We start from the raw sequence: 143,835 nt of genomic DNA, 5'->3' as shown, positions 1-143,835 counted from the left end.
GAACTACAAGAAAGCTGGTGTGACTGAAGTAGACTGAGCGAGGGGGAGAATGGTGGGAGGAGAGGATGGCAAGAGAGGCCGAGGCCACATCATGCAGGAGCTGATGAGAAGGTTCTCTGCCTTCTCTCTTTCCATGTTATTCAAACCCAATCCATGCTTCAAGATCCACCTCTTCCAAGAAGCCTTCTCTGCCTGCTCCAACCCGGCACATCCCTACCACTCTGAGCCCCTGGGATAAGCCTCAGAATCTGTCCCACTCATGTATCCATAAGACATGTCCTCTCAGCAAGACCCAAAACTTCTTGAAAGCAAGGACCAGATATTAATTCTTGTTACTCCCAGAGTATGAGGCATGTAATAATATTCCATCAAGACTTCCTGTGAGAAGTCCATGTAGAATCAGCCTGCCAGGTGCTCTTGGCAAGTGATGTACCATTTGAGCCTGTTTCCTTATTAGTAAAATGGGCCTAGTAACAATACCTTAGTCAAGGGCTGCTGTGAAGATGATTAAGTCCTCAGTAAACCTTGGCTACCGTTACTTCTATGATTATTAACAATATCATCAATCACCATATTTGCTCTGTACTGATGACACAGGTACCCCAACTAGAAAGCTAATCTCTTAGGAGTCTATTAATGGTGCAAATAGTTAAGAGTGGTTACTTTGAGACCACATGCCAAATCATCCGCGATGATTCCACCACCAGTGGCAGCTTCCCTTGTCTGTACAGAGGCAAATCCTGGCCTTGCCTTTGTCACAGATACAACGCCTTTAAATTGCTTTGCCCTTCTCAGCGTTGACTAATGCCGGGCTCTTGTAAAAAATGTGGTCATAAAGTCAAGACACTTGGCCCTGGCTCTGCCCCTGGGGCCTGTTGGGTAATAATCCACTGCCCCTCCAGGCCTCAGCTCCCCTTTGAACACGGGGAGGGTGTTCTAGGTGATGTCTGCTGGGCTGCAGACTCTGTGAGTCTGTTTAGGCAGCAGCCCCAGAACCATGAGGCAGGAGAGGCTGGGGAGTCTGGTCAGGACAGCCCACCACAAGGAGAGGAAGAGAGAAATAGAAGACAGAGACAGCTTTGGGTGAGGGGTGGGGGGGCAGGGGCGGGAGGGAAGGAGGAGACAGAGGAGGAGGAGGGACCTCGGCAGGCAGGCGGTGTGGAGGGGGAGACAGACCCAGCCCAGAGCTCTGAGTGGTTTCCTGTTGCCCTGCTCTAACCCCCTCCACATTCCTGCAGACCTTCAGACTGCCGGGGAGCACTCAGCCTGCTGCCTTCCTGCCACTGAGGTAGGTGAGGCCCCTGCCCTGCCTTTCCCTTATACACCCTACACCCTAGTTCACTCCTCCAGTGTGTGTACAAGGGAGGGGGACGCTGTGCCGGGAGGTCTGGGCTCAGGGAAGGGGGCACGCATCTCCGCTGGGCTCTGTCCCCGCTCCCCTGGAGGGCAGGGGCCACAGACTGTTGCTTTCGGGGTGCAATCACAGCGTAGCCTCCAGCTTCGCAGATGGTCTCACTGTGTCATGGAGGGAGCCTTCTCTCGGTGGCTGTCTCTGGTTTCAGAGGCTGCCCGCCTGTCCCTCAATATTCCCTTTGCAAATGTGGCAGCCTCCTCCTTCCCTGGGAATGTGATCTGGTCACAGCTGCAATGGGAACCTGCGGGCAGCCAGCGTCTGCCCTGCTCCCCATCCCAGGAGAAGAAACTTCCTGGGCTTGGCTCTCGATCAGGGACTCTGTTTTCCAAAAGGGACTTTGCATAAATGATAAATTAATCTCCAGAAGGCTAAGGGGGTCTTTACCTTTCATTGGCACCTTCAGGAAGGCTCCTGTTCCCCTTGAATTCTCCCTTATCTACATCTCCACCCCCCACCCCCCACACACACTGATTCCACAGGCACCAGCCAGCCTGGGTCCAGCATTGTTCCCAGGCTGGGCTCCCTGGGGTGTAAACACGGGAACTCTCTAGCAGAAGCCCTTACTTAGTGTGTCTAGATCCGAAGGCCCCAGGCATCTGATACCGTCCCACCAGGGCCAGCGGGGGCCCTGGGTCCTATGGGAGACTGGGTGTGGTGGGGGATGTGCTGAGAAGCAGGAAGGGAGAAGGTAAGACAGAGAAGGCTCCAGGGCAGTTTTTTTACACCTCCTTGTTTTGAGAAGTTCAAACCCTTCTTCACAGGACCCGCGCTTAGCCTTTTAGGGTGTTAGGTCTTCTTCAGATAAACGCCTTCCTGTCTTTACCCTGCTGGCTCCACTGGCTGGGTGGTGAGTGGACTTCCTGCGTCCTGAAGGACGCCTAGAGAAAGGGGCCCTGGGATGAGGCATGGTCTTCCTGGAAGCCCCGTCTGCCCAAAAGTGAACAGAGAGGCAACATGTTCCTCCAGGAAGGACAGCATTCTATGCAGAACAAATAGAGAAAATGCTCTCCCCAGCAATACCCTAGGGTTAACTTTCTCTCCACCCAAGTGCTAGTAGTGTGAGAAGCAAATCAGAAGCAGAATGGCAGACTCCAGGCACACACTTCTAGTATGATCTTAGGTAAGTGTCTCCTCTGGCCTTAGTTTCCCTGCCTGTACAGTAAGAGGGTTGAACATGCTGGTCTTTGGGGCACCCGATGGCCTCTGAGACTTTCACATGATGGTTTCTTAAATGGGAATCCAGACTAGTCTTAGAATGGGCTTCAAGGCATCTGCAAACACTGTAAAATTGTGTGTACAGTTAATAGTGTGTGTGTGTGTGTGTGTGTGTGTGTGTGTGTTTTAGAGAGAGCACGAGAGGGTGTTCACATCCTCAGTATGAAGATATTCTCAAATGGAGGTGAGACCCCCAAAAGAGCCAGGGGTGTGGTGTGGGAGAAGCAGTGGATGGGGACTGCAAGCTAACGTGTACTTGCAGGAGGCTGGGAGACTTTGAAATAGAAGTGGTTGTGGGACGAGAGAGTTAACTCACAGCCATCAGCTGCCACATCGACAAAGCCTGGAGCACAGGGAGGGACGGGTGGAAGGGGGAGGGGGCTGGAGGAGGAATCAACTTCTGAAACTTTCTCCAAGTCCCACCCACTGAAAAGCTCTTCTTTGCCATGACTCACTTCAGGAGGAATGCGAGTTGCTACGGTAACCTTTTTTTCAGGGTCTCTGCCTGCGCGCTAGGAGGGGATGCTGGGAACACTCAAGGGTACATCGGGCTCAGTCTGAATGTCCCCCACTCCACTATGTCCCCAAATACTAAAACAGCAGACTGTACGCCCTGCCCTACTCATCTCCCAGGATCCTAGGGTAGCAGTGGGGCTGTGATCAGCTTCCCAGACAGGATTTGGAAGACCTGGGTTTTAGACCTTTGCCCCACAGATGCCATTTGACCTTGAACTAAGAGCTTCTCCTTTCTGAGCCCCAGTTTCCTCCTTGGTTAACAAGTGGCCAGCAGCCACCTCAAAGGGACGTGATGTGGGCAAAACGTGCAGGGAAGCACTTGCTAAAATGTGGCCCGCCCACCGAACGCATGGGTTTTAGAACGGATGCCTTTATGGCATCCAAAGAGTTAGTGAAATTATTCCCCGTTTTTTTCTTTGGCAGCTCCATCTTCTTCAGGGTTGTATATAACTTCCCTTTACTAAAAGTGCTAACAGGCATATTAAAAACAATTGTTTAAATTCATTTTGATTTGGGACCCTCCTTGAGTATTTTCCAAGAGCCTTGTATCCTCCAGTGTTGAAAGAGCATTGGTCAAGACACCCGCAGAGGTGGATCCACACTAACAGTGAGTGACATTGGCCTCAGTTTCCTAATCTGTTAAATTGGGAATCCAACCTAGATGGTCTCCAGTTACCCTTCCCGCTCTGAAGTCCTGCAGACCTAATTCCAGATGCTACCTTCATTAGAAGGAATAGCTGGCCTAATTTTTAACACTCCCTGTTCCCATAGTTGAAAAGGAAACAAGAGAGGAGGGGCTATTGGATCTTGGGTTGCGTAACAGTCCTGCTAAAATCTTTATCCATCTGTAGAGACTTGTCAGCCAATAGTATGTCTGCGGTGTGCTATTCACAAGAGCAGCTTTTCTTGCTGAAAATAAGCTATAAATAAGAAAGGATGGCAGAAGAAAGGAAAGAACTGAGGACTGATGTCAACGGGAGAACATTTGTTTGTTGGTGTCATTTAGATTGGTAGCTAAGTGTGCAGCGATAAACAGGGGCAGACACAAACCCAGGAGCATGCAGAGTACATATACACACTGATTTCACCAATAGGCACCTACTGGCACAGCTGAAAAGAAAGGCCTCGGTCAATACCTGAGCAAACCCAGAAAGGTGATGCACTCATACACCTAATACCTTGACTCAGAGACAAGTTCCAGGTAAACATCTTGATGCCTATGCGAACTCTGACCCCTACCTATACACACCGAAACACAGATGCTGAGTCAGGTAGACATGTACAGGTACACACGCAACTTCACACAGAAGTCCTCCGGTCCATAGATCACTTATATGGACACACTGGTGTGCAACACAACTGCCATTTGCAGCCACATACAGATGTGCACACCAGACAAAACTGTATGTCATGATGGAAAGATGGATGCATTACATACATATAGCACCAGACTGCCGTTCTGTTTTACAGAGAAACTGAGACTCAGAAAGAGAAAACTCACTCATGCAAGGTCACACAGCAAACTGATGTCTGAGCCAAACTTTCAGATGTTTGGAAACATCCAGTTGTTCACCTTGCTCCCCGCCCCCCCCCCCACCTGATCAGTTTATCATATCAACATACCTCCCTTGATAGGCAGTAAGCCCCGTGGATAATGGATAATAAATAATAAGCGGTACCTTCTCTCCTTTGCTGCCCTGCAGCGACCTATCCCCACCCACGTAGGCGGCTCTTTTGCTTCTTGTTGACTCCCTCCCTAACCTCTGTCTTCAAAGGAGGGAAGGGAAGGCTGGCCCTGGGGATTAATGAAGCTACCTTTTCTCTACAGCATGGAGCCCATATCCTAACCCCAACCCTGAACTCAGGGACTGCTGGGCTGAGCGGGGTGGAGTAAGCATGGCGTGACTTGACAAAATTATTTAGCAAAGGGTTTCCTCAGGAAGTTAACTGTGCTCTCACTCAACAAGCCATAGAGCTTGATGCCTGTAGGGAAAATATGGACGGACATACCAATTCTCTCCCAAGCTGGGCTCTTTCAGACACTTGGCATTAGCCTGTCTCATACACTTGGCATTAGCCTGTCTCATCAGGGTCTCCCTCTGAGTCATCCCGTGTTAGTTGTGACACTAGGATTCCAGATCGGTCAGATGGAAGAAGAAACAAAACAAGGTTAACACCTGGAAGTTTAGCTCAGCTACCAGCTTGCTGTATGACCTTGAGTGAGTTGTTTTCCCTTTCCCATCCTTGATTTCTCTGCTTCTAAAATCAGAAGCATGGCAAAGAGGTTTCACATGGCTTGTGAAATTCAGTCCCTTGGTAGCGACTGCCAGAGAACTGTTCAGGATTCAGCTGCCACTCTGGACTTTAGGGGAAATAAAGTAATCGATTAGTAATGTCTGCCACATGCACAGGAGGAGCAGATGGAGGCACATATGCCACGTATTTGCCTGTTTGGGATGAGACATACTGGACACTTGGCTGTTACTTCTCATCCCCTCCATTTGTGGTCACACAGATACAGCGGTGGCCCCTAGGGGGAGCCGAGGGGGTGGTGCCTGAAGCTCCACCCTGGGGTGAAACGTGGCTTCTTAGATGCCTTTATGGATTCTAAGTCAGACTCATTTCCAGTCTTAAACTCAGAGGCTACTTCTGAGTTGCCCCAGAACCTCTCCAGTCCTAGGCTTAAGCACCCATAACACCCTAAAAGTTTCCCTTGGCTTCTTCCCATCCAACAAGAAGTATTAGAAGTGGAAGCAGAGGGTCAAGGGGCTAAGTTGGGAGAGGTGAATCTCTGCAAGGCATCGGCCTGAACTGACTCAGAACATGAGGAATAGAAGGAACCTCAGGGACCACCTTGCCCCAAGGTTTCCAAATTGTGTTCACAGGCACCTAGAGAAGCTCCCAGGCCTCTCAGGGAGTGTCCAAGTGTGTAGGACTTCCAGCCCTATCTCAGCTCCACTTTTACATGCTTTAGTCTTTAATTCAAGCTGATTTATAGAATAGATAATAATACGGTCACATGGTTCAACAAATGCAAAAGGCTTTAGCTGTTTCGATGTTGGACTTCGGCAGCAGACCTCATGGCAAGGAAGGGCTCCCTGGCCTGCGTCATTTTGAACACTCCCGATCTACAACAGCCTTTGTGCAGACGAGCAGGGGAAGGCGAGGTCTGGGCGTACCGGAGCCTTCCCTGAGTTGGCATGGTGAGCTGGGCAGCGTTGCCAAGACTCGATCCCAGGATTCCTGTCAGTCTCGTCACCTCCACGTGGCTGTGACTGCTCCCTGGAGTGCCAGTGCGCACACACGGGCCGCTGTGGCGCCTCTCTGGCCTGGCTCGGCCCTCTTTCCAAGTCCCAGCTCCCTGGCAGCCCTGGCTCACGGGCTCCTTTTTAGCCTCTAGACTTGTTTTCCTCTCTTTGGGCTTATTTACCGTGAACGCGTATTTTTGGAAGCCTTGTGTCCAAGCCAAACAGTGCGAGCGAGGTGCTTGTTTTGCGTCAGCAGCTCAACTAAGAGGCCAGCCCAGAGTCTGGGCTGGTGTCCCCTGGACCAAGAGGAGCAACGTCTCCTTTGTTTCCCCGCAACCGCCTCTCTCCGTGGGCCGCAAAGAGCTGGGAGTCTTGCCCTGGATTCTTGAGAGGGGATGGAGATTCTGGGATCCTTGGATTTTAAGATGCTCTTGTAAACAACATTGCTTACTTCTTTGTATTCTCTCATGTATATCCCCCGTGAGCCTTGTAAGGAAGGCATGTTATTTCCATTGTACGGATGGAGAAATGAATTGAGGCCCAGAGAGGGAGAGTCACTTTCTGAAGGTCACGCCACTGCTAAGTAACAGAGCCAGGATTTGAACTTGTACATTCCATCTCCAGAGCCCATGAGTTCACCTTTATAATATTCTGTTTATAACCACTCTGTGTGACAGGGTAGCTACTAGCCACATGTGGTATTTAGATTTAAATTAATTAAAATGAAATACAATTAAGAATTGAAGTTCTTCATTTACACCGGGAACATTTCAAGTGTTTGATAACCCCATGTGGCCAGTGGCCACCATACTGGATGGTGTATCATCTCAGAAAGTTCCATTGGACTGCATTGCTTTATAAACATTTTATTCAAATCAGATTTAATAATTACAGGTCAGATTCTGTGCTTCACGTTGTTAACAGTCTATGTATGACTCCAAGACCCACAGTCTAAAATTCTGTGATTCTGAGGTTTCCCCGAGTTCTGATATTCAGCAACTTTTCAGTATCCAGGAAGAACCCAGGGGGCGCCCTCGTGTTTTGAGGGAGATGAACTGGGGGGCTGGTGTACTTTTCCATCCCCAGAGTCTGTCCAAAGAGAGAGAAGTGACCTCAGCTTCAGGTCCTGCTGGCAGCCAAGGCCGAGTGCTCAGAGCAAATACAGGCAGAGGAAGGGACTGGATGTACGGAATAGGGGGCGGCGGTGGCGGTGGGGTGGGGGTGAGCGGTGCCTGCATTTGATGACTACCAAGCCAAGGGAAACAAATCTGCTGCCTCTCCCCTGGCTTGGGCTGCCTTCCCTTCCTGCACCTTGGGCCAGTTCACAGCCTGATGGGCCCCTACTCAGCGAAGCACCTGGGAGGGAGTGGCCGCCAAGGGAAACTGAGGAGGAGAGCATGCCAGTGGTGCAGTGGGGCCGCCCGGGTCCTCAGTCAGCCCTGACACTCTCTGCCTGGGGCTCTTGGCAGGTTTCTTCCCTTCTCTGGGCTTCAGTTTTCTCACCTGTATTAAAGGGCAGGAAGACATGCCTTGAGGCCCCAGTGGGATGCTGGATTATGAAAAACACTTTCAAAAAGATAAACATATGTGCCCTGTCCAGGTGGCTCAGTTGGTTGGAGCATCATCCAAACCAAAAGGCTGCGGGTTCGATCTCCAGTCAGGGTACATACCCAGTTGGGGCGCATACGGGAGGAAAGCAATCAATGTTCCTCTCTCACATTGATGTTACTCTCTTTTCCTCTCTAAGATCAATAAACATATCCTTAGGTGAGGATAAAAAAAAAAAAGATAAACATAAGCATCACCACAAACTAAAGAGCTACGAAGAAGGGAATTTTCGTTTAACCCTGGTCATTTATATGAAGGTGTTTATATTTTCACTGGGCATGCCAGGCCTAGGCTTGCTGAGCAGAGGATGCGTACACAACTGATAAGCTGTGAATGTTGGGGTCTGACCCTGTGATCTGAGCTTGCTGAGGTCACTGTTGCACCCCATCAGTTTTGTGGGGTGGGCACCTGGCCTCTCTGGCCAGTGGCGTTTTTAGGGAACCTCCAGGGTGGACCTCGGGGCTGTGCAGGGCATACGGCTGTGTTCACAGTAGCATCCAGCTGCTCTCTTCCCTCCAGCCCATCATCGGGAGGGAACTCATTCTGGGACTGGTGATGCAGGTCTGGGCACAGGGCAGAACTCTGAATTTGGAAAAAAACTCCTCCTCCAAGATTTTGGGTCCTTTGCTTAATGCTTTCACTGTCTGAATTTCCCCCCACTCCTGTGCCATGAGAAGAGACTTGGCCAACTTGGAAGAGGCCTGGATGTTGCGTGACTTCCTCCCTGTCCACTGCAGCCTCCTCATTGGGAGGGTGGGACTAAGAGCCCACCCATGCCTGTCTGCCCACCTGCCATGTGGCAGAGGCCCTACAGGGACAGTGTCAAAGTGAGGCCTTTAAGAACTACAAAGCACAGTGTGACTTAGAATGACTTTTCTCTTCTGGCTGCAAAACTGGGGACAGAGGTGGCAGAAAGGGTGAATGTGCCCCCGGGAAAGCGGGAAGGTGATGAGGCAGGGCAGCTGGAAGAACCACCAACAAACCCTCCCCTGGTCAGAGAGGGGAGCGTGGCTCCTCTGTTCAGGTAAAGGATAAAGACTCTGGAGACATTGGTCTTCCTTCCTGCCTCTCCTGCTGGACCTTACTCCATTTACAACCCTAGCTGAGCTTTTTCTCCAGTGACTTGCCCTCTCTGTCCCTGGACCCCAGACAAGGTGACTTTTTTTTTTTGTCCTAGCTGCCAGCCTCACCTTGATGCTTCCACTTCAGACAAGTCCTTCATTGATGCTTTCTCTCCTGCTCCATTGATGCAGGAGTTGCTTTGCAAGAAGGGAGATTTTTCCAACTGCAGACCTGGGGAGAACAAGCCTACAAGTGTGTGAGGGGTGGGTGGTGGGGGCATTCCGAAAGCTTCCTGGACAGGGAAGGCTGGACTTCTCTGGGGGCTGGGGCCAGGCTGAAGGAATGCCAAGCTCCCAGGTCGATTCCTTTCAATTTCTGTTACTTTTATATCACACACGTGTCGCAAAACAGGAGGTGGGGTTTTGTGTCTATTTTAATCCAAGAGAGGACCATTATGAACTCTGCTCTCCCCCTGCCTCTCCCTGCTATCCAAATGCAAGCGTTTGTTGCCAGAGGTGATGTTGTGTACCAAGGCCAGCATGTGCTTGTGCCATTGAAGGTCCCAGCCTGCCACCTGCGTTCACCAAGTCTAACTCTCTCAATTCCTGGAAGGGGGAACCAGGGGCTAGAGAGGATGAAGGGTGTCACTGAGTCATCAAAATGCTACTGAGGTGCAATAAGGATCCCTGCATGTAATTCCAAGCCGAGTGTTTTTTCTGTACCTCCAAGGTGTTTGGTCAGTTGAGAGTCTTGGAAGGAACTAGGGATGATAAGCCCAGTCTGGAAGTTTGGGGAGGACACTCGAAGAAAGACAGGGGGACGGCTCACCCTGACAGAAGGCTGCATGAGGCAGAGGGAGCATGCTTGTTCTGTTTGGCCACAGGAGGAGGAACAGAGTAGACTAGGAGAAGTTTGGGGGGGGGGGGCGCATGTAGATTGCTATAAGGAAGAACTTCGTCAAGCCATTTGAAAATGGAAGCACATTTAGTTAGAACATGAAATAAAATGTCTTTACCACCAATCCTCTCATAGGGATGGCAGGTTGGTATAGAATCATCAGGAGATTCAGCTTCCAGATCCCTACCAGTCAGGAGAGTATTAGAGTCAAGAGTTCAGCATTTAAAGAGTGAGGTCTTAGCTGTGATCCAGGACAGGAGAAATTTCTAGATCTCAGCTAGCATTCTTTAGCTATGAACGGGGAAGAGAACACGCAGCACACGTAAACATTTGGACAGTCACCCTAGAGGATCCAGAGCAATGCTGCCGTTTCTGGGCAGAATGGAGAGAAAAATGTGGCCACCCCAAGTTTCCACAGGCCGCACTCCAAGACTAGTGCTCTTTGTTTTAGAATGTAGATCTCATTGTCTCAAACTGGCAAGAAGTCACTGCCTATTAACTTCTTCCATTACAGAGGGGAAACAAAGGAAGAGGATGAGAAGAAGGTGGAGGAAGAGGAGGAGATTGGGGGGGGGGGGGAGAACTCTAGAACATCAGGGATTGAAGGTCCCTTTCAGCATTGTTCAAACTTGACAAACTAGCCAATCATCTTTGGGATCACTTTTTAAAAACTTAAAATAGATGTACTGAGAAAAGAGAGTTTGTATGATTACCATAAATGGAAAAATCTGTGCACCTCTGCTATCAATAGAAGGAAGCTGTAAAAATAAATACAAAGAAGACAAAGCAACCTTGTTGTATCCCAGCTGGATATAGATAGTTTCCTGTGAAGGCTCTGAGCCAGAGGCCTGCTCTCCCTTAAAAAGAACAACAGACAAGTTCAGAGAGGTGTTAAAGATACTTAGCATTAAACTAAGACGTTCTCATATAAGCCCTGTTGAGAGAGAATTTAGTAGAAGCGACTTTCTCCCATGTTTTTCACTATCATCAAACATGCACATCCGGAGTTACCTTGCATACGCCTCAGCAGCAGAAGTAACCTTCTCTCCAGAAGCCTCCCACTCACTGAAACCTCAATCTCTCCCTGCAGCGTTCCCAGCACCATGAGGGCCTGGATCTTCTTTCTCCTTTGCCTGGCCGGGAGGGGCTTGGCAGCTCCTGTAAGTACCTAAACATCATCTCTGCCTGGGCTTTCCTCACCACCAGCCCAGGGCCATCATCCACTCTGCCAGCTCTGGATGCTCAGAAGGGACAGGGACTCCTCCCCCATCTCAAGTTTTTTGTCTTATATTTTTTTAAAAAAATCTTTTTTTTCCTTAAACTAATAAGCTCAGGATAAAAATTGCAATGAGGACCCCTAGGTGGAGATTCCAGAGAAAGGAGGTTTGCATCTAATATGATGAACTTTTGAGCAGTCGGGGTTTCCTGGAACTAGACAAGGATTTCTTTAGGAGGAAGAGACCACTGTGTCATATGAGGAATCCTAGCCGAGCGGTAGCGGTGCTGGTCGGGATGAGTTTAGAAGAGAGTCAAGCCACAGAGAGAGGAGAGGGATGGGTTAGTTTCTGAATCAGGGAGAGCTACTTGGTTGCAAGCAACAGACTGCAATCTGAGTAAATGAGAGGGAGCAGGACATAGAGGTAGATTGTAAAATCAGAGGCCTTGGGGAGGATTAGGAAAAGGAAGGTCTGGGAGGTAAGAACTACTGGCCAGTCTCAGATCTGCTCCAGCAGTTTCCACATCTTGAGAAAATGTGCCAAGAAGATTATAAAAAAATTCAAGGAGCGCCAGTCTGGCTGACCTTGGGCCCTGAGTCTGCTTCTTGGCCAAGGCAGTCAGGGGTGGTCATCCAGAGCCAACCTGGGAGCCTGTACTGGAGGAGGGAGGAGGAAACTTGGGGCCGGCCAAAAGAATAGTTTCTTTCTCCCTATGACTCCCTGATCCTCTCTTCATGAGGAGGTGTGAGTGATGGGAGGTCTCTTGATCAGGTGGGTCGACTTTGGCAAAAGTTTTGACAAGGTTAACACTACTTTTAGAAGCAGCCCTAGCCAGCCAGCGGCCTCAGAGTTACATGTTATCTTGCCTCTTCCTACTCCAAGTTGACATGGCAAGGAGTTGCCTGGTCTTCATCATCATCACCATAATCATACCACCCTCATGGGGAAGATAATGACATCTGTTAAAATGCTAGATGTTCAGCCATCCTCCCTGGTCTGTTTCCCATCTGTGAGGAGAGAGGAGCTGGTCTGCATCAGTGGTTCTCAGACTTGATTGCAGTCAAAGCAGTGGAAATGCGTTCCAGGCTAAAGCTTAGGTAGACACCTGCGACCAACCATGTATAAGCGGGGAGGCTCCCTGGTGGTCCACAGGGACTCTGTGCTTGCCTTCACCTTTGCCCTTGTAGTCCCACCCATGGTGGTCCCTGAGGCACAGCCTTGGGGGGTCTCCAATGAGCAGCTCGCCTACTGTCCCAGCTTTAGGTTCCAGGTTGGAAGCAATTCAGAGGCAAAGCTGGCCTTGACCTTGACCTCTCTGAACCCCATTTTCTTTTCCCAACAGCAGCAGGAGGCCCTGCCTGATGAGACAGAGGTGGTGGAGGAAACTGTGGCGGAGGTATCTGAGGTAGGTGGGTGGTGACCCCAGACACCCACCCCTCTGTGCCCACATCCATTCCCTGAGGAAGCCAGACAGGTTTGGTGGGCCACCTGATGGAACGGGGCATTTGTCCCCTTCCCATGTGCACACAGCACAGATATCAATCTATATAGCCTCCAATCTTGACACACTCCTGAATGCTTCCCGAAGTTTCAATGGAACGCTAGAGGTGGGAGCTATAATTTTGAAAATTTTTATTTTTTTAAGCTGTGGGACCATTTTTCTTAGATGATCACCCCATCTCCACATACATCAAGCAGATGAAAGGGGGGCTTCCCCTGCATGGCTGATGGGGGGAGAGGGCTGGCACTACCTCTTGCCCTAACACCCCTGGTGGCCCCTGACATATCCCAATAGAACTCCAGGGCACAACAAACCCAGCGGGTCTAGAAGATGAATCTAAGTTCTGGAGCAGGCATTGGTGCTCTCTGAGACCTGGGCCCAGCCCGCCTCCAGCTGGTCACCTCACTGTTCCGTCCCCTCGTGGGTACCTAAAACTTTCGGCAAATCCCCTCTAGCCTTCGGCCCTTCCTTCCAGCCCTGGGATGGGGGCAGCACCAATGGACTGACTCGTTCCTCTCCTTCCCACCCAGGTACCCGTGGGAGCCAACCCCGTCCAGGTGGAAGTAGGAGAATTTGAGGAAGGTGCTGAGGAAGCTGAAGAGGAGGTGGTGGCTGAGAGTAGGTTCCTTGTCACATCCGGTGCCCTCTGCCACCTGGGCATGGGACATGGGCACAGCCTACATGGGGTTCCTTCCCAGGGAAACACAGGGCATCGGGAGGAATGGCTTTGACTTAGAGGTCAGGAATATTCTCTGGAATCTGGGAAAGATCTATTTATAGTCAGGCAGGAAGGGACATTCCTCAGCTGGAAATGGCTTTCTTCCCTCACAGCTCTTATTCCTGATTCCCTGAGGTGGGTTTGACATTCTCCCAAAGGTTACTGGTCACGTGAACTCCATGCTGGCCTCCATCTTAGCCCAAGCCCCACACAGGAGCAGACCTGAGAGGACCTTAGAAGCTTGCACACTCATTTGCTTATTGGATTTTCACACACCCTGAGGAAATAAGGCCTGAACCCTGGCATAGCTCATAGGGTGCTATCTGTGGAGTTAGTGCCAGAGAGAGAGGACCCAGAGCCTCTGGTTCCAGCCCACTATGCTGGCATCTCCATTCCACAGACTGGAGAGGCATCAACCCTCAGGGTTCACAGCATGGACTTCACAGGCAAACCAATGCAAGTTTACACTTAGACTTGTCAGCCCTACGCGAGCACCCTGGGGCCACTTGCTTCGCTCCTCTGAGCCTCAGAATCACCACCCCTAATGGGAACACGAGGAAGATGTCAGAGCCTGGCCCCAGGGCTTGGGGAAGGATCTGAGAGGAACCCTAAGAGCCCTTGGCCCTGTGCCTGGCAGAGCCGGCATCTAATACAAGATGACTAAAATACCCCGAGCCAAGCGTCAGGAGGAAAGGGCTAGACTGAGCTCTCATCCTGAGGGCAGAGTTTCTGTTGGAGCACAGGGGCGTCTACTGAATCCTGTTCCTTCCAGGTCCACCTCCACCTTATCCGGTGTTTACCAGGCACGGCTGGGCTCTATTGCTCAGTGTGGGTCTCGGGGCTTGTCCCCCTCTTCCTCTGCAGCCTCTCAAGTCTTTTTGTTAGGCCTCACAGCTCTGGCTGCATGATGACAGCTGACCTTCCCAGTCATTCTAGAAAGTCTATTCCAGAATCCCAAACTGCCTCACCATGACTGATCAACCAAGAGCTGAGAATACAATGGTCACTTCAAACCTCAGGGAGGCAGTATGACATCCAGTGTACCTAGGCCCCAGAATGAGCCTACAGCACCCCCAAAGTGTGCGTGACTATGACCTCAGACCGAGTCTTTAATTCCCAGATGGAGCCAACCGCTCCCCTAAATGCCAACTCTGGGCTCAGCAGAAGAGAAGCGGGGACTCAGCTGCCCAAAGCCCAGAGTCGGGGGCCCAGGCGAGGACGTCCGCCCAGGGATCCGTCTGGGCTGGGTTGGGTGAACGTCCCAGCCTGGGTGGTGCTCACGACTTGCCCTTGCATTCTGCCAGACCCCTGCCAGAATCACCACTGCAAACACGGCAAGGTGTGTGAGCTGGATGAGAACAACACCCCCATGTGCGTGTGCCAGGACCCCACCAGCTGCCCAGCCCCCGTGGGCGAGTTTGAGAAGGTGAGCACTGAGGGAGGAGGCAGAGGGCCGGGGGACTGGGCGCTTCCCAACACAGAGTGTCTGCTTAGAAAACTGTTGCTTTGGTGGTCCTGCTGAGCAGCTCTGGTCTCAAAGGTGTCCTCACTAGATCTAGTCGCAGCAAGAAAGTGGAGGGGACCCATCAGAGGTGAGGCTCTGCTAATCACTGGAACTCTCCAGCAACCAGTGAGAACTGATTCAGCGACACCAGGTTCCGAGCTGGAGTCAGACTCGGAAGGGAATAAACACACCGACATCCAGCACTGAGACAGGCTTTCTCAGCAAGGGAGCATCTTAGCTGGGCTTCAGGTCCAAAACTGTGGGTCTGAGTTAGGCTGAAGGTTGACTTCCAACCCCATCTCCACCACTTGCTATGAGATCTTGGCTACATTGCTAAACTTTTCCAAGTTTCGGTTTTCTCACCTCTAAAGAGGAGACAGGAATAGTCCCTTACCTCATAGGGCTGTTGTGGGGATTTGTTAGATAATGCTTGGTACTTAGTAGGTACCCAATATGTACTGTTTAAAAAAATCTTTCACGTGTGTCCATTCTATTCCCCATAGGACTCATTCAATCAACCAACTACCTATCCACCCATCCATCCATCCAAGTAAATATCTGTTAAGTACCTACTTGTGCCAACCATTGCACCACTGACCTAGCTCAGGAGAACAAATCTAGACCAGCCTTATTCCCGCAACCTCTCATCTGGGTTCCCCACCTTCAGTCTCTCCCCAGTACGACTTATCCTCTGAGCCGCAAATTTTAGGAGCAGCATCATCTCTTCCCTCCTCCTCACCCCCCATCCCACAGGTCACCAACTCGTTTCACTCTGCAGTGATATATAAGCAAGCACATGCAGCAGGTCAACACAAGGCTCCCCTTCTGCTAACATGAGTTACTTACCGCCGTTGCCTTGGTCAGCCCTTGGCATCTCTGCTTGGCCACCCCCACGTGCCGAGATTCACTGGGAGGACTCACATGACGCAACAAACAGTTGCACTCACAGCTGAGATGTGCTATTACAGCAACATATTAAGGATACACAGCTGGGTCACAAGGGAATCAAACACAGGCAGGAATCTATGATTAACTAGGCTTGCTTTCCCTTTCCTCTCCGTCATGATGGGTCCCACGCTCTCTCCCCAGCTACAGAAATGTAGCCACAGTGAGCAATGATTCTGCCCAAGGAAGCCTGTTAGACTCAGCACCTAACATTTTAATTGGAGGCTGGTCACGCAGGCACCCTCTGCCTAGCATGTGCCCAAATCCCAGACTCCCGGAAGGAAAGCTGATGCTCAGCATAAACCACATTGTTTGTACAGCAGTCTAGGCACAGTGAGCGGCCTTCATCATTGGTGGGAAGTTTTATAACAGTGCAGGGACCTGGTTACCAGCCAACTTCCCAGATGCCAGCCAAGGGCCATTTTACAAGCATGCCTTTGTACAGATAACAATCCCAGGCCTGCTGTGTTAACTCTTCTGCACCCTCTGCCTTTTTGCCATCCCCATCTTTAATTCCTCCCATCCATATCTTCCAGTTTTCCCATACCTCAGCCCTGACTCAGTTGTGCCTCTGCTCAGATACCAACAGTGGCTCCCAGTGGGGACTGAACATTGGCCTAGGCCCAAAGACTGGGTTTTTGTTGCAGTCCCACCATTAGCTCACTGTATGACCTTGAGCTAATCACGTTCCTAGCTTGGCCTTCAGTGTCCCCATCCCTGAAATAGGCAAGGATGGTGGTATCAGCGAAGGACTTGGGGAATGAAGGGGAGGTGCTTTATGCTTTGCCAACAGGTGTGCAGCAATGACAACAAGACCTTCGACTCTTCCTGCCACTTCTTTGCCACCAAGTGCACCCTGGAGGGCACCAAGAAGGGCCACAAACTCCACTTGGACTACATTGGACCCTGCAAATGTGAGTCTTCTTGGGCCCTCCAGCCTCCCATTTTGGGGAGAGAGCACTGAATGGGCCTGATGCTGACTCGGCCACCTCTGTGCTCTGAGCTCTTGGGCAGATCCCCTCCCCTCTCTGAGCCCTGGGGTTCCAATTTATAAAATGAGATGATTGTCTATGAGCAGGTGCCTCGCACCTCTGCATTCAGGACATCTCCCAGGAAGCACTGAACTGTTGTGGAAGCACGGAGCAGGGGGAATTTCTTTTCTCTAATGATGAGAAAACACTTACATGGGGAAGCAAAAATGATGTCCCACCTGGGACGATAAAGTGTTTTTAAAATATTTGAATTTTAATGCTTTAAAAGAAGGGATGTGTCTGTCAGTTTCCCTTGGGCCTCTGTTACTCAGTATTGTCAGATCCATTACATTCCTATCTGCCCACATAGGACACATAATTAACCATCCTCTTCTAGAAGCCTGGGAGTCAGGAGTTTGGGAGGAGAAATGCTAGGGTATGGTCTGGCCTTTTGATAGTGATCCCAGATGCAGATTCAGCTGGCCCAGGTGCCTCCTTCAGCCTTGGCAGCTTCCCTATCATTTGAAACACCCAAGGCCACATATGCCCCCCCTCCAAGCCAACAGCCATGTTGTGTGTCTGATACGTTCTGGCACTGGAGAGAGCCATCCACTCACGTGCCTCAGGTGTGCAGAGTGCAGACAGGCAGAGGGGAAAACCACGTTCTCCTGTGGCCAGCCCTACTCTCCAAGTTATGCGGCCCAGGGTGTGTAGTAAGAAGGAGGGCTGGGAAAGGAATGTTGGTAGGAATTCTTGGGCTGTGAGACTGAGGAGTGAGCCAAGGAGCCTTTTCCCAAGTGGCTCTTGCTGTTCTCTGACGTCTATTGCTTCCTTGCTCCAACCCCTAGAGTTTCCAATCACAGATGTTCTTGGCCACTCCCCAGCTGCTAGTGAAGAAGAGAGTGGTCCTCACCTCAGAGGGGCTCTCCATCTAGGTCCAAGGATGAGGGCAGAACAGTCCCCGAGCCCCCAGGCAACCATATGCCCTGGATGCTGGGTGAAGCTCTGATAATGTGGCCCTGAGCAAGTCCTTTCTCTCCGTGCTGACCTCCAAGAAGTCCCATAAGCGAGTAGACTTGGAGGAAATCTCCAGGTCCAACATTCTGGAATTCTACATTCCAAATACCAGGATGGAATAATGATCACTTAGAATGTTCTGGTGGTTTAACATTCCTAACACCCCACTCTCCCCATCCCTGCTAAGCTGGGCCTGGGAGAGGTGTTATTCCTTAGACTCCCAGTTGCAAACACCTCCCAGTGGTCGACATCACCGGCATGGGGCCTGGGTCCATCTCCTGGAAAGGTACATTGGAGTGATCAGGTCAAGGCCAGGGGAGCAACAGACATGTCTTTGTACTTTTCCATTTGCAGAGTATTCTTCCCCACACATGATTTCCTTTGCTTGTGTGGTATGAAGAAATTGTGACTTAAAGAGGCTGAGTCCCTGTACCAAGGTCACTGATTAAAGTGGCTGTAGGAGGAAGGCAGGAAGTAGGGGTAGTGGCCCAGCCAGGGAGAGTTGGCATCTGTGCTGACCACCCTTGTATTTTGGGCCCCAGACATCCCCCCTTGCCTGGACTCTGAGCTGACTGAATTCCCCCTGCGCATGCGTGACTGGCTCAAGAATGTCCTGGTCACTCTGTACGAAAGGGATGAGGACAACAACCTTCTGACCGAGAAGCAGAAGCTGCGGGTAAGTGGTCTCTTTCCAGGGCACCTGTCTGGCCCTGGACTGGACAGCTCCTGGCCCCAGGCTGTCCGAGATCCGTAGTCCCCATCGCAGAACTAGGCCTCCAAGTGTAAGCCTGTAACTCCACTCTGACAAGTGCCTTTATCCTGGGTGCTAGGACATGGACTTTTCCTAGCTGCCTTTGAAGGTTCATGGTGCACAGGCACATCTTAAAGGCTCTGAGAAGTCCTGTAATGAAGAGACCTGCTGCTCACTTGGTTTAGCTCAGTGTTAAATAAGAGGCACAAACAGCCTTACTTCTTTTTCTTTCCAAGTCTGTGGATCTTATACTTTAATGCACATATCAAGCACTTTCAGTATTGATAAAATGCATATTCCTGGGCCCCACCCCAGGCCTACTGGATCGGTTTCTCTGTGAAGCCAAGACCCATGTATTTTGATGTGGCATCACTATGAAGAACCCTCGGAGATCACCCCAGGCATCCACTTCTGTGGATGAGATGCTGATATCCCATCTATGCCTCTTTCTTCCCTCATTCTGACACCGGGCTTGGCTGATCTTGGCCTGCTCCGGCTTCCTGTCAGAGGTGGGAGGGACCCTGGCTAGCCGGGACAGTCTCCCTAGACCCTTTGTCACAGTGTCCCTGCTCCCACAGGTGAAGAAGATCCACGAGAACGAGAAGCGCCTGGAGGCTGGAGACCACCCTGTGGAGCTGCTGGCCCGGGACTTCGAGAAGAACTACAACATGTACATCTTCCCTGTGCACTGGCAGTTCGGCCAGCTGGACCAGCACCCCATTGATGGGTAAGAGCCCAGGCCCTCAGGGTCGCAGAGCGCTGCTCTGGCTCCGCCCTGCAGGGCACACAGTCACGGGTCAGAGCTGGTAGGTGCACTGGGTATGGCCAAAGATACCTCTCAGCACCCTCTGATGCTCCCAGCCCTGAAGCCCACAGTCTGCCTCAGGGCTGGGGCAGCCAGGAGCAGGCGTACTGAGAAAGGATGCAGAACTGGGAGTAAGAAAGCCACAGATACTCCTTCCAGCCGGAGGCAGAGGTCAGTGGAACCTGACGGTTCTTCCTAGCCCTGCGAGTGCTGGCCTTGAAAGCCGTTCGTTGAGGCAGAGTGAGCTGGGAAGGAGTGCCAGGCCCCAAAAGGGGTGGTGTGGGCGGAGGTGAGGCAGCCTGCACGCCCACAGTCCTTCAGCAAGACCCTGAGACCCAGCCCCACAGCAGACTGGTGCTGGGAGTTCTTAAAAACTGCACAGAGCCAATGCCATCTACATTGCCAGCCCTGGGTTTGAAGGCTCTTACCCCTGATCCCCGGGAGTTACGCAGGAATGTGCAGCTGCCCCGCGGACTAGGCAGGCAGCGGGTCCGAGCACAAACCCTGATCAGGTGCCTGTTACGTGCCCAGCACCGTGCTAAGCAAAGGATTTAACAGGAATCAGAGCTGACACAGTCCTTGCCTGCATGGAGCTCACACTCTGGGTGATGATCTGTACCTGACCATTGAAGGAAAAAGTTAAGAAGGCTCCCCGAAGGTGCAGGTGGTGGCTAGACCACCTATGGGTGAGCACCAAAGCCTTCTGGCCCTCTCCTGCTCTGTGTTCCTGGAGATGCCTGGGGGGCTCGCTGTGCCCAGGGGTGCTGCTCTCCAGGAGGCTCATCCCTCGCTCCGACTCCAGCCCACCTTGTCGGTGATCTCAGGTGGCTGGGGTCTCCGGAGCTCTGGGAAGCTCCCTGCTGCTCCTCTCCCAGGCTCTTTCCGTGGCTGGGATCCAACCGAGTCATTCACTGTGGGCGGGAGGGGAAAAGTCAGGGAACATCTGCAGCTCAGGCTGAGCTACTGGATCCCACCACAAGGAAGGGCTGGGAAGGAGGCTTCCGGATGGGGCTGCAAGGACTATGCATCTGGGGAGCACTCCAGCCTGAGCCAGGGGAGCCATCCTCCCCCTCTTCTGGTCCCAGAGCTGCTTGATGACCTTGCCTGAGTCCCTTCCCTGCCCTGGGCCTCAGTTTCCCTACTGGTATACAGTGAAAGGGGAGGGGGCTGTACTTTCTATGAGTTGGGTGGGCAAGAAGGGGCTGGGGTTTAGAGAGAAAACTGGAGTCACATTGCAGCCCCTTGGGGAGGAGTGTTTTGAGGACTAGTTGAGGGCTCTGAGGAGGAAGGCCAGCTGGAAGAACAGGAATGCAGGACAGTCAGGAGACCTCCCTCTCACACACTACATGATATCCAAAAAAATTAAAGCTCCCTTCCCATGCTTCTGATGTCTCTCTTTTTAGACTTTTCTGTGCATTTGCAGCTGTACAAATGTGTGTCCGTAGAAAACACACATTGTTTCATACTAGATTCTGATCTACCAATAGCAGAAGTGCTGAATATTTTCATTTGAAGTTTCTGTGCCCCCCCCCCAACTCTTAGCCAATCAGGAAACAATTTAATGTTCCAAGAGACCTTTGTTATGAGCCCATGGGACCTCAGAACTGGAAGGGTCAACTCTCCTGCTGATGGAGGCTCTGTGTGGGGCAGTGCTGTGCTTTAAGGCCCCCAGCAGATCAGTGGCTTTCCCAGGCCTCAGGCCCATCCTGCCTCCCCCCGCAGGTATCTGTCCCATACCGAGCTGGCCCCGCTGCGTGCGCCCCTCATCCCCATGGAGCACTGCACCACCCGCTTTTTTGAGACCTGTGACCTGGACAATGACAAGTACATCGCTCTGGATGAGTGGGCTGGCTGCTTCGGCATCAAGGAGCGTGAGTGTCTGCACAGAGGGGCTGCTGTCCTCTGGCTCCTTCCTTCCCTCCCTCTGTCATCTGTGTGTCTGTCCTCTCTGCCTAGTTAACTCCTGTTTGTGCTCCATGTTCGGGAGAGCCTCGCTCTCCAGGGGGCTTCCTGATCCTTCTCTGTCCATCAAGCTGCCTCATTCTTTCTCTTCTCCAGGCATTAGCACGCCCTCTGTGCCTAGCACTATTTTGGGAACTGGCAGCTATCTTGAGAGGAAAGAGGAAATATAACTTAGCAGCGTGCGTATGTGACAGAGACAGGGAGACCAGAGTTCTTAGTCACCAACTTCCTGGGTGAACCTTGGACTGGTCACCTGGCCCCTGGTCCTGAGGATGGGTGGGGTCCTCTGACTCCTCTGCAAGCCCGTCTTATCCACACGGGGCCTCCGGTCTAACTCTGCTCTCTTTTCTTCTTTGCAGAGGACATTGACAAGGATCTCGTGATCTAAATCCACACCTCCGTCCGCAGTGCCGGATTCTCTCTTTAACCTTCCCCTTCCTGTTTCCCCCAATGTTTAAAATGTTTGGATGGTTTGTTGTTCTGCCTGGGGACAAGGTGCTAACATAGATTTAAATGAACACATTAACGGTGCTAAAAATGAAAATTGTAACCCAAGTCATGACATTCTTAGTTGTAACTCTGCCTCTTGCTCACCTACTAACAGTCCCACTTTTTCTCTGGCCATTGGAAGAACTGCCCATCGTCCTGGTGGCAAATGGCTGGGACCTTTGATCTGTTCACATCTGCTTTCAGCACATACTGTATCTTCAGATTTGCTCTCTATTTCTCTGTTTCAAACTAATGCTCACCAAGTCAAACTTTTGTGTTAATTTTTATTTCAGGGTGTTGGCTGTGGGGGTGGGGTTGGGGGTTCTTCCCCATGTGGCCTGATGGTAGGCAGAGGAAAGTAAGAGATGATGATTCTGGGACTAGAGGACTAGTGGTGGGAGGAATCCCAGGAAAACCCACCAACCAGAACCGCAGATAGCCAGTCTTGTTTGCTGGGGGCTGTCCTGAAAGAACCTAAGGCTGTGTTAGGAAAGTATATAAGCTCTCATTTAAACCCAGTTCCTCACCATTTCCTCCCTCATCTTTCAGTGCGTGTTTTTTCCACCATAGGCTGTTCAAAGTTTTGGAAGCCATGGACCACCAAGCCTGGGGGGGCGACTTCTAACCATCTTTGGGAGATGCAGGACTGGGAAGCTGTTTCAGCCAGGAAAGCCAAAATCAAGAGAGGTGTAGAAAGTTGTAAAATAGAAAAAATGGAGTTAATGAATTGGTTTTGTTTCCCGAGGATTTTTTTTTTTCTTTTCATATTTGGATGGCTGTCATGAGGGGTCTTCCCCTCGGTTTCTAGCATGCTCTTCCTTTTCTTCCCTTCCCCTTTTTCCATCTATTCATCAAGAGAAACTTCAAAGTCAATGGGATGGTCGGATCTCACAGGCTGAGAACTTGTTCACCTCCAAGCATTTCATGAAAAAGCTGCTTCTTATTAATCATGCAAACTCTTGCCATGTTATGGAGAGTTTGACAGATCTTTCAAAATAAAAGTAATGACTTAGAAACTGCCTTCCCGAGTGATCTTGCATGTGTCTTAGTCACCTGATTTCCATGATGTGCAGACCCATGGACAAACGTGTGCATACATGACTACACACGTGCAAACTTGCAGACATTATTATGCTTTTGAACACACACCTGTACACACACAGGCTTACTTATAAACAGGGAATGTATGGTTCCCATAAGCACAAATTTGGCTTATTTGTATGACTTGAAGGCTTTTCATTATTACACTTCATTATCAGATACAACAGCCTAAGCAACTATCTCCTTTCACTAATCATTCATTCATTCATTCATTCATTCATCCATTTATTCAACAAATGTTTCTGATGTACCTACTATGTACCACATCCCATGCCAGGTGCTGGAGACACAATCGCGGCAAAGCAGACCAAGCATTTGTTTTTCTGAAACTTACAGCCCAGTGAGGACTAGGTTAAACAATTGCACAACTAAATGTAAATTATAAGCTGTGATAGGTGCCATGATGAAGGAATATAAGAACCCACGAGTGGGTAACAGGAGGACACAATTATTCTAGAGTTGCACTGTCCCATTTGGTAGCCATTGCCCATGCATGGCTAGTTAGATTGAAATTTAAATCAATTAAAATAAAAAATTCAGTTTCTCAGTCATATCAGACACTTCAAGTGCCAACAGCCACAGGTGGCTAGTGGTTGTCCGACTGAACATTTTCATCACTGAAGGAAATTCTATACTGGAATGGCTGTTCTAGGGCTTCTGGGAAGATTCCTTGAGAAAATTTGAGTGGAGTCACCCAGGCAAAGAAGGAATTAAGTATGTGTGGAGAGAGGGAGGGGAAAGGCATTGCAGGTAGAGGGAACAGCATATGCACAGGCTTTGAGGCAGGTGGGAGCACAATGGGTCTCAGGCCAGCATGGCTGGTGCACAGAACATGAAGGGTACATCATACTGGATGCAGCTGAAGAGGCAGGCCGAGGCCAGACCATACAGCCTTGTAGGCCCTGGTAAAGGGTTTGGATTTTATTTTCTGTGCAATGAGATGTCTCTGGAGGGCTTAAAGCCAGAGGAGTGTGGGGATTAAATTTGCTTTAAAAAAACACTTCGGTTCTGGAAAGATAATGGCATGATAAGTCCGCAGAGCATTTTTCAAAGCTCACGCATGCTCCTCATGGTCTTGTGGTTTTTCACGCGGGTGTCCTGAGACTCCCCTTAGAGGTACAGGCCCAAGGTGTGTGCTCCATTGCAATGGGTCACATAGCGGGGTCTTCAGGTGCCAAGCTCAGGGCTGTTTCCCCCCCTTTTATTTACATTGTTTCCAAATTACTAAAATAATGCAAATTTATAAAAATCAATCTGCTTTATGGTGTTCTTTTCTACACCACAGGAGAGAGAGGAATAGGGAGAGACTGGCCAGTTTGGTCTTGGCCATTTGTGGAATGCAAACCAGTCTCAATCTCTAGGATTATATCTCTCCTGGCAGAGAGACAGAAAAGGTAAATTTGGGGATTGGCTTGTCATTCACTCAAAGATGTCTATTAGGTGCCTGCAGTATGCTATGCATGCCGCATGTTCTTGTGAGTAAAACAGGCATGGATGGTCCCTGCTGCCCTGGAGCTTTTGTTAACAGTACCATTTCTGGTAGAAGGCACGTGCCGTAAAAAACACAAAGCACAGAGCTGTCATGGAGAAAGAATTGAGTTGGGTATTTCTCTGGGTCAGGAGGGAGATGTGACATTTGCCCTGAGGACTTTAGGATGCAGTCCTTGTGCCCTGGTCAGATTACCGGTGTGATGCACAGAACCCACTCTTCCAACAGTTTTGCCACCCACTTACAGATGAGGAAACTGAGATTCGGGGAGGGTTAGTGGTTTATTCACGCAATGATGCCATGAAAAAAGGGGGGAACTAGACCCAGAGTTTTCTCCCTCATAGCTGGAGGCCTCCTTCTAGGGTTAGGGTCAGAGTTTTTTGAGGAGAAAGGCAGCATCAAGGAAGGACATGAAGCAGGAATCAGCCCGGGGCCCAGGGCGGTGGGGGGTGGGCAGGGAGGTGCTGTGACTGTGGTAGCTGTGGCAAAGCTGATCCTCAAAACCCAGACTCCTCCTTCTGTCTCTGCTTTCTGTCCTTTTAATTCAACTCACTTGTGAAAAAAAAGGAAACTATATAATTACCTTAAGTGGAAAATCAGTATCGTTGATCATAAATCGAGATAAACTTTTAAAGAGAAATATAATAAAAATGTAAATACGACAAAAGGCAATGTGCAATCATGAATGTGTCCTGTGCTTGAAGGATGCTATTTCTTGTTAGAAAGAAGTCTAAGAGACTTTCTCTTTGATAATCAGATGGTCCAAAAGAGAATTGAATTATGATAAATTCAATGTGAATTCATGCGAAATCTGTAAGTCTCCTAAAATTACCTCCTGCGTCAAAGTGGTGGGTACCCCCACTTTGGGCAATTCCTCTTCACCATGAAGAGGGCCAGGGTCCTTTGGAGATCGTCTAGGTCGCTGGCTACAGAAGCCTCCCTCCTTCCCAACATCGGTGGCAGACTGGATGGAACCCCTTTAGTCCAATGACCTAACACTGAGCTTGTGTCCCCATCTGGAACATCCTGATGACAGTGGTCCCTGCCTCACAGGTGGTTGTGTCTGGCATAGAGAAAGGTCATCATCATCATCATCATCATCATCATCATCCCAACTTACATGCGAAGGGCCTGTCCTTCCCACTGCCCAGACTGGTCCTTGACCCCTGGTCCCCTCTCAGTGGTCAGCTTTCCTGCTCCAAGACCACACTCCCGTAATGAAGGGCCTCAGGTGTGCCTCAGTCAGGAGGCTGTGTGGGGCCGCCTGGTGTCTACAGTGGTCATGGACTGCAGGGGTTAAATATGTCCAGCGGGAAGCAGAGAAATAAGAGTCCCCTAAGGCGGTAAAGGCCCTGAACAATGAATGATTCAGGAGTCCAGGTTCAGGACAGCAGTGTGAACCTGAACAAGTAAGTGCCTTATGCCTCTAGGGATCCAGTTCCCCTTCTAAATTGAGGTAGAGGAGGAGCAGAATGAGATAGGCCCATCTTCAGAGACTCTATGAGCTCTCCTCTCCTTCTGAACAGGCTGCCCTTGGAATGAGTAAAGACCTGGGGCCATGGAGGCCTCCTAACCTGGTTTCCAGATGGGCCCCCAGAGCCAGAGGGACCGGCTTCCTCCTTGCTGAGCCACTGGCCTGCGTGGCCACTGAGGAGGGTCAGGACGCCCCCTGGCGGGGATGGGGAGAAAGGCTCCCAGGGCTGTGGGACGCCTCTGAACTGACTGCTGGACATCCAAGCCAGAAGGACTCATAGAAGTTCTCCAGCCCAGTACTCTCATTTTCCAAACTAGGGAAACCGAGGTTCACAGGAGCGGAAGATACTCCCTCAGGTACAGTTTCCAGATAAAACACAGGACTCCTAGTTAAATTCAAATTTCAGATAAACAAGAAATAATTTTTTTTAGTACATTATGTTCCATGCAACGTTTATGACATACAACGTCTGTCCAGAAGGTATCCAGCCATGTACTATGAAAAACAGAGACATTTATTGAAGAAGATACAAGATACAAGAAACATTGTACATAGGGCAACGACACCTCAGTCCCTTTCAAAGTAGGCCTCTTGGGACCTCACACAGTTCTCCCAATTGCTGTCAGCTGCCCCGTCGTATTTTCCTGAACCTCATCGATGGCCTGAAATCTCTTCCCTTTCAAAGAAAATTTTAGTTTTGGGAAAACCCAGAAGTCGCAGGGTGCCAAATCTGGGCTGTAGCGGGGCTGAGTCACCTGGATAATTTAATGTTTTGCCAAAAAACTCTGCATGAGATGTGATGCATGAGTGGGCACATGCTCGCGATGAAGCTGCCCATCACCACTTGCCCAGAGCTGCGGCCTTCTGAGTTATCCAAATAGTTTCCTTGGAGGAGTGTTCAAGCTTCATGCAAAATGTGATGCAGATTTGTTGCTCAGTCATTTGGAATGCGATGGTCACACATTTCACATGCTCACTCAACAGTGTCTACCGCCCCCACTGACTAGTTCAGTGAAGTTGTCATTGTTCACGCATGCGCATTCCAGTCCACTCATCTTGGCCGCCAGGTTACATCAATATCATGCAAACCATTCTCATTATATTAACAATAGCTGGACTTTTTCCAGACAGACCTCATACTTCTATTAGAAAATTATTTGTTAGGAATCTGAAATTCAAGTTTAACCAAGTGTTCTGTTTTTTTTCTTTGCTATATCTGGCAACTCTACATCCAAGCAAACCCACTAAGTAGAGGTGTCAGCTCATATTGCAGCCCAGGCATGGGTCAGGGCTTCTTCCTTATACCTGATGGATACTTTTCACTAGCAGTTGTGCCCAGCATTCAGCAGGAGCAAGGGAAATGCTTGTTGAAATTATTCTGGAAGAGAGCAAGTGGAAGGATATCTGAGTACTGACTTTGATATCCCAGGAATGTTTCAAATGGGAGAAGAGAAATGCCATGCCCCAATTCCATTAAAAAAAAGTCTTCGAGGTCTTTGGTAATAGAGTTGCCTGACATCCCTGGCCCAGTCTGATTTATAAGGTTAGGGAGGAGCCTGGGCACCTGCATTTCTAAAAGTCCTTCAGGTGATTCTTTTGCACAGCAAAGATTGAGCCCCCTTGCCACCTATAAGGAAGAACAGAAAACTGCTTGGATGGGGCAGATTTTAATTGGTAGATATCAGCAATTGTCAGTCTTCACTATGCATAAGAATCAGTGGGTGAGGGAGAGCTGGAAGGATGATGGTTAAAAACACATTCCCAACTCTGTTTCCAAGGATTCTGATTGAGTACATCCAGCCTGGGGGGCCTGGGAGCTTTACTTTTGATAAGCACTCAGGCTTCACCTGGATTTGTAACATGTTTTATTTCTTAAAAAAAAAAAAACAGAACTGAAACAAGTAAGGACCAATAGTAAAGTTCTTAAAAGTAGATAATGAGACTATGCTATACACTATACTGTTTGTATAACAAATATTTCTCTAAAGTACTTTTAAAATTTAGGAGCATTTTAGAGGACGGTGATGTAGGTGGTCTGAAGACCACACCTTGAGAAATGCTGGCTTAGGAGGCAAGAGAGAGGACAGAGCTACCCACTTTCAAACACTTATGTGCGCCTCCCATGTCTAAGAGCGGAGAGCATCAGGAAGTTTGTAGGAGGAGATGAGCAGGAGGGCCTGGTCTTAGAGGGTGGGGAAGATTCAGAGAACTAGAGGGAAGTAGCATGGTAAAGAAGCAAACAGTCTGAGCAAATGGGAAAGTAAATGCCAGGACACTAGGCTGTGTGTGTACACACACACACACACACACGCATACATATGCATACACACACACAATGGAATTATTTTCGGCCACAAAAAGAAGGAAATGCTGCCTTTTGTGACAACATGGATGGACCTTGAGGGCATTATGCTAAGTGAGATCGATCTGCAGAGACAGATAAACACTGTAAACTCTCACTTATATCTGGAATCTAAAAACGCTGAATTCATAGACACAGAGAGTAGAATGGTGGTTGCCAGGGGCTGGGTGGTGGGGGGAATGGAATATTGGTCAAAGGCTAAAATCTCCCAGCTATCAAAGGAGGACGTTCTGGGGATCTAAGTTACAGCATGGTGACCATAATTAACAATGCTGTGTCATACACTGGAAAGTTGTTAAGAGATCTTAAATGTTCTCACCATACACACACAAAAAGGTAACTTTGTGAGGGGATAGAGGTGTTAATTAAGGTTATTGTGGTAAGCATTTTGCAATATATATATGTGTCAAAATCATTACACAACACACCTTAAACTCATGTATGTTATATGTCTATAATATCTCAATAAAGCTGGAAAAAAATTTTAAACAAAAACAAAATAAAACCTCTGCATTTCATATATCTTTGTTAATTTAGTAATATTTAGTCCTCCATTTGTTAAAAAAATGTCTCAGGTCTCTTTGGTTACATATTTGCTGAGGGAAATAGCTACAAATGTAAGCGGATACAAATGGATCAAAATGGGGATGGCGCAAGTGCCACGCAAGGGTGAGATGTGATTTCATGAGGCCGTGAACGACTCGATCAAGTTCCCCACAGAGCAAAGTGCAAGCATCCATCGTTTACTGGTTCACTGCAATTAAGCATACCCTTAAAGCAGTGCCAAACAACAACAAACAAAAACCAAGAAGTTTCGTTAATGCTTGTAAAGGGGAGTTCAATTCCAGGCTCAGACCATTATAAACAGGGTTTCTTCATTTGTTCATTCAAAAGCCCTGCGGTATGTGCGACAGTTCTTCACTGTGCAGAACAGTCCCATGCGTTGCAGCGCTTCTAGTCTCTCAGCCCCTACCACTCGCTAAATGCAGCTGTGCTGCCACCCCACCCCCCACTCCCCCACTCCCTCACTCCCCCACTCCCCTGTCTCCGAAAGGCCCCGGCGGGGGAGGGAGTGGGGGGCGTATAGCACCATCTTGAACCTTTCTTGGAAGCTTACTGAGCTCTCCCTGAGAGACCAACAGGGGGCAGCCTGACGCAAGAAATGGGACTCCCAGGGCTTGTGCACCCCAACTCCGGAGATGGGCCAGGAGCAGCGCTGCCTGTCCATTCCAGAGCACTGAGGGATCCTCTGCTCCCCCACACCCCTCCCCTACACACCATTTTACAAGCGGGGGAAACAAGTCTCGCAGGAAAGGGATTTGAGATTTGCTCCACAACACTCTTAGATGTGGCAGTCGGAAACGGAATTCAAGAAGCAGAAGCCCAAAGCCCTACAATGCCGTCAACCCTGTGCCCTGAGAAACAGTACCTTCACCTCCCCAGTTCTCAGCCACAGGACAGACAGGCAGGGGCCAGAGCCCGCTGGGCCCCAAGGCTGGCTCCTGGGCGTAGCAGAGAAGGCAGAGTGCTGGAGGGGAGAGAAACCAGCAGGCCTGGCCCTGGTCCCCACCCTGGTCATAACTGGGAGGCTCACCATCCCAGCCAACGACTGCCCACTGCTGAGCCCCCACGTTTCCTTTTGCAATGAAAATACTATGCACATGGTAAAAACTTACGTAATAAAAAACTTCAAGCTGTGCAGGATGGTGTAAAATGTCTGCTCCTCAGCTCCTAGTTCCTTTCTTAGAGTAAACTAACTTAATATTCCTTATATATCTTTCAGGAAATACATTAATAACATAATATATAAGGATATGGGTGTGTACATACATATGTATATATGCTTTTTGTCACATAGATTGGATTATACTACACATTTAAATATTTTTTAACTTAAAAATATTTTATTTATTTATTTACTTATTTATAGAGAGATGGGCAAGGAGGGAGAAAGAGAAGGCGGGAAACATCGATGTGAGAGCGAAACATCACTTGGTTGCCTCTTGTAGATGCCCCAACCAAAGACCAAACCTGCAACCCAGGCATATGCCCTGACCAGGAATCGAACCGGTGACCTTTCATCTTGCGGGACAATGCCCAACCAACCAACTGACCCACACGGGTCAGGGCACTACACATTTTATTATGTGCTGTTTTTAATTTAAAATATTGTGAGTAACCTTTCCATAGCAATGATATATATGTGCCTCCTTCCTTTCAGTGCCTGTACAGCAATCCATAATTCAAATGCCCCACAGTTTAACGCAGGACCTACTGATAACCAGGCTCTATGCTTTCTCGTGAAGTTTCTTTCATGATGAAGCATGGTACAAGGAACAACGTTGTACATACAGCTCTGTGCACACATGCAAGGATTTCTGTAAGAGGAATTCCCGGAAGTGGAATATGCTGAGTCAAAAAAATATATGTATGTTTTAAACATTGACAGCTGTTAGCAAGATGTCCTCCAAAATGCATCAGTTTCGCCATTCTCCTCCAGCATAGCAGAAGGTCACCTCTACTACTGGCCAGCAAGGGGAAGCAGTCATCATTGGGGCCTTGATCTTTTCATCAATGTAATAAGAGGGTTGGACTGGATGACACCGGGGTCCCATGCAGCCCTAACTTTCCAGACCTGTGACTTTTTCCTCCAAAATGTCCATCTTAGGGACTGGATCTCAGACTTCAGTGACTTATGCAAAGGCCCTGTGATCTCTCTTCTTTACCCCTCCCTGTTTCCCTTCCCTTCTCCTTTCCTCTCCTTTTCCAGTCCCAGGAGAGTGGAAAATGCACAAGTCACCTGTTAGCAGACTCAGTTCTGAATTGTTGTGGGAACCCTATTAGTCCTTCCCTGCCCGCTCATGCATTTTCCCACCTGGTTTAGCAGCTTCTGCCTTCCCTGCTCTCATGCAGTCTCTTGAGATAATATCTTACAAAGTCCTTTGCCAAAAGCATGCCTTTTTCTGCCCCTGGAAGGAATTATTTTCACTTGTTCTGAAGAAGAGTCTCTGCATGTACTAGTATCTCCTGCCAAGAAACCTGAGAGGCCCCAAATTCCTCAGCGCCTGGATTCCAGAATCGTTTAATCTGTTGGCTGCTCCCTTCCAAGGGGCGCTGAGATGATGGAGTTATGGGCTTCTTAAAGGCTTAGAGAGTGTCAGCTTGAAGGGAGGAGAGAGTGAGGGAGCGTCTGCCGCCACTTGGCTCGACCTCTCAGATGAAAGAGTTTGGGCGAAGGGAGTGTTTATAGGGATCAGTGCAGACACCCTAGAGAAGCCAGAGTTCCCCTTGGGCTTCTCAAAGATGACAGAGGATTGACATCGTCAAAGCCCCCCGAGGAAGATTCGGACTGGGGACTCTCAGAGCCCGAAGGCTCATGGGGATTGGGGTGGGTAATCAGGGCTCTTCACTTTGCACAACTCCAGAGGGCTCCATTTACATTGGCTACACAGTAAATGGTGCCCCAAGAGGGGTACAAACTATTGCTGATGACAATAATACAGCAGTCAGCATGATCTTTTTAAAATGTAAAAAAAACTAATGATTTCTTGTTACACTCAAAATAAAACTCATAAATCTCTCTGCATGATCCAGCTCCATGTTCCTCTCCAGCCTCTTGTCCTGCCATTACCCTGGCTCACTAAGTTCCAAACACATTGACCTTGCTGATCTCCAAACAGGCATAGTGGCCTAGTTAGTTTCTGCCTCGGGGCCTTTGCACAAGCTGCCACTGGACCTTCCCAAGGCTGGCTGCTGCTTCCTACTGAATGCTCATCTTACTTTCAGAGTCGGGCTTTTTCTGTTCACTCCCATCTTCCATTCAAAGTTCCATCCACAAGGAGCTGGGCTAGTGGACCCCAGTATCTGTTGTATAGACAAAGAACAGACAGGGAAAGTGTACTCTGTGGGAGGGGCCGCCTGATCTGCCCTGATGAACCTGTGACAATGTCTGAAATTCCCAACCATTTTCTCTTTCATCTGAGTCAGGGCATTATATCTGTAGAAGACTCCTATTAAGACAGAAATACTTCATCAACATCCCATCCCTAAGAAGAGATTTGTTTCTCAGATAAGCTGAAGTGAAAAAGCAAAGACTGGGACCCTGAGGGAAGAGGAAATTCCCAGGGTAGTAGTCACAGTATTTGTCATAAAGGGGGAAGTTTGGGGGTCCAGGCTGGGGGCAGGAGAGGGGAAGAGAGGTGTGGCTCCCATGCCAACCTCTGCTAATCTCATTTTGCCTCAGGCTGGCCTCAAACTTCAACCACAGAGAACTGCTCCCGATGCCAACAAACAAACACAAGCAGCAAACAAAGAGCTGTTTGTGCTGGAGACAACCAGTCCCACGGGTGGCTTGGGTGTAGCGGAAAACCAGGCTCGGGGTTTGCAACAGATGGCACTTAGAAAGATGGCATTTAGGGAAAAGAGGACCATCCCCTACCTCCCTGCCCCTGTGGTGAGGGAACAGTGTGTATCAGAGGCGCCTCCTGCGGGGCTGGACCACACAGTCTGAGCCCCTGTTCCCTCATCCTGCCCTCCTGGGATGGGGGGGACCCAGGGGATGTCTACGGTGCTTGGACAGCTGGAATGGGCAGAACACACACAGATTCAGCAAGACTCTGATATTCTAGCTAAAAAGCTCAGCGCCGTCCACACCCTGCTCCCTGCAGTCAACTAGAAACACCGACAAGAAACTTAATAGAACAACAAATAATGTCACCAGTGGAACTAGACCTGAGCGCCCCATGGTTCTGTCGGCAACGTTTGTTCCATTCATCCTCTGCTGCGCTGGGGAGGGAAACAAAGCCAGGAACTGCTGCCAGGACTTAGTTCGAGGGCTGCTGAGTAGGCCTCTGAAAGGGCATGTAATTTTTCCTCTTCTTCACCCTGTTCAAAGCCCACCTGTTCTTAAAGGCTCAGCTAAAGTCCTTTCCAGTCCACAGCAGCTTTCTTCCCTGTGAGCTCCAGGGGTTGTTGGCTTCGCCTTTTGCCCTTTGTGCAGGCAGCCCCGCATAACCACTGTTTATGGGATTCCTGGCATCTCTCCCCAGCTCCTTCACAAGCTCCTTGAGGGCCCAGTTCTGAGTGCATGGCAGGAGACTCGAGCAAAAGTCTGGAGCTGATGGAAACTGAGTCACCATCATTGGCCACTTCCCTTATGTTATAGATGGAGAAACTGGGGCCCAGGGAGGGCAAGAAGCTTGCACAGGGGGAGTTGAACAGAATTAGGGTATTTGTTGGACTCAGGAAAAGGGGTAATGATGATCTCTGTGGCATGTCCACATTGGCAGGGACGAAGAGCAGAATTTCAATCAATGAATTGGAGGTGTCCTTCAACTTCTGAATAACCTGTATCTGAAGAAATCAGACCCTATTTTACCATATGGGGGTACTGTGATGAAAGAAATTATATAAGTTATCATTCCTTAAAAGTCAATAATCAGTCAGGATTCTTTGGTTGTGAGCAATAGGAATGGACCCCAGCTAATTTAGCAGAAAGGAAATTGACCGGAAAGATGTGGGGTCACTTGCAGAAGAGAAGGAAGAATTGAGACCCCAGGATGGGAGAGGGTTGGGAACTGGGTGGCTTTGGGTGAACAGAGTCACCAGGGACCACAGGTTCAATCAGCTTCAACATCTTGGCCTTGCTTCAAGACAGAAAGTCCCCAAATAGAAAGGCCCAGCTTGAGTCATGTGCCCACCTCATGGCCAGAGTCGGGCAGGTTACCTTGACAGACAGTTCTACCAAAATCACAGATAAGAGGGAGACAGGCAATTCATCAGAAGGAAATTAGGGTGTTATTACCAGAGTGGTGGGGGAGGTGAGAAGCACTGCCATACCTGCTTGCCACACTTGAGCTTATTGGTTTATAACAGGGATCAGTGAACTGCAGCCTGCTGCCTGTCAGTGCAAATAAGGTTTTATTGGAACGCAGTCATGGCTGTTTGGTTCTATGTGTTGTCTGTGGCTGTTTTCCTGAAACAGCAGCAAAGCAGTGGAGTTGTGACAGAGACCGTATGGCCCACAGACTCTAAAGTATTTACTATTTTTGTCCCTTTACAGAAAAAGTTTGCTGACTCCTCGTTTAAAATCCTGGGTCCCCTCCAACAGTCCCCCAGGGCCTGACCTTGAGCAAGGCCCTTTATTCAGAAGCCTCTGTTTACTTGAGCTGTGCATTCTTCATCTCTTCCCAACTGACTTAATTTAGCCAAGTTGTTCTGTAAATAGATTTTAATAAGGAGTCTGAATTCACACCCAATTAGAGTGGCTCTTAATCAAAACAAAACAGAAAAGAATAAGCACTGGTGAGGATCGGGAGAAACTGGGATACTTGCGCACTATTGGCAGGAACGTAAAGTGGTGCAGCCACTGCGGAAAGCAGTGCAGTGATTGCTCAGGAAGTTAGAGTTAGAATTACCATGTGATCCGCTTCTGCGCATACGCCCCGAAGAGCTGAAAGCAGGGTCGCCAAGGGATATGTGTACATTCGTGTTCATAGGAGCGTTTATTCACAACAGCCAAAGGTGGAAGCAACCCAAATGCCCATTGGCAGATGAATGCGTCAAGGAAAGGTGACACTACACTGCAATGGATTATTACTCGGCCTTAAAAAGGAAGGAAACTCTGACCCAGGCTGCATCGCGGATAAACCTGGATGACGTTTTGCTCCGTGAAATAAGCCCGTTGCAAACATACTCTATGATTCCACTCACATGAGGTACCCAGGGAAGTCACATCGGTGAGGTCGTGTGGTGATTACCAGGGGGAGGGTGCGCCAAAGGGCAGCTGCTGTTTCACGGGGATGGAGCTTCAGTTCTGCAAGATGGCCCTGACCAGCTGCACAACAATGTACTACTGAACACTACGGAACTGTACACTCAGAAATGGCTAAGATGGTAAATTTTATATTAGATATCTGAAAATGTTTTAATAACTCTGCAAAGCTATTGTATGACTTAGTGAGTCGCAGAAGCTCTCCCAGGGAAGGGTGTTTGCCTTTTTAGTGCCCTGCTGTGTCCCTCGTCCCTAGAACAGTGCCTGGCTGGGAGCAGGTGCTCTGTACACATTTAGGGAGTGAGTGAACCCCAGCCACTTTGCAATGATATTTTATTCACAGCCCCCTTAACTGTGAGGGTGACATTGCAGCCACCATTTGAAGGTCAAACCAAACCTGAAGGGTCCTTATGGGGCTTGCCCTTTCACCTACTTTGTGCCACCAGATGAACTGGCACATCTGGCACCAGGGCAAGGGAGCCAACCATGCGTGGGCCGGGACATCCCAAAACCTCTCCAGCGCCAGACCTCACCAGCATTTTTACAGGTAACTTAAATAAACAGCCATGTCTCGAAGCACTCTTAGTGAATTTGCTCTATCGGCTGTGAATATATCAAACAATATCTGAAATTAGGACACAGCAAAAGAAATGACTAGGTCCAAGAGGTGCACGACTTCTCATTTCTGTGACAGTAACTAACTGTTCTGACCGTGTTACGGGGAGCTATGACTTGCCTTTAACCTCTCTTCTGCTTTCTTACATAATAGTGGGAGCTACTCAAATGAGAGCATTTTAGACAAAGCGGAGCTCTTATTTTAACTTTCTCTGTGGAAAATTTGAAACATATACAAAGGTATACAAGATGGCATAATGACCACCCCCATACTGATCCCTCAGCTTCAGCAATTACCAATTCATATCCAACTTTGTTTCATTTCTATTCACACCTGTTCTGCCTCCTGTCTTTCTTATAGTTTAAGTAACTCTTTTCATTGGAGCAAAATATACATACAGAAAAGCATACAAACCATAAACGTGCAACTCAATGAATTTTCACAAACTGAACACATCCTGTTACCACTACTGAGTTCAAGAAACAGAACACGCATTACCAGCTCTCCAGAAGCCCCCTCATGTCGTAAATGTGCTTAGCATAGTGTCCAGCACACAGTAAATACCACATTAATGGTAGCTATTATTATTATTATTTTAATTAAGGAGAAACACTTTCAAAGAATGAAAGATTTTGAGGGGACCACTTGCTTTGTATGGTTCTGGAGGGCAGAACTGGGGCCAAAGGGAGGATGTCAGAGTTCAATATAAGGAAGAACGTTTTCTGGATCCTTTGAAGGAGGGCTAGGCTGCTGGGGCCATTAGCAGCATCACTGAGATGCTCAGGTAGGGATATGGAGGGATATACATTAAGTTGGAGGGTGGACTGCTTGCCTGTAAGTTCTCTCCTTGCCCTGAGAGCCAGTGGCTCTCACCCCCAGGGGAGCTTTCCGCATGTGAGTTGGGCAGCTGTGGTTTCAGAAACTCTCCAGGCTCCATCAAGTCCGTGCGCATTTGGGTTCTGACATGCCTGGCCTGGGATTTCTTCCAGGCTTTACGCTTGCAGCCCCAGAGCTTGATTCTGTGCCTAACCTGTTCAGCTGGGGTTTAGGGAACAAAGGAATTGGTTTGTGCTCAGTAACCACGTGAAGACTTCCGTGTGGAAGACTTGAGGAAGTAGCTTCTGTCCTGGGGAAAAGGCCCAGGCTCCCCACTGGAGACCTGGAAGTATCAGCAGTTCAGCCTTTGACCACTTCCCAAGTACCTGGCACTGTTCAGGCTCTGGGAGCAACTAGAATTCAGCTCAAAAGCATAGCAAAAAAGCCAAATAACCATAGTTTACACATAAAAATTTTGTTTTTCTTACGTATAAAAGAAGTCTGAACACAAGCAGTTCCAGGTTGATGTGACAGCGCCCAGCAAACATCAGGGGCCCAGACTCCCGTCTTTCTCTCTTTAGGGCCGCATTTCCCCAAAGGGTCTTTGATCAGATAAATTTGGGACACGCCACATACTATCACCACTCCTGAGAAACTCACCAGTCAGCCCCAGCATGCTCAGGACCTGCACTCTTTCCCTGGCACTTTTTATGGATATTATTTTTTTAGGTATTTGCTTTTTCATATTTGCTACATTTTTAAAAATTAAGTACATAGCAGAAAGAAAGGAAAAGAAAAAAAAAGAAAATGTCCTTATCTTTGTACCCAGAGAGAACCCTTATTAGGCAGTTGATATGTTCTTCCAGACGGGGTAAGAATAAGGCCTTTCACCCTTTCTCCCCAGCCCCTCGTCTCGGCCTGGTGCCCCTTCCCCTGCCCTCTCCGCGCCGGCATTGCTGGACGAGACCAGACAGGCTGGGCCGCCACAGGGGGGTTTAAACTCTCCCCACCTCTGACCTGGGAGCGCAGGGCAGCGAAGCCTTTGCCTCCAGCACACCCAGGTAGGAGAGGTGGGTGGGAAGTCCCCCCCGTCCCAGCCCTCAGTAAGGCCCGCCGGCCTGCTCTGCACCAGGGGGGACAAGTGGGATGCAGCACCCTGGACGTGCTGAGGCGCTCATACTTCATCTAGTTCTAGAGACAAAACCCACCACCATGAAAAACCCACATGCCCCCTCACTCCGGGGAGAAGGAGTCACTGCGGGTTCAGTCTGCTTCTGATTTAAGTATGGGAAGAAGGGAATGACCAGCAAAAAGTAAAGTCATCTATGACCTCACTACCCGATTGTTGGCACCAGTTGGACAGTACAGGTGGTTAGAAGAGGAGGGAATCCCCCCCCCCCCCGCCCCACTTACTGTGTAGCTGTGGAAAGTGAGGCTCCGAGGAGGGGAGTCACTTGCTCGGCCTTCCAGGGGTGTCGCCTGGTGGCAGGGGTAGGATTAGAGATGTTGTGTTAGGAAATTCAGAGCAGCCCATTACTGGTTTTTAATATATAATGTTATTTTATCTAATTCTGTAAGAAATCTGTAACATTTGAAAACACAGAGATGTCTGAGTAGCTGTATCTGGTGGATTCACTTACTGGTTTTCCTAGTCTAAGAATCTCCAGAGTCCAGATGGAACTCTCTGCTCTGCTCCACACCTGGCTTCCTTTCAATCAGCAGCCTGGGCAGGGCAGGGCAGGGCAGGGCAGGGCAGGGCAGGGGAGAGTTTGACTCTGTTCCTCAGGAAGACGTTGTGACTCTCAGATGACAATTTTCAAAACACTCAGGCCCCCTGAGCCTTCCCTGATGGTTCCTTCTCATCCCCCCACGTCCAGAAGTTGGGCTGGGTCTAGTCCAAGGACTAGATGCTATGTATGCCACTGACGGTGTCTGACTTGGGAGGCCAGGATGATAATGTATCTGTGCATTGAAATTTCACAGTTAGCACTTAATTCCTTTAATTAAGCTTTGGCCAAATTTCTTGGGTAGCCAGGTCCACCTTGAGAGTTCATCAGAGGTTGGGGTCATTCTGTTGGTGGGAGGGGAAGCTGTCCTGCTTTTGTTTGTCCCACTCCCCAGAACTCCTTTGTTGCTTTTGTCAAGTGGACATCTGAGTTCTGCTCTGGGACCATCCCTGATGGGCCTTATTGTGATCTTGAGGCGGGGCAAAGTGAGAACCGCTGAGGGCAGGTACATTTAATTTCCTTTACAAGATAAAACAGAACTAGCGATGACCCTAATGTTTACTGAGCTGTTTGGGGGCCAGGCGTTCTGCTAAGTGCTTAACATGCATGTTCACGATGACCCTGTGAGGTGTGGGTTTTCTTCTCCCTGGTTTATTTCTGCAGAAAACCTGGCTGGAGCAGTGAGGTTACACACAATTGGAAAGAGGAGTAGGGACAGGGTCAGGGATACAAATCCAAGTCTGGCTCTGGGAGAAGGAGGTCCCCGTTGCTTCTGGAGATTGGATGTCCACCAGCCCCTAGACCCTCTCTCTCCCTGTCTCTGGCATTGGGCGAAGACCTTGACTCCATCTCTCCTCCAGCCCCAAGGCCCCACACTCCACTCACACTGCTGCTAGGAGAGGCTTAGAACAGCCCTCAGAAATGATCCATGCTCACCTCTGTCTTCCCTGGTACAGCCGAGGGAACTGAGATCAGAGATATGGCCAGCGGGTTGCACAACTCTGGGGCATCATATCATTGTATTCCATGTGAGCGTCATTTCCCGGAGTTATGAAATGCAGGGTCTGAGACAGGCAGGCAGCGACTAGTCCCAGTCACACGGTCACTAGGAGAGCCAGCATTTGAACCCAAAGTAAGGCAGCCCTGTCGGTGTGCTTTGGAGAGTGGGGAGGGTAGGTCTTGCTGGATGGACAGCGAGGAGGCTTGCTGCCCACTCCAGCCATTTCTTAGGGCAACGATTTTCAACCTGTGTGCCGCAAGAATTTTTAAAACATGCAATACCTGAGTATTTAGTCAGGAACACTAACTCCTTTTCCCTTAGATTGTCAAATAAAAAAGTGACAGCAGTCAGCACAGCAATAGCCATCTGGTGTGAATGAATCAAAATTATACCTACTTTTTTTGTCAGATGGGCAAAAATATAATAGGGTTTTTGTTTTTTGTTTTCGTGTGCTGCAGAATTTTAGTAATTCATTTCTTTGTGCCATGAGATGGAAAAGGTTGAAAATCACTGCCTTCGGGGGAGGCCTTCCCTGCAGGATCCGGCCCCAGAGCATAGCTGGGAGGCCCAGCTGCACAGCCTGACTGGGAACCTTTGCTGACTGGCCCTGGGCAGCAATTCAGGAAGGGATGGGGCCTCTTCCCCGAGCCCAGCCCTGGCCTGTCCTTTCATATGTTGCCAGGAGGCACAGGGCACAGCCTGTCACTCCTCCCCGAGGAAACCACCGTGGTGCCCTATTGCCTGCAAGATGGAAGGATCCAGACGCCTTTGCCCAACTTTCCAGGCTTTCCATAGCAGGCTTCTACTTCTGCAGCCACATCTTGGAACACAGCCCTCTCTGTGCTCCACCAACCCGAGGCCTCTCACCGCTATTACCAAGCCCCTTGAACTTTTCTGTCCCAGGCCTGTCCCAAACACTTCCTCCTTTCTAACTTTCTAACCTCTTTTTCTTACCTGGCTGAAATCCTATTCACCCTTAAAACACTCAGTCCAAACCTATCTGCTCTAAGAAGTGTTACCTTAGAATCAGATGATAATAGAATAATCTTCTCTCTGTGTACTGAAAATATTCAGCTGTCCCTCCCTCCATCCATCCACCCATCCATCCATCCATCCCTACCACTGTGCCTTAGGCTAAGGATTATGTAAAGGTCAGTGCCCAGTGCTGTCAATTAGCAGTTAGTGAGGGAAGCAGACAGCTAAGCAAGGAGGTTGGTAAGTGCTGCCCTGGAGGAAGGGAGGTCTGCAAAAGCCTCAGGAGATGGCACAGGTAATGGACCTTACATGAGTAAGGGAGACCTACATGGATTCAGCTCCACACTACATTTGGAATTGGTGGTGGTAGGCAAGTTGTCTAGTATGTATCGTTTATCATCACCAGCACTGCTGTGTGCCTGTAACTACCCACATTAACATTTTGCTTTATTTATTTTGCAGCATCTTTTGTTATGCCTTTTCATGCCATAATCCTGCTATTTAAAGATGAAGGCACTGAGGGTCAGTGAGGCAAAGTGACTTGTGCATACCACATAGCTAGCAAGAGGCAGAGCTGAGACTAACCCCCGGTCCCTTGACTTCTAAGCCACCGGCCTTTCATCTGTATCTCAGCTGCCTCCTTCTGAGCTTCCTGCCTATACCCTCTGCCTCCCTGTGCCCTGCAGTTGCTGAGGGGTCTCCTCCCCACGAGACCTAATCTTGCAATGGCTTACTTCCTCCTACCCCAATTAAAATGGCTAATTTCTGTCCCCTTCCATCTTTATGGAGGGGCGGGGGCAGGAGAAGAAAATCATAACAAGTCTCATGATAAGTGGATCATTAAAAAATATCAACTACCTTCATGCCCAGTCTCCTAGTGCTCTTTATGGATCCAGTTTAAGCAATCTCCCCATCTCTAAACTTCAATTTGTCCACTTGGCCTAGCGGATGTACAAAGCCCTTTGAGGGGTAGGTCACTGCTCAGCACTGTTATTCCTCATTCCCTCTCTTCCTTCCAAATTGTTCAGGTGCTCAGCATGCACCAGACACTGTGCCAGGAACTAGGGAGGCAGTCAACAAGAGGACATTGTCTCTACCTTTATAAAAGCGGGAATTACAGTTTTTCACCTCTAGTTATTGAGAGGAAGTCTCTTCTACTGGAAATTTGGAAATATAGGCCCCAACGTTTGCTAATCCTTTCTAAGGATTCTCTTTCTGGTTTGTCATGCTTTGGCTGTGTGACCTTAGGCAAGTAACTTAACCTCTCTGGGCTTCTATTTCTTCATGTATAAAGGAGAAAAAATCGTAACTTTCTCCAGAGGGAGTTGGGAATTTTAATAAATATGTATATTCATTTAAACAGTTCACTTAATGATTCACTTAAATTTCATATATTCATTCATTTAAAGAAATATATACACAAAACAATACAGTGATTTAGAGGTTGGGTTCTAGGTTCACATAGATGCAGGTTCAAATTCCAGCTCTGCCACGAACTGGCTCTGTGACTCAGAGGCAATCACATAACCTTTCTGTGACTGTTTTCATGCAACAACATGGGGGTAATAGTAGTAACCACTCCACGGGGCTGTTGAGAAGATTAAAGGAGATACTGCTTATAAAAAATTTAGCTCAGTGCTTGATATTTTATAAGCCCTCCAGCTTTTTGGTCCTTATCTCCTCACACTTTTTACAGGCTCCCATTTGTCCCCTTTCTTCTTTTATTAAACTTTAATTGTATTCTATTGATCACATGAGTAGTTGACTCACACAAAAGCACATCAGAACCCCTTCACCTCAAGGGGCTCTCCATTTTAGCCGTTCTTAACTCCGAGATTGGTGTGTGCATGTGTGTGTGTGTGTATGCAGAAATGAATTTGTTTTCAGTCTCTTTTATTTTTTTCACATAAATGACAGCTTTCTATAACATATATTGTTTTGCACTTTGCTTTTTACTAGTTAACACTGCAATATGGAGGCCATTCCACAGTGTGTGCAGAAAGCTTCCCCATGCGTCCTCTACGAAAAGCTGCACAATGCTGTCACGTGGCTGCCCCACAGTTGACCTAACCAGCCCAGTGCTGGGGGACATTTAGGCCGTTCCCAGTATTCTCCAGTTCAAAACAGTGCTGTCCTTTTGAAATTCCTTCAGGCGTCTCTCAGCCATGATCACCCTCACAGAAGGGAGCTGGGGACTGCCACACAGCCTGGAGGCTGGACTGTGAGCTCAAGAGCAGTCAGAATGGAGTCTGAACCCTGGGTCTGCCACCTGCTGCTCTGGCACCTTGGGCCACTTTCTTATTCTAACGCCACAGAACTTGCACTCCTAACAAATGTACATCTGATGCTGCTGATGCTGCTGGTGTGGGACCTGCACTTTGACAGTGGGCTGCTTAAGCCACCCAAACGGGGAATCTCATCATTCCCGGCTCATAGGCTTGTTGTGGGGATTAAGGAACATAGGCCCTCAGCGCTGCGCTAGCACCAGACTAAGAACTTAATACATCTTAGCGATTATGACTGTATCTGCCCCTCATCACAGAGAGAACAGTGAACCAGACACAGGAATGATGCATAGCAATTCTCAGAGCCCTGATCCATTCTCCAGAGGTTTAGGGATATGCTGGAGCTTCTCCCCAAATCTCCTCTAAGCCCCAAGTCTGGAATGGCTGGGGAACTCTGCCGAGCTCCCGGGTCCTCAGAAATCTTCATTTTTATGGCAGCTGGGAATGGAGAACTCGGGGGGTGGGAGCCCAACCCAAGGCCCCAGTATCGACCACAGCGATGGGTGCTTCTGTGGGCACCGTCTTGTACCAGCTTGTTCCTCGATGAAGGGGGTTGCACAAGTGGACAGAGAAGGGCCCCAGTCCCGCCCTCTCCCCATGGCCATCAAAGGGCCCCTTCCATTTTTAGAGCCCTTGTAATTTGCTCTCATTAACTGCACTTTGTTGGGGGAGAGGCAGTGGAGAACCCCAGGCAGCTGCTGCAGGCCTGGTCATGCCCCCGCTGCTCTCTCCTTCCTGCCCTGGGATGGGAAGCCTGGAGTGAAGGCAATGCTTTACTCCTTCCCACGCCACCCTCTCTGAAGGGAGCCAGGGATTCCGGAGAGCCGGCCCGGGGCAGAAGTGTGTGAGTCTGTTAGTAGAAGAGGGGCACTAGGCAGAGCACAGACATCTCTGGGCTGGGAGCAGGGACTGGGCTGGGCTCTATCTTGCTGTGTGATCTGGGGTAAGGCCTTTTCCCTCTCTGAGCCTCCCTGTCCCCTTCTGTAAAACAAGGCAGGCTCAGGCTCTGCACCTGGTGCCCTGAGTCAGTGCCGGGTCCCAGAAATAAGTCCATAGCACTTTCCTTTGGCTCACCTGGGCCCAGCCCCAGAGACATTGAACTTCTAGCATTTGGGCCTCCTCTGCCATCTGGCACCCCAACCTGCTGCCCTCCCATCCCAGCCCCCTTCCACCCTCCCCCATTTGCATTCTATTCCCCAGGACTTTGGAGACACAACACCAATGCTGTGCCACTTGTGGGCTTTGGGACCCCAGGCCAGTCACTCAAGCATTCGGATTCCCCATGTGTGAAATGGGAGTCACCCCATCATCAGCTGACTAGGGTTGTTGTGAGCATTCAGTGACATAACATGTGCAGAGTGCATAGTGTGGTGCTAGGCACATGGTAGGCTCTCAACAACTGTGACTCACTCTTGTGATTGTCGCCCCTGTGATTCCTTCAAACGCTGAGCAGACCCAGGGCTGTGCAGGGACAACTTCCTAACTCCTGAGACCATATGTCTTTGCTTGATTTTCTGTTTTAACATTTTAACATTCTCTTCTCCTTTCTCCTCTCTCCCTGACCCCTAATGACCTAGAAAAACTGTCTAAGTTGTCCTTTTTTATTTTGTCAGTGAAAAGACATAATTTTGCTGCTTCTTTCCTTCAACGAACATCCAAATATTACACATCCCAGGCACAGCAGCTGTCAAAGCAAAGAAGACCAAGAGGGTCCCTCGAATAAGGTAGCGTGTAATTATAACCTAGAAGTGCTCTCTGGAAGGCATGTCAGAGGGAGGAGAGAGCTCAGGTATCTTAAACGGAGGTCCTTTGATTGCAGGTGTGGTATACTTCATACGAGGACAAAATCAGGTACGGCAGATATCTCCGTTCCAAGTGCGCTCAGGTGACTTTGGACAGAGCCCAGTGTGGGGGCGAAGGAGGACTGAGTTCAGCTACTGCAAGCAAGCAGGATGTGCTGAGTGACTTTAATGAGTCACTTGGCCTCGCTGATCCGTTTAGCTTATTTAATAGGGGCAAGAACACGGACTCTCCTTGGTACTGGGAAGGGCTGCAGAGCTCTCTCACATGAGAGAATTGGTCACATGTGCCTTCATTTATTAATGAAAGATTCTTTGAGTGCCTGCTCCATTCTCTGAATTGAGGGAAAGATGAAGCTGTGGTTACTCTTGAAGATTTGTGGTACCAGCTTGTATTTATTGAGCTGTTACTATGTTTCAGGCACTTCACCCATATTAAGTCATTTTACTGTCAGAGTCTTATGACAACAGCTATTATTACCCATATATTTATAGGCAAGTCAATTGAGGCATGAAGAGATTGAATGACTTGCCCCAAGTTCCCAATAGTTTGGCTTCAATCACTGCACCACTGGTTTTCACGGAGTGGTCAGGGGACCCTTGTACATGGTCCAAAATAATTCTCATTGTTCCTAAGAACTTCCTTGCTTCTTTTATTCTCATTCTCTTACGAGTGCACAGTGGCGTTTTTCAAAATCTACATAACGTGTGATATCACAACAAACAGCTCAGAGACTCCAGAGGTCTCTGGCAGGTATTTGCACAAGAGTAGAACAAGGCCACTATTTCTCACTCATTTTTTATTCTTACAGTATTTTTCATAAGAATATTTTATGTGAATATGTGATAGGCTTATTGTTATTTGTCACCACCACATATATATTTAGAAGGTCCTTCTCATTTTAATTTCTAATAAGATAATGTGTAAAGGGGTCCAGAGACCAAAAAGCTTGAGGAGCACTGTTCAACACTAAACAGAAATGCACCCGGGTCATTATAACACGGGTGTAAACCTCCAGGAGAGGCCGGTCAGAGGTGCGGTCTGGGTGTTGCTTGCCAGTACCATCAGCACTATTAGGAAACCGATCCCTGGATCACGCCATACGGAGTGGCCCATGTGACAACGAGCCCCACCACAAATCAATGCCTGTGATTCAGAGTGTCTGCCGTAATGACTTGCTATAGGACTCACATTTTAACTCCCTCTTTGTGTCTTCTTTCTACAGCTTTCTGAGAATGATGGGGTAACTCTCTTGATCAAGAACCCCCCTGCAAAATAAATTTTGTTTCGTACAGACTGTATGTCACACAAGTTGCTCCCAAACATTCTCTCCAAGTTCAGTGACAATCCATCTAGCTGCTTTCATTTGATATGGTGACAAATAGAAACTGAATAATGAAAATGACAATAATAATATCAGGAACATGGCAAAGTTTGATGGCGTGGAGACAGATGCCAAATCATGGCACACCTGGAGAAAATTGTGTGAAAAATTTCACAGAATCTGTTTGTGTCCATTGTGGGGGAACCTGGTCTTCTGGGTGGCATTCTCAATTTAATCTTTCATATTCTTTTTTAGACTGTTCTGCTGGAAGCTTCTTGGAGGAATTCCAAAGGAGATGCGTGTGTGTGTGTGTGTGTGTGTGTGTGTATTTGAGAAGAATTCATTCCAGAAATATTAAGTTACCATCTGACACAAACATGATTCTAACTTTCAGTGTTTCTATCAAGGTTTCTTCAAAAGATGAATGCTATGTTTTTTAGTTACATTAAATTGCTACAGTCGCAGGTAGCGGGGTTGGTTAATTCGCTATACAGACTCTACAGGGCATTCTATATTATGCTTGGCAACTTGGCTTCCCTCGGCCCCACTGTGGACTTCGTAACCCACTCAGAGACTTGCCTGAGAGCTGATCTTGTTTAGGAAGCTCACACTGGCCTGGGGTCAACAGGAATGAGCTTCAGATCTGACCTGAAAGGGTCATGCAGACCACAGATTTCGGCTCCTGAATCAGGATATTCCTGTGTGATCCTGGCTGAACTATTAAGACATTCTAGAGCTTCAGGTCCTCAGCTGTAAATGGAAAAAGAAATCTACCCTTCTTACCCTTGCAGCTTTGTTCTGTGGATCAGATAAGGTGAAGTGCTTTGAAAACAGAAAGCGCTTGTCTCTCTCCTGAGGCCTCTGCCCATGCTGTTCTCCCTGCTGGGAACCCTCTCTGCCCTTTCCCTGTAGCTGGGCAACCCCAAATGGTCCTAAGATATATCCCGCTCTGCTCCAGCCATGCTGGCCTGCTCCTGCAAGTCTGTCTCAGGGCCCTTGCACCTGCCATACCCTTTGCATAGAATACTCTTCCCCTAGGTGTCTGCATGAGTGACTCCCTGATTTCTTCAGGTCCCTGCTCAAACGTCACCTTATCAGAGGCCTTCTCTGGACACACTATGTGAATTGACATCCACTCCTCAGGAGCTCTCCATTCCTCTACCTCACATCAATGTTTTCTATAGCAAGTAGGCATTTCAGAGTCACTCATTTACCTGGTGATCATCTGACTAAAATGTCAGTTCCACAAGAGCAGGGACTTTGCTTTGTTCTGCTAATGCTTAGAAGCTAGCATGCATGTCTTCTTCCACCCCCCCCCCCCCAAAAAAAAGACAATCAGCAGAGTATGGGACAGGGTGGGCTGGTGGGGAGAGACTTCAGGGGGCAGACCACAAAGAATGAAGAAGAGGAGACCCCCATGCTCCCTCCCATCCCCACTCCCACCTCTGGGCTTAGGTGTATTAGAGCAAAGCCCAGGTATAATTGTGGGCACTTGGATTGTTTACTTCTTGTTAACCATCCTCTTTACTCACATAATTGGTCCAAAGCCTGTGGCATGAGTAACTAACTCTACCACAGTTTGGCATGTGGTGGGCTGGCAGCAGCAGCGGGACTTCAGTGAGTACTGCACTTGCAGGAACCACGCTCTGGGTGCAACCCTCATGCAGGGACGGAGCTCAGCCAGGCTGCCGCTGCCCACCGCGCCTAAGATGCTCTGGCAAGCACACCCTGTGGGGCTTGTTCAGCCCCAGGATCTTCACTCTGGGCTTCTCGCAGGTGCTTAATTGGTCTCCTGGGGTCCATGCTCTCTATTTATCCTAACCAAGTGGGGAGAGATACTCACATTGCTGCTTCAGGGGAACTCAAGTCCAAGCTGCACATGCATGGCCTGGCCACTGCCTGCTTGGCCACCTCACCTCACATGTCCCTCCTTAGTTGGCTTCAGTCACACTCCTCACCTATCTGCTTTCCTGTATAGGTTCTGCCCCAGGCCCTTTGTACTACCTTTTCCTCTCACATGGCTACCTCTTCTTATCTATGTATCAGCTTCAGTGAATGACAGGCTGTATTATATGACTTGGGGAAAATCCTGATCTCTCTCTGGATACCCATTTTCCCATGTGATATATGGATAGATAGATTCAAGCTCTATGTTCCTCTCTAAAGTGCATGTCTGAGCATTGTGCTAGTCACTTATTGAGGTCACAGCAATTTTTGAAGCCACTCCTGGCCACTGGATTCTAGGGGCTTGGTAGATAGTAGTAAGAAAAATAAGATGGAAATCCTACTCCCAAGGGGTGCACATTCTAGAGGGAGGAGATTGACAAACAATAAACATAGAAACAAATACACTAATTCCAGTTACTGGCAGGTACTGTGACAATAAAAATAAGAGAATGTGATGGAGAATAAGTGAGTGGTGCAGGGTGGGGATGGGGGTGGGGGAGGGCTTTGGTTAGGAGTAGTCAAGGAGGGCCTCTTTGAGGAGGTGCCTTCCGAATTGAGACCTGAATGAGAGTGAGCTGGGATAAACGTTCCAAGGAGCAGCAGTTGCAGGGTCCCAGAGAAAGGAACCAGTGTGTCATCCTCCGGGGGTAGAAAGAAGTCCTGTGTGGAGAGGAGGGTGTCAGTGGGCCGGGGATAGAGGATGAAGATCTTATTCAGGGGCCATGGAACAGAGTGTGTGTTTCATGCTAAGGACCATGGGACATCCATGGAGAATTTTAGGAGGAGAGTGACTTACACCTTAGAGCAAATCATTCTGCCTGCTCTTTAGAGAACTGACTATAGGGAGGCAAGAGATGAGGCAGGGAGAACAGCCACCCAGGGGAGAAAAGGCAAAATCTGGGTCAAAGGCAGATGAACTATCAAATTCAGGGTATGTATGTTGGAGGTAGAGGCAAGAGCCCTCACTGAAAGATTGGATGTGTTCACGACAAAGGGAGAAGCATGTGGGATACAGTTAATACATGTCTGGTGAATAATCAGCATGGTTCAGTGATCCCTGCAGGTGCTAATTTGCCAAAGGGCTCAGCTTTGGGGTTTAGGCACATGTGAAATGATAATAGGGTGATCTTTGTGTTTCCCACTTATCGTTGTTCTTGAGGGCAGGAGCCATGTGGGTTTTGTCACTTTACCCCTGGTGCCTAGCAAAATACCAGGTGCACTGATAATCGTCACGAAGAGTCCCTGGAACTTGTATTTCCCCTGGGACCTCACAGAGAGGCTGGGCCAAGAGGGATTCCTGGGCTCAGGAGCCACATGCTATCTCAGAGTCCCATCAGTTCCATAATTAACCAGTCCCGGTAGGTGAGGTAGCTCCGCCACATCTCCACTGCTACTCCCAGGTCACCAAGAGCCCTCTTCCTGGACCATCTGCCCCCTCACTGGCTGCAGGAGCCCAGGCTCCCAATTTTGATGCAATCTAGCTGCTTTCTCAGCTCAAAAATATGCCCACTGATGAAAATTCACCAATGTTCTCAACCTTATCCCCTTCTTCACCTGTGGGTCAACCACACATTCACAGAGGCCCTTGAGAGAGTTAGGGGTCACTTTCACACTATGGGTGAAATGTCAGTTCCACGGAGGAATGTTAGGGGTAGGGGTACTTTGGGGAGGAGGAGGGTGATCTGCATTAATCCAGACTTCTGTGGGCTGAGGGGCTCCCCACATTGTCTAGGGTTGGCACTAGTACAGGGAAAAGATGTTCCTTTTTCAGAACATCCCACCCGTTCCCCAGGATGCCTCTAGAGGGGAATAGTGCTGCCCCAGAGAACGTCTCAGGGATGGGACTCCAACCCTTGCATTCTTGGCTTGCCCTGAGTGATCATGCAGGCTTCGCCCTGTTCCAGGGCTAATAAGAAAGCACAGCCCCAAGGCACTGGGGCTTTGCATTCAATTTTTAATAGCCATGGTGGGTTTGATCCCACACTCTGGGAGAATTAGTCACTGCAGGTTCAAGTGAGGAATTTATGAACAGGCCTCAACAATTTGCTTCTAATTTGAGGATGGAAACTTTGATTTAAGAGTCCTACAAGGCAATAGGGTTATCAACAAGGAGGCCTAGGTCCCTGCCATTCAACAAATGTTATCAATCTGTGTGTACTAGTCCAGGCTCCTTCCTGTGAGTCTAAAACTGTGTAATCTTGGGCATTTATAACTCAGCCTCCTTACTTATAAATGATGGAGTTGGGCTCCTCCCAGCTCTTTCCAGCTCTGACACCCTGTGTTTGGGACTATGAAGGAAAAATGACATCTTGAGCTGCAGCTGCTCCCTGGGAGGCACCCTTATGAAAAGTGGGCTTTGAAGGCACAGCAGTTCCTGGAAGCCCCAGCATGCCCTACCCTGGAACCCCTGTTTGCCCTCTTGCAACTGGGGAGGTCTGGAAGGGGTTAAAGTTGGCTCAGCAAGGCCAGAATAGACTCAGTCAATCCCCTCCCACATCAGGTCCTCTGAGCTTTTGTTCTCAGGGATTTGCTTAGTTTGCTGAGGTTAGTCAAGCCTCCTTGCTGGGCTGGGAGCTATGACTCTCTGCCCCCCTGCTCTGTGAGAGAGCTGAATTGTAGCAACTTGCCCTATCTCTTCCCTCAGGCAAGAAATCTGAAGCCACCGCAAGAGGTGGAGAAACCTTGAACCTGAGACAACATTCAAGCTGGAGCCAGAAGTGGCTTTAGAGATTAATGAGATCAACAAATTCCTTATGCATGTGGGGAAACTGAGGCCAAGGGAGGGGACTTTTCTTAGGTTCACCCAGATAGTTAGGGAGAGACTCAGATGCAGGTCCCCAGGTTCCCAGGTCAAACAGCTTCTTTTGGGCTGATCACTCTGGAGTTTGGAGACAGTCTTTTGGGTTGAAGCTGTCATAAATAGATAATGTGACGTGGTGGTGGTGGTGGGGGGGGGGAGTGGAGGGGCATGATTCCAGATGTCATGGAAGCAGGAAAAGAGGCCTGACTCTTCCATGCTGTTTCTTGAGCTGACACTCATCTCTGCCTTTACCAGGTTGTTCCAGGTGTCCCGCCTGCTGACCCCCTCTGATCCTCAGATTGCAGTTGGCAGTTCTGTTTTTCCTAAGAAGTCAACTTGGATGGAGGCAACTTTGTTGAGGGCCCAGTTTTTTAAACAGACCTGCCTCGACGCCCAGCTTCTCTTCTTAGTAGCTATGTTTACCTTTTCTGACCTTGAGCTCCCTGCCTGTAAAACGGTAGTGCTAATTGTACGTTGTTCTCAGCCTTGCTGGGAGATGAAGGAGGTGACACAGGGCGGGGCGCAAAGCGCTGGAGAAATGTCAGTGGTTACTGTCACTCCTCTGCCTTGGGTGCTTCCTCACCTTTCTTAGCTAGTTGGTTCTTTCCCTCCTCAGCTTCCTCCTCTTCTATGTCAGCAGAATGCACCCATTTCCAGGCCTGCCCTCTTCACAGGGCAGTGTGAAGCTCTAAGCAGATGATGGAGATAAAGGAGCTTTATAAAGGACTCCGAGGAGCCAGTGGTCTCCCTTGGTGGTCCTTCTGGCTATTCTCCCATGGCTCTATGGCTCCTGGACGATCCCTGGGTTGACCAGCTGTCAGTCAGCTCAGGATGTGGTAGAGAGGAAATACCTGGAACCTAGATGTGCTGGGATTCATCCCAGCCACCTGTGAGCTAAATGGCTCCAGACACATCATTTCACCTCTGACAGTTTTACCCACTGCAAAATGGGGACAGAATCCCTGCTTTTCCTAATTCACGTGTCTACGTTGAAAACTGCAAAGCTCTATGCCTGCTCTGCATCCAGTCCCCCTTCCTCTGGTTCCACACTTGATTTTCATGAGGGATCCAGTCCAGTCTACGTTCAATTTTAACTAGTGGTTTGGCAGCAGCTGACTCAACCTATGCTCCAGTAGGTCTAAGACCTGGCCTTGTCAATCAAAGCCCTGAATTCCCCATTGTCCCCGTGATTGGTTCAGGGGGGTGGGCCTGTTACCCAGTCCCAGCCAACCAACATTCATGCTGGAACTTCTGCTTTTAGTGACAGGGAGAAAAAACTCACTTGCTTTTCTGCTGGACAAGAGCCTGAGAGATTGGGAACTTGACAATCATAGGCACTATCAGGTAAGGAGAATCTACCAAAGGTGGAGAAGGGCAGTCTTCTGCCTACGTTGTTTGCATATTTGGCCCCAGGCTTACCTAAAGCCAAATTATTCCTGAACTTTTCAGGAATATGCATCAATTTATTTCTTTTTATATTTCCTTTCCTTCTTTCTTTCCTTCTTCTTTCTACCAGTTCCTCTATCTATTCAACCCTTTATTTTCATTTAAACCAGTCTGATTTGGGTGTCACTTGCAGTAAAAATTTCCTAATTAAGACAAAAATAGAATGATGATAGTTATTGTGATAAGAAATATTAGCTGGTGACCCAATATCTGTTTTGCCGCCTTCTTCACTAACAGAACCCTTGATGGGGAATGGGAGCAGGGAGAGACAGTTAAATTCCAGCAGAGATGTTATGTTTGGTCAAAGCTAATCACAACATCCTTGTTTTTTATTTTTCAGGATCTGTTTTATTGACAGTGGCCATGTGACCCAGTTCTAGATCATGAAACAAGGAGACAGTTGCCGGAAAAGGAAACATAAGGGGCAACTGGGAAAGCAGACATAACCAGAATTACCCTGTCACCTTCTTTATGCCTTGAAGAGGATGTGATGGCTGGAATTGCAGCAGCCATATTGTGATCATGAGGCAGAGGCTGAAAAAATTGCAGTGACACCAATCCTGACATCATTGAGCCACTGAATTAATGCCAAAAGCAATCTGCCTGTATGCTTCTTGTAATATAACAAAATCAAACATTTATTTGTTTAAGTCACTGTTAGTTGGATTTTCTGTTATTTGCAGCACAAAACATTCCTTACAAATGAGTCATTTCACTCAGGCAGAACTCAAATGGACTATCCAGCAATGACATTGATCCAAAACTCAAGACAAGAATGCTAGTTAAGAATAAAACAAATAACATTTACTCAGTAGTCACTATTGCCAGGCACTGTGTTAAGTGCTTTAGTTGCATATAATCTTATGTTTGGTTGCAATAACTTTGTGAGGCAGATACTATTATTAGTTCCACTTCATAGATCAGAAAACTGAGCAACAGAAAGATCTGTTTTATGATTATGTGGCTAATAAGACAAAAAGGGTTCTAAGTAGCCATAGGAATTCTATCCTGTATTTCACTCATAGGAGAGCCCCTTGCAACAGATGATATACTAAATTTCTACACAAAGTGCGCATGTAGTTATCTAACAGATTCACTGTTATAAAGAATAGGGAGAGAAGGACCCCTGCAATAAGTGACAGCTGACGCTCTGTCAATGAGCAAAGATAAAATATGAAGAGGAAAAGCCTGGGTCTTTCAGTGTAGGGACTAATAGACCAACATACATTCACAGCCCTTGAGGACACCATTGTATTAAAACTCAATTCACTCATTAATGTTTTATAATGGCCCTGAGTCATCAAGTGAAGATGAAATCATGTTTAGCCTTGTTTGAGAATGCAGGGAAGCATGTAGTACATCTAGGGAAGATTCCCACCTGAAATACTTTTTACAAATTTAGCATATTAATCAGTAATACTTCTCTCTTCCCCTCCCTGCTCCCCAGCAAAGCTCTCTGAAAAAATCGGCTCACAGAACGCTTCATCCCCCAAAGGCCCAGAGGCCAGGGTGTTAGGGGACTGCATTTTTCATCATCATTTCCCCAAGATGTTCCCTTCCCAAGCCTATAAATGTTAACCTGTGTATTTTTAGCAAAGGTCATCTTAATTATAAAGCCAGGGCATTACCAAGAGGCACTAATGGGGCAGAACCCAGCAACAGCGTGAAGACGTGGTTGGAACCTCTGCTTACCACCTGAGTGGAATCAGGGGAAGTTGCTCAGAAGGAGAAGGAGCTGAGAGAGGCAAGTAAACCCAGCCGACATCTAAATGAGCAAGGACCATTAAACCAAAGGCTTGAAGGTGAAAACCACACCATGCCAAGACTGGATGTGGCCTTTGATGTCCATACATCCAACTTGTACTTTGAACAGATAGGGAAACTGAGGTCTAGAAAGAGGAAGTGACTTACTCAAGGTCACACAGCAAGGCTATGGCAGAACACAGGGATCTATCTCCTGACTTTTGACCAGGGCAGAGGGGGACACCAAGCAAAAGTCTGAGGGTTGGAGAGATCAGCTGAGACTTGAGTCCTGAACTAGGAATGGGATCAGTCTGGTTCCTCTCTTACACCAGTTCTCCTCTTTGGGACTTCTGGAGCTTTCTGGGGAGCTGGGCCACATGAGGGCCTCTCGAAAATAGTAATTCAATAAATATGTATTGAGTATCTATGTTCTCACAATAGTGAGAAAAATCAGAAGTGGTCTGTCCTCAAGAGGCTAATAGTCAAAGGTAGTGGTTGAGACCACAGGTTCTGGGGTCATTTGTCAGGAGCCAAGATTGGGGGGCCCTGTGCTCACAGCACTTAGACACACCCTAAGTTACAGAGACAAAATCATATAGAACTCCACGCAGGCATAAGCAGCGTGACCCACATATGCACACAAGAAACAGACACTGCATACTCCAAACACAAACAGAGATATATGTACACACTTGTGCCCACATCAGACACACACATATCACAGATTACCTGCATACACATACACACATGAAAACGCATATGCACACACATACAGCCTTCTTACATTCTCCCCCATAAGCAAATTGCAGTCTCAGCAACACTGGAGATAACCTCTACACACTCTCCTGGAAAAATAGACTTCCTCAGTGCTACCTGACCCAAGACCAGGGGTCCCTTGGTCCCTCCCCCACACCCCTTGCTGCCACCGGTATTTGCTGAGTCGAGGCTGTAAATCAGGATTGGAGCCACTCCTGCCTGATTCACTCCTCTGCGGGCTGCAGAGGGTTCCTCTTCCCAGCTCAGAGCAGCTTCCCAGGGTTCAGCGCCTTGAGTTCTTTCCTGACTCATCCTGTCTTAGCACAATGTAGAGGCCTGTGGTTTGCACAAGTCAGGGCAGGACCCTAGGTGGGGATGGGGTGATTTTGGTGGGGGGTGGGGGTCACTATTAGGTAAGGACCGAGGAGGAGGTGTGGATATATGGGTTATGTGTCTTGCAGGGGCCCACCAAGGAATATGTACCAATCAGTCCATCTGGAAAGTGGGCTTATGCGGGCAGAGAGGGGGACCCCAGAATTGTCTGTGTAGGATCCCCGTCACACTGGAGGTACTGGGCCCTGCCCTGCCCTTCTTCTCTGGAGCCAAGGGGACAGCTCACCAAAAGCCTGTGACTCCCAACTTCTGATCACATTCTGGGCACCCAAGATCTTGATTTTGTGCTCAGAGGCCCCAGCGAGCTTCCTAGGCCTGTGCAACTGGCAGCTTCCTCTGAGGGCAGGCTGTGCACCCCCGGGTGCTTGAGGGGGGCCACGTTGGTGCTGTCTCCTGGGCAGGAGCTTGGGTGACATGAGTGTGACTTGGATTGTGAGGTATAAGCACCTTGCTGTGGGAAGAGAAGGGGTAGGAAGGGAAGGCGGGGGGGCCAGAGCCACGGGGCCCTCCTCTGTACTCTCACTTGGTGCCCTGCAATATTAGGGATGGGCCTGACTGAACCCAGGCCGTCCTGGGGGCCTCCCAAAAGGGGTGTGCCAAGCTGAATTCCCATTCTACAGGCAGAAATAGAGACTGTATGTCAGAGTACCTAGGTTCTTGCCACGTTTTGCCACGAGTCCCGCTAGATAGGAGTGTAGGCTCTGAGGTCAGCTTCTCGGGTTTCACATCTCTGGGAATTTCTAGTTGTGTGACCCTAGACAAGATCCCCTCCATGAGACCAATAACTGCCTCTACCTCATGTTGAATAGGGGATAAGTAGAGGAAGGGTTTAGCAAAGGAATATAAATAACCCATGAACATGGACAACAGGGTCGGGATGGACTGTGGGAGAAGGGGTGGGGTGGGTGGGGGGTAGCGATGAGGGAGAAAGTGGGACAATTGTAACAGAAAAACAATAAAAAATAAAATTAAAAAAATAATGACGTGCTTAGCACTATGGCTGGTATATAGTAAGTGATTAAGCAGCATAATTAACTGTGACCTTGGTAAGTCCTTTGCTTTCTCTGAGTCTCAACTCCCTTTCAGGAAAGGGAGATGATGCTAAATTCAATGAAAATGTAAAGTTTCTTTGGGTGCTCTTAGTCCAAGGCCAAGGTCAAGTCTTTGGGAGATTTTTCTCAGTGCTGTGACACGCCCATGGAGAGAGCACAGCAAACACACTGGGCACCAGCCCTCTGCCCTCACTAAAGGTTTGGACCTGCAGGTCCTTGTTAAATGGCTTAGAGAGGAAAATGGTTCTCAGTGAACCATACTCCTTCCCACCCCAGGGCCTTTGTACATGCTGGACCCTTTGCTCCTCTTTCATCTCTTACCAGTTAAGTATCACTTCTGTTTCAGATCTTAAATCAAATATTGCTTCCTCAGGAAAGCTCAGATCCTCAGTTACAAGATCTCATTGCCCCTTGAATCCATTCCCATCTATAATTAGACACCCATGTACGTGGGCATTGGATGCTACTTCCTCCAAGAGGCCTTCCTTTCAACCTCATCGAAGTTTAGTGCCCCCCTGGTATGCTCCCAAAGCACCCTGCACTTTGCAGTTCACATTTCATCTCTGAAATCTTTGTACTTCATCTTTGAGGGGTGGATGAAATATCATCTCATCATGCAGACACCAGATCAAGCCAGGTTCCCCCGCTGCGTGTTCCTGTAGTGCTCCTTACTCTCCTTTCATAAAGTGCACAGCACTTGTCCAACTTGTCGTGGCTTATTCAATATCTGTCTTTTCTCACCAGAACAGGAACTTCCTGAGGCAGGAACATACTTGCCTCATCCAGTCACTTGTATCCCCAGCGTTTAGAACACCACTTAGCACGCTGAAAAAATTAATAGCTAAATGTCTGCTCTTTCCCCTCTGCAAACACATATACTCACACTCACACACACTCTCTCACAAACCTGCTTTTATCCTCAGTGCCTAGGACAGTGTCTTGGCACAAGGTACAATTCTCAATTAGCACTTGTTAACTGTATGAGTAAATAAGTGAGTCTCCTCTCCTAGAGCTGAAACTCTGGAGGGCCAGGGATCATGCCTTCAATAATCTTGTTTTCCATCTCCTTGTAAAAAGGGGTCGAGTGAGTCCCTAGAGAAATGTCTTCATTAGAGGCCCAGATCTCTTGACTTCCATTCCAGGAGATAGAGAAGGGCCCCCATATCCTCACTTATCACCTGATTACAAGCTGCTCCATTCTCCCATCCAGCCCCAATCTTTCTTGCCAATGATTTTCCACAACTTCCTCTCAACCTGAGAGGCGCCCCCATAGTTCCCTGAAGCCACCTGGCTTTTTCCGTCCTCCAGCAGCCAACACGGAGAGCCTCGTGGACTGAGGGCAGGAGGAGGCACAGGTCGGTGGCATAGGAAGAAATTTTATGGCAACAGTGACATTTGAGCCCAGACTTGAAGGTAGGTATTATCCAGCCAGGCGGAGAAGTAGAACAGAGAGAGGGAGGAAAAGCATTTCAGGCAGAGAGAACAGTCAGCAAAAGCTCAAAGCAGAACCAGCTGAAATTCTTGGCATGGTGGCTATTACACTTTTCTAAAAACACTGGGGTCCAGCATTATAGGAGTAGCAGAAAAACTGGCAGGGCTGGAAAAGAACCTGGACCTGGTATTGTTTTAATGAAAGGAAGTAGTGGTATCACCAGCAACAGGAAAACTAAGATGTGGCCTTTCCTTTTAAAGAGACCACTGTTCAACTGTGCATGGGGCCCTCCTTGCCTTTCCTGGGCCTCATTGCCCTGATCCACAAAATGAACGTTTTGGACGAGGTGATTCCTCCAACTCTTTCCAGCTCTGAGGTCCTGTGACTGAAACTAAAGTCTCCCCTTGGCTTCTTGTTCCAGATTGGGGCCAGCCCCAGGACTGTGACCAGCTATGAGGTCAGTCTTCCAGATTTCAAGACAAATGAGGGCTCTGTCTGTGCAGCAGGTGCCCGTTTCCTGTGCCCGGGGTTTTGCCCTTGTGCTTGGTGTGGCTGGCTGTCACCACGTCCATGGCATCACCAGCCCCTACCAACCTTTTGTCCACTAGGCTCCTGGAACGCCCCCACAGCTTGATTGGGGGGAAGGTGGCACAGCAGGTCAGGGAGGGCAGGTGGGCAAAAGGGAGCCATGGAGCCATGGAGCCTGGCAGGGCACCGTGGACACCCTGACAGTCCCTGGCTCAGTGGGCCAGGCTTCCGTCTTCCTTTCCTATACCCACATATGTTTCTTGCAGTCAATAATTTTGGAATGAGTCGGACCTGGCTTTGAATTCCCTCCTTGACACTAGCTGTAGGCATGTGACCTAATTGGTGCCCTTGTTTGTTTATTAGTTATTTCATTTGTTCATTAGCTCAGTTTGCTCATTGATTCATCCATTCATGCACTGAATAATACATGTTTATCGGATACGTACTATGGGTCCACACAGTTCAAGGGGTGCAGTGGTCAACAAGCTGACTTCATCATGGCCTTCATGACACAGGAGGGGACAAGAGTTTTGGCCTGTGTGTCCAGGAGATAGCCACTAACCACCCGTGGCTATCAAGCATTTGAAATCCAGCTACTGTGACTGAGGATCTGACTTTTGAATTTTACTTAATTTTTGTTAATGTTAATTTAAAAACAGATATATTTGATTCAATTTTAAGTATGCTTAAAATAACCCTGGAATGTGAAGTTACTTTTTCAACTTGTGAAATCTATATACAGATCAAACATCAATGATGAAAGTTTTGCATTTGAGTCAAGATTTGCTGATCATGTATAAAAACATATTGGATTTTAAAGTGTTAGTAAGAAAAAAGAATGAAAAATATCCCATTAATAAATGTTTCAATATTGATAAGATGCTGAAAATGATAGCATTTTGAACATACTGAGTTGAATAAAGATATATTACCAGCATGAATCTCACCTGTTTCTTCTTACATTTTTAATTTGGCTCCTGGCAATTTAAAATCATATATGTAGCTCACATGATATTTCCATTGAACAGCTCTGTGTTAGGCAGTTAAACAAGCAATAATGACATGAACTCAGGACTGTAGTGAGCATTAAACAAGATGCTGCATGTAAAGTGCTCAGTTCAAGCTGAGTACTCAGTCAATATTGGCTCCATTTGAACACCGGACACCACTCTTTTCCCTCCCCTGACAAGTGATGCCTCTCTTGGGCCCGAGATCTGGGTCTCTTTGCTGAGGGTGACTTCTCCCCCAGGAATCTTTTGAGCCTTTTATGAAAATATGATCTTTCATGTCCCACCTCTCAACCCTTCAGATACTCCCAGAGATAGCTGCTACAACCTAGGCCCAGGTAGGCCGCTCCATCCCGCCTTGATGCCATTTGTTGTTTTCCGTCTTCCTACTCTTCCCCGGCAGTATACACTCTCTGTCCTACCTCAACATCTGGCCCATTCTCCAGGACTTTCTAAGTCACTTCTGGATTTCACAGACTGGTAAAATTCCCCACAATTATGGAGGTCCAATATAGGATTGTTTTTTCTTTGTCAAATAAGGTCATTAAAAAAAAAATTAGTTACTGTTTCCTATCACTTTATTTCATAAGAAAAATAACTCCCTTAAAAGTGGATCTTGGGACATACAAGCAGGATACACACACACACACACACACACACACATATTTTTGTATAATTTAACTAGCTAATTCTAAAATTCATATGGAAGTGCAGGGGACCCAGAAAAACCAAAAATAACCTTGAACAAAGAAGAACAAAGTTGAAGGACTTATACTTCCTCATTTCAAAACTCACTACAAAGCTGTAGTAATCAGGACGGGCATACAGGTCAATGGAAGAAAATGGAGAGAGTCCAGAAATAAACCCTCACATTTATGGTCAATTGATTTCGACAAGGGTGTCAAGAAAATTCAATGTAGAAAAAACAGTCTTTTCAACAAATGGTGCTGGGATAATTGGATATTCAAATGCAAAAGATAAATTTGGATTCCTATACATGTATCTCATATAAAAATAGGCAATGGAAAAAAAAGTGCCTATTCTGACTTCCAGCCAAGATGGAGGTGTAGACAGACATGCTGCATCTCCCTGCACAACTAAGAAGGAATACAACTACCTCAAAACTAGAGACAACCAGAATTTCCAGAAAATCAAACTGCATGGAAGTCCAGCAAACAAAGATATAAAGAAGAAATACTCATCCAGAGAGGTAGGAGGGGCGGAGCTGGGGCAGAGAGGACGATGTGTGGTGGTGGCAGCAGCGGCAACAGCAGCAGGCCAGCGGAAAGCGCAGTTACGCATTTTAAAAAGTCAGGAGGGACACCTGGGGAGCATTCCCAGCTCCTCACCAGACCACTCAGCTCACTGTCCAAGCACCAGGGAAAATCAAGCTTCATTGCCTCTGATTGTGCAAACCAATGGGGGTTGGGATGGAGGCAGAAACTGCTGGTCTCAGCAGAGTGCTTGTTTAAAGGGCCCCCATGGACCTAGAACATCCGCAGACCCACCCACTCTGGGAACGATGGCCAGGGCAGCAGCTAGAGGGGCGCCAGTCTGGTGCGGAAGTGAGAGAAGTGCCCGGAAAAGGGGCAAGTGCTAGGCAAGTGGCATTGTTCCTTCTCAGACCCCTCCCCCACATATAGCACCACAATGTGGTGAAACAGGTCGCTCGTTACTGACAAATACCTAAGGCTCCGCCCCTTACGATGTAGTAGGAGTGACAGCTCTCCCTGGGACACGGAAGCAAACAAACACAGGAGACTTCAGGCCAAGACGGAGGCCTAGACTGACATGCTCCATCTCCCTCCACAACTAAGAAGGAATACGACTACCGCAAAACCATAAATAACCAGAAGTTCCAGAAAATAAATGGAAGTCCAACGTATGAAGTTATAAAGAAGTGGTGCTCATTCGGACAGGTAGAAAGGGTGAAGCCGGGGAGGAGAGGTCAAGCTGTGCTGTCCGCGGCAGCAGCAGCGACGGAGGCAGGACGGCGGTAAGCACAGACACTCGTATTTAGGGGAAGGCGAGAAGTGCCTGGGGAGCACCCCCGGCTGCAGACCAGACCTGTCAGCTTGCGATTCCAAAGCCGGGGAAGGCAGACCTCCATTGCCTTGAACCGTGAGGCCTGGAGCAGGTGGGGACGGAGGAGGAGGCTCCCGGTCTCTCAGCGGAGAGTGAATGGCAGGAATCCATCTTGGACCCCCACCCACGCAGAAAACGCCACAGTGTGGTGAGACGGGTCACCCAGTTGCGACCAATGCATGGGGCTCCGCCCCCTATAGCGTAGAAGGTGTGACAGCCCTGCCCAGGAAGCAAAGGTAAACACAAACCTGTCAGGATGGCACAGATCATGATAGAGATCCCAGTGACGCAGCTGACCAGACAGCAAATATCTAATCTAATGAAGCAGCAGATAGGAAATCTTTATGAGGCTCAGTTCAGAACTTTGGTTATAAAAATGCTTACAGACCTAACAGCAGATCTTAAACAAGACGGGGAAGGAATTAAGGCTAGTCCTGCTGAAATGAACAAAAACACACACGAAACTAGTGGTGAAGGCAAGAAAACCAGGGATCAAATCAACAAATTGGAACATAGGGAAGGAAAAACAGTCAACCAGTGCAGAAAGAGGAAACAAGAAGTGAGGAAAATGAAGAGAAGCTCAGAAACTTATCAGACAGCTATAAGCAGGCCAACATCTGAATCATAGGGCTGCCAGAAGGTGAAGAAGAAGAACTAGAAATTGAAAAATTATGTGAAAAAATAATGAAGCAGAACTTCCCTAACTTGGGGAAGGAAATAGACTTACAGGTCCAGGAAGCACAGAGAGTTCCAAAAAAACTGGACCCAGGGAGAACCACACCAAGACACATTATAATCAAAATGCCAAAAATTAAGGATAAATAGAAAATCTTAAAAGCAGCAAGAGAGAAGAGAATTATGTACAAAGGGGTCCCAATAAGACTATCAGCTGATTTCTCAAAAGAAACTCTGCAGGCAAGAAGGGACTGGTAAGAAGTATTCAATGTGATGAAAAGCAAAAACCTACAACCATGATTACTCTATCCAACGAAGCTGTCATTCAGAATAGAAGGGCAGAGAAAGTGCTTCCAGGACAAAGTAAAACTGAAAGAGTTCATCAGATCCAAACCACTGTTATATAAAATGTTAAAGGGACTTATTTAGGAGGGGGATCAAAACTATGAACATTAAAATGAAAACTGTATCAGAACAACAACAGAAGCTAGGGAATTGAAACAAAGGCAGACTAAGTAGGCAACGAGAGTGGGAAAAGAACTATAGGTATGGGGGACATTTTGGGGGGAGGTCAGTGAGTAGGGGGAAGGGGGAAAAGGGAGGGAGATGGTGCAGGGATTAAGAAACATAGTAGGAGGGAGTGGAGTAGATAGGAAGAGGTTGAGAAGAACTATATGCACAACTGATGGGCATGGACTAAGGGGGAGGAACAACCGGAGGCAGGGGGTTTACTGGGTGGAGAGGAACAAAGGGAAAAGAAATTGGGACAACTGTAATAGTATAAACAATAAAGTATATTTTTAAAAAGAAAATAGGTAATGACTTCCTAAATACAACACCTAAAGCCTAAATAATTTTAAAAATTGATAAACTGGACATGATCAAAATTATAAATTTTTGTGTTTGCAATGATACCATCAAGCAAGTGAAAGGAAAATCTACACAAAATGGAGAAAATATTTGCAACTTACATATGTGTGTATACATATATATATGCACATATATATGATAAGAAAGTTGTATCCAGAATATATTAATATTTTTAAAACTTTTACAACTTAAAACATAAAGACAAGCAACCTAATTTAAAAACAAAATATTTTAATAGACATTTTCCCAAAGAAGATTCACAAATGGCCAACAAGCACATGAAAAGATGTTCAACATCCTCAGTCATTAGGGAAATGCAAATCAAAACCACATTAAGGTACCATTTCACACCTACCAGGATGGCTATAATCAAGAAGACATAATAACAAGTACTGACAAGGATGTAGAGAAATTGGAACCCTTATACACTGCTACGTGATTGCAAAATGGCTGCTTTGGCAAACAGTTGGCAATTCTTCAAAACGCTAAGTATAGAATTAGCATATGACCCAGCCACTCTACTCCTACGTATCTACCCAAGAAGTGAAAACACATATCCACAAAACCTCAAAACAAACAAACCCTCATACACAAGTGTTCATAGCAGCACTATTCCTAAATAGCTAAAAAGCAGAAGAAGCCCAAATGACCATCAACTGACAGCTAGAGAAACAAAGTGGGGTATACCCATGCAATGGAATTTTATTTAGCCATAGAAAGGAACGAAATACTGATACGTGCTACCACACGAATGAACCTCAAAAACATGCTCAGTGAAATAATTCCATTTATTTGAAATGTCCAGAACAGGCTAATCTACAGAGACAGGAAGTAGATTTGTGGTTGCGTTGACAGGGCCTGGAGGTGAGAGATGGGGATTGGGCAGTGACTGGTAATGAGTATGAGGTTTCTTTTTGGCATGATGGAAAGGTTCTACAGTTAGATTATGGGGATGATGGCAGAACTCTAAATAAACTGAAAGCCATTGACCTGCACACTTTAAATAGGTCAACTTTATGTTATGTAAATTATAGCTCAACAAAGCTGTTAAGCATAAAATGGGCCCTAGGACTGCATGTTGGTTGAGAACACAGAGCTCTGGTGTCCCTAGGTCTTCAGCGTTAGTTTCAGCTCTGCCACTTTGCAGCTGTGGACCTCAGACAAATTAGCTGACTGTGTGGGGCCTCAGTTCCCCCAGCTATATGGAGATATGCGGATTAAACCAGAACATTGTGCAAGGTGTCTGGGACATAGGGAGTGCTCAAAAGTCACCAAGCATTTTTAGTGTTAGGTAAGTTGTCATCTCTGATTCGAGGACAGTTCTTTAGATGAAATAAAGTGAACTTTATGAAAATCTCACCAGCTTGTCCTCTTACTCATTTTGTAAAAACTGGCATGAACTTCTTACTCTGTAAAAACTGGCATGAACTTCTTCTCTGTCAGCAGTACCCCGGGGAAGCAGGGTGCTGCCCGCCCACAGCCTCATCCCTCCCTTTGAGAAGCTGACTGTCAGAGCTGGAAGATCTTGAGGATCAGCCACTCCAGTCCTTTCCAAACACATTTGACAAGTGGAATCAGTCTTCACATGAAATTAAAATACTAATAATCATAATGATGGCTAATGACTATTGAGACTTTCCCATAAACCAAGTACTCTGTGAGCTTCTCCTGTGCATTATCTCCCTCAATAAGCTTTGAGGCGCTCAAGGCCACAGTGTCCATACTCAGCAGAGCCCTGAAGAGCCTGTTGGTTTAACGCAAAACATCTGTACTCTTAATCAAAGGAGGGTTAAAAGTGACCACTCAGGGGCTTCACCGCAAGCATTTGAATCCTAGATCAGACCCTAGAGAAGCCTGTTTCTCAGAGCCTCAGTTTCCTCATCTATAAAATTGAGATACAAATGCTACACAGGGTTATTGCGCTAAGCATTGCACGTGCATTATATTGCATGTAATCCGCCCAGCAACGTGGGAGGGCTCAGTGTTTATTTTCATTATCACTACATATATCACTTGCTTATGAAGAAACGCAGAGTGTGAAACAGATTCAAGTAGGGCCATTCTGGTTGAGAAGAGTGGGGTTTCACTTCCGTCTGTCCTGACTACCTTCTCTGCTTCCCCTTCCCCCAATGCAGCTTCTTCAAGCATAGTTTGAACCCACTCTTTAGCTTATCCTCATTCATTGCACAGATGAGAGAACTGAGGCCCAGAGAGGGGTGGAAACCTGCCAGGGTCACACAATCAGTCACTCAGGAGCAGAGAGAGGACTAGAACCCTGCTCCCCTGGCTCCCAGACCTGACTGTTGTTAACAGATCTCCCTGTTGCCTTGGAGGAGGTTGTGCTGCTGCCAGAACTCCCAGGTTGGGCTCCCTCCCCTCCCCTGTCTCCGGATAATCCTTTAATGAATTAAGTGGAGCAATTATGGCAGGTAAGAGGGAGGCTTTGTTACTTTTTGGTAACCAACTGGCATCTTGCAAAGTCTCATTTACAGTCTGTCAGTTGAGTACTTAGAGGTAAACACTCTTACCTTCCATGTCTTCACCAGAATTTCCTCCCCTACCACTTTCCCCTTCAATTCCCATCAACACACCCTGTTGGGCAATGGGGTGAAGTGGTGAATGAGACAAGACCCCCATGGCGCCTCCTCTCTCAGAGCTTCCATCTCGCTCAGCTGATGAACAGCAACCAAGCAAAAACAAAAACGAAAACCAGGAAGATAAATACCTCAGGCTCTCCTTCCAGTTCGCGGTTCCCTTGGTTCGGAGTGGAGTAAGGGGTTAGGTCTTGGATGTAGCACAAAGCATGGCCTGGCTGCTGCTCTTCCTTCTGCCTGGAACGTTTCCTCTGGTCTGTGTAGCCGGCTCCTCATCTCCCTGGACGCCCTCACAAGGTCATCTGCTCACAATGGCCTTCCCTGACCACCCTACTGGAGGAGTTCCTGAGCTACAGTGGCCCTTCTCCACTTTATTTTCTCTAGAGGACACAGCTTGCTCAAATCATCCCACTGATAGGTTGGCTGATGTATTTCTTTTCTGTCTCCTCCCAGTGGAAAGGTCAGGAAGGCAGGATGTCTGTCTGTCTTGCTCACTATTACACTCCCAGCGCCCAGGGCAGAGCCTGGCATCTGAAAGGGGGTCCGTAATATTTGCTGAGTGAGTGGGTGAGGAAGGGATAGAAGAGTAAAGTGCAAAGGAGTGGAAGCTGGGACAGGATTCTAGTTCCATTTCTATCACTAACGTACAATGTGGCCTTGGGCAAGTTTCTTACCCTCACAGTCTTCATTTGCAAAATGAAAAAGTTAGAGTTAGCATCTCTTTTCAGCAGCATGCTCATGTCTCCCTGTAATGACGTCACACTGAAATGTAAATTTGTCCGTAGGCATCTGTCTCACCTACTCAGCTGCTCAGCTCCATAGGTGCTTCCAATGAGCAGCGAGGGCCAAGCACAGCTGCGCTCCACAGCCTGCGGTCCTGTGGGTGCTCAGCAGCTCTACTTCTCCTGCGTGGTCTCCATGACTCCATGGCTGGCACTTCGCTGTGGGCGTTAGTGGGGCCCCCATCTGGGCAGCCGCCAGATGGGAGGAGGAACAAGAGCCATATTTATCTCCATTAGGCCTCCTTTATCCCCAGGTTTTCAAGGATCTCAGTAGCAGCCTGGTGAAAGCTGGAGGGCTTAGTTTGAAATCCGCAGGCAACTGGAGCGGCTTGTGTTTGGGAGCTGCCGAGGAGTCTGAAATCTCCAAGCCTAGGGCCACGGAGAGGTCATTTGGGCACCTGGGCAGGAGGCACTAGCATGGGCCCTGGAATAGGCAGCAGAACTAGGTTCAAGTCTCACCCCTGCCAGACTCCAACCAGTGAACCTGGGCAAGCAACAACAGCAGCAAAAGGAACAGAGAGTTAATGAACAATCATCGGGGACTGTTACACCATCAATCTGCGCACATCCAAATAGTCTGATTTAGAGGACGGACAGACATGGGACCCCAGAATCTGCATCTGTCAGCTGGCATCCAAGTGATTCTGATATCGGTGGGCTCTGGACATTGACCCCGAGGCTGAGATATCCAGGCGATTGTGAAGAGGGAAGTGGAGCTGAGCATCCCAGCAGGAGGTGCTCTGTCAGGGAGGAGGGGCATGTCTTGGATGGTGAGGCAAAAGTGAGTAAGCCAGACACTGACCTCAAGCAGCCTCAAAACATCAGGCCCTCGGTTTGCTCAACCGTTACTTGATGGAGTAGGAGCTACTGTTGTGTAATATAAATTCTGGCTCCTCCGTCTATCCTCTATTAGTCACTCTTTACATACCAGGGTGAATCTCCTGCCTGTCCTACTGATGTGAGTCTAGGACTGAGGACCTTTAGATTTGCTCATAACCACTGTCCTCTGACAACTGCACTCAGCTTTATGCAGAGCTCCCTCCCATCTGCTATTTCAGGCAATTCTCATAATTTCCTGGGAAGGTGGCAAGTTGAACTGGTCATCCCTGTTTTCAGCACAAAATCCGAATGGTCACATGACCAGTCAGTAAGCAGAAGGGCCCCAAACCAAACTTGGACATCTCAGCCTAAATCCAATGATCCTGGACCAAGATTATCTATCTGTCTCTCTGCTTGCCCATCCATTTGTCCATCATCCATTCATCGGTCTATCCATCCATTTGTCCATCCACCCGTGCGTTGCTAACTTACTCTCATCAGCTAATTTTTATCTGTCATTGGTTTAATATACTCATCTAGTTCTTGTATCCATTTATCATGATTCGGTCTTTATAACACTCTGTCTACTCAATTTAGCAAACACTTATGCAGAGCCTGCCATCTGTCAAATGCTCTTCCATGTACCTCCTGCTTCCGCTTTCCATATACATCGTCTTCCCACAGATGCTTTCTCCTCTGACCTCTCGTAGGACCCTTAGTCCGTTTGCCCATCTCCTGACTCATATTCATTCGCTTGGGAGTGGAGACCTTGTCCTTCCTTGACTGCCTTCACCTGGCTCCGCTCCTACCCCATGCTAAACTCCAGGGAAATATTGATTGACTGGATGACTAGACCCCCAACTGTTTGCAAGGACCATGTCTTTTCCAGGGTGCTACCCACCTCAGTTCCCAGTCTAGGGCTATGCATGTGGTAAGCATTTTGTTCCCACTGGTTGGCTTGAATTCATAGTCCTTCAGAGTTGGAACAGACTTTTCAACTTTTATTCATTCAACAAATCTTGCATAGATGTGCTCAGCAGATGCTCTTTCCAGGCGTAGGAGTTAAAGAGCATAACCTTATTTTACAGATAGGGAGAGGAAAGCCCTGAGAAGGACAGGGGCTTGCTCAAGGTCCCACAGCTATAGCAGAACCTTGAGGACGGTGAAGGGAGAGTCACTACTCGGGGCCCAGGCAGCTCTGGAGTTCCCCACAAAACCAGATAGTGTGTACTTAAATGTTTCCAGAGAGAAGGTATTAGGAAACCATGGGCCCCCTTACCAAGTCAAACCAGTCAGGTCCCATCAAGAGCTAGGGGGAGCTCCCTTCTGGGTGGCAGGGAGAGCCTGAGTCAACCTCGCCTGCATAGATGACATTGGGTGACCAAGGGTGGCAAGGGAGAAAGGGAATGGCCCTGAGGGTTGGAAGGAAAGGGAAGTAGGAGGTCCTTTGATAGGAAATATATGAGCAGTGGAGTCCTGCTTCAAGTTCCAAGGGCACTCCAATTAGGATGGGCATTACCTCATTCCTGGGAAATATTTTGCTGCCCCAGCCCCTACCCTATGTCAAAGTCAGGCTCATAAGATGTAATATCAGAATTCATCTAGCTCAGAGGTTCTCAAACTTGAGTGAGCCTCAGAAAAACCCAGGAAGCTGGAAAATTGACCTCAGCTTCTTCGTCTATCTTTTAGACAGTGGACTGAATCAGTGCCTCCCAAACTTTGTTTTTCACTCTCTTGGAAGCTCATTTAAAGATTGTATTTATTATTTTTAGAGAGGGAAGGAGAAAGAGAGGGAGAGAAACATCGATCGGTTGGATGCTTCTTGTACACCCCTAACCAGGGACCTGGCCTGCAACCCAGGCATGTGCCCTGACTGGAAATCAAACCAGCGGCCTTTTGGTTCACAGGCTGGCACTCAACCCACTGAACCACACCAGCCAGGGCTGGAAGCTCATTTAAAAATCAGAGTCCTGGGCTTCTCCAGAATGGGAGGTGGGGCCCAGAATGTGCATGTTTTCCACCTCCACTCCCAGCAGATGATTCCTACGAAGTCTGAAGTTAGACAACTTCTGAGCTACTAGTCTTTTTCCCCTGAGCAACCTCTCTGAATCTTGGGCCTTGGTGGGCTTGAAAGATGAAGGAATCGGAGTGGCCAGCAATCCCTGCTCCCAGGAGACACCGGCATCTTTCCTCATGGCCCCTGTCTAGTCCAGGGTTCCAGGGTTTCCTCCCTCAGGGCCAGCCTCTTTCTAGCCTGGGCAGAATGTCTGGAATGTGGCTGCCGAGGGAGACAGGGCTGGATGAGCTGCCAGCACTGCCCCCAGAATTCAGGCAGCAGAAAGCAGACTCCTGCCCCTGAGGACCTCTGCCCTGCTGGCCTTGAAGTGACCCAGCAGGACCCAATTGAAGAAGGGAGAGAGGGAGGGCTCTGGGGTCTGAACTGGCCAGCAAATCTCACTAAGCCTCAATTTCTTCATCTGGAAAATCATGTCCTATTTCTCTACACAGGTGACACTGTGACACTTCCAAAGTAGTTTTGCATCTGTCCATCCCCTGCGCCTATCATATTTTATTGATATGATGAGCTATAGAGAATTTATGGATAAATTAATTACCGAAATGATCCAGGAAATTACCACATTTTTGCCTCAGGCATAGTGCTTAGTGTTTTACTGATTACCTTATTTAATCCTGACAGCTCCCCCACCCCAAGATAAAAACTGTTACCACCTCCACTAGGCAGATGAAAAAACTGCTTCCCAGAGGGGTTAAGTAACTTGTCCAAGGCCACACAGTTGCAAGATGGCAGAGCTGGGTTTGAATCCTGATGTCTAACTTCAGGAAAAACCCTCACCCCATGCTCCCTACCCCTGGCAAGTGCAGCCAGGAGGGTGAGGACCACACAGTGATATCCCACCCTGGCCTCACTGGGAGCCCAGAACAGAGTGATCTGTGTTCTACTAGGGCACAGAATCCCTAGTAGTTCAAAAGGAAGTGTGGTGGGGGAGGTGAGGAGGTGCTACTGAGCAGGCAAGCTTGTGAGACACCAGGTAGGTGTAGGCAGGATGGTGATCTGGGTAGAGATCCTGCATGAGCAAATGGAGGGTTCTGGGCTGAGGCTGGGGAGCAGTAACCCAGCTGCTCTGCAGAACCGGTGACATCATCTATGGGGCCCAGTGCAAATTCATAATGTGGGAACCTTATTCAAAATTGAGATTTGCAAGATAGAAACAGCAGAGCATTGAATCAAGTGCAGGCCCTTTCAACATGCATGCAGCATGCCCATGGATCCCAGTACTGTGATCTGGTTGGAGCACATTAGCATGAAGGGGAAGAGTGCAGGTTCTGGAGCAAGATAAATTTAGTCCAAATCCTGACTCTGCCGCTTAAGGGTAGGAGGACCGTGGACAGGTTGGTCACTCAAATCTATCTCTATGATTCTCAGTTTCTTCCTCTGCAAAATGAGAATGATAATAATAGTACTCATTAGGATGATCCATTTGAGGAGTAAATGAATTGATGTACTTAAATCATAACAAATATTAGTTATTATTACCACATTGTTATTGTTGTTGTTACCATGCAACAGAAAGATATGGGAGATGATGCTGGAAATGTAGCTCATGGTCATGGAGAAGGGGACCTGGGTGGGGTACTGGTTCCCCAGGCCAGGGCCACACCAGAGCCCCAAGTCTGGGGCAGTTAAGGTTGGGGATAACATCAGAGATTCTACTTCAAGTCCGCCTTCCAGGTTTCCTGTTGGGGTGACCTAAACAAGGCCACTGAAGCAGCCTGCCTGGCTCCATTTGCTCTCAGCACCAGCCTGGGGCAGGCCCAACTTCAGGCTGGATTGGTTGGGGGCAGATGAATGAGCTCATGCTCACGGGCCGGGCCAACAAGGCCGGACACTTCTCCTGGCAGGAGCCTGTCAGAACTGCCAGCTGGGGGTCGGGAGGAGCTGGAGGGCCGATGGTATCCAGATGCCCATGGCCAGCGGGTCTGCTGAGTATTTGATTACATTCCCAGGCACCCCAGGCAACGCCAGGTCTGGCCGATCCCACTCCTGCTGGGTCCCGTCTGTCAGCCACAGAGCTGACATCCCAGGCTCCGCCCCCACAGCCCACCTGCCTTCCACCTTCTGCTTCCCTCTCCTAGCTGCTTCGGACTGCAGCCCTCAAGTAGCCAGGTGGCCTCAGCCCCGATGACTTCATCCTCCTTAAAGGCATCATGTCCCTTTGAGAGCCAGGCCTCTGGAGCCTTTTCTGTCCACAGGTCCACAGTCCAGACTCTAGGGTCTCTGCTCAGTACCTGTATCCCAGCTTCACTCCCACCCTGCTGTGGGACCCTCCCCGGGGCAGAAATGACAGTTTGCACGTCATGGTCATTGAACACATCATCTCAGTGTGACCAGTCCATCAGCCAGCTGTTCCCAGTGAGCAGAATCTTCTCTGGAGACTGGGCTTCCAAGGTGGACCACACCCATTTGGCACCTTGTCTGGGTGTGCAACAGGTGTGGGTGCTGCAGTGGGGCAGCAGTTCCCTCCACCAAGGTGACCGACTGACTGTTCACCTTCCCCTGGGACCTTCCCACATCCTGGGAGCCCTTTCAGTCCTGGGCCAAGCAACACATTGCTTAAACAGCCCTGCTCATGTATCTGTGATGCATTGTCTCTGATGATTTGTGTCTATGATTTTCACCAAATAAACCTGAGCCATTAGCCTGCCCCAGAAGGAATCTAAGGGGTTCAGTCTGTTAAAAATGGAAACAGTACTATCTGTGCCTCCAGACTCTATGGGCACCCTGAAATTTGCCACCTGCTTAAGAGTTTTCATCACTGCTCAGACCCTCCTTTGTCCTCTCCCCAAAACCCCATGGAGGAGGCAGGGAGGAGCCGCTCAGCCAGCCCACAGAGGAGAGTGCAGCTTTCCTAGGCAAACAGGGGCGGTGGACAGTGACTATTTGCTAGGTATTTATTTAGAAGCCCAAAACATTCTTGCAAAGAATATCAGAACTTTAGAGCCTCAGAGCTAGATGTTAAAGGTCAGCATTCAATACCTGCTTCATTGAGCTAGGGAGAGTGAGGTCCAAATAGGGGATTCAGAATCAGATGTAATTCTTTTTGGTGTCTACAACATATCTGCTCCGGTGTAGTAATCCTGATGAGGGCCCAACCCCCAGAGAGTTCCATGTAATTAATTTGTCTGGGGTGGGGCCTGGGCATCAGAATTTGTAGAAGTCCCCCACCCCTGACTCCTGGAGGCGTGGGGGTGCTAATGTGCAGCCTTGACTGAGAACCCCTGGCTTAGACAGAGATCCATCCCTGAGGAGCTTAAAATAGAGAGGGGCTGGACTTGAAGTGAAGCAGGGCACAAAGCAGAGGGTCTCATGGCAGGCTCAGCAGAGGGCTTCAGGTTGGAAGGAGATACCCAGGGCAGTGCAGCACAGTGGTTTGGTTCAGACAGACTGGGGCTTGAAACTCAGCTTAGTTTAGACCAACAACCTTGGGCCAGCAATTAAAGCTTTTATAAGCATCAGTTTCTTTATCTGAAAAATAGAGAATAGTAACAGCGCCTAATCCATTGCGGTTGTGTTTAGAGAAATTAGATAATCCATGCAGAGTGCCAAGTTGAGTGCCTGACATAAAGATTAACTATTATTATTATTGTTATTGTTATTGCTAATTGATCAGGTCAGGGGCATGGTCAGGGGGAGCGCACAGAAGGGAGGTGGCATATGGGCTATACGACAATGGATGGGTACAATTTTAGATACATAGGAAGCTGTGAGAAGGTGTTTGGGATGAGAAGCTTCCAAGCATGATTGGGGGACACTGAGGAGTCCATTTCCTGGTACATGAGGGACTAGAGGCCAGAAGATCCCCCAGCTGGGTCGTGGGACCAGCAGGGAGAAGAAGGATTAGGGCCTGGCTCAGGAATGGCAGGAGAACTGGAGAGGAGGGGATGAACCTTGGTAGCATTATGGGATTCTGCAGTCCATCGCGATACTCCTCTCCTCTCCCCCCAATCCACCCAGGCTGCAGACAGTCCCTGAGCTGGGCAGGCTGGAGGCCAGTCTTGACCCAGGTGGGGGCCCGAAGGAAGATGGTCGCCTGCCGCTCTGCACATGACTAGTCAAAGGGCTTGTGGGGCCGCCTAGCCACTCTCCCTCGGGTTAATGCCTAACCAGCCCAGACCCAGACACCTGGGCGGCAATCAGCCAAGTGGATAATTGCCCAGGTTAGCCTTCCCACCGGAGTAATCACGGTAGCTCCCCTCATGCTGCAAGCCCCTAGGCCTCTCGTGCAGTGCTGAGGCAGCTTGTAGGAGGGAGACCTGGGAGAGTCCTCCTTGCAGGGACCTCCTCTGGACATCCTGGGCAACACACCACAGCAGCCTGCTTGACACCTGTGGTCATCCCAGATGCGAAGCTGGTGACAGATTGCCAAGGGCACAGCCCACAGTGGCTGCAGCAGCTCGAAGAATGAATATATCTCGAGAACTGGGAAATAGAGAAGAGCCTTGTGAACTTGAACGGTTCCACTTTCACTAGGGTCCAAACTGAACTTCTAGGAAGCCAAGTCCTAAACCACAGATCCAGGCCTCAGCTTTTGTCACATGGCAGAGGAAGTAGTTCTGTTCCGAGTAGCTCAGAACAGAGACATTGCAAATGTAAGCCATTTGCCTTGTGTCACATTGCTTACAATAACAGTAATAATACAGACATGTAGAATTCTTGATTAGTAACCAGATTCGAGGGTGGCTACTCAGATGAACATCGAGTAGAACTGCTAACAGTCAGAACTGACTGCTGGGATAGGTAATGAGCTCCCTGTAATTAGAGGTGTGCAAGCAAAGACTCATTTGCCAGGAAAGCTGCAGAGGGGCTTTAAGTCCTGGGGAGAGAAAGGGAATCAGACAGGATGCTGGCAGAGCCATTTTCAGCTCTGTGGGGGCAGGAACCGTTTCATTTCCCTGTATGTCCCCAGTGCTGGTCCACTGCCTGGAAAAGGGAAGGTGTAGGGCTTCAGCTGTGTGTGTGTGTGTGTGTGTGTGTGTGTGTGTGCACAAGAAACAAGCAGATAAATGCATCTATAGCCAAAAAATATGTGGCAATGAGAGAGAGAGAAGGGCTAATTCCTGTCTAATTCTTCTTCCCTTCCCTTAAAACACTGGTTCTCAAAGCAGGGAGCACATTGGAATATTTGGGAAGCCAGTGCAGAGAGACCCCCCATAAAATATGCCAAAACTAAGATGTCTTGCTTCCCAGCGAGACGCACTTTACACGCATTATCTGTCTCATGAATCTGCACAGCCATATGAAGTAGGGATTCTTGCTACCTCCATTTCAGACAGACAGGGAAGCCAGAACTTGGAGAGCTTGTTGTTTATGGAGGGAGTCACAGCTAATAACAATTAGAATTACCTTTTATGGAGGACTTTCTCTGCTGAATGCTTTCTATCTGCTTTTATCTTGTTTAATCCTCGTAACAACCTCGTGAGGTAGGAGTTATTATTATCTCCATCTTTTCAAAAAAGGAAACTGAGGCTCCGATTAAGTCATCAGCCAAGGTTACAGAGCTAGGGCAGCCAGGCCTTGGGGGGAGGGGTGGCAGTAGCATCCAGGGAGGACAGTGGAGACAACACTGGCCCAAGAGCTAAGAGACCTGGGTCCTTTCCCAGTCCCCTCATAGTCTCTCTGTGTCCTCGGGCAAGTACTACCTGCCTCGGGTCTCAGTTTATCCCTCCGTGAAGCTGAGAAGGGAGGTGGAGATGGGCCTGATTTCTCAGCTACTTTCCAGCCGTCATTTTCCATGACTCGATTCCCCACCGTGAGTTCTGGGCCACTAACCAGTTGGCTTCCTCCCTCCCTCCCTGTTCGTGAGACAGAGAGCTGGCAGGAGGGGATGATCCGCCCCAATTCTCCCACCTCCTTTTCCCTCCTCCTCCTCCTGGGCTGGGACACACCTACTCCAACTTTCTCAGCAGCCTCTTCGGAGAGCGCGCCTTCCTGCTCCCTCTCTGCACCTCCCTCCTGAGCTTGTCAGCCCCGCGCTAGTGAAAGGGGCTCCAGCCCAGCAGCCCAGCTGGGGGCACCCTCCCCTGCCTGAAGGGTACAGGTAAGAACTGCTGGAGCATGGGAAGTTGGGGGAGGGGTGCAAGGCTAATCCATTCTTGTGCCTTGTCCCAGAGAAGGCGGGCGCTGGGGGCTCTTGGCAAGTGGGGACGGAACCAGGGCATGGCTGAGGCAGGCATGGAGGGTTAGGACAGGGACACCTGGGCCCTGGATCACCTGGGTCCACTGAATGAAGCCAGAGATGTAGCCAGCCTGAGTCTTGGGCCTGGGGATTGGGGCTCAGCAAGCGACAGTCTAGGACTTTGATCTCATGGAGGAGCAAGGTCATATTTGCACGAATGGAAAGTTGGACTCTTGTCCCTGGAAGAATGAAATCCTCTGCTTGGGCTTTCTGGGGATGAGCCTTCAGGGGGATGTGAGGGCCATTTTCCCTGTGTTTTAGGGGGAGGTGCTGGGACCAAAGAATGGAGAGGTGCTGGCTGCTTGTGTGAGTCCAGGGGGACACAGGGGCCCTATCACAGAGAGAGCCACCTGGTAAGGAGGAGGTGAAGCCAGAGAGAGAGTCAGATAAATTGGCCAGCCAGGGCTCTCCTGCGACTCTTTAGTGACACCCGGATTAGAACCTCAGCTTTCCCAGCTGTAAAATGGGGGTGCTTGCAGTCTGCAAGGGCTGTGAAAAGTTGCGAGTCTTCAGGGCAGCAGAGGTGACCCTGGGGTGGGGTGGGGGAGTGGGAGCAGCTCTGTTCCCCTGTCCTGGGGGAAGCAGGAATCCGATGCATATCTTTGGAAGCAGGAGAGCTGGAGTGGAACGCTGAGCAGAGCCACTGGGCCAGAGTTCAGCCCTCCCCTGAGGGGATGGGGGATGCTATCGGCCCCAAAGTGAGGAGCAGCGGGGCTGTGCCCAGGTTCTCAGAAAGGCTGCCTCTGTCCCCAGCCACACTTGGTCCGCCTGGGCTTGGGGTGGGGTGGGGTGTGTGTATAGAGAAGCAGGCTCAGGACTCCAGCGTTTCTAGCTCTTCAGCTGGTTTTACTGATGGGGACCTGAGCCCGGGCAGATTAACAGTGCCCTCCACACAGGACAGTACAAATACCTGTCATCACAGCTGCTATTCCCCGGGCGTTTTCTGTGCTGGGGGCCTGGGCTGAGTATGCATTTGAACATTTTGAATTTTCAAAGCAGGCAAGGTGAAAGGAGGATTTCATTACTTGTGCCTCTGTGACTCACAGGCTCTGTGGCCTAAGACAACTATGTGCCTCTTTGGGCTGATTTCCCTGCTTAGAAAATAAAGGTGGTTGTATGATTAAGATCTGGAATTAATCGATTCACTCCGACAAGCCTGTTAGGTAGGCAGAGCAGGAACGGTTGCATTGTGCAGGCAAGGAACCCAAAGGGCTCTGTGTCCTATGGTCAGTTAGCGGCAAGCTTGCGTTTCCCCAGGAGCAAAGGGCACCCTTTTGGCAGGAAGGTGCTGAGTCCATGACATTGGCTAGCCTGCAGAAGTGAAACAGAGGGGCCCCCTCTTCTATGAGCATCATGGGGGAACAACGAGAGGGAGTGAAGTTCTCTCTGGAGCTCCCCACTGATTCCATGACTCTTAATGTCCTCCTTGAGGACTCAGGGAACCAGACCCAGGGGGACACTGACATTCTCTGCTGTTACACGTCATCTGTGCCTGTGCTTTCTGTGGGAGTGGCTGCCAGGCTCTCCATATCTGAGCTGCCTTACACCTGTCCTCTGTGAGGTGGGACACCACACTGCACCCCCTGCACACTCCTCTCTGAGTGCAGCTGCACTCCCCTCCACCTGGAAATTCTCCTGTCAGCTGTCGCATGACAGGCCATGGCACCAGCTCTGCCGCTGGCCAGGAGGTGTCAGGTGGGAGAGAACATAAGGCAGGTGACAAGCCATAGAGAAAACCAGTGTGAGCTGGGGGCAATGAGGCGGCCACACTCAGGGACTTCCTGAACTCTCTGGATGGGCCCGCCTTTTGGATTTCTTCAGGATTGGATGGGCAGAGCCTCTGTAAGCTTCCTGTGCTTCCTGGGTCCCCAGCACAAGCTAAGCTAGCTCAGCACTTCATTACCACTCTTTCTGTGGCTAATGGTACTAATGCTATCATTTATAACGGGGGTCCCTATGCTGGTGTACAAAGAAAAGCATGGGTCCCAATCCTGGAAAGTATTTGTTGTGTGACCTGGGCCACAGCGTCTCTAAAGCTCAGCCTCCTCATTTGAAAAATGGGGCTAGTAATAGTCTTTTTTCAGAGAACTGATGTGAGGGTTAATTGAGGTAATGCATTAACACACAGCGCCTTATTTATTATGTTCACAGGCATCAATCATGTCATCTGTTCCCCTGAAACAGAGATCACCCACAGTATTCCTTCCTAAGACAAATCACAGTTGGCATTTTAGTTATTTGTGTATTTTTTTGTTTGGTATTGTCTCTCCTACTGTGTGTTGCTCACTGCTCTGGCTCCTGTGTCTAACATACTGCCTGGCACATACAAGAAGCTCATTGCATATCTGTTGAGAGAATGAATGAATCTTCATGTCTAAGTCATAGATGAGAACTGCCACTTAGAGGGACGAGGCATTAGCCCAACCCAATCACAGATGGGAGTCAGGAATGGAAGGGGCCCTACAGATAATTGGATCAGGCAGATGGAGACACTGGGGCCTCACCAGCCAAGGTTGATAACTTGACCGAGGTCACACCACGAGTGAGTGGGCAAGGCAGGACCACTGGCCAGACCTTTTCACTTTCCTCTGCCTCTCTCTGCCTAGTCCAGGTAATGAGATGACCCTGTTTCCTATGTGGGTGGTCGCCAGTAAATTGTCCCCATATGCCCTGGAGGCAATTTGGGATCAACAACAAGCTTAAGCTGTGCTTCAGAGGACAGGGGGCATTAATCAGACCCTTCCCCCAACACCCGCCAACACACACATATGCACACATGCACGTGCACACACCACAGCAAGTCAACGGGTATCTGTAAGTGTACAACTGGGAGAGTCCTCAGGAATTCCCTGAAATCTACTTTCCAGAATTATTGGTGCCATTTTACAGAGGAAACCACATATTTTGAATTATCTGCCTAAATTCAAACACTAGTTTGTGCTGGTGTCCTGGGTCGTTGTGTCATTTCTGAGCATGGGATTTAAATGTTGGAAAGAAAACCTGATTTCCGGAGCCTCTCTATGCACCTGTCACCAGGTTTTACTGTCTCACTTATGCCTTCTCTTCTACTCCGCACGGCTGCCCTGCAGACCATCTCTCACTATCCTCTACGTCTTCTTTCTGTGGTAGTTATTGTTGTTTTCAGTGTGGAGGCGAACAGAGACGCAGAAAAGCTAAGCCACTTCCTTTTAGTCACACAGCTTCTGTTTTCCTGGCAAACAGTTCAATAGACACTGAGTGAGCACTTACTACATGTCAGGCCCCCAAAGATTCACAGTTGGCTGAGGCAGGCCCGTAAGTGGATGGTTTAAATACCTTGAGGTCAGCAGTAAAATAGAGGCAAACTCAGGTTTGAGTGGGGGATTCAGAAAAGTGAGTTAGCCCAGTTATAGAATCAGTGAAGGCTTTTTGGAGGAGCTGTCACTGATCATCAGTTTGGAATGTTGAATAAGATTTAAATAAGGAAAAGACAGTTCAGATAGAGAAAGTAGCATGTGCAAAGGCACAGTGGTTCAAAGAAAACAGATTATTGAAGGCCCAGTGTGCAGGCCAAGGAGTATGGCTTTTAAGAAAAATGTAATTTCTATGTAATTTTTTAGCAATGGGACTGATAGAAATACACAAATGTAAGCAGAGTAGTATTTTTAAAACTCCATAATCCAGCTTCCATAATTATGTTTCCTCATACTCCCACTGATTCTTGCCACCCCAGATTATTTTGAAGTGTATTCAGATATATAGTTGTATCTGGAAATATTTCCATGTATATCTTTAAAACATAAGGACTTCAGGAAATCATCCCAGGAGCATGGCTTTTATTTTGTAAATATTGGAGGACTGTGTTGAAAGAGTTTAAGTCAAAGAATACCTTGGCTAGGTGTGTGTGGCTGTGGGGTGGAGCATGAATTTAAGGAGGGGGGTCAGAGTAGGAGGTTAAGATGTCTTGTTTCCACCTTGGCCAATTGCAGGGCCTGATATTCTACTAATACCCATTGATTAACCAACTATTTCCTAAAATCCATCTCTTCTTGAAAGAATGCCTTAAACATTTTCCAGTTTGGAGCCTGCAGAAGAGAGAAATCCCTCCCTGCTCCCCCTTCCTGCTGAGTCTTATTTCCATTCCCGAGACTGGCGTGGCCCCTGCAAGGAGGCAGCCGTGAGGTGGCAGGGCAGCTGCCTATCCCCTGGCTGGGGGCAGGGAGCCCACACTGGAGAACTCTCCAGTTCCCAGTTCCCGTTCAGCTGTTCAGGTCCAGTGCCTGAAGTAGTTGGCCTCAGAGCAAGCAGAGCAGGACTGTACATGCCAACGGTGGGGCAACTTCAGCGTGTGTGTGCCTGTTGGCCTGTGTGCGCTCATAGGTCCCAGGTCAGAGCTGCTTGCTGTCTATCATTGCAGCATCCCCTTCCCCTCTGGGGTCCTCCCCACAAATGCAAGATGAGATGGCACAAAATGCATCATTTTAGACCTTTAGAAGTTTGGTCTTGGAAAGGGGCAGAGCTTAATATTACCATGGTTGAGCACCAAGCTCTGTCCTGACGGCTGCTTCCTACATCTGTGACCTTGGCACGTGGTTTCACTTCCCTGAGGGGCATAGGGGTGCAGTACGCGCTCTGCCTCATGGGCCCCTATGCATCAACTCATGTAAAGTCCTTAGCATGGTAATCATCACACATTAAGAGCTCATTGAACGTTAGCTACTTTATAGACCCGGGGGCTCCTGAAATCTTAGGAATTGACTCAGAATCACAGCATCTTGGAAAATTTAAATCCTAGAACCTCAAATTCTTGGAAGTGAAAAATTAGAATAACCCTATTTGGTCCCTAGTAGAATGCTCTACTCTGTGCAAAAGATTCCTTATACAGTGTCTCTGACAAATCATCCACCTGATTTTTTTTCATTTTGTAAATATTCAAAACCAGAGTGCATCTGTTTAAGTTACAGCTTGATGAAATTTTACCAAGTGAATGAAAACAATGGCTAACCAGCAACCAGAGCAAAAAGCACACATCACCAGCCCCCCAAGAGCCCTCTTGGCATCCTTGCCAGTAGCTGCCCCACCCCAGGTATAGCTATTACCCAGCCAGCCAGCTGTCCTCGAGTCCTTCTTGTGGGGTGTGTACCATTATTAGGAGAACTCTAATTGTTAGAGAGGCTCAGTGAATTAATATGGAAGTTGCTAAATTAAGCTTCACCTTGAAATTGTTCTGTTTTCACTTTAATATTTTAGGGGCAGCTTCCATTAGAGCCCTGTCCTAGGTTTACAAAATTAAAATGTGGGTCTGAGGTGGGGTCAGGGAACCTGTATTCCCATAAGCTCCAAAGGAACCCCAGGTGAGGTCTAGCTGGATTTGAGAGCCAATGGACTAGTGGTTCAGAGCTCAGACTCAGTTCAGACAGACTGTTCATTCCAATCCATGCTCCAAACTTATTGGCTATTGACTTTGGACAAGCCATTTGGACTTCCTGACCCCCAGTTTTTTCATCTGTAAAATGGAGGTGAAATAGTAGTACCTGCTTCCTTGGGTCCACCCACAAGAAAGGTGCTCACTAAGCGACAGGAGCTACAATCAGCATGGCTATCACTGGGGACAGTATTACAGCCTGGCTGTGGTATTGCCAAGGCCATGTTGGGTTAGGAATATGAATCCTGACTGGGCCACTTGCTAGCAGTATGACCTTGGAAAGTCTTTTGACCCCACTGCTCTCTGGGTCTCAATTTCCCCATCTATGAGATGATAATACTCTTTGCTCCCCTTATAGGGTCGTTGAGGAAATCAAACAAGAAAATGAACCAGAAAAGTGCTCTCGGGGCAGAAACATGTTGCATGAAGTAAATCCCAATGATCTGGAACTCAGTTGAACCTGGGAACCCAGTGGAAAGTGGGCTTGCCATTGTGCTTGCCATTCTGTGGAGGGCGGGCCGGGTGGGGGTGGGGAGAGGGAACTGCTGAGGCTTTGGTTTTCCACAGCCCTGGTGTGCCCTGGCACGCCTCCCATGCTTTTTGGTTTTTGAGAACTGTCTCCTTCCTGGTTCCTGGGGCAGGAAGAGTCCAAGATCCCACAGCTATGAAATCCTGTGCAATTTGCCAGTCAGAGGCTTTTATTATTTAAATGTATTCCCTCTTACTACAAATCTTCTTTGAAGTCCTTTACTAGAATTCTTGGGGAACTTTTTAATAAAGTATAATATGCATACAGAAATGTGCACAAATCCTAAGTGTATAGCTCAATGAACTTTCCAGAAACTAACCAGCTCCCAGATAAAGAAAAAGAACATTACCACCATTCTGCAAAGGCCTTTGTGTGCTGCCCCTCCAGTCACTTCTACCCCCTGCCCCACCAAGGGTAACCTTATTCTAATCTAATCCATAGATTTTTGCCTGTTTTTAAACTGTATATTGTTGAAATAGCACAGTACGTATTCTTTTGTATGTGGCTGCTTTCACCCCATGTTATAGGTGTGGGATTCATCTGCATTGTTGCCCAGAGCAATACTTCGTTTTCTTTGCTATATAGTATTCCGTTGTATGACTGTACCACAATTTGCTTATCTATTCTGCTCTTGATGGGCATTTGGGTTGCTTCCAATGTGGGGCTAATATAAATAGTGCTTCTCTGAACATTCTTATGTGAATCTTTCAGTGAAGGTAGTATGCCCACACTTCTGTTGTGTATATAACTAGGAGTGGGATTGCTGGGTCCCGAGGTATGTGAATGTGGATGGAACCCTTTTATTTTCAGCTTCAGTTCTATTCACTGCAAATACAACATGGTCCCTGGGGTGGAGTCTCTATCTGGGAGAGAGACCTGTCTGCAGGAAGATAAACAGTTGCCTCTGGGGTTTGAGATGCTGATGAACAAAGAGATTTGCAAATTCATAGATTTCTAGGTGAGAGTCAGGTGCAAGAATCGGATCTTGTGCTTTCCTACTTCTGTCTATTCTATTTGACTTTAGAGATAACCTTGTGTCCCCTTTGCCTGAGCGCCAGTGTTCCCCTAAGAGGGGGTTAGTAGATCGCCTACAGGAAAAAATGTGCACCCTGAACCCATGGCAGCCCTTCTAAACCATAAATCAGACTCCTTGCGGATGAAGCTGTGATTTTTAACACAATGACATTTGAGAAACACATCTCTAGCCTAAAAACGTCATGAAAATTGTGGTCTTTTCCTAACTTCCCACCCTGTCTCCACTGGGGCCTGGGAGAGGGTCACATATGGAATATCAACTTTGAAATAAGGCATGATAAAATGTAACAGTGTGAAGAGAGAGATTCCCAGTATCAGCAGATCCCAAACACCAGTCGCACCAAAATCACCCCCAGGACCTTGTTAAACATCTCTTCCTGAGCCCTACCCCTAAGGATTTTGATTCAGTAGATCTGGGGTGGGGCTGGAAATATGGCTTTTTAACTCCCACCCCCTTAGGGGATTCCCAGTGGTGGGAGCCACTGGTTCAGGTCAGTGGCCAGCCCTTTCGGGGAGAACACAGCTTGGTTGAGTTCTGTGTCTGCCTGTGGCTGGGTGGAGGAGCACAGAGTTACCACGGGTGAGAGGAATCGGTGAGCACAGAGCCCAGGGGGCTTAAATGTGTGTGGAGAGAACCCAGGGGGCTTAAATGTAGAACCTGGGTCTGGGCCTGGAGCCCACCATTGGAGGCTTGTTTGCATCTCATTAGTATGCACCTTGATGCTTCCAAATAATCTCTAACTCCTCCAGTGCCTCTGGCCCTCAATCAGGCCAGGCCGGCAAACCTGCAAGACCCGGTGTCTAAAACAGTGGAACGGCCTGTCTTGCCCCACTGTTAGGAGCCGCTCCCCACCTGCCCAGGCCTGCCTGCCTGCCTGCTGGCTTTGTGTCCCTGAACTGTTCTGCTCAGAGGGGATTGGCCTTGGGTGGAGAAATCGTGCAGCTGGGTTAGGCCAGGCCAGAGAGAGTGGGATCTAGAGGGAGAACTAGAGATGAAGCCTTTGCTGAGAATCTGTGTTTGCTGATGTTCCCGGACCTATGATTATATGATCCTGGTGTGGGGGAGGGATCCTATAGTCCTCCCACCCCCAAGTGCTCTTCCTACCCTGAGGGCACAGGGAGGCAGGTCAGGGAACTGTTAGACACACAGGTGATCTGAGTTTTAATCCTGGCTTGGCCACATACTAGCTGTGTAAACTTGGAGGTTGGGTAACCTCTCTGAGTCTCATTAATCCCCATCTGCAAAATGAGGATAATTATAGGGTTGTTGTAAGCTAGCTTAAAAGAGATAATGCATGCTAAGGGCTAACCACAGGCCCTGGCACATAGTAAATGTTCAATAAATGTCAGCTGTGACGAGAGCCTGTGCCGCTGTAAGCACTTCATAGTCCCCAAACCTTGCCATTTTCAGGGCACCATTTGACAATAGCTCAGTGCAGGGTTACTCAGTAAGATAGGAGAGTAGGGACTAGTCTCAATTCCCAGAGGGACAAGTGGAAACCCCATAAAAAGAGGAGGTTACCTAGGGGTCTTTCACTTGGTCCCCTGCTGGCCCTCTGCTATACTACTGAGGCCCCCATGGCACCAAAGGAGTAGGGCCTCCAATCCCTGAACCATCCTCACCACAATGGTTACCAAGGGAGGGCTCACGTGCGAGGCCTTGTGCCGACTGTTCATCCTCACTATAGCCCAATGATTGCCTTCCTCGGTCTATATATGAAGAGAATGAGGCTCGGTCAGGTTCTATGATTTGCTCAAGGTCAAGCCCAGCAATGAGCCCAAGCAGGACTCAAAGCAGGCTGCCTTACTCCAGAGCCTGAGCAGGTGACCTCAATGTTATGTGGCCCCAAGGTGCCTGGGCTAGAGGCAGACCTGGCTGGGAGTGGCCATGGGTGGCTGATGGTCTCATGCACAAGGAACTAGTAGAGGCTTTGGTACCAGAGCCAGCTAAGAGGAGCAGGATTCACCTCCATGGTGACCAGAGAGCCAGCTAGCTGCCTGGGAAGAAAGTGTGTTTTGCCCTGGATAGAGAGGGAACTATGCTAAATGGCCTCGAGGCCCAGAGTGCTCACCCAAGTGGCAGAATAAAAAAGATCAGGAAACCCACGTCGTTGTAGGGTGTGCATGACATTTCTCTACCTCCTGTTTTCCCTGCCCATCCCTTCTCCCCACTTCATGCCCACCACCTGCCAGACTTGGAATGAGATCACATCTGTGACCTCTCTGTACCCACAGTGTGACAGCAATTATTATTTTAATGCTGCATAAGCCGTGGCTTGAGAGTTACTACAAATTGTTGCAAGGAGAGAAGGAATGTCACAAAGACCCACAGGGGTGTGTATGAGTGTGTGTGTGTGTGTGTGTACGCGCAGAAGGGTGATCCTGCAAGGGGCTCCCTCATTCCACACATATTTTCGAACACCTATTGTAATAGTTAATAACATGACTATAATTACTAAAACAGTAACAGTAGTAACTAATACTAGTGATAACATTAACAACTTTCTTTGTTCTTGGCACCATGCATAAGCTCACTAAGTCCTCCAGTGAGGTAAGCATTGCTCGCTCCACTTCACAAATGGGGAAACTGAGACTAAGATAGAGGAAGCAAGGCCCCTAGATAAAAGCAGAGACAAGATTGAGGGCAGGCCTGACCCTGAAGCCTGGCTTTTCTCCCTCCCCTGGCTAATGAGTAGAAGGACCATGCAGTTTTGATTTCCTGAGGAGCCCCCAGCCTGGGAGAGGAGCTGGGTAAGGGGAAGCCACTTGGCCAGTGCAAAGCACCCAGGGTGGGAAGCCTGTGTTCTGGTTCTAATAATTCTAAGATTTCATGTCCAATACTCTCCTCTGTTCCTCATGTAACCACCGTGTAAATCCTGCAATGCGCTCCCACCTCACTGCAAGTCTTTTCTTTGGCCTGAAAGGCCCTGGGCCACCTCCCTGACTTCCATCTGTGCTCCCTCTAGTCTGTCCACATGACCCCCTCGTCCCTGCCTCAGGGCCTTGACACTGCCTGTTCCTTCTACCCGGAACTCTTTCTCAAGATGGTTTTGTGGTCCTTTCCCTATTCAGATGTCACCTTGTCATGTAGGACTCCCCTGATCACCCTTTCCAAAACCGTATTCTCCACACATCACTTTTTAACCTTGCCAGCATGATTTCTCTTCATATCACTTTTCACACTTGATATAGTGTATATTTTTTATTCTCCCTCTGCCACTAGAATACAATCCCCACAAGAGCAGGGACCTCATGTTTCTTGTTCTCTGTTCTAGAATGCCTGTCACAAGGTAAGCCCTCAATAAAGAAGTATTAAATAAACTAATGAATGACTTTGGCAGAGGAGGCCCAATAACAAAATACTTCTCATCACTTCCTACTTTATCCCTTTTCTTCCCCAAAGGCCAAGCTCCTGCAAGCTCTTTGTTTCCTGAAAATGTCCATCTTCCAGAGTCACATTATGGCTTTCAAGGGTGCTAGGCATTTTAGCCTTTGCAGGTCCCTTCCTCTATGAAAAAATATTAGAAAGATTTTCTGATAACATTGGCATAACAATGAATATATTATTATTTATAAAAACGTTTCCTTCAACTGAAATATTTGTCTTCTTTCCTCTGAACTTAAGAGAAATTTTCATGGGTCCCTAAAAGTCCTGTGGGCCCTGGGTGTGCCACTGTGCCTACCAGGTATGTGGGCTGTGAACCCTCCTCCAAGTCCCACGACCCTCAGTCTCTGTGCCATGCTCTCCAGAGCTGAGCTGGCCTCTATGGTAACCACTAGTCACATGTGGCTGTGTGGATTAAAATCAAATAAGACTACAACCTCATTTCTTTAGTTGCACCAGCTCTTTCAAATACTTGCTAGCCATACGTGGCCAGTAGCTCCCGCCCTGGACAACCATTCATCTATAGAGCATTTCCTTCACCGTAGAAAGTTCTGGTAGAGAGTGCTGTTCTAGAGAATTTGCTTCAGTTACTCCAGCCTCCTGAGTATCTCTTCTTGGGATATGGATTCCTATTGTGGGATGGTAAGTAAATCCACCACCTACTATAGGTGGGTGAACCTGGGAAGAGCCTGCAAATTATTTGAGCCTCCGTCTCTCAGTTACGAAAGGAGAAGGATCATGAGTGCCATACTGGGATGAGGTTGGTACCGTAACTGACTGGTACTGAGTGCATTCCAACCCTGGGTATTTGCCATGCATTGACTTGTTCGGCCTTCTCAACAACTCCATGAGAGAGGCTATTATCATTTCCCTTTTTCTGGGACCAGAGAAGTTAAATAACTGCCCAAGGTTGTACGGCTGGTGAGTGACAGAGTTGGGATTTGAAACCAGGTCTGTCTGCCTCCAGAGTCCACCTTCTTTCTGTTAATTCTAACCAGTACTGTACATCCTACCAAAGACCAAGTGAGATAATGCATGAAGACGTTTTTGAAAACTTATAGATTACCAACTGAAATAGGACAGTATCATTTTTTTCATCAGTAATAACAGAGTACTGATAAAGAAGGGGACCCCCAGTCCCAGCTCCCTTTCACCCATGCCTTAGGTGAAGACTTTCTTTTCAGTGGCTTCTTTTCCCTCTAATCCCAGGCTAGTGCACACCTGGCTTTTACTGACAGCTCTCCTAAGACAGCCTCAGTCCATTGTTGGTGTGGCTGCCATTCACCAAGGCATTATTGGGCTAATAAGGTGTTATTCTGTGTCTCTTCTCCCTGTGCTTTCACCTACCATATGATCTGTCTTCCCTGCAGCCCTGGGAAGTAGGTAGGAGTAGCTATTATCATCTGCACTTTACAGACAGGGAAAATGAGGCTCACAAGAGGTTCTGTGGTCTTCCCAAGGTCACACGGCCCATCAAGGGCTCAAGCCACTGGCTCTTCTCCGGCCCACATCCAGCTCTTTGACTTGTTTTGTTACATGAGAACCTAGCAGTAGCTGCCACCTACCAACCAGCAAATGACTCCAGTGTTCATCCAAGTTTCTTGAAAGTAAATCAACCCTTCCTATCCACAGTCAATTCCAGCTGGCTTAAACCAGTAGAGTTGATGTTCAAACTCCGTCCACACCAGAGCGAGAGTCTTCAGTGGGAAACACTCCCTTTGGATGTCATGTCAGATTACTCTTCCCCACATGCAGTTCTGTTCTAGTCCTGCTTCTTCTCAAAAACCTTCAACAGGGCTCCCCACTTCTAAGGGGAAAATTTCTTTTTGTAGCTAAAAACTTCCTATCTAGTAACTACCTGGAATGTCACCCTTCTTTCAGTGATGATTTTAATTCTGAGTCAAAGGCACAATCCCTCCTAATCACTCACCACCACCACCACCACCTTTAAGCTTTTATGACAAACAGAATATGTTTAGGATTCTTTCTGGAGATCCACAAAAGGTAGCCCTAACACCGGATGCCTGAGGCAGATACAGTGGCAGGGAGGAGAGTGGGGTCAGAAAATACACACTGAGGTACCTGAATCCATGGACATTTTATCTTTAGATTTTGGGGGGAGGGTGGACATTCTCCAATGCAGAGGAATGAATCTTTCTTTTGTGAGAAGCTCTCAAAACTTTAAAAAATATCTTATTGTTTCTCCCTAGAGCCTGGTTTAGAAAATCTGGCTGTGTTTTCAGTTCGGCCACCACCTTCCTGGGTCCCCTTGAGTGTGCCATGCAAATCTCAGTTTCCCTGATCTCAGATGTGGGAGTAAAAGGGCAGATGTGTCTCCTAGGAGTAGTAGTATGTGGGTCATTTGTTAACATCCGGGTCATGCCTAGGAAAAGAGGAGTTGCTGGGCCATGAGGGAGAAAGAATATCACCTGTGCCTGGGTACTCTGGGGAATGATAGCGAGGAATTTCACCCTCCGAATCAAAGCCTGACATGTTGAACAAACCTGGTAGGAGCTTCTTTAGTGTCAAGTTTGTTCTGGCTTTGAATTCCTCCAACTACATGTGGTTCCCCATGGAAAGGACAGAATTAGAGCCACAGAATTCTAGAACTAAAATGCCCGAGTCACTGCATAGGGACAAACCATTACAAATACAGATCCTAGAGCATTAGTATCCTAGCATATCTGACCATAGGTCTTAGAACTTTTTAATAACAGGACACAGAATGTTAGAATAGCAGAAACCTGGCTTCTCAGACTCAGTGGTGGCAGCGGCGGGGGTGGGGGGGTGGGTGGTGCTCTTAGAGGTCTTCTAGCCCAGTTTTTTCACCTGTACTTACCAGGGTGTGCTTACCAGGGGGTAAGGGACAAGCCAGGGGCAGGGACCTCCAATAGTGTAGCTCTGCTTTGATCTCTTTATAGATTGTGCTTCTAGGTACAATTTCATTAGGAAAAAAGGGATTCTGCCCATGAAAGTGATAGAGGGGTTCAAAATCACTGGTCCACCCCAACTCCTTCCTCCAACATACACATGTCATTACAGATAAGGAAAGAGGTCCACAGGGCTTTGGTGACAGACTTGACCAAGGCCACATGGGAAGAGTGACTTTAGATCTAGGTCTCCCAAGAGCTGGGTCAGCTTACTACACTGATGATCGAACAAGCATTGGTGAGTGTGCAACCTGAAGCCACAGCCACAGAAAATCCTACTACTGCCTTTAAGAGCTCATTCGGGGTCCGATAGAGACTACAGGCTTGCACAGGCCAAGGACCCATACCTGCATATGTCCGAAGGGGCTTTAGAGCTCTTCTCATCTCCCCCAAGGGAAAATGTCCCCTTAGAGTAGCACATCTTTCACAGGTGGCCACTTAGACTCTGCTTGGATGCTCCCGGTGATGGGGAGCTCTCCATATTGAGAAGACTCACTCCAGGATTGCACTTGAGATCACAGCCAAGGAAACAGGAAAGTTCTCAGAGTGCTGCTCCTCCCAGCTATGCACAGACTTGTATCCTTGCCTTGGGTTAACACATGGGTGTTATAACCACCAAATTGTAACATCAAGATTCTGAGAAGCTGGAGCAGTAGGCTGAAAGACAGGGTGAAATTAATCAAGTCCTACAGTAGTTAGTTGCAGAAAATCAGTCTGCACAAGAACAGCGATAATGCATCTGAGAGTTTTCATTGCCCACATATTCAACAGTCAATAGTATGAGCCAGCAGCTAGAAAGTACTAGTACTTGGTATTTGTTGGAAAACTGGGTGGCACACTGTGTTCAGCATTTGTGTACATCAACTAATTTCATTATCAAAATGGTATTATGAAGTAGGAAAATTGAGGATCAGAGAAGGTAAGCCATTTGCCCAAGGTCACACAGCCAGAACCTGTGTGTTGTGAATCACCTTCTGCTGTCTTCCTCATCTTTGAAATGGGGTTGCGCGTGACAAGAAAGCAGAGTTTGAGGCACATGTATTCTAAAAGGGTCCATTCATGAACTCCCACACCTGCCGTTACTCACACCTGTGCACATACAAGCCTCACCACTACCAATGTATTTATTTACTCACGTCATATTCCTTCTCACCCACATGCTGACCTCTCTCCGGGCCTGGGGAGCCGAGCATGTGAGGCCCTGCCCCAAACGAGTGCCTGCTTGCAGCTTCCCAGAAGAGCCTGTGGCTGGGCCAGCAAGCTTAGGCTCGACCAGAGACCAGTGACTTCCTGCTGTGCCAGGGTGCAGGCTGGTCCTTATCGGGGGACCCTGCTCTCACTCCAACTTTAGGCTTTGATTCTGCCTTGGCTTTTAAAACTAATTATAACTAATATTTATTGGGTGCTTTTCTATGGGCCAGGCACTGTGCTTAGTACATTAATGTGCATGATCTTCTTTATTCAATCATCATAAAACCCCAAGACAGCAGTGCTCTCATAGTCTCATCTTACAGATGGAAAAAGTAAGGTTCAGAGATGTTGAGAAACTTACCCAATACGATACAGTTAGCAGGTAATGGAGACGGAACTTGAACCCAAACACTTGGATTCATGGGACCACAGCTTCTCTTTCTGGCAGCATGGTCAAAAGGAAAGAACCTGGCTTTAAGTCTTACCATGTGACCTTGGGCAAGTCCCTTTCTTTCTTTAGGACTATTTCCCGGCTTCAAAAATAAGAGACGATTGCTAAAGTTTCTTTCAGCTTTCATTCTGTCATTACTTTCCCTGAGTCCAGATATTTCCATTTTTTTCAACTAGTATTTTATGTATCAGCCACTGAGCTGGGCACTGGGAATTCATTCATGAATAAGATGCACAAAGCTCCTGTCGTCTGAGACCCTAGTGTTTAGTGCAAGAGATAGTCATTAAACAAATAAACAAGAACATACTGTGTGGTGACAATTGCTATGGAGGGATGTGATAAAGAAGGGTTAGGAGGTGGCATCTGAGCTGAGAACTAGATGAGAGAAGGAGCCAGCCATGTGAGAATCTTAGGTAGAGGGAAACAGCATGGGCAAAGGCCCTGAGGCAGATCTAAGTTTGGTATGTTGGCAGAGGAGAAAGGAGCCATGGGGCTGCAGTTGGTGAACAATGGCGGAGAAGCAGGCAGGGCCCAGGTGAGGCCTTCCTGGACATGGTAAGGAGTTTGGATTTTAATTTAAATGCTATGGGAAGCTACTCTGGCTGGGTGGCTCAACTGGTTGGATTATCATTCCATATACCAAAAAGTTGTGGGTTCGACCACCAGTCAGGGCACACACCCAAAGTTGCAGGTTCGATCCCTGGTTGAGGTGCATATGGGAAGCAACAGATCAATGTTTGTCTCACATTGATGTTTCTCTCTTGCTCTCCCTTCTTCTCGCTCTCAAATCAATGAACATATCCTCAGGTGAAAATTAAAAAAGTAATGATAATTAATAAATGCTGTGGAAAGTTACTGGAAAATTTTAAGCAGGAAAGTGATACAAATTGACTTATGTTTTCACAAGGTGTTTCTAAAGAGTGGTCCTAGGTGGTGTGGGCCCTGCAAACCTGTTCACTTTTCTGGACCTGGAGCCAGGAAACAAATGTCAAGACACAGGTCCATCCCTCAGCAAACTAGTCACCAGGTCTGCAGGTCCCACAGCTCGAATATAGCCATGGGCACCAAATCCCCACCCAAAGGTGCATTCTCTGCATCTTATTCCCCTCCAGGGAGACTCCACCCCTGCTCGCTTCCCTCCAGTTCATCTTCACGGCTCCCCCACTCTGCAAGCCGTCTGTGCAGCTGCTGAGCAGGGCGTCTTGTCGGGGCCTGCCTGACACGGGGGCTGACCTGGCGAACAGGAAGCTTTCCGCAAAGCAGGGCAGGTAGAGCTGGAGGCCGCGAGCACTCTAGGCTCGCTGGGCCGTGCGTGGTGTGAGTGGACCTGGGACTAGGGTAAGGACTCATTTTCCCCCTGGGGCTTCAACCTCAAAAGCAGTGCCATCCTGGGGAGGGGGTGGAGTACCTCAGTGTCCCCTCCTGCTTGCAGGGGACTATGTCAGGAACCATGGAGTGAGAGTAGGGGAGCAGGAAGGGTGGACAACAGACGATGCTTCTTTCTGTAATTGGCTTTAGGACCCCAAGTGTAGAATCTACCCCCCTCCTGCCCTCTCTCCCCTGAAGTGCCTGGGCTTAGGGCACCACCAACAGGATCTTAGGTGAGGAATGGTAGTAGAGAGGCCAGAGGATGAGGCATATTTCAATTCTTTTCTGTCACAGGCTTTCAGATCCCACATTAGGCTGCCTTTCCCATTCCTGCCTCCATCCTGCCTCCCATCCTGAGCTGCTACCTGTAAGGTCTTAAAGAACCTGCATTTAGTTCCCTCAAAACTCTGGGAAGACAAGGATCCAAGCCTTTCCCTGTCCCCCTTGCTCTGAAAGTTTAACTCTTCCTTGCCTTTGAAGAGCAAGACAACTGGAAAAACAAGTCTTGCCTGTTTCATCCAGGAATGCTTGGCACATCTGGCTGGCAGCCACCAAGCTCCTTGGAGTCAAGACTCCCATGAGCGGGCAGGCACCAGCTTCTAGGAGGCCCAGTTTGGCAACCAACTCTGCCCTCCTTCTTGCCCTGTCCTGTCCTGTCCTTGGCCCTGATGAGCCTCACATTTTGACCTGGGCTTGGGTTCAGGGATAAGCCTTGTGGGAAACAGCAAGGGAGAGAACGGGACAGCAGCAAGTGTTAGAGGGGCGGAGCATTAGGCTAGTTCAGCAATTCCCAGGGACTCTCAGCATGTGACTTGGGGCAAGACCCTTCCCCTCTGTGGGGCTCTATTTCCCCATCTGGGTGTGAGGAGCGGGAATCAGAACCCCATCATCTCTAAGGTCCAGGTCAGCTCTGCCATCCCAGGAGCTGATGTGGTGGGACAGGTATCGGTAGGTCTGGGGTAGGGCAAGCAGCCCTGGCCTGTGATGCAAGGAGTGCCAGGTCTAACTCTTGCTTTGTCTCTATGTTGCTGTGAAACTTCAGTTCCTGTCACTGATAATAGTTAATAGTAAGTTAAAACTTACTGTGTGCCAGGCACCCTGCTAGATCATTGACTTTGTTATTTCATTTAATTTTCACAACAATCCAATGAGGTATTCTTACCCCCATGCTACAGAAGAGGAGATTGAGGCTCACAGAGGTCCAACAACCTGCCCAGAAAGTCACCCACTATAAATGGTGAAACCAGGGTGGATGGCCAGGCAGCCCCTGATGCCAGACCTATGACCGTGGTCACTTGGCTTTTCTGCAGTCCCTACACATGCTGACATAACACAGTTCGGTTTGGCTGGAGCTCATCCCTGCTGCAGGGGTCTTGTAGCAAGTACTTAGAGACAGATTGCTAAGCTCATTGCAACTATTTTACCATCACTGGGGAGCCACTGAAGATTTGGGGGAAAAGCAGGGAAGGGGGCAGGACTGGGTTGTATCTGCCAGGTGCCCTTGAGAGCGCATTTAAACTAGTCAGTTATTGTTATTCTTCAAACACAGGGTTCATCAATCTCAGCACTATTGACATTTGCGGCTGAGTCATTCTTCATTGTAGGGGGCTGTCTTGTGCATGCAGGATGTTTAGCAGCAACCCTGGCCTCCACTCAATGTCATTAGCACCCTCACTCCCAAGCTGGGATAGCTGAAAATATCTTTAGACATGGCCAATGTCCCCTGAGGGGCAAAATCATCCCCGGTTAGGAACTACAGTCATAGAAATCATTTTTTCCCTAATTTGCAATACCCCTCTTTTTTTTTTTTTTTTTTTGCTCAGGGTTTCTGGAGTTTTTCCACCATGAATATTGCCTTGCTGGGTTTTGTCGTTTTCTTGTTCCATTTTGCAACCTGTGACAAGCCCCTAGAAGGGATCATCTCCCCCTCCGCCTGGCACTTCACGCACCCCCTTTATAATGCGACCATCTATGAAAACTCTGCTCCCAAGACCTACGTGGAGAGCTCTGTGAAAATGGGCATTTATATCACCAAGCCCCAGTGGGCGGTGAGGTACCGGATCATCTCTGGAGACGTGGCCAATGTGTTTAAAACAGAGGAGTACGTGGTGGGCAACTTCTGCTTTCTGCGAATCAGGACAAAGAGCAGCAACACAGCCCTTCTGAACAGGGAGGTGCGAGATAGCTACACCCTCATCATCCAAGCCACAGAGAAGACCTTGGAGTTAGAAGCTTTGACCCGTGTGGTAGTCCACATCCTGGACCAGAATGACCTGAAGCCCCTCTTCTCCCCACCTTCATACCGAGTCACCATCTCTGAGGACATGCCCCTCAAGAGCCCCATCTGCAAGGTCACTGCCACAGATGCTGATCTGGGCCAGAATGCCGAGTTCTATTACGCCTTTAATCCAAGGTCAGAGATTTTTGCCATTCATCCCACCAGCGGTGTGGTCACATTGGCTGGGAAGCTCAATGTCACCTGGCGAGGGAAGTATGAACTCCAGGTGCTGGCTGTGGACCGCATGCGGAAACTCTCAGAGGGCCATGGGTTTGGCAATCTGGCTGCACTGGTCATCCATGTGGATCCGGCTCTCAGGAAGCCCCCGGCCATCACCTCTGTGGCGGTGGCCCCACTGGGCAGCAGCGAGGATGCCACTTATGCCACTGTAGTGGTAGATGCCAACAGCTCAGGTGCTGAAGTGGACTCACTGGAAATTGTTGGTGGTGACCCTGGAAAGTACTTCAAAGCCATTAAGTCCTACGCCCGGAGCAGTGAGTTCAGTTTGGTGTCCGTCAAAGACATCAACTGGCTAGAGCACCTTCACGGATTCAACCTCAGCCTGCAGGCCAGGAGTGGGAGCAGTCCGTCTTTTCATTCCCAGATCCGGGGCTTTCACCTACCCCCCACCAAACTGGCTTCCCTCAAATTTGAGAAGGCTCTTTACAGAGTACAGCTTAGTGAGTTTTCCCCTCCTGGCAGCCGTGTGGTGATGGTAAAAGTGACCAGAGCCATCCCCAATCTGCAGTACGTTCTAAAGCCATCCTCAGAGAATGCAGGGTTTAAACTCAATGCTCGCACTGGGCTCATCACCACCACGAAGCTCATGGACTTCCATGAGCGAGCCCACTACCAGCTGCACATCAAAACGTCACCAGGCCTGGCCTCCACCACTGTGGTCATCGATGTCGTGGACTGTAACAACCATGCCCCCATCTTCAACAGGCCTTCCTACGCTGGCACCTTTGATGAGAACATCTCTCCAGGCACCAGTGTTTTGACTGTTACTGCCACAGACTTGGATCATGGAGAGAATGGATATGTCACCTATTCCATTACTCGTCCCAAAGGTGTGCCATTTTCGATTGATCCTTACCTGGGGATCATCTCCACCTCCAAACCCATGGACTATGAGCTCATGAAAAGAATTTATACCTTCCAGGTACGGGCCTCAGATTGGGGATCCCCATTTCGCCAGGAAAAGGAAGTATCTGTTTCTCTTAGTCTCAATAACTTGAATGACAACAAACCCATGTTTGAGGAAGTCAACTGCACTGGGTCTATCCGTGAAGACTGGCCAGTAGAAAAATCAATAATGACCGTGTCAGCTATAGACGTGGATGAGCTTCAGAACCTAAAATATGAGTTTGTGTCAGGCAACGAACTAGAGTATTTTGATCTAAATCATTTTTCTGGAGTGATATCCCTTAAACGCTCTTTTATAAATCATACCGCTGGTCAACCCATCAATTATTCCCTGAAAATTACAGCCTCAGATGGGAAATACTATGCCTCTCCTACAACTTTGAATCTTACTGTAGTGAAGGACCCTCGTTTTGAGATTCCTATAACATGTGATAAAACAGGGGCACTGATACATTTCACAAAGACCATTCTCCACTCTGTTGGGCTTCCGAACCAGGACTCTGATGATGAGGACTTCACTTCCTTAAGTGAATATCAGATCAATCATCATACCCCACGGTTTGAGGACCACTTCCCACAGTCGATTGACATCCTTGAGCGTGTCCCTATCAATACCACCCTGGCCCGTCTGGCAGCCACTGACCTTGATACTGGTTTTAATGGCAAACTTGTCTATGTGATTGCAGATGGCAATGAAGAGGGCTGCTTTGACATTGAGCTGGAGACAGGGCTGCTCACTGTAGTCGCCCCCTTGGACTACGAAGCTACCAGTTTCTACATCCTCAATGTAACAGCGTATGACCTGGGCATTCCCCAGAAGTCCTCCTGGAAGCTGCTGACAGTGAATGTGAAAGACTGGAATGACAATGCACCCAGATTTCCCCCTGGTGGATACCAGATAACCATCTCGGAGGACATAGAAGTTGGAACCACAGTGGCAGAGCTGAAAGCAAAAGATGCTGACTCAGATGACAATGGAAGGGTTCGCTACACCCTGCTAAGCCCCACAGAGAAGTTCTCCCTCCACCCCCTCACTGGGGAACTGGTTGTGACAGGACACCTGGACAGGGAATCAAAACCTCAGTATATACTCAAGGTGGAGGCCAGGGATCAGCCCAGGAAGGGCCACCAGCTCTTCTCTGTCACTGATCTTACCATCACGTTGGAGGATGTCAATGACAACTCTCCCCAGTGCATCAAAGAACTCAGCAGCCTGAAGGTCCCAGAGGACCTGCCCCCAGGAACTATCCTAACATTTCTGGATGCCTTTGACCCTGACCTGGGCCCAGCAGGAGAAGTGCGACATGTTCTGATAGATGATGCCCATGGGACCTTCCAGGTGGACCTGATGACTGGTGCCCTCACTCTGGAGAAAGAGCTGGACTTTGAGAGGAGAGCTGGGTATAATCTGAGCCTCTGGGCCAGTGACAGTGGGAGGCCCCTGGCTCGCAGGACTCTCTGCCATGTGGAGGTGATAGTCCTGGATGTAAATGAGAATCTCCACCCTCCCCGCTTTGCCTCCTTTGTGCACCAGGGCCAGGTGCAGGAGAACAGCCCCCCGGGAACCCAGGTGATAGTAGTTGCTGCCCACGATGATGACAGTGGCTTGGATGGGGAGCTCCAGTACTTCCTGCGGGCTGGCACCAGTCTTACAGCCTTTAGCATCAACCAAGACACAGGTACCAGGAGTGGGGTAAGATGGGAGTGCCTGGTGCTGGGACAGGAGGAACCTAAGGGAAATCAGGGATGGTCCTGAAAGAAGTGGGGATATGTATATACACATATGTGCATATATGTGTGTATACATTTAATTAAAATTAACCATATAACTAGCATCTCTGTGTATATATGTACATATATACATACACACACATGAACAAATAATACATATAGTTTCTTATAAAAGTAATGCTTCATGGTTATAACTTTTTCTATATAATTATTAAATGAATGTTTCTCTGTGACCCATCTCTCTAGATATAATATTTATTAACAATTTGTTCTATAATCTTCTAGGGTTTTCTTTGTATCTGGTATATTATCTCTGTTCATGTTATTTTTTGAAAACATAATACAATAGACACTAATTCAGAAACTTATTTTTTTCACATAACATAACTCCAGGATATCTGATATATCAGTACATATAAATCTTTGTCATTCCTTTTTAATGGCTGCATTTTATTCTATCATATAGGTGTAACATCCTTATTCATATACTTTTACTCATATGCAGGAGTTTCTATAGGAAAAGCCCTTAAAAATGCAGTTGCTGGGCTAAAGAAATGTGCATACTTTCAATGTTAATAGATATTTCCAAACTGCCCTCCAAAAAGGTGGAACCAACTTATTTATTCCTTTCGAGCTTCACAGAAAATAAGTGCAGTTCAGCAATCACTTACTTACCGAGCACCCTCTACTTGTGAGGTCCTGACACAGGCTCCTTGGGGGAGGTCCCTGGTAAATACTGGTGGGTTGCTGCCCTCGAGGAGTTTACAATCTGATGGGTGATTGATTTCCAGGGTAAAGGGTAAGGTGATCATATGGACAGAGCATTAGACTGAGAGTCGGTCTAGAGCCAGCTCTTCTGCCTATTTGCTACATGATCTTGGTTAAGGCATGCTCTTCTGTTGGGCCTTAGCTTCCCCATCTGTCAAAGGAACAGGTTCCTTCAGCTCTGTGACATGCTATGGCTGTGAGCATGGGCCCTGCTCTCTCATATAGGCTCTTCCAGCTGAGTGTGATCCACGAGAACTTAGCATGCAGGCCTCTTTTGCTCACTAATGGACCCTCAACTTTTAGAACAGTGCAGGCCCATGGTAAGCAATGTGTGGAGCTAAGTCTCTAAAATCATGAAGCTAATGGGGAAAGGAACAGCAATTATTTATCAAATCCCTAACCCTTAATTTGCATCTATAATACTTAAAGCTTGAAAGAACCAGTTTGTGGACAACTGAAAGGAAATCCCTCAGAGAATGTGAAATAGAGCAATCAATGGGAGTTGGGTTGAAGCAGCCAGGAGAAAGTAGGTCACCTACCGCTGTCTTCTGGAAACCCTGCAGATGACCATATGCCAGGTCATGGGCCAGTTTCAGCAGAGAAAGTCTCTGAGAGGTTCGACAGCAAGGATATGGATTTCCCCGTATTTAACTCAGCAGCTCCCTCACCATATCACCAACAGTTTCTTTTCCTCAGGGAATACCTATTTATATCCTTTCCAGAGAACACTCTGGGGAGTGTTAAGTAAGGTGAGTTCTAAAGCTACTCTGAGCTCTAAAATATTGTGGGTTTGGTGATCAACTGTCCCTAGGAATGATTCAAACTCTGGCGACCCTGGACCGAGAATTTGTGCCCTGCTACTGGCTGACGGTACTGGCAGTGGATCGGGGTTCCATAGCCCTCTCTGCCGTAACTGAAGTCTACATCGAGGTGATAGATGTCAACGACAACCCACCCCAGATGTCCAGACCCGTGTTCTACCCCTCCGTCGTGGAGGACGCTCCCTTGCACACTTCTGTGCTTCAGCTGGATGCCTGGGACCCAGACTCCAGCTCCAAAGACAAGCTGACCTTCAACATCACCAGTGGGAACCATATGGGGTTCTTTGCTATTCATCCTCTCACAGGTAAGGACCTCAGAAATCTGGGTGATTAGGATTCTTCAAAACAGTACTTCTCAAAGTGTGGTCCTGGACCAGCATAGTAAGCATCGCCTATGAACTTGTTAGAAATTCACATTATCAGGTCCTATCTTAGACCTACAGAACAAGAACTCAGGGTGGAGCTCAGAAATCTGTATTCTAATAAGATATCCAGGGGATTCTGATGGATGCTAAATTTGAGAATCACTGATCTACAAAGTCCATCTCTATGGGAAAATGAGATATGTCAACTTTCTTTCCTTGTGGCCTAGGGATGCTACCGGTTGCCTGGTGACCATTTCAGACCTCCAAGTGCTCCTAACTGACCACTCCCCTTAGTTACAAGCCAGACTTTCCTAACCCTAGTTCCAAACTGATCTCCAGCCTGCCCACAGGGTGGTGGTGACAAAGGTCCACTTCAGTGGAGTCAACCACTTCACAAATACCTATGCTGGGCCCAAAGCCATCTGGGGCAAGGATGATGTGTGGCCTAGAGGATTCCAGAGGGCACCAGCTTGCGGCAGTGAACCAGATGTAGCCCACACAGGTGTTTTGTTTGACTTGCACAAGCTTTAAACAGTGATTTTTCAAGTGGTTGCCAATATTTAAAAATTAGGAAACTCCACAAAACATCCCAGGTTTCTGGTTGTCCTTTAAAAACTAGAAGATCTGGTAACACTGATCGCTCCCCCCACCCCATTCCCCTAGGACCACAATTGCCTAGAGGCACAATAGCTCCCTCTGTAGAGTGGGCACATGTCCTCTGGTCCCCACAGTTCCATCATTCCCTACTGCATTATTGCCAGCTGCTTCCTGCATTTGTGCTAGCTGCTTGGCTCATGTTGGTGTTGGAATTAGAGAGCCAGGCCCCACTGTGCAGTTACTTCTTCACAGCTGCATCTTCCTCTGGGAAGAGGAACAACAACCCAATTGCAGAGAAGGCTGACGTTCTCTGCTCTGAACCTAAGGCTCTATTCCCCAGCTCCAACAATTGACCATGCTGAGAGTGGAGGAAGGGGAAAGAAAGCTAACAGGCAGTCCCCCATCCTTAAGACAAGGAAACCAGGAAAAGCATGAACCTGAGGGTCCTGGGGGCAGACAGTGGATGAGGGATACATGTGTCTACTAGTACAGTGACATTTGTGTTGGAACCTTTCCTGTTAACCTTTGACCTCAGGGAATGAATTAGTCTTCCTAGAAGGGTGCTCTCACCCTGGAAAACAGGCCTAGCTGGCTCTCTACTTGGTTCCACCCTGTCCCTCCCTTTTCAGAAGAGGGAAGATATCTCTCACCTAAGGCATTAGCTTCTCAATGTCTTCCAAATCCCTATTCTGTTTACTGTCAACAGTTCCCTGGCATGGGGTCTGGCAAAATGCCCCAGAGGGCAGAGATGTTCTTAGTCTCCCTGCAGTTGAGGAGAAGAAATTTTTACCAGAATAAATATCTAAATTGGCAATGAGCTCCCAGCCCAGCTTTCTTAACACCACCATGTTATTGTCCTACTTCCTTGCTTGGACACCATGAATGGTGTCCCTATGCCCTTAAGATAAAGCCCGATCCTGCTGTGTCCCATGAACTTGAGCCTGACCCGGCCCCAGCTCACCTTTCCGTCCTTATCTTGCATTGCTCATCCTGCCACTCTCTGGTTCAAGCCACGTGGCTGGCTTCAGTCCATACCTTCTCCTGGCACCAAGCTTTTGCACATGCTGTTCCTTCTGCCATGAATCTCTTCTCTTTGTCTGGCTAACTCCTGCTCTTCTTTCAGATCCCAACCCAGCTGTGCTTCCCTTAGAGAAGCTTTTCCTGACACTATAGTACATCTCCAGCACTATCTACCTGCCTCCTTTTTTTAAACACTTGCTATGTAGAACACAGAACATTATATTCATTTGTGTGACTATTCCATTAATTCTCCATGTCCTTCACTAGACTGCAAAGGCTTTCTAGGAAAGGAACTTCGATTGTGTACTCTTCTAGGGAAGGGGGTACAGATCATGGGCCCTTCCTCATCTGGCCTCTTAGTTGGGGGATGAGTGGGTGTGATGACCTGGGACAATATTCACACTGTCCCAGAGGAATGTGTCTTCCTTCTCTGACTAGAAGGGCCTCTGGCTGTGGGGCTTTCTGGGAACTTTTTTTGATTTCTCTCATGCCTACCTTCAGTTAGAGAGGAAAAAGTCAAGATGCCTTGGTTCTACTTCACAAGACAAGAACCTGTCCTTAACAGAGGCCACCCCTCCTGTCACACTCCCATGTCCAGCACTGGAGTCTCCACCCCTACACCAAACCCCCTTTCCCCTCATGGAGCCCTCATCCCCACACTTCATTCCATTACTCCATTATTTAATTGTCTAAACAAGATCAAGAAACTTATTCAAAGTTTTCAGATGACCCACTGACTCCAACAAATAGGTCTGCTTTTATTTAAAGGAGATCTTCCTTACCAGCTATGACCTCTCAGTCTATGGACTTGGATGCCACTTGGGCCCCTAATAACCTCGGTCTTGACTCCCCAGATATTTGCAAAAAACTGGCACCTTCTCTCTTTTGTGGCTTCAGTGAACAGGCATAATGCATCATAAAATTAAAACTAGACTTACAGACCATCAAATCCCCCTTCCTCAACTTACAGATGAGCCGACAGGAGCTCTCTTCTGGCTCATCTGTGCCAGCTGGTCATGGGAAGAGCCAGTACTAGGACCCAAGTGAATAATATAATAGGAACAAAGGAATGAAAAGCTACCACTTTGTGATTTCTCATGAACTGAAGGCAATGACTGTGACCCCTGTTGTTAACCCTGAGAAGCCACCTTTTCTACTGGACAATGTATCGTGCACAGCACGCTCCTCATTGTGAAAGCAGGACATGGGTGGGAACCTCCGCAGATACCTTCATCTCCGCTGCACTCTCCCACTTCCTCATTTGCCCTTCCCTTTCTCCAGTTCCTTTTCCCCTTAATGCTCTTGTTTTCCAAAGACCAGAACTCTGATCAAGGATTTGAATGCAACTTTGAACTTACCCCCAATAAAGTGGCCTTTGGAGCCCTAGATGCTCAGGTCTCCCTCCTACCATCTCTTCCCCAGGTCTGCTGTCCACTGCCCGGCAGCTGGACCGAGAGACCAAGGATGAACACATCCTGGAGGTGAGTAATGGTGGTGGATCCACTCACTGGACTTGAAAACCTCCTGACGGATGCCCAGCTGGATACCTATCTCCAAGCACCGTGACTGAGGAGGGGGTCTAGGCTCAGGAAGGAGTTGCTACTTAAGCCGAGCCTTGGTGTGATTGGTGGTAAAGACTCCTAGGGTCTTTGCTGGCCCTTTGGCACCGTGAAGGTGAAGAATCTGAAACCATGTTCAGGCTGGGCAGGAAGCACTGAGTGATCAAGTAATACCTGCAGTGAGTGCAGGAAGAGGGAAAGGTACTCATGTGCTATGCACTTCGGTCTGGTTTCTAGTCCATCCCCATGATCCAGAGATAGAGTCATCCGAGGTCAAACACCAGGTCAGTAGCCGAGCTAGAATGAACACCCAGACCTTTGTCTTCTAGATCCGCACTCTTTCTAGGATGTCTTTAAAATCACATAAGCATCCCTGCCTGGTGTCCATTTCAACAAGAGGCATTGATCTTGACCTTAAATCAAAGGACTCTAGTTATGCCCCCTCCTGGGCTATCCAGGCATGTCACTCCAAGTCCTAAAGACATAAGGTGGGAGAGACACATATTCCTCAGCAGAACTGAAATAAATGTTACCTTCTGTGCCCCCAGGCTCTGCAATTCCCTTTGTAAGGAACAGGTATTATTAGTAAGCAGCAGCTAACCAGCCTTCTAGAGATGGAAGCATTCTCCAGAGTTCAGTAAAGGCATTTATCTTTAAACACCAACATACTTTAAAAATTTGTAATCATTTAGAGTAGAAACGTCCGTCTCATACCTTTGGGGTCACTGATATATGGGACAATCTGCCCCTCCATGAAATACTCTCTGATTCTAAAATTGTCTTAGTGTCTTCCCTCAGTCTGGATTCCATGCCATGCATTGAGCTACCTATCTGACTCAAAAGGTACCACCCACTCCTTCATAAACATCTCATTTGTGTTTCTTAACCTCCAGTAGCTTAAAGGAACCGGAGAACAAAGCGTATGAGAATTATGAGCAAATAAAAAGTAAATGGTCTCTGAGAAATGGCACATAGGCCTCCTGAGTAAAGAACGCCAGCTTCTGTTTAGAGCCTCTGTGACTTTGTCTTCTTCCAGTTCTTTCTGGTTTTCTCTCTGTTCTTGCTGGTTTTCCTGTGGGCGAGGTTACCAGAGAGCTGGGTTCCAAGTAGGTGAGGTTGGGATAATAGAAATCACGAGCACATACCAAAGAACAGACTGCTATTTCCAGGCTGTTGAAAGCCGGGGTAGTGGTAGGGCTGCAGTGGGCGGCGACACATATTCACTACTTTGTATGTGGCAACTCATGCTGATTTTGTCCCCAGGTGACTGTGCTGGACAATGGGGAGCCCTCCCTAAGGTCCACCTCCAGGGTGGTGGTACGCATCTTGGACGTCAATGACAACCCCCCTGTGTTCTCCCACAAGCTCTTCAATGTCCGCCTTCCAGAGAGGCTGAGCCCGGTGACTCCTGGGCCTGTGTACAGGCTTGTGGCTTCAGACCTGGATGAGGGTCTCAATGGCAGGGTCACCTACAGTATTGAGGAGAGTGACAAGGAGGGCTTCAGTATCCACCCGGTCACGGGCATGGTGTCATCCAGCAACAGCTTCACAGCCGGAGAATACAACATCCTCACGGTGAGAGGTGGATGAAAGCCTCGTGGGGTGTGACACTATCGGTGAGGGATTTTCTCAGAGGATACAGGAGGGCAGAGACAGCTACCAGGCAGGATGAAGGTGGTACTTCCTGAGAGACTGAGAGCCCCAACTTCAGCGAAAGGATCAGAATTCTGGGCCCTTCTCTTGGAGGGCAATAAGGCCCTTGCCTGGGAAATCCACTCTATTCTTAGATATAAGGATTTTGGTGAGAGTAGCAGAGGCTTTGGAATCAGATGAACCTGGGGTCCAATCGTAGCTCTGCCATGTTACACCCGTGTGGCCTTGGACAAGTCACTTAACCCGTTTGAGCCTTTGTTTTATCATTGGTAAAATGGGGCAAAGAACACTTTCCTTGTAGGAAGACAATATAGCAGGTCTCTAGGGCATGGGATCTCATGTCAGCCTAAGTCCAACCCAGCTTCATTGCTGGCCAGGCAGAAGATCCCCAGTGGTTAACTTGCCATGCTGATCCCATTTCCTCTAGCTAAAGGGAGGTGATAATGGTACCTCTCTCAGGGCTGTCATGCAGATTAAATTAGATATGGCATTGACTGCTCTTAAAGGAGGGCATGATGATAGGGAAAGCTCAACAAATTCCAGTTTATTATGTTTATGGTTGTTGGAAAGAGTATAGAGTCCATGTGGGTAAAGTTTGGTTTAGGAACTAGCACATAGTAAGCCTTCAGCTAAATAGCGGCTTTGATTATTTTTTCACTATTCATGAGGTTCTTTAGCATATGTTATATGTTTTGTTCAATACCGTCCCTACAACCACTAGCATGGTACCTGTTTACAGTAAGCCCTCAACTGTGTTGCTGAATGAATGAACAAGTAGACGAGAGGCCCGCTCAGTGAGTCACAGGGCACCCTGTTTCTTGGCTGGCCACCTGCGTCTTCTTGTTTCTTGGACCCAGCCCTACAGACAAAGCCTCACTCACAGTTTTGACCTCTTTTCAGGTCCAGGCAACAGACAGTGGGCAGCCACCACTCTCAGCCAGTGTCCGGCTCCACATTGAGTGGATCCCCCAGCCTCGGCCCTCTTCCATCCCACTGGCCTTTGATGAGCCCCATTACAGCTTTACAGTCATGGAGACAGACCCTGTGAACCACATGGTAGGCGTCATCAGTGTTGAGGGCCGACCCGGCCTCTTCTGGTTCAACATCTCAGGTGAGGCCCCAAGGAGGTCCGGCCCCACACATCCTTATAGACCAGCCCTAGTCCTCATGGCACCATCCTTCTGAGCCCTCTCAAGGTCATGCTCCCTGGCAGCCCCTCTCAGGGCCACAAGTTAGTGATGGCCTCTCCCCTGGTTCTCTGGGCCAGTGAGTAGTAGGAATCCTACTTGTGCCAAACTTTCACACCAGCTATCACCCTAGGTGGCACCTCTATAGTCTCACTGGTAACTACAGCCAGAGTTGGACTGTGCCTCAGTTACCCCAAGTGCCTGGGAGACCTAAGAGGGTGGTCTAGAAAGACCCAGAGGAGGAAACGTAAGTTTTATGCTTCCTCTCTGCCTCCAAGTAAAAATCAGTGTAGAGCTGACTTCACTGACCACAAGCTTGAGGCCAGCTGTACCATGGGGCCACGCTTCATGTTCTGGTCCCAGGTTCCATGCCCAAGATCAGGGAAAGTGTCCATTCAGATACTTGGGTCCAAGCTCTGATGGCCTTCTCTGAAACTCTTTTCTGTCTCTAACCCAAGATTTTGTTAAAACATCTGGGTGAGGCAGGCTTGCCACAGACCCCTTTGGGAACATGATGAATAATTGGGGCCCTCTTCCCAGAAAGCTGCACTCACAAACATAGATTTTCATATAAATTTAGGAGTTTCATAGATTCTCTGAAACCCAGCCAAGGATTCCAGGTTAAGAATCTTTAATCTAAGAGTTTCAGCCCCACATGAACCTTGGATTCCTATTACAGTTTCCAAGCCAGGTTCAGAGATTGGCTACGCACTTGTTCCAAGCTTTAGGCCTCCTGCATTTACATCTAGTTCTGATTCACTACTCCTTTTCATTGTTTGTCATTTTTAGTTATACAGAAAATAAATACATTTACTCTAAAGGACAGTTAGAAAACACAAATGAATGTAAAAAAGAGAATAAAAATCACTTAAAGTCACAACAATCAGAAGCTGATCCACTGTTACAATTTTGATGTGTTTCCTTCTGCCCATTCCTCTTCTCACACACACACACACACACACACACACACTCAGGGTTATATTAAAATACTGTTTTCTAACTTTTAAAAATACATGATGAACATATTTCCATGTCACTAAACAGTTCTCTATTCAGCAATTTAAATAGCTGCATGCTAATTCTATATTTTAGACTCTTATAGTTCATTAACTCAATTCCCTCTTGTTGAACAGAGTAATTTTCATTTTTTCTCCTGTGCACAGTCACCTTTAGACCATGCAACTGCCTGGGAGCCAGAAAGGAGAACTCCATTACTCCTGCATATTTTAATCCCAACAGCAGAATGTGTTCTGTGACTAATATTGGTCTTCCACTGGGACTCTTCAATCCATATAAGTTCACCTTTTCCGTATCATTACTTGGATCTTGATAATGAGTTGACAATAACTTAATAAGACAAATTAACTTCTGGGAAGCTCCTGTGGGATAAACTCCAGCCTGTCACCCTGATATAATACTGTTTCCAAACAGAGTCTTAGAATCCCTGATTCAGGTTCTCCCTTGGATGCCTGTAGTCCCCCAGCCAAGGCTGGCATCTACTCTCACCTCCTCCAAATCCACCAGCCAAACCCTATGTTGCGCACCTGCTGCCTAAGTCACTGGGGTTGTGTGTGCTTCCCACCCACTTGCACTCCAGGTGGGGACAAGGACATGGACTTTGACATTGAGAAGACCACGGGCAGCATCGTCATCGCCAAGCCTCTCGATACGAGGAAGAGGTCAAGTTATAATTTGACCGTGGAGGTGACCGATGGGTTCCACATCATTGCCACCCAGGTTAGAAGCCTCAGTTGGGGTCCCCCAGATTGAGAGGAGATGGGAGTCCTGCTTAGTTGGGATGAAATTATGAAAGGCTTTCTGTGGATGTGGTATACCTCAAAGAATGCTAAATGTAATGATGGTTGTGCATTCCAGTCTTAGTCTGACACACTTTCTACTTCTATGATCCTGGGAGGGTTCTTGTTCCCACTGTGGATCTCTGTATATCAAGTGGGTTCAGCTCAACTAACAGTCTTTGATTAAAGATAGAGGGCCATGGGGCTACCATGGGTAGGAGGAATGGTGATCAGGTAAGTGGGACTCTTGGAGTTTTGTCTGTTTCATATATTGAGATTTCACACAAAATTTCATTTAAAGAAAAGGCCCTTTAACAAAAACAATTTTGTTTGGAAACCCATTAGACTGCATGTTACCTGAAAGGCTTGGGATTTTGAAATTTTATCATTCAGTCTACAAATAATCCTTGAGTGCTGTGTACCAGGCACTGTGCTGGGCACAGATGATATGTGGGGAGCCAGACAGACAAGGTCCCTAACCTTATGGAGCTTACAGTCTACCTCTGTCTCACTCTCCTCCCTAGGTCTACATCGCCATGATTGCCAACATTAACCACCATCGACCCCAGTTTCTGGAAGCTCATTATGAGGTCAGAGTTCCCCAAGATACACTGCCTGGGGTTGAGCTCCTCCGAGTCCAGGCCACAGATCAAGACAAGGGCAAGGGCCTCATCTACACCATACATGGCAGCCAAGACCCCGAAAGTGCCAGCCTCTTCCAGCTGGACCCAAGCAGTGGTGTGCTGGTAACTGTGGGGAAATTGGACCTGAGTTCAGGGCCCTCCCAGCACATGCTGACAGTTATGGTGAGTTAACTGAAAAACCGGGGAAGGATGTACCCGCAAGCAGATGTGCGGGGGTGGACGCTTGCAGGCAAGCTGGAAGTTTCATCTTCCCTGATGGGCCAGGTGTACTGATGCTCATAATGATAACCCATGAGATGAGTTGTGACATTTCACAGCCTGCCAGAGGTACCTTCCATAGGATGCCTGTAAATGAAGAAAGAGATGGGACAGCTGCCAAGAAAACTCCTGCAATCTTAGACTTGCTCCAAATATTCCCCAAGAGTTCTCTCTCAGTCCCATGAACTGCATGACCACAATGTGGATTTATGTAGTGTCAGAGCTGGGAGGGACCCAGAGACCATCCCACCCGGAGCAAACACTAGGGTGAGGCAAGCCAGGTGTGTCAAGCACAAAATTTAAGGAGGACTCACTCTCAGGGTCTTGTATCTGCACTTTTATGACCCTGAGAGTGAGTGCCTCCTTAAATGTATGCTCTTCATGCCTCACTTGCCTCACTCTGGTCTAAGCCCCAGTCCGACCCATTTCTCTCATCTTATGCCTGAGGTCCACATGGGGAGAGAGATGTGCTCACCATCATACAGTTCTTCACAATGGAACCAGAACTAGACTCCAGCCTTCCTGATTTGAGGTTCAGGGATGTATATGTTAGTTGATCATTCTTTGGGCACATTAATATGTGTTAAAGGCTCTGAGAAGTCCTGCAGCAAAGAATACTTTAACTTCACCTAATTCAGCGCTCCCTAAATGTACTTGACCATAGAATTTGTTTCCCCTGCACAACAACAGGTTAACATCTTGAAAAACTAATATTCTCTGAGATCTAATTTGGAAAATACTGTTTCTCTGTTAATTTCTGCCTTTCTCCTAAAGTGAAATTATCCATTAAAATAGCTAAGCCTAATAATCAATAATTAATAAACTTACTTCAAAAGAAAAAAGATCATAAATGAGAGCAAAAATGTAAAGGAATAAAGTTACAATCAGGTATATTTTTCATTAGCACTCTATTTCACTGACTTGAAGCTAATCCAGCCTCTTCCCATTCCATTTGCCTCTCATCACATTATCTCCTTCGGGCCATAGGTCCGAGACCAGGAGATGCCCATCAAGAGGAACTTTGTATGGGTGTCCATTCATGTGGAGGATGGAAACCTCCACCCACCTCGCTTTACCCAACTCCACTATGAGGCGAGTGTTCCTGACACCACAGCCCTGGGCACAGAGCTGCTCCAAGTTCGAGCCATGGATGGTGACCGGGGAGCCAATGCTGAGGTCCGCTACTCCCTTTTGAAAGGTGAGAGGCCTGGCTGTAAGTCCAGAAGGGGGAAGGGGCTTTGATAATAAGGAGAGGCACCAGAGGCATGAATTTGGAAGTTATCACTCTAGAGCATTCCCTGGGACTATAATGGTCTAAGTTAATGCACTTCCAAAGATGGTAAGGAAAATAACTAAAGGATTACTCATGTTTTGGGAGAATTTACATGTATTTTACATGAACCCACCAATACTATGTGCATGAATGATGTTTATAAGTACATGCAATATTTGAAAATATAATAATATCTTTGTGCCTATACAATGGAAGGGACCCATAAATACTTTATAAGATGTATGGCATAGTTTTAGGAGTAATTTTCATTTCCTGCTAAGGCCATGTCATAATTTTCTATCTTTATGTAGTCTTCTTCATCTCAAAAATGGGATAATATTGCCTGTGTCAGAAAGTCTTTGTAAAGATTAAAAGAGAAAATGTATGTTAAAACATGTTGTAAACTGTAGAATATTATACAAATGCCAGGGGTTATTGCTATCATTGATGAGTGTTAATGACAGGTAATTAATGTAACAAAGATGATAATATCTAGTATCCAACTAATTTTAATGATAATCTATAATGTTTGATAATTCATAATTAATGATACCTAATAATAACTATCTTTCATAATAATTAATACTTTTGAGAGTGAGATGCTGTGGAAGGTCAGAGATGAACATAAATGACTTGCTCTCTGCCCTCATAGAGTATAATGTTCGTTTATTATTATATATGTGTACATACATACACACATATAATAAAATTCATATATATAGTGTATCTCTATATACACACACACACACACACACACACACACACACATATATATATATATATATATATATATATATATATAGTGTTTATAGACCCTATGTACTCTATCATAACTAAATCCAGGGGGGCAGAGATGTTAATTATGCCCTGTCCAAGTTTTGTGTGACAGTCTCTTTACTGATCTAGAGAGCCTAGCTGGTACCTCTTGAGAGTGTGATAAACTTCAATTTGTCTTCCCTTTTGTTTCAGGGAACAGTGAGGGTTTCTTCAACATCAATGCCCTACTAGGCATTATCACTCTAGCCCAGAAACTTAATCAGGCAAATCATGCCCGGTACACTCTGACAGTGAAGGCAGAAGACCAAGGCTCCCCACAGTGGCATGACCTGGCTACAGTGATCATTCATGTCTACCCTTCAGAAAGCAGTGCGCCCATCTTTTCAAAGGCCGAGTACTTTGTAGAGATTCCTGAATCCATCCCTGTTGGTTCCCCAATACTCCTTGTCTTAGCTACAAGCTCCTCTGAAGTTACCTATGAGTTAAGAGAGGGAAACAAGGATGGTGTATTCTCCATGAACTCATACTCTGGCCTCATTTCCACTCAGAAGAACTTGGACCATGAGAAAATTTCATCTTACCAGCTGAAAATCCGTGGCAGCAATATGGCGGGAGCATCTACTGATGTTGCGGTTCTTGTTTACATCATTGACGAAAATGACAATGCTCCCATGTTCTTGAAGTCGACTTTTGTGGGTCAAATTAGTGAAGCAGCTCCATTGTACAGCATGATCATGGATGAAAACAACAACCCTTTTGTGATTCGTGCCTCTGACAGTGACAAAGAAACTAATTCCTTGTTGGTCTATGAAATTTTGGAGCAAGAAGCCTTGAAGTTTGTCAAAATTGATCCCAGCATGGGAACATTAATCACCATATCAGAGCTGGATTATGAGAGCATGCCCTCTCTGCAATTCAGCATCTATGTCCATGACCAAGGAAGCCCCATCTTATTTGCACCCAGGCCTGCCCAGGTTATCATCTATATCAGAGATGTCAATGACTCTCCTCCCAGGTTCTCAGACCAGATATATGAAGTAGCAGTAGTGAAGCCCATCCATCGGGGTATGGAGCTCCTCATGGTGTGGGCCAGTGACGATGACTCAGAAGTCAATTATAGCATCAAAACTGGCAATGCTGATGAAGCTGTTGCTATTCATCCCATCAATGGTCGAATATCTGTGTTGAATCCTGTTCTCCTGGGACACCCCCGGGAGCTCACTGTTAGGGCTTCTGATGGCCTATATCAGGATACTGCACTGGTAAAAATTTCTTTGACCCAAGCTCTCAACACAAGCTTACAGTTTGACAAGAATGTCTACAGGGCAACAGTGAAGGAGAATTTGCGAGACAGAAAAGCACTGGTAGTTCTTGGCGTCCAGGGCAATCATTTGAATGATACCCTTTACTACTTTCTCTTAAATGCCACTGATATGTTTTGTATGATCAAGTCAGCAGGCGTGTTGCAGACAAAAGATGTGGCATTTGACCGAGAACTGCAGGACACTCACGAAGTGGCAGTTGAATTGAGAGACAATCGAACCCCTCAACGGGTGGCTCAGGCTCTGGTCATAGTTTCTGTTGAGGATGCCAATGACAATCGCCCTGTATTTAAGGATCTTCCCTATTACACAATCATCCAAGATGGCACAGAGCCAGGGGATGTCCTCTTTCAGGTATCTGCCAGTGACCAAGACTTGGGGGTAAATGGTGCTGTCACATATGCATTTGCAGAAGATTACACATATTTTCGAATTGACCCCTATCTTGGGGATATATCACTGAGGAAACCCTTTGATTATCAAGCTTTAAATAAGTATCACCTCAAAGTTATTGCTCAGGATGGAGGAACCCCATCCCTGCAGACTGAGGAAGAGGTACTTGTCATTGTAAGAAATAAATCCAACCCACTATTTCAGAGTCCTTACTATAAAGTCAGAGTGCCTGAAAATATCACACTCTATACCCCAATTCTCCACACCCAGGCCCGAAGTCCAGAGGGACTCCGACTCATCTATAACATTGTAGAGGAAGAGCCCTTGATGCTGTTCACCATCGACTTTAAGACTGGTGTCCTAACAGTAACAGGCCCTTTGGACTATGAGTCTAAGACCAAACATGTGTTCACAGTCAGAGCCACAGACACAGCTCTGGGGTCATTTTCTGAAGCTACTGTGGAAGTCCTGGTGGAAGATGTCAATGATAATCCTCCCACTTTCTCCCAGTTGGTCTATAGTACTTCAATCTCAGAAGGCTTGCCTGCTCAGACCCCTGTGATAAAACTGTTGGCTTCTGACCAGGATTCAGGGAAGAACCGTGATGTCTCCTATCAGATTGTAGAGGATGGCTCAGATGTTTCCAAATTCTTTCAGATCAATGGGAGCACAGGGGAGATGTCCACAGTTCAAGAGCTGGATTATGAAGCCCAACAGCACTTTCACGTGAAAGTCAGGGCCATGGATAGAGGAAACCCTCCACTCACTGGTGAAACCCTTGTGGTTGTCGGTGTGTCTGACATCAATGACAATCCCCCAGAGTTCAGGCAACCTCAGTATGAAGCCAATGTCAGTGAGCTGGCAACCTGTGGACACCTGGTTCTCAAAGTCCAAGCTCTTGACCCTGACAGCAGGGACACCTCTCGCCTAGAGTACCTGATTCTCTCTGGCAATGAGGACCGGCATTTCTCTATTAATAGCTCATCAGGAATAATTTCTATGTTGAACCTTTGCAAAAAGCACCTGGACTCTTCTTACAATTTGAGAGTAGGTGCTTCTGATGGGGTTTTCCGAGCAACTGTGCCTGTATATATCAACACTACAAATGCCAACAAGTACAGCCCAGAGTTCCAGCAGCATGTTTATGAGGCAGAGTTGGCAGAGAATGCAAAGGTAGGGACCAAAGTTATTGAGTTGCTCGCCATAGACAAAGATAGTGGTCCCTATGGCACTGTAGATTATACCATCATCAATAAACTAGCAGGTGAGAAGTTCTCCATAAACCCCCATGGCCAGATCACCACTCTGCAGAAACTGGATAGGGAAAATTCAACAGAAAGAGTCATTGCTATTAAGGTCATGGCTCAGGATGGAGGAGGAAAGGTGGCCTTCTGCACTGTGAAGATCATCCTCACAGATGAAAATGACAATGCCCCACAGTTTAAAGCCTCTGAGTACACAATGTCCATTCAATCCAATGTCAGTAAAGACTCACCAGTTATCCAGGTACTGGCTTATGATGCAGATGAAGGTCGAAATGCAGACGTCACCTACTCAGTGGACTCAATAGAGAACTTGGATGAACAGATCATTGAAGTCAACCCAACCACTGGTGTTATCAAGGTGAAAGAGAGCCTGGTGGGACTGGAAAATCGGACGTTTGACTTAAAAATCAAAGCCCAAGATGGGGGCCCTCCTCATTGGATCTCTCAGGTGCTGTTACGACTTCAGGTGGTTGATAATGAAGTATCCTTGCCCAAATTTTCTGAACCTCTGTATACTTTCTCTGCATCTGAAGACCTTCCAGAAGGGTCTGAAATTGGTTCTGTTAAAGCAATGGCAGCTCAAGATCCAGTCATCTATAGTCTAGTGCAGGGCACCACACCAGAGAGCAACAGAGATGGTGTCTTTTCCTTGGATCAAAACACAGGGGCTCTAAAGGTGAAGAAGGCCATGGATTATGAGTCCACTAAATGGTACCAGATTGATCTGATGGCACTTTGCCCACATAATGGCACTTACTTGGTTTCCTTGGTGTCTGTCAACATCCAAGTAAAGGATATCAATGACAACAGACCTATATTTGAGGCTGATCCATATAAGGCTGTCCTCACTGAAAATATGCCAGTGGGGACTGCAGTCATTCAAGTGACTGCCAATGACCAGGACACTGGGAATGATGGCCAGGTGAGTTATAGCCTGCCAGTAGACTCTGACAGCAATATCCATGAGCTCTTTGCCATTGACAGTGAGACTGGCTGGATCACCACACTCCAGGAACTTGACTGTGAGTCCCGCCAGACCTACCACTTCTATGTGGTAGCCTATGACCATGGGCAGCCCATCCAGCTATCTTCTCAGGTCCTAGTTGAAGTCTCCATAACAGATGAGAATGATAATGCTCCCCAATTTGCTTCTGAAGACTACAGAGGATCTGTGGTTGAGAACAGTGAACCTGGTGAACCTGTGGCCACTCTTAAAACCTTTGATGCTGACATTTCTGAGCAGAACAGACAGGTCACCTGCTATATCACAGGTAAGTAAGGATACCTGCCTAGAAATGTAGGCACTGGGGTTCAATGAAAAAAAGTCTAGTAAGAGGTGCCCTAAGACATAGGTTTAAAGTCCTGGCTCTGCCCCTTATTAACAGTGTGACCTTGGGTAAACCACTTAACCTCCCAGAACTTCAATAATCTATCTATAGACTTGGCATGCCTGTTTTCATTCACCTGACAGGGATGTTGGTAAAGTCTAACTTGAAAAAGTTCTGAGAGCCCCTATAAATTAGAATGTGCTTTGCAAAAAGAATCTTTTATGACTTTAGGTGGAGTAGCTAGAATAGAAGTGAGATACTGTAACTGTTCTCAGCTTCTGGGAGATGGAGAAGACATCAACAATTATGTGATCCATGACAACTCTGCCAGGTGACTATTCTCATAGAGTAGTATTTTGCCTTGAGCAAGTTGTGGGTAGTAGAAAATGCTTCTTAGTCAATCACGAGACCTAAGTGTTGCAATAAAATCACTTCCTTATATCTGATACCAGCCCAATCCTTTCATTTTATATATGGGAGAACCAAAGCTCGGATAGAGGGAGAAACTCGACCAAGGTCACACACCAAGCTTCTGTCAGGGCTGGGATTAAAATCACACCCCATCAACTGCTTTCCTCAGTGTATAACTATTGCAAACCTACTACCCCAATTCCTGCCCAATGGCTGAGCCAGCCAAGCAGTGGCCAAAAGAGTTTCTTTACTTCTCAATGTCTCTTTTTCCCTCTTCTGAGCACCATGTCATCCCATTCCCATAGACATGGTTCCTTTAGTGATCACTGCTGTCTGGAGGAGAGTTAGTGAGCCTGAAGTTTCAACCAAGAATCATACACTCCTGGAGACAGATCCTGCATCAGAACTGTTTGAAATATGGAACCTTAGGGAAATAGGATTTTATCATCTTATATCAGACTCTTAAAAACACAAAAGATTTAAAATCTCTGAATCATAGAACAATGTCAATATATCATCAATGCTTAGAATAGCTGAATCTTAGAACTGTGGAATCTTAGAATCTCAGAAACCCATTTCCCTTCTTCCAGTGATTGGTGTCAAGGAAAGGTGACTCAGAAGCAAATCTAGTATTCATTTGACCCTCCACTTAGTCTGTGTCCTCAGTTGTAAAATAAAACCTCAGAGAGTTCAGTATTGTTGGTCACTTTCTCCTCCTTTATTGTTGAACATATACTATAAGGCTCTTGTATAGAATTAAAATTTGCTTCCCTTTAACTTCCTCCAATTCCTTCCAAAGCACAAAAAAGAAAGAAAGGAAGAAAGGAAGGAAGGAAAGAAGGAGAGAAGGAAGGAAGGAAGGCGGGAAGGAAGGAAGGAGGGAAGGAAGGAGGGAAGGAAGGAGGGAAGGAAGGAGGGAAGGAAGGAGGGAAGGAAGGAAGGAAGGAAGGAAGGAAGGAAGGAAGGAAGGAAGGAAGGAAGGAAGCTGCCCTCAGCCACATATTTTGGAGTGGCACTTCTTACACTAATAATTCCAATCAGCAGGTGACCCTTGAGGTCAGAAAACATGGTTATGTTTCATAACAGCAAATAACTGACTTGATGTGGAACTGTGGGTCCCTAGTTGAAAGAGGAAATTTTTGCCTTTCCTAGCAAATCTAAGTGTCAGACAGGCAGTCACCTGTAGCATGAAGCATGGTTCATTCCTGTTGCTCAGTTTCTGGAATCTGTCTCATGTTTTTAGAGGGAGACCCCTTGGGCCAATTTGGCATCAGTCAAGTTGAAGATGAGTGGAGGATTTTCTCAAGGAAGACCCTGGACCGTGAGCACATTGCCAAGTACTTGCTCCAAATCACAGCTTCTGATGGCAAGTTCCAGGCTTCAGTCATTGTGGAGATCTTTGTCCTGGACATCAATGATAATAGCCCTCAGTGCTCACAGGTGAGAGAGTCTGGTGAGGGCTTGGGTGGGAGTGGAGGCAAGGAAGCTGGAGTGAAGGGCAAGAGGAAGAAGGGCTCAGGGGACCATCTCTGAGGCTGGCCATTGCCGACAACACCTGCCCTTGCATCTCTGCAGCTGGCCTCAAACCAGTGCCTCGGGCACAGAGCATTCTAGGTAATTCCTGGCCTCCCCACAGGGATGTCATCAAGCTCTTTAGGACCCATGATCCATACCTCTCCCTGTACACTCCCTAGAAAGGGTCATTTATATGCAAAACATTCCCTGAAATAAATTAACTTCTTCATTCTCCAAACACACAATCTGTCATGCTGAATGGGAAACCCCCTCCACAGATCAGCTTGTTAGCATGGATCATTAATATCAAATACATCCATACATGCCTGCCTCCAGACACACCCTGCACTGCTGCCCATGCTCATATATGCATATCCCCACATCTGCATGGGTAATACAGACCAACACAGATAACCTCCTCCAGCTTATACATATTCACAAACATGCAGACAAGGCCGTTACATTGTTGACAAGTGATATTTCAACCCTAAATTTCCCATGGTGTGTGTGTGTGTGTGTGTGTGTACAACTCTCCCCTCCAATCTCTCTGCTTCTCTCTCTGTCACTCTGCCTCTTTCTAGATCTAAGTGTATCTCCCACAATTTCCCTCTTCTTTGTCTTCCATCTCCAGCTTCTCTATACCAGCAAAGTCAGTGAAGATACATCTCCAGGGCACTTCATTTTGAAAGTTTCTGCAACAGACTTGGACTCTGATACCAATGCTCAGATCACATATACTCTCCATGGTCCTGGAGCAGATGAATTTAAACTAGATCCTCATTCAGGTGGGTTTTCTGGGCTACAACCTTGAACTATTTATTTACTCAATACCAAGTGCCCAGTACTATGAGACTCCTTGTGGAAAGAAACAGGAATTAACGTATTCATCCATCTACTCAGAAAACACATATTGGCACAAAGCATTACACTAGATGTTGTGGACATAACCAATTATTTCTATTAAAATCTAATAGGAAAGGCAGTTATTGAATCAGTGGTTTAAAATACACTAAGTTAAGAAGAAAGGCAGGTTTTAAAGGGGAATTTTGGTAGGAGAACTTGACTTAGGCTTGGGAGTGCAATTAAGTAAAAGCTCTCTGAAGAAAGGCCATTTTATGTGAAGCTTGAGGACATACAGGAGTTAACCAGGGGATGAAAGAGTAGTAAACCATTTAATAGCTCCCACCTTTAGAACCATTAAATGATTCAGGCAGGTGAGCGCCCAGGTCAAAGACATGAGGTCGAGATGTGTATGCTGCAGACTGGGGCTAAAACCTATATTGTTGCAAGGATCAGAGATAAAGTACATGGAAGCCTAACCCAGGTCTGGCACATAATAAGAGTTTAATAGATGTGGTTGCCATTGTCATTATCATTAGTTAGGGGACAAAGCAGAGAGCAGGAAGCAGGAAGTCCTGCAGGATAGACGCGAATACCTGGGAGAGGTTGGGCTGTGAGAGTCTAGTGGGGAAGGCAGGGTGGGGTCTGGCCTGCTCCATTCTGTAGAGCAGCCTGCAGAGGTGGGGTCCCTGTCCTGTTCCTGTGGGGGAGGGTGTGGGTATGGGCAGCAGGAAGGACCCAGTCATGGAGGGCCAGCTGCCAACACTTGGCTTGGACCCAGTAGCCCTGAAGATTCCTGAGCAGGGAGGCGGCAGGCGAGAGTGGTGTCCCAGGAAGCTGCCTGAATAGACTCTCGTTGGGTTTGCTGAGTCACCCCAGGTGGGTTACCTGATCTCTTTCTGCTGTTGTTTGTTCAGCTGCAGGGTGATCACTGGAGTCCAAAAGAGGGTGGTTTTTCTGAATATGGGAATAATACATGTTTATTGTACAAAAATTCAAACAATGTAGCTGTATATTGTACAGAAATTAGAAAGTCTACATAATAACCAACATCCTCCAAATAAGCACTCTTGAGATATATTTTATCATACTGGTTTTCCATGCATCTCTAAAATATTTATACTGAATACTATATTGTGATTTGCTTTCTTTCACATAACAATACCTTGGAGAAATCAGCAAGGCAGTATGTAAAGCTCTATCATAATCCCTTTTTGATTGCACAGTATTTTACTGTGTGGCTAAATCATTATGTATTTAACCAGTCCTTTTTTGAAAAACATATAGAATGGTTTCAGTATGTTGCTATTATAAACAATATCTTTATTGGATTGGTCATTCTACAGGATGTATTTCTAGAAGTGAAACTGTGGGCCAAAGGATAAATATTTGTTCTGTGATGTTATAAATTGTCTAATTGTCTTTTTAAAATGTTGTGCCTCTTTATAGCTTGTTGGTGCAGTTGTCCAATTGGTGATGTGTTGGTCAAGTGTGTTTGGGAGAATTAGGGAAGTGAGCGGGTATTGGGGGAGAGGGGATACAGGCTGAGCTTCTTTCCTAAACATACATACGCAGGACTGATTTCTTTTCTCTGGGATAAGACTCTGTCTCAGAGAAATATCTAGAAAGCCTGTGTTGGGGTTACGTTCCCCCAGATGAAGCTCACTTGCTGTCATTTCTACGGCCAGGGGTACTGACCACACTCACAGCCCTAGACCGAGAGAGGAAGGATGTGTACAGCCTTGTTGCCAAGGCGACGGATGGAGGCGGCCAGTCCTGCCAGGCAGATGTGACCCTGCACGTGGAGGACGTGAATGACAATGCCCCCCGCTTCTTCCCCAGCCACTGTGCTGTGGCTGTCTTTGACAACACCACAATCAAGACCCCTGTGGCAGTGGTACTGGCTCGGGATCCAGACCAAGGTGAGAAGGAGAAGACTTGGAAGCCATTTGCTCACGGGGGTCACCTTGGGCCAGGGTTTGGCTCTGTGTGTTGCTCTGGGACCTGTAAAAACTGTGCTTCCTCCCTGAGTCTACAGACACCTACAAGTGGAAAATGCTTGTCCACCAACTGCATACCTCAGTGCTATATGACAAAAGATTTGGGCAACTTTTTGAGGCCAGTACAGGGCATTTCAGCCTCATTTTTTCTCACTGCCACTTGGACCTAGAACACTTTCCTTTCAATCCTGCCATTTAAACTCAAAGACATTTTGAATGCAAACATTTAATCTAAAATACACCAATCAGAATTATTCAACTCTGATTAATTCACCAAAAGAAAGAGATTTTGGGCACAAACTCCATTAAGCCTACTAAATTCCTTGATCCATTTTCTATACAATGAAGTGAAATATTTTACATTTTAATTTTAATGACACCATTTTCATGAGGGTTAATTTTTTTCCTTTTAAAATTTACAAGGCCAATTGGGTACACCCAAGAGTATTTGTTCCCTATTATGCCAGTTATAACTTCTGCCATCAAGTGCTTTATTGTGGTTATACACAAACATACGCATATAAATGACATCATATATGTGTGTGTGTGTCCAATTTTCTTGAGTCAAATTTTAAAATTGAGGTAGGGTAAGAAATGCCCTTGGGTCAAAGTAGCCAGATCAGCATAAGATAATGATGATGATAAAAATGCAATCAAAACACCCTCTTTTGTTTGACCCCAGCAAAGTAAATTTACAACTTCCCTAGAGGAAGTGAGTTTTATTTTGGCAATGAAGGAGGTGAGAGATTTTGGAAGGATGCAGGAGCTCTAGGGAGGGCACATAGTGTAAACACAGCTAATGGCTTCAAAGCCCTGTACATGCTCAGTTAGCCAATGCTTGCTCACCTTCAGAGACAGGAAGTTCCCTACTTCCTAGGCAGCCCCTTCCTTCCATGGTACCTCAGATAATTATCAAGTGCTAACTATTTGGAGCTGACCATCATTGGCCCTGGTCCTGCCCTCTGCAGCCACACAGATCTCCTAGACCCTCCGCCCATGACGGCCCCTCCAACACTAGGATGCGGTGATTATCTGTCTCAGTGCAACTTTCCCTTTCAGGGGGGAGGAGTCCTAGTGTCTTCAGTCACGTGTTTCCAATCCCATGACCCTCATAGGACACATCCTCTGACCTTGCACCCGTTCACCATTAACTCTTCAGACACCCTTGGTCTCCCCCACAGGCACCAATGCCCAGGTGGTCTACTCCCTGACGGACTCTGCCGAAGGCCACTTTTCCATCGAAGCCACCACGGGCGTGATCCGGCTGGAGAAGCCCCTGCGGGTCAGGCCACAGGCAGCACTGCAGCTCACCGTCCGTGCCTCTGACCTGGGCACCCCAATCCCGCTGTCCACACTGGGCACCGTCACAGTGTCTGTGGTGGGCCTCGAAGACTACTTGCCCGTGTTCCTGAACACAGAGCACAGTGTGCAGGTGCCCGAGGATGCCCGGCTCGGCACGGAGGTGCTGCAGCTGGCCACCCTCACCCGCCCAGGTTCTGAGAAGACCGGCTACCGCATGGTCAGCGGGAATGAGCAGGGGAGGTTCCGCCTGGATGCCCGCACAGGTGAGAGAGCACCTGGAGCAGTCCCTGCCCCTGTCTTGTGGAACTCTGGGTTCCTCACATATAGGGTGTATCTGCTACATGAACCCTTCATGGGCCAATGTCCTGTGGCCCTTTCTTTAGTCTGCATCTCTCCAGGTTCCCTCTGCACCCTGGGGCCAGCTTATGGGAGGATGCCTCTTATTCCCCCACATCCCCACCCAGGACCCTAGACAACCCACTCTCCTACAGTTTGCAGCTTCAAGGTTTCAGCTCAGACCCAGCCCTGGGAGGCTGAGGCCACTCTCCATTCTTGGCTGCAGACATAGAAGTAGTTACTGGAATGTGGGGCGTAAGTGGCCCAGGACAAGGCTGCCTGCTTCCCTCCTGGAGCCCTTCCCAAAGATCCTGGCCCCCTGGAGTTTGCCCTTATTCAAATGAAGAGAGAGAACTAGGAAATTGTCTCCCTTCTTTGCTCCTAGCCACAGAAAAGTCTCAGTCAGACTCACAGAACCTCATGGAAGGGCCCAGGAGGGTCCCCGGCTCATACCACGCCCCTACGGAGCCTCCCCACAGCACCCCTGCAATAATGTTGTCTGCCTCCTAAAGCAGCCACCTTATTGCTGAGCAATATTTTTTCAAAGTTTTTATTATGAAGACTTTAAACAAATAAAAATAGAAAACAGTATAAACTACCTGTTCCCATCACCGAGCTTCAGGAATTATGAACACAGACCAGTCTAGTTTCATCTTCACCTGCCACCCTCCCACATCTACCCACTGCTGAGTTATTTTAAAGTAAGCCCCAGACATCATATCATTTTATTCATAAATACTTCAGTGTATATCTCTAAATGATAAGAACTCCTTTTATAAACACAACCATAATACCATTATCACACCTAAAAGATAATTCTTTAATCCTGTCTACTACTTAGTCAGATAATTTTCAAGTTATCTTATAAATGTCTTTTTGAAGTCAGTTTGTCTGTCAACATCTCCCAAATATCCACATATTGCATTTGGTTTATATGCGATATCTTAAGTTTCTTTTAATAGCTAACATTTTCCTCTTCCTCTTGCTGTTTATTTAATGAAAAACTTGGGCCATGTGTTAGTCAGAATTTTTTATATTTTGGATTGGCTAGCTGTATCTTTATGATGCATCATATAACATATCCCTCTAGCCCTTATATGTCTTATAAATGACATTTGGATCAAAGACCTCGATCAGATTCAACCTCAATTTGGGGGGCAACAATGCTTTGAAGACAATGTTGGGTTCTCCTTTGCACTATGTCAGGAGGCTGATTGGTTCTTTTTGATGGACGGTGGCCTTAGAGTTGTCAACCTGATTCATCCAATATAGAGTTCTTCATCAGCTCTTCTTATAATGGTTTCAGCAGCCTTTGATAATTATTTCCTAGATATGTATTATTTCATTTGGAGCTACAAAATGGTGATTTTCTAAATCTATCATCCCTCATGCACTTACTTACTGAAATTCTTTTATAAAGAAGGGTTTTCCACCATTAACTACTTGCTTATCCAGGAATGGCAAGAAAAAACCCTTATTCTTTTCCTTTGCAGTTTTCAGAATAATAAGGCTGTGCGCTAACAACTTGCTGAACAACTTTGGGCATTACAAAACTCTTTATAATTCAACTTCCGTCATTTATTAGCTGATGAGCTTGGGCAGGTCACTTGAGCATCAGTTGACTCACCTACAAAATGGAAATCACTGTGTAGTGCTCCATGGGGTTATTATAGATCTAATACAGATAGATTTAATATTACAGATTGAATGAGATATCAATGAGCTCTCAATAAAATATTAAAGAAATAACTGAGGAAAACACTGCTGTGGACAATAATAATAAGGAAAATGAGAAGAGCTTGAGGGAGAGAGGATGGTAATGAGGGAGGGTAAATAAAGAGGATGATGAAGGACGGGATGATGGAGGAGATGATGAAGGAAGGGATGGAGGGGGTGATGGAGGAAATCTGTATCTCCTAACTCTATTGAGCCACCTCTCTTAGCATTTGGCCCAAGGCCTCTCAGCCCTCTGCCACTGTGGTCCCAATGGCCTCAAGGCTCCCATCAACTCTCTTTTCTTCAGGGATCCTGTACGTCAACAGGAGTCTGGACTTTGAAACAAGCCCTAAGTACTTCCTGTCCATCGAGTGCAGCCAGAAGGGTTCTTCCTCCATCAGTGACATGACCACAGTCGTGGTCAACGTCACTGATATCAACGAACACCAACCCAGATTCCCCCAGAATCTGTACAGCACGAGAGTCTTAGAGAATGCCATCGTGGGTGACACTGTGCTCACAGTAAGGATCTGCAATTCTGCTGTTTGGGGGGACATGGACTCTGTGTTGGATTCTTATCTGTCTCTCCTCTGGTCATCTACGAGCATGGATTAGTTTATCAATTAATACACTACAGACAGGACTCTGACTTGTAGCCATTCGGCCCAAGTGTCATGACAAAATGTCTCAGGGACATGTTTGATGAGATCTAGATCAAGTACTGACAGAATGGGGCATGGGAAAGGGCCCAGAAGACTATTAGAGGCTCCAAAGCCGGAGAAAGGCCTGGTCACAGTGCATAACATGGAGTGTCATTATGGGAGGGGAGGAAAAGGGGGGACAGTAAATAACACCTCTTTGCATTTAAACATGTAGTTGTTCCCAACTGCATGGAGTGAAGTTCTGTATGTCCATATTCAAGGTTCTCTATGACCCTTCTTCATTCTGCCTTCTAGTCTTACCTCCTTCCACTCCCTGACAAGCACCCTGTACTCCAACCACACAGGAAGATGTGCCTTTCCCCAAACATCCTCTGTACTTTCACACCTCTGGGCTCACATTGTTTCCTCAGCTTGGAATGCAGGCTTCCCTCCCAGAAGCCATCCTTATCCTTCAAGTCTTCATGAATCCTTTTCTAATCTCTCTAGCTGGAATTTACCACTGCATTTTCTACGCTGATCAGCTTTAGAAAGCTGATCATACCTTGCCCCCAAATTAGAATTATCCATAAAATTGTATGTTAGGCTTTTTGTGGGCATATTCATTTTGCCACATCCCTTGCCTCCTAGCACAGAACCAGCACTCTATCAGTACAGGTCAATGAGTAAATAAATTAATGAATGGATAAAGGAACGAACCATGGCATGCTGAAATCCATACTACGATATAAATAATGAGATTCCTTTGGCAAGATAATTGTAATCCATTCATTGGGGAGGGGACATATCTGTGCTCCCTGTGCTCCCAGGGGCCAAGATTCCATTTTGGTCCCTCTTGCCCCTCAATTCAGTCACCACCCTCCTCCACTGCAGGTGTCAGCTACTGACAAAGATGGACCCCTAAACAATGCCATCACCTACAGCCTTGTAGGAGGGAACCAGCTCAGGCACTTTACCATCCACCCCAAGAAGGGCGAGCTGCAGGTGGCCAAGGCCTTGGATTGGGAACAGGTGAGTCATGTGGGAGGGACCCGATCTGAGCCCATCAAAGCAGAATATAGCTCTGCTACAGGCCCAGAGAATGAATCATAGTTAATGCCCCATTCTGACACTTCTCCAGACCCGCCCCCGGTTGTTTTCTCTGCGGGGCCACTATGGCCTGTGAGGCCAGAGGCAGGAGAGGGACTGAGCAACCCTTAATCTTCCCTGGAGGAGCTCAGACCAGCTTCTCACCATTGACCAGGAATCATTAATTAGCTCATTATAACAAGTTATCATTTATTGAGCACCTGCTCTGTGCCAGGAACTTTGCTAAGTGCTTTATATTCATTATGCCAGTTTGTCCTTAAAAGAATCCTAGGATGTGGGTGCTGATATCATCCTCAGAGAATTTTGGTCACTTTCCAAAGGTCTCACAGCTAGTAAATGGCTGAACTGGAAATCACATCTATTTCTGCCTGACTCCAAAACTTGGGCCCTAAAATGCCATGGTTGGGCAATGGGGGTAAACATAGGGGACTGTCTCTTATTTTTCTGAAAATATTTGTGATGAATTGGGAGGCAGAATTGAGGGGTCTCACTGCTAACTCTCCACTGGGTATTTTGCTAAATAGACTTCCAGCTATTCCCTGAGGGTCCGAGCCACAGACAGCGGACGGCCCCCACTGCATGAGGACATAGACGTCGCCATCCAAGTGGTTGATGTCAATGATAACCCACCAAGATTCTTCCAGCTCAACTACAGCACCTCTGTTCAGGTATGCTTGACCTTCCAAAGGCATCCTGAACCCACCCTCCCCTCATTTCCCTCCCAGCGGAGGGTGCTCACCACTGGTATCAGTCTACCCAAAGAGCGACGGTGACTCTGCACTGGTCTAGATGGACAAAGTCAACAACTAACTCGCAGGCAGGCAGAATGAATGAGTGACAGCGCGAGGGGCAGGCATGGCCTGGGAACAGCCAGAGTGCCGGGGACTCATTCGAGAGAAGGGGATCCAGAAAGGTGTGAGACAAAGAACTGGGACTCATTTTGCAATTTGATTTTCTGTCATTTTCGATCTCAGGAGAACTGCCCCCTTGGCAGCAAAGTCCTGCAGCTGATCCTGAGTGACCCAGACTCCCCAGAGAATGGGCCCCCCTACTCCTTTCAAATCACCAAGGGGAACGACGGCTCTGCCTTCCGAGTGACCCCAGATGGCTGGCTGGTGACCACTGCGTACCTGAACAGGAGAGTCCAGGAATGGTATCAGCTTCAGATCGAGGTGAGAGCTCTGTTGGGCCGGTGGTGGTGACCATGGGGACTGGTAAATGTGCTGGCAAAAGCACTGCCAATGCTTCAGTTATCAGAGAAAACAATATACAAACTCTTACTATGTGACAGGCACTGGCTAAACTTGCATCATTGCATTAAATCCTCACAACATGCTTTAGGGCAGGTACAGTTATCACCCCCACTTTATAGATGTGCTAACTGAGACACTCAGGGGTTAAGTGAGTGACTCTAAGTAATGTTATACGAATAAGTAGACGATGTGGATTGTTTCAAACCCAAACACTGACCCCAGAAACCAAGCTCTTGATTTCTGCCCTGTTTCCAGGCAGAACACCTTCCACCTGGCTCTCTCTCCTTGAGATTGGTCAGGGCAACTCTCTGAACCTCAGGTCTTATTAAAGATCTACCCCAGAGAATTGGTGTCGGGTCAAATGAGAGAACATATATACAGTGTAGGGGATTATGGTGGTATTGTTATGGGTTGTATGAGAATTGCCCAGTGATAGTGGCCAAGATGATGGTCAAACATTTCTCTCTCACTTCACTCCCCACCAAATCCCTTTCCTAAATCTCAAGTCTAGTGGACCCTGCCAGTCTGTGAACTTCTCTGGGCTCAGGATGATGTGCTCTTCCATTCAGCCAGCCAGCTAGTCATTCATTCATCCAGTCTTTCAACAAATATGTATTGAGCACCTGTCATACCCTGAACCCTGTGCTAACTTCTAGTAATAAAGCAGGGGGAAGGAAGGGAATGGTTCCTGCCCTCATGGGCTTTTGATTCTAATTATGGAGATAACCCAATAGTAGATGAAAAAAGAAAGTGATAGAGGCTCTTAAGGCACAGGAGAGATACATATTCAAAGGGTGGGCGTCCTCATGAAAAGGGGACATTTTGAGCTGAGATTTGAGGAGCCAGTCATGTAAACAGTGGACAGGGAAGTGTCACAGGCAGGAAGAATGAGATGAGCCACAGTCCTGAGTTGTACAAGAGCTTGCAGTGGCCTGAGATGTGGCCGGCATGGCCAGAGCATGGTGAGCAATGGTGGGAATAACCCTGAAGAGATGAGCTGGGCAGATTATGGAGGCCTCATAGCTTGAGTGACTCTATTATTTGAGGTCCAAACTATGATGCTCTTGAGGATGAGAGAGGCACTAAAAATAGTTAATTGGCGATAACTGACCCACAACAGGTGAAAATCAAGAATGTCCTGGGCAAACAAGAAAGTATAGTCATCCTAAGTAGAAGCCTTGGCAATACTTTCAGATTCTAATCTAAGGGCAATGAGAAGTGGTGAAGGGTCTCAAGAAGGAAAATGACCCTTCTGGAGTCTCAGAAGGCTCTTTTCTGAAGCTCTAGAAAGAGCAAATGAAGGGGGCAAGAGTGGCTCAGGGGTAACAATGAGAGGTCATCCAAACTGGAGACAGTCGTGCTGAGACCTTGAAATGATGGTGAAGATGCAAGAAGTGAATAGATCAGGACAAGTTTCGCATGGAAATAAACATGAGCTGGTGATGAGAAAAGAGAAGACTCAGGGATGAGTCTCACATTCCTGGCTCCAGTGAAGACTGTGGGAAGTGGGAGAAGTACGTCTGCAGGGTAAAATGAGGGCTCTGTTTTGCACATGTTCCTTTCAGGTGTCCATGAGACATCTAAGTGGAGGTGTGCAATCGGTAGTTGGAACTGGGAGTCTGTAGATCAGAGGACAGGTATGAGCTAATACAAAGGATGCTCAAAGCCAAGGGCACGGATGTGATTGCCTAGGGAGAGACTAGAGAGAACAGCTTCCTGACCTCTGTATCCTGGCCCAGACAATCTCTCAGTCACTATTGGCAGCATCACCACTTCTTTTGTTTATCCTGCATTTCCACTCCTGTTCACTGGGAGGAACTGTAAGCCAGCAAAGAAACAGGCTATGAACACAGGTAGGCGTTCATTTGCTGCACTGGCCTTATCTGTTGTATGACTTTGGGAAACTTACTTCACCTCTTTGAGCCTCAGTTATATTTTTTTTTTTGTAAAATGAGAAACTTCATGGCACTTATAAGAAAGACAAACTATGATCATGCACTTAAAGTACATAGTTTGTACTCTGTTATTGAGTAGTAATAGTAATTATTATTGTTGCTATTGATAGATCATTGGTGTAATGCACAGTTCCCTGCCCAAGTAAGTTTACAGCCTGCTCAGTCACTCAAAACATTGGGATGCACATGAACAAGATATTACTACGGGGAAAATTGGAGACCCTTGTTGACAACTGAGAAAGCAATACTGTCACTGCGGAGAGGAAGGAAAACTTCATCTTTGCTAAGTCTGGGTAGAAAGTTGCAGGGACAGTTTGGTAAAATGTGAAAGAAAAAATAATTTTTTAAAATTCTCACCTGAGGACATGCTTATTGATTTTAGAGAGAGGGGACAGGTGGGAGAGAGAGAGGGAGAGAAACATCAACACGAGAGAGAAACATTGATTGGTTGCCTCCTTGTACTGCTTCCGACAAGGAACTGAACCCGCAACTTAGGCATGTGCCCTGACCAGGGATCAGACCCACAATGCTCCAACCAACTGAGCCACATTGGCCAGGGCAGAAAATGACATTTTTATTTACATTATTTTCCTTGCTTAAATGAGATCATGTCACGGCTCTGACATAAAATGCCACCTTGTGCTCTTCTGCCCTCACCTCCAGTCCTCTGCCCTGCCCACTCCTCCGGCAACAGTGGCCCCTTTCTGTTTTGTTAACCACACCACGGTCTCTCCCACCGGAGAGCTGTTCCCTGTCTGTCACCTCTTGTCCTCACCTCTTCTCATCCCTCAGGACTCAGCTCAAGTGTTACCTCCTCCAAGACACCCTCTCTCCCACCTGATCTAAGTAAGCTCTTTCAATCTTCAGATGTCCCTGTCACTTCGCTCCACTTATTTCCTCTCATAGCACTTTATCCAAGTCTCACATCCTCCAGTTTATTTAGCAACTTATTGTCTCTTTTCCCCTGATCACAGCAGAGGGCCTGGCCCACAGAAAGCACTCAACAAATATTTGTCAGCTGAACTGAAGGAGAAATGCTCACCCCAACCCCAAACCCAGTCACAGGGTGAAGGGGAATCCCAAAGAGAATGTCCTGAAGCTGACAGGGGCCCTGAAGGACACACACTGGAATTGCTAGGGGACCTTTGATGAGTCACTTAGAGGAAGAGAGAATGAGAGAAGTTCAAGAGGAAGGAGGCCAGATTGCATATGGAGGGACTTAGGGAGAGGTTCAGAGAGATGTCAGCTGAGGAAATGGAGCCGAATTTTACTGTGGGATGTGGGATGTAACTCCTTCCACAAAACCTTCAGTACTTTTGGAGTTATTATTTTATTCTCAAATGTGGCGACACACTGAGCCTGCCCTCAAGTAGGGAGACATGATTCTCCAAGCAGGCCAGCCTCATCTGGGCCCCAATTCCATGGTAACACAGTGCGTCTCTTACCCCAGGTGTCAGACAGCGGCGTCCCTCCCCTTTCCTCTTCCACATCTGTCAGAGTCCATGTCACAGAGCCGAGCCACTATCCACCCTCCGCCCTCCCACTGGAGATCTTCATCACCATTGGGGAGCAGGAGTTCCAGGGTGGCATGGTGGGGAAAATCCATGCCACCGACCGAGACCCGCAGGACACGCTGAGCTACAGCCTGGCAGGAGAGGAGACCCTGGGCAGGCTCTTCTCGGTGGGTGTGTCTGATGGTAAGATTATCGCCGCCCATGGACTGCCTCGTGGCCGCTACGTGTTCAATGTCACCGTCAGCGATGGGACCTTCTCCACCGCTGCTGGGGTCCACGTGCACGTGTGGCACGCGGGGCAGGAGGCCCTGCAGCAGAGCATGTGGATGGGCTTCCACCAGCTCACCCCGGAGGAGCTGGTGAGCGACCACTGGAGGAACCTGCAGAGGTTCCTCAGCAACAAGCTGGACATCAAACGAGCCAGCATCCACCTGGCCAGTCTTCAGCCCGCAGAGGCCGCAGCAGGGGTGGACGTGCTTCTGGTCTTCGAGGGGCATTCCGGGACCTTCCACAGGCTGCAGGAGCTGGCAACTGCCATCACTCACTCAGCCAAGGAGATGGAGCACTCAGTGGGAATTCAGATGAGATCAGCCATGCCTGTGGTGCCCTGCCACGGGCCGAGCTGCCAGGGTCGCATCTGCCAAGAGACAGTGCACCTGGACCCCAGGGTCGGGCCCACGTACAGCACAGCCAGGCTCAGCATCCTAACCCCACGGCACCGCCTGGAGAGGAACTGCTCCTGCAATGGTGAGGAAGGGGCCGTCCCCAGGGCAACCAGCATGGTGGGCTCAGCCAGCTTGACTAGGAGATTCCAGGGAAGGGCTGTGGGGTAGTGAGAGGGAAGTTTTAATAGGGCTAAAGGCCAGGGGCCACGACTATGAGGCCACTGTGGCCTTACAAAATCTATTCACAGAATAGCACCCTGTTCCTGGCCGCTTTTTGGAGTTCTGAAAATAATGGTAAGAATGCTAGAGGCATTTTAGCATCATGGCTAAGAGCATAGACTCTGGCATCAATCTGCCTGGGTTCAAATCTCAGCTCTGCCACTTGCTAGCCTGGTGACCTTAGGAAAATTATTTAACCTCTCTGTGCCTTTGAACTGCTGTAGGGATTAAATGAGTATTAAATATCAAGTGCTTGCTTGGAAAAGCGCCTGATACAGAAAGTGGTCAAATAACCACAGTTCCTAATACTACAACTATATTACTGAAGCCTGAGAGTTATAATTTGAAGGTTTTGACTAAACGGCTCATGTTCAAGCCCCAGCTCTATCGTTTAGTCTCTCATCCATAAAATAATGAAAGTATCATCATCTGCCTCCGTGAGTGGGTTTGAGGAGTAAATTACTTAATGGATATAAGAGCACTCTATCCCTAGCTGGCCCATAATAAGCAACCCACCAGTGGTGGCTGTCATTCACAGGGTGGCACTTGTTGCTATAGGGACTGTGCAATGTGCCAGGCTCTGTGTATGTGTCACCTAACCTCTGTCACCACAACCCGACAGAGCAGGGTAATAGCTCCATCTACAGCTGAAACTTAAATATGGGGATTATATTATATTGGTTTGCCTGAAACTCTACAGACTCCAGTGAAGGGCTGGTTATTCAAATACCTGTGCATCCCACCCTCAAGCCTGAGCGCTTCACCCAGCTCTTAGAAACTCGGTTTTCTGACAGGATTCACACTAGTGTCCTAGCATTAAAACGAATGCACGTGAGCATTGGCAAAAAAAAGAATGACTTTGCTTCACCATCGCTCCCTGCCTGGCATGGCCTGCCCGCTTGGGGCCCACCCAGTCTGCATTAGGGAAATTCTCAGATTTGTGGATTTCCTCAGGGCCCGCTGGATTTAGGCTACTCTTGGGGTGGGCGGGTTCCCTTCTTGTGTCTCTTGCCCCAGAGTGGGTTGCAGGGAAAGCTGTGGTGACTGGAGGTTGTCTCTTGACCATCTGGCATCGGGCAACTGATGTTCTAAAATGAAAGATCGTGAAAAATCACCTGGGACTGTGTTTTTAAAGAGGCCTGTTTCTGGGTGTCACTTCCAGACATTTTTATTTAGAAAGTCTTGGGTGAGGCCTGGAACTGGCATTTTTAACTAGCACCTCAGTCAATTCTGAAGCAGGTGGTCCAAGGGCTGCACTTTAAGAAATACTAGATGGGCTGGCTCATAGATCACCGGAATCACTTGGAAAGAAGTTTGTCTGTTTTCTTTTTAATTTTAGGGAAATATGACCTAGAGAAATATCCATGTGTCATAAGTGCACAGCCCAACAAGTTCCCACAAACCAAATACATCGGCGTAACCAGAGCCTAGATCAAGGATCGGAACATGACCAGCATCTCAGAAACCTGTGGCCTCTCTTCCAGTCACTATGCCAACCTGGGGAGAGTTCTACAATACAGATCCCCATGTGCCACTAGAGCTACCGAGTCATGCTCTCTGAGGGTAGAGCCTGGCATTCTGTATTTTATAACTCTCCAGTTGATGCTGATATTCAGCCAAGTTTGGGAATTCCTCATCGAGATCACCTTCAATATCCCACCCAATAATGAGCCACTATAATAGATTTGCCAGCATCAGAGAGGATTAGACCTATGGTATTGACAGCCTCTTGGGATTTTATAATCCCACATGCCTTAGGCTTTCTGCTTCTTCCTTCTCTTCCTTTTGGCCCTTAACAATTCCTCTTCCTTATGGGCCTGTATCTCTAATCCCTTCCCCTAATGACTATAAGCTTATTCACAGGGATTTAATATCTCAACTCACTTCTGGGGAGGATGGATTTCTTAAAATCTTAGGAGGGCAGTGCTTAATAGATCACAGCATTTCCCAAAGAGGGTACTGCAGAATGCTATTTGCCAGGGCTATGAATAGGTGGTCCACATAAAAGGGTTTGAGGGTCAAATCGGCTTGAAAAACTCAAGTGCATGTGAAGTTTGAGACTCCTTTATGCAGCTGTTTGTGAGCAGTTCTGCAGGAGTTGGAGTATGCAGGACTTTACAGAAGTTTTGGCCACATGATCTGTCACTTCCTTTATCACGGTGTCTCTTGGCCTCTTCATAGCATTTTATTTAGGACTGCTTACCCGATTGTTACACTCCCAATAATGGAGATGAGATGTTTTGAGGTAAAATAAACTTTGTGGTGTTCCTGAAATCACACACACATGCAAAATCCTCTCCAATTCTACTTCCTTCTTCCCCTAGTTAGGTCAGAAATAACATGGAAACAATGTAGGATAGAAATTTTGATTTCTACACACTTGATTGACAATTTTTCTGACCTGATTCCTGCTTTCTTAATGGTTTGAGCTCATAGTTTCTGACCCAGGCTGGGACCCAAGGCAAGGGTCCTTGGGGCCAAAGAAGGGTATGCAGAGTGATGGCACCTGTCTAGCTGTGTGACCTTGGACAAGTAACCCACTGACTGCAATTCCTCATCTATAAAATCAGCAATGACTCTACTTGCCACCCAAGGGTTGAATGAGACAGTCAGTTCAAGGGCTCTGTGGGGACCATCTCACATGTGGGTGACACCTCCGGTTGCTTTTCACAGGTACTGCCACAAGGTTCAGTGGTCAGAGCTTCGGGCGGTACCATCTCCCGGGGGCTCAGAACTGGCACATCCGTTTCCATCTGAAAACACTTCAGTCACGGGCCGTTCTCCTGTTCAGCAATGGGACAGTGTGTGTCTCCCTGAAGGTATGACCCTGCCAGCTGAGTGATTTCATGTGAGCCTGCCAGGCTGGGGCGGTGGGGGCAACATGAACATGACCATGAAGGATGATTTCTATGAAGAAATCCCTGCATGATTTGCTGGAAGTGTTGGGCCTGACTATTGGGTCAAGACATGAGACATTCCGGTCATGGTGGCCAAAGCCATCCCACCTAAAGTTCTATGTCCAAGTACAACAACAGAGGTCAGGCTGTTCTATGAGATAAGAGAGAGTCTCTAAAGATAGAAAGAGAAATGGGTGGGATCACCTAGCCCTGGGTTTTTTTTTTTTATCACTTTTGCTGAGTAATAGAGCAGGTTTCCCAAGAGGGGGGCACTGGCTACCAGTGGGGTCCTCAAGATAACAAAACCAGCATTACATGGAAGAAAGATGAATTTCCTTTCTAATGATCTATCAGTCTTTCTGATTATGTCATCTAGAAAGTCTCAGTTTACCTTCCTGATGTTAACACCTCCGGCACGCATGTCAACCTCCCACTTTGACAAAGAAACAGACTTTGGCTAGAATTTAATTCAGTCAGTAAATACTTATTGAGCATGTACTATGTGACAGGCATGGTTCTAGGTGTTTGGATCTCATCAATTAATAAGACAAAACCCCCTCTTAGAGCTTTCATCCTATAGGGAATGCTGGCCATAACCACAATAAATCAGAAAACCATAGAGTTTGTCCTAATGTGATAAGTGCTTTGGGTTAAAAGAAAAAGATTAAGGGAAATCAGGAGTCTGGGGAGTTGCAGTTTTAAATAAGGTAGTCAGGGAAGGCTTCATGGAGGTGATAATTGAATAATAATTTGAAGGGGGTGAGGGAGTTAGCTTAGACATCTGAGGAACAGCATTCTAGGTAGAGGGAATAGAAATTGGCAGGAGATTCCTTAGAATGCTTAAGAAACAATCCAGAGGCCTGAACGGATTGATTGAAGTGAGCAAGGGGGACAGTAGTGGTAGGAGTTGAAGTCAAAGATATAATGAAACGGGGGGAAATCTATAAAAGTCTCATAGGCCATTTAAGGACTTTGACTTTTATTCTGAGAAAAATGGAGGGCATCAGAAGGTTTTGAGCAGAGAATTAACATATGCAAAAAAGGTCCTCATAGCAATTGTGCTAAGAATAGACCTTGGAAGAACAAAGATAGAAGCAGAGAGACCCAGCCAAAAAGCAATAATTCAGGTGAGCGATGACAGTGGTTTAGATCAGGGCAATGATAGTGGAAAAGGAAGAAGAGGTCAGATTCTGGATAGATTTTGAAGGTAAAGCCAACAGGATTTCCTGATGAATTGAATGAGACCTGGGAGAAAAAGATTTTGGCCTAAGCAACTAGAAGGGATAGAAGGGATAGAGTTGCCGCCAACAGACCTGGGGAAGAATATGGGTAAAGCAGGTTTGGGGAAAGATCTGGAGTTCAGTTTTGGACATGTTAGTTTGAAATACCTATTGAACCTCCAAATGGAGCTGGCTAAACAAATCTAGTGTTTGTGAGAAAGGTCTGGACTGGGGATGAAGATCACCAAGGAGTGTAGATTACTAAGCAAGTAGGCCAAGTATTCATTCATCCTTGAGACAGTTAAACGCTGAGATGTCGGGGGAAGAGGAGGCTCCAACAGAGGAGACTGAAAAGGAGCAACCAATGATGGTGGAGGAAGGGCAAGAGTATCGTACCCAGGAAGCCAAGGGAAGAACATGTATTAAGAAGGAAGGAGTGAGTGATCAGCTGGGAGATGTGCAGCTGAGAGGTCAGCTAAGATGGGCAGTGATATTAACCCCTAGATTTGGTAACACTGAGGTCACTGAATACCCTGATGCCAGTGGTTTCAGTGTTGAGGTGGCTGAGGGTGGGGTTTTGCTACAAAGGGAAGAAAAAAAAAAGTGGTATTTGGCAAGAGAAGTGGGTTCAAGTTAACTTAAAAAAAAAAAATTAGAGCAATAAGGTTTGTGTGACATTTGGGATGATCCAGCAGAGAATGAGCAAAGATGTAGGAAAGAAGAGTCAGTGGAATCTTGTCCTTGAGGACATAGGTGGGGGTGGGGGATCTAGTACATGAATGGAGAGACTGGCTTTCACCAAGGTGGACAGACGCAATTGTGAGTGTCTGCAAGTCCCCATCTGATTGTGGAGAGCGAGAAGGGGGAGGGAGGCATTCAGGGTCCGAGGAGAGAGAAGCTGTGAAAATAGTCATCTGGGAGAGTAAATGGACGAAGAAAGATACAACAATTGTTGAGCAGCATGAAGGGCTCATTTGAGACTCATGGTCCTGAAATTAAAGGGAGATCCATAAGTAAGGCTGTGTGTTTCTCCACAGCCATGCTGGCTCCATGATGCTCATACAGAAGATGTGGAGAGTTGAGTTTTACCAGTTTTGTGGGTTTGCCAAGTGAGTTTGACCAAGTAAGAGAGGGATGGGAATTTGGCTGTGGAGTTTAAGCTGGATAAGGAGAGGAGTGAGGGCATTGCTGAGGAAGCAAAAGAGTGAAAAGATGAGGGGATCAATGGATTGTGATCCTGGGGAAAGTCAAAGGAGTGAGTTGTACTTATTTTTGCCATTCTGTTTTTCTATTTACTGTATAATAGTAAGTTTCCTTTTAAAGTAAATAATGATATAGGTAGTATTGAGTCAGGGCAAAAACCAGGAAGGTGTTGTACAAATGGCTAACTACTGGGGACACTGGGTTGTATAGCCAAATTTCACCCAGAGAAAGCTCTACCCAACCACAGTGACCAGAAGAAGATTTGATCACAAGCAGTCCCACTTCTTAGGGTGAGGTGAACCCAGTGGTTCTCAGACTTTGCTTTCATAACATTTTACTCCTTAAAAATGATGAATGAGTCTAAGGAAGTTTTGCTTATATAGTTATCAATGTTTTCAGTATTAGAAATCAAAATTGACAAACGTTAAAAGCTTTATTTGTTAATTCATTTAAAAATAAGAAAGCTTTACATGTTCACATAAAACCACATTTTTATAAAAAATAATTTCATTTTCCAAAATAAAAAAAAAGAGAGGCATTGTTTTACATTTTCAAAAATCTCTCGGATGTCTGGCCTAATAGAAGACAGCTGGTTTTTCATATCTACTGCTGCCTTCATCTGTTGTGGTAAATCTCCACTGTATATGTAGGAGAGGATGAGAGCAGAAAAGGCAAATAATGTCTTAGGACTATTGTGAAAATAGCTTCCCCTTGTAGATCTCCTGAGCAGAACTGCTGACCTGTTGCATAAGGCGGTAGGAGTGAGACGGGGGGTTTGGTATCCTTGAAGGCCAATGTTCAGGAATGCAGAATACTGGAGAGGCCTGTGAAGAAGAATCCAAATGACAGCAAGGCATCTCCGGGCCTCAGTTTCCCCATCTGTGAAACGCAGAGGTCATCCCTGCCCAGACCATCCCATGGAGTGCAGTGAGGGCTAAATAAAACCATAGACAGAAGAGCACCTGGAAGGCGTTTATTCTCTACAAACACACTCCCTAAAACGGCCTTGAAAAATCACCAAACACTAACCCTCCCAACCCATGAAAACACAATCCACATTCTTTGCACTGGGAGCCTGTTAGCAGGGCTTTTTATGAGGACTTTTTGGCTTGACTGATGGCCATCTGGGTTTTCTTTGCAGCTGGTCGATGGAGTTCTCCAGCTGAAATACTGCTGTCCAGGTGGCTTCTACGCAACTCTGTCCTCTTCGCTCCCTGTGAATGACCAAGAGTGGCACTCCGTTCTGGTGAAGGAGACAGACACTTCCATTCGCCTGTTGGTTGACAGCTCGGGCAACGACTCTCTTGTGCTCCCAGAGAACTGCCAGGGTCTGAGGCCCAAAAGAGACCTCTTTCTAGGCGGCCTTGTCCTCTCTCATTCTCCCCGAAATGTCACCCAGGGCTTCGAAGGCTGCCTAGATGCAGTCATGATCAACGGAGAGGCACTGGAGCTGCGGGCCCACGGCAAGAAGGCAGCAGGCTTGCTGGAGAGGCAGGCCCTCACCCAGTGCTGCTTCCACAGCAAAGACTGCAGCCAGAACCCGTGTCTCAATGGTGGAAAGTGCTCACAGGCTCACGGGACAGGTAAGGGCTCGGGGTAACACCAAGGCTCATCCCAAGAGGCTCTTCAGAGGACCCTGGCATGTTGGACTAGCAATTATATATCACTATAGAGTTTACAAAGCATATTCTTTCATCACACCTTCATGAGGGAGGGAGGGAGGAAGGGAGGGAAGAGAGCCATTGATAGCTCCACTTTACGGCTCAGGAAACTGTTAGGCTATGGAAGGGAAGCCCAGGAAGGTAAAGGAACTCGCCATGGTCACATGACAGTTAAGTGAGAGAGGCATGTTCTGGGTCCAGATCTCAGAGAAAGAATCTGCCTCCTGATTCCAAACATCCCTCTCTTTTCCTTTCTGCCTGGTGAGTAACGGGCTGAGATCTGCTAGGGCTACACTAGGGAAGCCAGGCATCTTAATTCTCACTCAGTAAGTCTTTCTCTTCTACTTTTTTTGGATGGAGGAAGGGTGTGAATGGGGACCTCTGGCGTAGAAGGTTGCATTCGTCACAAATTTCAGGGTCATCACTACCCTGTCCACACTCTTCAAGCCCCTGTCACCTCGCTCCTCTTCTACTACACCAGCCACCTCCCTTCTGCTTCTCTCCCTCCACATGCATCTTCTAGGAGGGCACTTTCCATGGAAAGACTGATCTTTAGACAGTGCAGATCTGAGAACGCCACTTTTCTGCACGGAGCCTTGCAGTGTCTTCCCTTGCTGTGCGGATAGAGTCTCAGTTCCTAATTCCTGCATGTGGCCCACCCCTCCAATGCCTGGGGCCCTCCCCTCTCCCAGCCCGGCAGCTCCCGGTCCCCCCTTTTCCAGCAGGTTCGCCCACCCTGGCATCATTTTAATTCATGGGACTTGCCACACACCCCCTCCTCTAAGCCTTCACACATGCTCTCTCCGCTGCCTGAAACCTTCCTCTTGACCCCTCTATCTTTTTGCCTAATTTTTACTCATCCTTCAGGGAGCAAATGAAATGGTGCCTGCTTCGGGAAACCTCCCCCAACACTTCCCTTCAATAAAACTAATTTTCATGATAATCACTAATTTACTGATATATATAACTGTCTAGGTGAGAACTCCAATTTTGCCATTTACTAGCTGTGTGGCCTTAAGCAAATGTCATACGTTCTCCACACCTCATTTCCTCACCTGCTATCAACTTGTACCTGTCCCCTGATGACGATGATAAACAGTAAACAATCTCGGAGGTGTCATGAGGCTCAACTAAGCTCACCCATGAAGATTCTCACTTAGATTATGTGTTATCTGGGTAAATGAAGAGGATGTGCATTACTCTTTAGATGCCTGTTCTCTGCAGGACTGTAAGTTGTTTGAGAGTGGGGCTCAAGTCTTCTTGTCCAGCAGGGTACCAGTGCCTAACATGGTGGTTGGCACTCAAAAAATAAATGTGGACACACCTATATGCAAACATGCTGACGCCATCCCTCCATCCCAGACGGCTTCTCAGCTGGATAGCCTGCCTGCTAGGCCAACGCACTCTCTCACCTCCCCTCTCCCCCTCCCAGGCTATGTCTGCAAGTGCTCCTCACAGTTCTCTGGGAAACACTGTGAACAAAGAAGGGAGAACTGTACTTTCACACCCTGCCTGGAAGGAGAAAATTGCACTTCCTCCCCTGATGGAGCCTCCTGTAACTGCCCCCACCCTCGCGCAGGAGGCAGGTAAGCACAGGAGGGGCCACGTGCCATTGGCTCCTCACCCTGGGTTTGGCACCATTCCGGAATGAGCTCTGCCCTCTGCACTCGGGAAAGGCCAATGGGCAGCAAGCGACTGAGTGCTCCAGGGCCTGGCTTCTCGGCCTTTTCCACTGGCCAAGGCTTCTCCCTCTGACCACCCACATCAGAACGCTCTGGGAGAGACAGGTGCTTGTTAATAAGATATTTCCCAAGCCCTATTCTGAACCTGCTGAGTCAGAATCACCAGGTTGGGGCCCAGGAATCTGTACATCTAAGCAGCTCCTCAGGCGGTTCTGATCTTTGGTAAAGTCTGAATATGGCTAAAGTTTTTAGTCTTTTGCTCTAGACTGTGACTTCCCAGAAAGTGACCTGGGACAATGACCACTTGGTACAGGCACTGCTATGGGTCGTGAACCCCAATGCAAGCTACCGGTGCCTCATATTTCGCTGGCCTGGGGGTGGGGATGGGGTGGGTGCAGCGGTTGCAAGAGAAGACAAATCATCTAAGAACCCTAGAGGTCAAGAGGTTTTGGCAATTATCTGGTTTTATTGACTCCCCAACTTACAAGCCTTTAAAAAGTCATGAGGAAGACTAGTGAAGAAGATACATTCTTGGACCAACTAATTTGGAATCTCCAAAGAATGACATCTGGGATTCTATTTTTTACAAACTCCCAAGGGAGTCCTTTGCTGTCAGCTTGTGCCTAAGAGAGCCAATGATGTAGTGTACCCACTCATTTTACAGATGGGGAAACTGAGGCCCGGAGAAGGAAAGGGCTTACCCAAGATTCTCCCACGTATTTATGACCCAAGTCCTCTTTCTCAGCAACTGGCACTTCCGGCCCCACTTCCCTTACTGCTCTGCAGTACACAATGCTCTCCGTTCGGTACATGTGTTGGGAGGACACTCCTTGGCTGAAATGGAGTTTCCGTTTTAAAAGAGGAACTTGGGGAAGACAACGTTGAACCCCAAAGAACAAAGTGTTGGTGGTGAAATTTCAGGCAATGTGAGGTGTTTTGGACTTAAGTGGAATGGAGCAATCCTTTCCCAATATCCTTTCAAAAGTGGGTAAAGCCGGCCATAGAAGTCTCCTAGGAGCCTTATACCATGGGACACTAAGCTGAAGTGACCTAAGACGTGCTCTCGCTGAAAAAACTGCCCAATGTGAGGTCTATGCAGAGCCATGCTGGGTCCCTGTGCCCTGCTGGTGATGTCTGGTCACCATTGTTGAGGGACTGCTGACTTGCATCTGGGACCCTGACATTACAGCTAGAGGATAGCTAGGTAGGTTGGCTGCCTCTATCACAGCGTGTGGTTAGAAATGTGATCTCAGTGGTGGAGAGTATATACAATGTCTGGGTCTCATGGGTGAAAACAATCATTGTGTTCAGAGTTCAGATCCAAATGGTTAAAATGAGGGTGTAGCTGAGTCCTACACATGACTCGTAGAGGATGGGCAGTTCTAAAGTTGATATGTGAATATGTTTGATAATCATATATCTGGTGGAAAATTGGAGAGGGTAGGCTTGAGTGCAGGGGGCTCCATCCCATAGATCTTTGTAAGAGGGGAAATGGAAAGGAGGTGAGTCAGCCCCCTACCTACTTCTCTGTTTCTGCAGGTGTGAAATGAAGGCAAGGGACTGCTCAGAAGGACGCTGCCTAGTCACCCCTGAGATCAAAAGAGGGGACTGGGGGCAGCAGGAGATTCTGATCAGCGTAACGGTCCTACTGTTCACCATTGTCAGTGTTTTGGGGCTTTTCTTCTACTGCCGCCGTTGCAAGTCTCACAAGCCTGTGGCCATGGAAGACCCAGACCTCCTGGCCAGGAGCATTGGTGTCGACACCCAAGCCATGCCTGCCATTGAGCTCAACCCCCTGAGCACCAGCTCCTCCAACAACTTGAACCAACTAGAGCCCAGCAAGACCTCAGGTCCCAATGAACTCATCACTTTCGGACCCAGCTCTAAGCAGCAGCCAGTGGTCTGCAGTGTGCCTCCCAGACTCCCGCCGGCTGTGGTTCCTTCCCGCTCTGACAATGAGTCCATTATTAAGAGGACCTGGTCAGGTGAGCAGATGGGTCAGTATAACCAGAGGCCCTTAGCTTTGGGAACTGATGGAATGGGGTGGTAGACCTAAGCACTTCACTATTGGAGGCACAAGGGATTTGGGGAACCATTCAGTCCAGTCCCTTGGAATGGGATGTGAAGTAATGTGTTCAAGGCCACAGTGCACCAGTGTACTGGAACCGAAGCCAGGTTTCTGAACTCAGAGCCTGTGGCTCGTGCTGCTGCATCACGATCCACTCCTCTAAATTCCAAGACACTCCATAGGTTTGATGTCTATGGCAGAAACATATAGGCTCTGGATAGGAGTGGGTAGGATCCCTGGGGTAAAACGGGGATTTCTGCACATCTGTGCTCTCCTAGGAAGGGAAAGAAAAGCACTAGTCCAACTTTCTGGTTGTTCAATCTAGAGGCGTAGCCACCTTAGGTGAGCCCTGGCAGGCTGAGAGGAGGGACCTCCACCCCTCTCTTGTGTTTAGCTCAAAGGGAGGTGATTATGCAAGCACTTCATCATTTCTGGCTTATTCATCAATAGTTAAAACAGATATTTTCAAAAACTTTTTGCTGGTAGAATAGTTAGGGATTATAAGGATGCAGTGACCTATTCTAACTCACCCAACTATTCACTAGCAGGAGCACAACTGGGACCAAAGATGCCTGGTCTCCAAGCTTCCCAGACACACCTCATTTATTTGCCCTCTGAGATATATGCCATCACACCTACTCCGAACCATGTGTCTATTTCCTTCGATTAAGGAAAGGAAACCCACCTATGACACTTGGGACAGGGCTGCTGTCTGTAGGACTGGGGGTGGGCTGCATGAAGCCATCCATATTCTTCCCTGTTCATTGACCCTTTGATCAGCAAGACCGACTGGCTTTGGGTTAAGCCTCTGGCCTTAAACCTGGCCCCACTGGATTCTAGACATCAGCCTAAGCTGCCAGCAAGAACACACACAGACCAGCCACATACCCACTGACTCCTTGGACCATCTCTACCGCATGCTAAGTTATATATAGCAGCTATCAGGCCAGCTGAGACCTCCACCAGGGAAATGTAAAGCTCACCCTATCTTGCTATTCTCTTTCAGTGTACCCAGAAGGAGCCACAGTCTGGCCCCCTACTTACTCCAGGAAGGAACGCTGGGCATACCCCCATTCTGAAGTGACCCCGGGCCCTCTGCCGCCCTCACCTCATCGGCACCAGAACCCAGCTGTGATGCCAGAACCCACCGGCCTCTACGGGGGTTTCCCCTTCCCACTGGAGCTGGAAAACAAGCGGGCACCCCTCCCACCCCGTTATAGCAATCAGAACCTAGAAGATCTGATGCCCCCACGGCCGCCCAGTCCTCAGGAGCACCTGCTGGCCCCGTGCCTCAATGAGTACACAGCCATCAGCTACTACCACTCACAGTTCCAGCAGGGAGGGGGAGGGCCCTGCCTGGCAGAGGGGGGCTATAAGGGGGTGAGTATGCGCCTCAGCCGGGCTGGGCCCTCTTACGCTGACTGTGAGGTTGGGGGTGGCCTTCCCACTGGCCAGGGCCAGCCCCTGGCACCCCCCAACTATGAGGGCTCTGACATGGTAGAGAGTGATTATGGGAGCTGTGAGGAGGTCATGTTCTAGCTGTCCTCAGAGGAAGGCGGGTGGGAGGCCAAAGACTTGGCGCCTTCTTCCTGTCTTATAGAGTGAGCAGAGCATGGCTGGGAAAGTGGGAGGGCAGCCCCCAGACCCACTCCAGGCTACCATACCTTGAAATGTGCTCTTCCAGACCCCTACCTAGTCCCTGAGGATGGAGGGAAGCTGAGGGTAGAGCTCCAGAAACAGTACTAGGGTCCCCAGCAGAAAGGGGATGTGCAGAGCAGTTACCCTGGAAGACCTGAAAAAACTGACTCCTGAGATGGGCAAGAGGCAGTCTGTCTCTGATGTGCCATCTCTCAGCGCCCAGGGAGGGAGGGCCTCAACTACTGGGTCAGCTCTGTTGTGGCACATTCTTACACCTGCCCACAGCTCCACTCTGGAGGCCGAGACAGGTTCATGCCTTACAGACTACCACTATACCCAATACAGAGAAGAGGTCCCAGGGTTGCTGACCCTGGAGGGCCACAGGGTGTCCTCCTAGGGGGCTAAGAGGTGAGCAGCAGGCGAGCGGTTACCAAAAGTCACCTATGCACCCTGCCTCATTTGTATGTCCACTCCAGCGTCCGCTCCGTGCCAGGCACTGTGCTAGGCATCGGGGATGAGACGGTGAATGAGGGCAGCAAGGGTAGCTGAGGAGCATCACTTCGGCCTCCATCTCCCGGAGGTCCCAGATTCCAACAAAGCAACTTTAAGTCACATGACTTCTACCAGCTGGGGCCCCCGAGGATTCATGTAGCCCTGGGCCTTCTTTGTTAAAGATTTCAGACCTCGTGGAACTCTGGGTTCTTCATCCCAAGTTTCTCAGCACTTTGGGCCAAAGGAAGGAAGCATATAATTCATAATTTTAAAAAAATTTAGGCACTTTTTAACCTTGCTGTCTGGATGAGTCACCCCAAAGGGAGTTTTCTTCCATAGACACAAGGAACTCAGAATGTCCGTTCAGGGCAGGGTAGAGGCAGGGAGCCAGACAGAAGAATGTCCAGACTGGACAACCTGCCCTTGCCTGCCCCTCCATCGCTAAGTGTTACCTGCAGTGACTCAACCCTATGCATGGAGGGTCAATGTGGGCACATATCTGCACATGTGGGCACCCGTGTATACTACATTTGTACACATGTGTAGAGTGTATGTAGCCAGGAGTAGCAGCAACCAGAGAATTCTGGTGACCTTGCTACTCCCCCCACCCCCCAGCCAATCCCTTTCTCTGGTCCACCGCTTTTTCATGTGTTGTTTCTGGAGACAAAAGTCAAAAGGAAGAGCAACAGAGACGCTCACCCACAGGGTTGCTGCTTACAGTGAGATGGAGGCTGTGTGGGTGACAGCACGTTTGTGTGTGGTTCGCGGCTGTGCGTGCGACTGTGAGCGTGAACGACGGTGTGCGTGGTTTCATTGGTCTTTTTTTTTTTTAACAATAAAGTATCTTTTTTACTGTTGTTTTCTGTGTCACCCTGTTTGGTGTTGAGTCAGGGAAAGTGCACAGGGGTTTAGAGGCCCTTCCAAGCTGAGGTTCACAGAATTCAGGGGCTGCAAGGGACCCTAGAAGTCATCCCTAAATCTAGCAAAATGGCTAAAATAAAGATCCCTAAGCCCTATCTCAGTCATACAAAATTAGGACTTCTGGGCATGGGGCCCAGGTCTCTATGTGGAAAAAATACCTCAATTCTGATGCAGTTGTCCCAGTGCGTGGAAAGTCCACTAACCAGCACTGAAACTGGAAAGCTGGTCCCTGTCAGGCTCCCACTGCAGACTGTGGCTCTGGGGTCAGGCTTGGTTCCAAACCCGTTCTGCTACCTACTAATTTGGGCAGGTAAGACTTGGCCTCTTGTTTTTCTGTAAAACTAAGAGAATAAACAACAGCCACATGATAATACTGTCGTGAGGAATGACACAAAGACCTTATAGCAGCATAAACAATAAATGGTGATTATTGTGCTAAGAAATAATACCAGGTAGTATGCAGATAGAATTAACATATCAGAACTGTGAAGGAAATTACAAATAATCTAGTCCAGTGTTGCCTAAATTTCTGTTGTTGTGCTTACCACTTTTATGATTTTTGCCCTGATAGAATACCACCTGTACTATTATTTATTTAATATTTTTCTTTTAGTGCATTTTGATTTTTAAATTTTTTACTCACCTTAAAATGATAGCATCCATAAGCTGAAAGATTTGCAAGTTTCTCTAGCACACATGAAAATACATAACAATTCAGATTTTTTTAAATGACGGTCCTGGGGCCCCCTAAGTCATCTTTGGGAAACACTGATCTAGTCCATCTCCAACCCCAACGTTTCTCCCTCCGAGACCCACAGAGGAGGAGGTGTTTGTCCGAGGTCCCACAGCTAGAACTTCGCAGGGATGAGACCCACATTCAGGTCTAACACCCAGCCTGGAGAATCTCCCCACAAAAACACTAGCTCAGCCTCTGACCACCCAGCCCACCTCTCCGCAGACCAGGCCACTCCTTCCCTTTATTCAGGGGAGACTGCACCTTTGTGGACTGGCCACCAGAGGGCTCTCTGAGATCAAGACCCAGACCTCCAGGCTGTGGAAAACCCAAAGATTTTCAGGAAAATCCTCACATATCAGGCCACTGGGGTTCCAAAAGCACTGAGAATGACACAGTATAAAAGGGGCAGAGAAAGGCAGAGACCCAGGGCTCCTGACTTCCAGACTGGGTATTTTTACAGTCACCATAATCATCCTCACTACCACCTCTTACTGACACTTGCTACATGTCAGGTACTGTTCAAGCACTTGGCATGTCCTGTCTTATTCAATTCTCACACACACAAAAAATACCCCATGAGGTAAGAACTATCATGTCCATTTTT

General features: G+C 47.8%; 2 protein-coding genes across 2 annotated transcripts; both read left to right on the top strand.

The window, feature by feature from the left end:
• The first annotated feature begins 1,161 nt into the window (after positions 1 to 1,161).
• On the top strand, positions 1,162 to 21,814 carry SPARC (secreted protein acidic and cysteine rich). Its single transcript, XM_090288450.1, has 10 exons — positions 1,162 to 1,288; positions 11,051 to 11,120; positions 12,520 to 12,582; positions 13,209 to 13,296; positions 14,701 to 14,822; positions 16,639 to 16,759; positions 18,376 to 18,509; positions 19,163 to 19,311; positions 21,112 to 21,260; positions 21,711 to 21,814. Exons 2-10 carry the CDS (start codon positions 11,064 to 11,066, stop codon positions 21,737 to 21,739), a joined length of 912 nt encoding a protein of 303 aa, XP_090144576.1. The 5' UTR covers positions 1,162 to 1,288; positions 11,051 to 11,063; the 3' UTR covers positions 21,740 to 21,814.
• A 52,733-nt stretch (positions 21,815 to 74,547) lies between these two features.
• Positions 74,548 to 142,409, top strand: FAT2 (FAT atypical cadherin 2). The gene is made up of 24 exons (XM_090288446.1): positions 74,548 to 74,627; positions 92,882 to 96,161; positions 97,793 to 98,107; positions 101,207 to 101,265; positions 102,607 to 102,918; positions 103,897 to 104,107; positions 105,781 to 105,920; positions 106,504 to 106,785; positions 107,869 to 108,079; positions 109,124 to 113,182; positions 114,894 to 115,090; positions 115,797 to 115,950; positions 117,694 to 117,927; positions 119,187 to 119,570; positions 121,667 to 121,881; positions 122,892 to 123,029; positions 123,632 to 123,775; positions 124,082 to 124,279; positions 127,766 to 128,576; positions 131,387 to 131,532; positions 135,175 to 135,616; positions 137,127 to 137,280; positions 138,916 to 139,361; positions 140,451 to 142,409. The coding sequence occupies exons 2-24, from the start codon at positions 92,903 to 92,905 to the stop codon at positions 140,981 to 140,983; spliced, it is 13,044 nt and encodes a 4,347-aa protein (XP_090144572.1). The 5' UTR covers positions 74,548 to 74,627; positions 92,882 to 92,902; the 3' UTR covers positions 140,984 to 142,409.
• The last annotated feature ends 1,426 nt before the right edge of the window (positions 142,410 to 143,835 follow it).

The sequence above is a fragment of the Furipterus horrens genome, unplaced genomic scaffold, assembly GCF_987537825.1.
Source record: "Furipterus horrens unplaced genomic scaffold, mFurHor1.1.pri manual_scaffold_10, whole genome shotgun sequence".
Lineage (NCBI taxonomy): Eukaryota > Metazoa > Chordata > Mammalia > Chiroptera > Furipteridae > Furipterus > Furipterus horrens.
The sequence above is the reverse complement of the archived record's forward strand: the minus strand, read 5'-3'. Positions and strand labels throughout refer to the sequence as shown.

Bases quoted from the DNA above. Each gene is read 5' to 3' on its own strand.
- SPARC (XM_090288450.1), top strand. From the start codon at position 11,064: ATGAGGGCCTGGATCTTCTTTCTCCTTTGCCTGGCCGGGAGGGGCTTG. The intron at 12,583-13,208 runs GTAGGTGGGTGG...CTTCCCACCCAG, and splicing joins CTGTGGCGGAGGTATCTGAG to GTACCCGTGGGAGCCAACCC. The intron at 19,312-21,111 runs GTAAGAGCCCAG...CTCCCCCCGCAG, and splicing joins GACCAGCACCCCATTGATGG to GTATCTGTCCCATACCGAGC.
- FAT2 (XM_090288446.1), top strand. From the start codon at position 92,903: ATGAATATTGCCTTGCTGGGTTTTGTCGTTTTCTTGTTCCATTTTGCA. The intron at 98,108-101,206 runs GTAAGGACCTCA...TCTCTTCCCCAG, and splicing joins TGCTATTCATCCTCTCACAG to GTCTGCTGTCCACTGCCCGG. The intron at 135,617-137,126 runs GTAAGGGCTCGG...TCCCCCTCCCAG, and splicing joins CTCACAGGCTCACGGGACAG to GCTATGTCTGCAAGTGCTCC.